At 37.6% G+C, this 144,179-nt stretch overlaps 1 protein-coding gene across 5 annotated transcripts; it reads left to right on the top strand.

Annotated features, from left to right (window-relative positions):
• Positions 1 to 35,554: 35,554 nt before the first annotated feature.
• Positions 35,555 to 143,435, top strand: rhbdl3 (rhomboid, veinlet-like 3 (Drosophila)). 5 transcript variants are annotated; one of them, XM_067374441.1, is made up of 10 exons: positions 35,555 to 35,722; positions 35,979 to 36,404; positions 36,547 to 36,570; positions 91,143 to 91,301; positions 100,711 to 100,935; positions 105,558 to 105,706; positions 129,715 to 129,827; positions 136,519 to 136,619; positions 137,740 to 137,800; positions 139,057 to 143,435. In XM_067374441.1, the coding sequence occupies exons 2-10, from the start codon at positions 36,309 to 36,311 to the stop codon at positions 139,326 to 139,328; spliced, it is 1,200 nt and encodes a 399-aa protein (XP_067230542.1). In that variant the 5' UTR covers positions 35,555 to 35,722; positions 35,979 to 36,308; the 3' UTR covers positions 139,329 to 143,435. The 5 variants fall into 5 exon arrangements, with proteins under 5 accessions (XP_067230542.1, XP_067230541.1, XP_067230543.1 ...); XM_067374440.1 differs by having other exon boundaries at positions 91,143 to 91,325; XM_067374442.1 differs by lacking the exon at positions 91,143 to 91,301.
• Positions 143,436 to 144,179: the final 744 nt, after the last annotated feature.

Here is a 144,179-nt window from a genome sequence, read left to right as displayed (position 1 = left end):
ATTTTTTCTTAAATTTTTGTTTGGGTCTGACACGTTTAAGGTATTTGATAACATCCTCACAAGGTTTAACATTCTTCATGAGGAAGAAAAAAAAAAAAGCTATGTTGAAAAACGTTGATTTTAGTATGAATGAGTGTGTTTGAATGGTTCTGTATGTGCACTCTTTAATCACTGCTTCTCGTCAAGTGGCAACTGCCTGCAATTATGATCCATTTAGTATGTTGAACTTTCTCTGTTGTTTGTGTGTGCGTGTTTTAAAAAATGTTCCAACATGGTTACTATCTAGCGTTGCACTGAGTGTCTTTTTTCCCTTGCTCAAAAAAAAAAAAAATGCAGGGGAGATGACAATTCATGTGTTAATGTTTACTCAAGGACTTTATGGGTTTATTTTCATCTTAAAATATTAAAAACCTGTAAAATTGTATCCTCATATTGGCTTTTATTGTGGAATAATTCCCACAAGAGTTATCATTTTAAAGAGTTTTGCATTGTTTCAATTGCATTATTTAAAAAAAAACAAAAAAAAAACAGGAAAAATAGCAACAGAAAAAAAATAGAAGATTAAAACTAAACGTTGGCCATAGTGAGAAAGTTAGTAGAGGAGCAGTAACATTCATGAACAGTAAAGATAAACAGATGCAAGTTAGTGACATTCTTACTCATTTCAAAAGGTGCCTATCTCTTCCATTCTGTGAAATTCTTCTTTCTTTTCGGAATTACCTGCCGTTTACAAATGATGGAATTTTCCGAATTTGCAAAAACAAAACAAAAAAGTAAAGGAATTTACTACAAGAATGCAAGAAAATAAACTACAATTACATCTTCCATCAAAAAAAAAAAAAAACTTTTTAAATGAAGACGTATGCTACTTGCTGAACTCTGGGATTGTTTCAGTGTTGTGCTGAATTTTGATTATGAATTACATTATTGTTCTTGTTGGTTGAACTTATGCCAAAATGTCTTTAAATTTTCATTTCTGTAAAAGCAACATAATTCTGTCACTGTCTTGCACACTGACAATGGACTTGGATATTTTCTCAGGAAGATTAGGGGTCCAGAGTTCCAGTTTCACTGTTTATTATGTTTGATTATCATGAGAATTTAACAAATCGTTTAATGAAAGCGGACAAGAGATGTCGATAGAAATCCAGCTCTAAGCACTGAAGGTTATAGATTTTTTTGTTTTTTTTTTGTTGTTTTTTTTTTGTCTTTTTGAAGACATTTTAATCCGTAGCAGACACACATTTACCAAATATTAGATTTGTAATGAACTTATGCGTTATGTTTGTGGAGTACTTTCCATTTGAAATATGTTTGTTTGTATCTATCGCTTTATGTACAAATACAGTTTTGTTTATTGGTTAGGTTGTGGAAGGACCTACCACTGTTTTATTTTACCTTGCTTGATGTTTCTCAACGAGGTCCAGTAAAAGATGCTTGGTATTCCATCCTCTTGTCTTTTCTTGTTTTGGAAATTCAATAGAGGCTTGTATGCAAAGGCCTGAGAATTGTAGATCAACAAATAGAACTTGAAATCCTACCAGATTTTCTTACTAGTTTTTGAGTGTGGGTTGAAAATACTCCATCTAGGTTTAAGACTATGATGAGGAATTAAAATATTGTGAAAGGATTAAGAATCTATGCACAAGTTTGAGGGGACAATATGTCCAGTCATGCTATTCTCACAAGGAACTTTTTGGTGGGGCGGGTTGGGGGGTGTTCATACACTTGTTACTTATTTCTTTTGTTGTACGAGTTCTGATTTGAATTAGCAGATGTTAAAGTGTCATCACCACGCTCTGTGTCTCTCAACCAAGGAGCATCATCAACCAAGCACTGTGGGTTTATGCCAATCCGTGACTGACATTCTAGTGTTCAAATGGAATGATGGGTTGTACGGGGTCTTGTGAAAGGGAATTTAATTGTTTCTCTTTATTGTTCAAATATTAATAACATGACTGTACTGAGATTTAACAATGTTGCTGGCTTTTAAATGTGTTTTCCTTACCCTTAATAGAATGTGATCGTTGAGGACTTGCACCGAAAAAGTCTTTCCATGTGGTATGGAGATTATTTCAACCTATATTAATAAACAGCATTTTTTTCTCTTGAACTGTGTTTGTGTTTTATTTATGCTGTAGGCTAATATTTCATGTACACTCCATTTAGTCAACATTTGAGTAGATTTTTCTTGGAACTCTGTGTCCTCTGTAAGAGGTTAATAAGCTGGCTGATATGGCAATCATGCTGACTCAGTCTTATACTGACATCTAGTGGCATGTCCAATTTTATTGCAGGTTTTATTTAAAGGTGCCCTAGAATTGAACGTTGAATTTACTTCGGCATAGTTAAATAATTAGAGTTCTGTACATGAAAATGACATACAATGGGTCTTAAACACCATTGTTTCCTCCTTATGTAAATTTGATTTGTGCAAAAGAATCTCAACATAACACCGACTGTGACGCAACAGTCTGGATCATTAATATGTACACCCCCAAATTTTGCATATGCCAGCCCATGTTCAAGGCATTAGACAAGCCAGTATTAACGTCTGGAGCAGAAAAACGTCTAGAGTCGAATCAACAGACTTTATGCTGGTAAGCAAGCAAGGACAATAGCGAAAAATGGCAGATGGAGCAATAATTACTGATATGATCCATGATATCATGATATTTTCAGTGATATTTGTAAATTGTCTTTCTAAATGTTTCGTTAGCATGTTGCTAATGTACTTAATGTAATTAATAAACACAACTTCATTCTTTATAAATCTCTCCAACAGTGTTTAATGTTAGCTTTAGCCACAGAGCACTATCAAACTCATTCAGAATAAAATGTCAACATCCAAATAAATACTATACTTACTACTGTATATTGGATATGCTGCATGACGAACACTTTGTAAAGATCCATTTTGAGGGTTATATTAGTTGTGTGAACTTTGTTTATGCAATGAATTATAGAGTTGCGAGCTGGGGGGCGGGAGCGCGAGCATTTAAAGGGGAAGCATGCTGAATAGGCGCATATTTAATTATGCCCCAAAATAGGCAGTTAAAAAAATTAATAATAAAAAATCTATGGGGTATTTTAAGCTGAAACTTCACATACACATTCAGGGGACACCTTAGACCAGCGTTTCCCAACCCTGTTCTTGGAGGCACACTAACAGTGCACATTTTCCAAATCTTCCTAATCAAACACACTTGATTCAACTCATTAGTTTGTTAGTAGAAACCAAAATAAAGACCAAAAATATATGGTTCAGATAAGGGAGACATTCAAAATGTGTACTGTTGGTGTGCCTCCAGGAACAGGGTTGGGAAACACCGCCTTAGACTTATATTATATCTTGTGAAAAAGCATTCTAGGGCACCTTTAAATAAGATGCTAGCTGTACATAAATTACCAAAAGATTTGCCTTGAATGGGGCTTTGTTAGCAGTCAGACATTATGGAGATTAATCCATTCTGTGTGAAAAGCATACTAAGCGCAAACAACACTCTAAAAAATGCTGGGTTAAAAACAACCCAAGTTGGGTTGAAAATGGACAAACCCAGCAATTGGGTTGTTTTAACCCAGTGGTTGGGTTAAATGTTTGCCCAACCTGCTGGGTAGTTTTATTTAACTCAACTATTGTTTAAAAATTACTGTACTGCTTAATTAAAATTAACCCAAAGTATGTTGGAAATGAACATTTATTAATAAGCTTGATGAATAATAATTAAACAATAAACGTTTATTAAATTGCTTATTAATAAATTTATATTAATAAACTATTAAATTTATATTAATAAAATATTAAAGCTTATTAATAAACATTCACCTTTTGTCTATTATTGTTGTCTCTAATTGCATCTGGTTTTTAATTTCCCAACTATTTTGGGTTCATTTTAAGCTAGCCATATAGCAATTTTTAAATAATAGTTGGTTTAAATAAAACTACCCAGCAGGTTGGGCAAACATTTAACCCAACCGCTGGGTTTGTCCATTTTCAACCCAACTTGGGTTGTTTTTAAGCTGAATGGCACATGCGAAAATGTAATGTGCTTCAGCATTTGATCATTGTGGTTCAGTTTTGCATTGCCTTAGGCTTAGAACATTTACAAAAGTTAACTCTACTTGAACCTACTGCCAAGGGACAGGAATACAGATTAAATATTATACTCTAGTATTGTCTTTATCAATCTCTCTTAATAACAATTTAAAATATATCTGTGTAAATTGCTTTAAATAAATTGTTTTCATTGAGTTGTTTTCTGGTTCATCTGTTGCACTTATACAAATCATACACAAGAAGGCAGTATTGAGCCATACTCATTTCTATACTCTCTCCTCACCACAGACCTTAATAAGGGCAGAATCAAGTATTTACAACCCCAATTCCAGAAAAGTTGTGGCATTTTGTAAAAATGCAATAAAATCAAGAATCTGTGATTTGTTAATTCTCTTGAACCTTTATTTACCTCTTGAACCTTCATTCAATACTGTAAGGGGTTAACCATTTCAGCTTAAAAATCCAAAAAGCCTCTCTTTGTAATAGTTTTTGTCACAGTTACCCCCTGTCCTATGAGGCAGAACCCTCTCAATGCCAGGAACTTGAAGTCAGAAAGAGAATGTTTTACAGACTCAAAATTGTGAAAAAAAAAAAAAGTGTAATCTTGTCTCCTAATGGCACTCATGTGTTCTATAATTCTAGTGTGCAATGCACGTTTTGTTTTTCCAACATACAGTAGGGGACAGGGACACATAATTATGTATATCACATGTGTAGTTTTGCATGTAATCAATTGTTTAATTTTGTATTTTTTTCCAAAAAAAAAATGGGTGCGTAAAAGATTTACATTTTTATATAATGAAGGCAAGCAGTACAATCTTTACATGAAAAATTTCCATGGGCATCTGAGAGGGTCCCAGGAGTGTGGATAGACTCCAAAAAAGTTGGGACAGAGGCAAAATAAAAGTGAAAAGATTACAGAATATCTAAGTAAAACTGTTTTGAAACACTCCACAGTGAGCAGGTGAATTGGTAATAGGTGAGGGTATTGTGTTTTGGTGTAAAAGGGGCATCTGTCTTTGCAAGCAAATATGGGTCATGGCTCATCACTTTGTGCCAAATTTCATGAGAGAATTGTCAAACAATTAAAAAATCCCATTTCTCAATACAAGATTGCAAATTATTTAGGTCTTTCACCATCTACCATACAAAAACATTGTGAAAAGATTCAGGGAATCCAGAGAAATCTCAGGCTAGGCAGGCAAGGCAGGAAACTTCTGTTGAATGTGCGTGACCTTCAAGCCCTCAGATGACACTGCATGAGAAACCATAATGCTGCTGTGTTAAATATAGCCACATGGGCTTGGGTGTCCTTTGGAAAACTGTTGTTACTTAACAGTCTGCCACTGCATCAAGAAATGCAACTTGAATCTGTTACGCAAAGAGAAAGCTATTTATTTGTTCAATGCAAAGATGCTGCCGAGTTCTTTGGGCCCAAGCTCATCTCAGATCTTCCAAAATTCAGTGGAAATTTGTGAAATTTGTGGAAATTTGTGAAATTTGTGGAAATTTGATTCAGTGTCAGGTATAAAAGCATATCATGGTATGGAGGTGCATCAGTGCATCGGTATGGGTGACTTGCATATGTATAAAAGTACCATTGACGTGGAGGTTTATATTGGGATTGTACAGAGACATATACTGCCATCAAGATGACATCTTTCCTGGGAAGCAAGACAATGCCAGGCATCATTCTGCACGTGCTACATCAGAGTGGTTTCCTAGACACTCTAGACCAGGGGTTCCCAAACACATTCCTGGAGCTTCCCCAGCACTGCACATTTTGCATGTCTCCTTTGTGTGACGCACTCATTTCAGGTCTTGGAGTCTTGACTAATGAGCTGATGATCTGAATCAGGTGTGTTTGATTAAGGAGACATGGAAAACATGCAGTGTTGGGGAGGCTCCAGGAATGTGTTTGATAACCCCTGCTCTACACCATAGAAAGGATGTGCTTGACTGACCTGCCTGCAATCCAGATATCTTATTGAAAATACAGTTGCATCTCAATAAATTAGAATATCATAGAAAAGTTCATTTATTTCAGTAATTCAACTCAAATTGTGGAACTTGTGAATTAAATAAATTCTATGCACACAGACTGAGGTACTTTAAGTCTTTGGTTCTTTAAATTATGATGATTTTGGCTAACATTTAACAAAAACCCACCAATTCACTATCTCAATAAATTAGAATACTTCATAAGATCAATTAAAAAAAAAAAAAAAAAGGATATTTTAAAAAGAAATGTCAGGCTTGTGAAAAGTATGTTTATTTCTATGTGCTCAATACTTGGTTGGGCCTCCTTTTGCATGAATTACTGCATCAATGCAGCATGGCATGGAGGCAATCAGCTCAGGTGTAATGGAAGCCCAGGTTGCTTTGATAGGACTTTGCTTTGATGCCAAGTCCTGCTGGAAAATGAAATCAGCATCTCCATAAAGCTTGTCAGCAGAAGGAAGCATGAAGTGCTCTAAAATTTCCTGGTAGATGGCTGCGTTGACTGTGGACTTCAGAAAACACAGTGGACCAACACCAGCAGATGACATGGCAGCCCAAATCATCACTGACTGTGGAAGCTTCACACTGGACTTCAAGCAACATGGTTTCTGTGCCTCTCCATCTTCCTCCAGACTCTGGGAATTTGATTTCCAAATGAAATGCAAAATTTACTTTCATCTGAAAAGAGGACTTTGGACCACTGAGCAACAGTCCAGTTCTTTTTCTCCTTAGCCCAGGTAAGACGCTTCTGATGTTGTCTTTGTTTCAGAAGTGGCTTGGTACATGGAATGTAACTGTTGTAGCACATTTCCTGAAGACGTCTGTGTGCAGTGGCTCTTCATGCACTGACACCAGCATCAGTCCACTCCTTTTGAAGCTCTCCTAAGTTCTTAAATCGGCTTCGCCTGACAATCTTCTCAAGCCTACGGTCATTCCTTTCACTTGTACACCTTTTCCTACCACACTTTTTCCTTCCAGTCAACTTTCCATGAATATGCCTTGGCACAGCACTCTGCTAACAGCCAGCTCTTTCAGCAATGACCCTCTGTGGCTTACCTTCATTGTAGAGGGTCTTGATGGTTGTCTTCTGGACAACTGTCAAGTCAGCAGACTTCCCCATGACTGCTGTTGAGATTACTGACCTAAACCCAGTATTTATACCCTGAGAATGGCAATTTAATAGAACTTGAAATTAAATATTCTAATAATTTGAGATACTGATTTTTTTTATTTTGATGAGCAGCAAGCTGTAATCATTAAAATTAAAACAAAAAAAGTCTGGAAATATTTTACTTTATGTCTAATAAATCTAGAATATATTTAAGGTTTACTTTTTGAATTAAATTACAGAAAAGAAATAACTTTTTCAAGATATTCTAATTTATTGAGATGCACCTGTATATGACCTGTCATGAAAAGTAGAATCAGACAGTGACAACCACAAACTGTTGACCAGGCAAAAATTCCACTTGCAAAACTGCAACAATTTGCATTCGCAAAAAATGATACTCATTCACCTAATCTTTATAGCATAAACATTCAGGTGTTTGTCAATAATCTTTGTACAAACCCGATTCCAAAAAAGTTGGGACACTGTACAAATTGTGAATAAAAACAGAATGATGTGGAAGTTTCAAATTTCAATATTTTATTCAGAATACAACATAGATGACATATCAAATGTTTAAACAGAAAATGTATCATTTTGAGGGAAAAATAAGTTGATTTTAAATTTCATGGAATCAACACATCTCAAAAAAGTTGGGACAAGGCCATGTTTACCACTGTGTGGCATCCCCTCTTCTTTTTATAACAGTCTGCAAACGTCTGGGGACTGAGGAGACAAGTTGCTCAGGTTTAGGAATAGGAATGTTGTCTAATACAGGCTTTTAGTTGCTCAACTATCTTAAGTCTTCTTTGTCGCATCTTCCTCTTTATGATGCACCAAATGTTTTCTATGGGTGAAAGATCTGGACTGCAGACTGGATCATTCTTCTACGCAGCCATGATGTTGTAATTGATGCAGTATGTGGTCTGGCATTGTCATGTTGGAAAATGCAAGGTCTTCCCTGAAAGAGACGACGTCTGGATGGGAGCATATGTTGTTCTAGAACTTGGATATACCTTTCAAGTCAAGTCAAGTCACCTTTATTTATATAGCGCTTTTTACAATGCAGATTGTGTCAAAGCAGCTTTACATTGATAACTGGTACATAATTTTTGCTGCACAGCAGCTCTTCAAGAATAGTGTCAATGCAGGCAGATCAAAGCACTGTTGAATAAATGTCAAGAAAACTGTTGAATATCAAATGTCAAGTCAAATGTCAAGTGTCCCCAACTAAGCAAGCCAAAGGCGACAGCGGCAAGGAACCCAAACTCCAACAGGTGACATCAGGTGGCAAACAAGTGGCAAATAGGTGTTAAAATGGAGGGGGAAAAAAACCTTGGGAGAAACCAGGCTTAGTCATTGGGCCAGTTCTCCTCTGGCGAACAGTGCTTTGTTACGAATCAGGTTGCTATCCTAAGTCTGATAGGATCGCAACAATCAAAGTATTGTTTCAGCATTGATGGTGCCTTTCTAGATGTGTAAACTGCCCATGCCACATGCACTCATGCAACCCCATACCATCAGAGATGCAGGCTTCTGAACTGAGCGCTGATAACAACTTGGGTTGTCCTTGTCCTCTTTAGTCCGGATGGCATCCCAGTTTTCCAAAAAGAACTTCAAATTTTGATTCATCAATTCATAAAAGTTTGTGAGATTTGTAAATTATTGCATTCCTTTTTTATTCACAATTTGTACAGTGTCCCAACTTTTTTGGAATCAGGTTTGTACTTCATTTTTAGACATAAATCATATTCACATACAGTACATGAGTGTGAATAATTATGTTATGTAGGTCTAATAATGTAAAGGTGCATTATTTCACAGAATAAATGTGAAAATAATCCCAAAACATCTCTTCTCTCAACTATAACTTTTTTCTTTTCTTTTTGGAATATGCCTGGCAATTGTATAGAGAAACTCCCAAGTCTAAAAACGCTTGTGTAGGTGTTTTATGCTATAAATAACTAAGGTCTATATGTTACCATGGAAATACATTCTCAGAACCTGTGCCAAGAGATACTGTGGGGAACAAGCATGCTAAATTTACTCACACTACACTGATTTTAAAAAATGTGTTGGACGAGGAAGCCTTTTCCATATGCATTTTAAAAGTGGTTAAATAGAGAAAATTGTATAATCCTCGATATGTTTTTAGCTGACGGGTAGAAGGCCACAGGTAATCACAGCCCTGTAGATAGTCAGAACAACACAATGATGGTGAGTGTGGTAAAACTTAAAAAAAAAAATCAAACACCTCTCCAAAGCCTGATCCTGCTCTGGCTTTGGATAGAACTATTTTCATTGTGGAAGAAAAATAGACTAAAGCTACATCAGAAATTGCATACTGTCTAGTAGATACTACATTTGGTTTCAAAAAATTACTATGCAACCGTTAAAAAAAGTACATTAAATATAGTATGTCTATATAAATGGGTAGTATGAATGAAATTAATATGTACTATATCCCCATGCTGTCACTGTCACATGACCACCAGTGAGAGCTGTGTGCTTCACTATCATTCATAACTTCTCCTCTCCTGTGTCCTCATGGGATAGTAAAGTGTTCCTCAGATGCACACTTCAGAATCTCACCGGAAGTAATAGGTCATTCGGCTACTTTTCGCCTACTGTTTATCGAGTAGCCCTACTGTGAATTTAGACATACATAGGTCTACTTATCTCACAAAGTGTTTTTCTGCCTACTACATTTGGGAAGCAGGCATATTCAGACAGGGGCTAAGCGACTTGAAATATTGTCTAAAATGTAAGTTATTTAACTTAAGGTGTGGTCACATTGTGGTCACAAAAAAGGTCAATTTTCAATAGTGTAGTAATGTATCAAGTCACTTTCAAACCAAAACCACTTTTCAAACCACTTTCAAACCTTTTGGTAAACCCAATATGAAATCTGTGATTTCAAAATTTCCATTTGCATTTCTATTAAAATGACTCAATTTTGACTGCGAATCCTTTCTTTCATTTACTGTTGTATAAAGGTGTGGTGACAGTTTTACGATCGAGAAGTCTCAACGGGTTCAAGCCATAGACTGTAAAAAAAGATGGACGACGCACCTTTACTCTCTTCCATTGTAGATAGTGAAGCCGCTGTCATGAGAATTGTCTTAACTAATTAAAATATTTCATTGTATGATGTTTATTGAATTAAGTGCACAAACAACATGCTTGAAATATAAAACAAATGCCTATGTATTGCGTAATAAAACAAACTGTAAACAGATATTGGAAGCAAAACATACCTAATATAATATAAGCTAAGCTAGTAGGCAAATCGGGTAAATGTATGTAAGGAGAAATGCTTGATTTCACAACCTATAGCTTCAGTTCAGTTATGTACTACTAGTATATGTAATTTAAAATATATTAAAGTTGATTATAACGCATTTTAAACTATATAAATCATAACGTTATTTTGCAGGAATTATAAAATACTACCCATTAAAGGTGCCCTCGAATGAAAAATTGAATTTATCTTGGCATAGTCAAATAACAAGAGTTCAGTTACGTAACAGTCGGGGTGTACGCCCCAATATTTGCATATGCCAGCCCATATTCCCAACATTATAAAAGGCATTAGACAAGGGCAGCCAGTAACGTCTGGATCTGCACAGGTGAATCAACAGACTAGGTAAGCAAGCAAGAACAATAGCGAAAAATGGCAGATGGAGCAATAATAACTGACATGATCCATGATATCATGATATTTTTAGTGATGTTTGTAAATTGTCTTTCTAAATGTTTCATTAGCATGTTGCTAATGTACTGTTAAAAGTGGTTAAAGTTACCATTGTTTCTTACTGTATTCATGGAGACAAGAGCCGTCGCTATGTTCATTATTAAACACTTGCAGTCTGTATAATTCATAAACACAACTTCATTCTTTATAAATCTCTCCAACAGTGTAGCATTAGCCGTTAGCCACGGAGCACAGCCTCAAATTCATTCAGAATCAAATGTAAACAATATAACGGTATACAATACTCACATAATCCGACGCATGCATGCCGCATGCATGACGAACACTTTGTAAAGATCCATTTGAGGGTTATATTAGCTGTGTAAACTTTGTTTATGCACTGTTCAAGGCAAGCGCAAGCTCCGTGGGCGTGGAGCACGAGAATTAAAGGGCCAGCAGCCCTGAATCGGCTCATTTATAATGATGCCCAAAAATAGGCAGTTAAAAAAATGAATGAAAAAAAAATCTATGGGGTATTTTGAGCTGAAACTTCACAGACACATTCAGGGGACACCTTAGACTTATATTACATCTTTTTTTTTTAAAAAGTTCTAGGGCACCTTTAAAAGTCTCTTGAACCAATGGGATCACTCGGGATCCTAAAGGAGACACTATCCGAGATCATATTATTATAGGGAGATAAAATCAGAGATTGTATATTATAGGGAGATGAGAGGGTCTGTATCTCTGAAGAATATATACTAACAAGAAGCGACCCTCAATAGAATGTTCCATTGCAACACCGGCACCCAGCAGCGGACCTGCGTTTCCACCATTTTGGGGTGAAAGTGACTCAGCAGTCCACGGCAGTTTCTATGGCAATATCAGCTTCTTTGTTAAAAAGAAAACGTACATTAAAACAAATCAAACTTGAAATCAAACTTGAATGATGACACAGAATACAATACTATCACTAGTGATCATCAAATCCTTTTAACAGTTTATTTTACAGACTTTGTGTTTAAGTCTTCCACTTTTTTTCACAAAACCTTTGCTCTCTAGAAACCAGTTTGGGTTAAAATTCTTTGAAGTTCAAGTATTAATTATAAACACTGAATTAATACCAACATATGAAATTAAATAAAGGACATGCATCAGAAAAATTGGGAATGTCGGACAATAAATATATGAATATAACAGCTTGATTTTGAAGTTTTGTCTAATGTCCATTAAAGCAAAAGTGTCCAAAAGTGTGAATTAGCCTATGGGATAAAGGACACAGCAATGCATCATGTATTATAAGATGCATTATGTTTGTAGCGTGATCCATTAAAACGTAAAATATATATATTTCAATTCAGACCTAGTGGAATGACTCCACCAGGTCTGATCTATATTGTTCGCTGCAGACATGATGATCTTAAATGTATTAATTATTAATTTACTATTAATATAATGTGTAAAGTTGCATAAAATGGAAATACTCAATGAAGTAGGCTATCTACAGTACGTTACTTCAGATGGTTGAATGGTTGTGTAACCCCTCCAGTTCGAACCGTACGCTGTAAGTGGGGCTCGAACCCGAGTCCGCTGGCATTGGAACCGGGCGCTCTAACAAGGAAGCTAAAGACCTCAGTCTCTAGTATCAGTCGCTAGAGCACCTCTTGAGATCCGGGGAGTGAGGTTTACATGCACAGCTCTTACCGGCCTATGTCTGTTACAGTTGGATTCCACAACTGGTAAAATAAAAAGGCTATATAAGACAATACAACATTTACTGTAGGTGCCATAAAATTTACTGATGATTTCATTTGAAAAATGTTCTATTGCGCTTCTGATTTGGCAGTGAAATTCTGCATTTTTGGGTGCGTAAGATGTGAAGAATTCTATGGTCCAATTAATATTTTCACCCCATAATAGAGTGCCCCAGGGATGACGCATTTTTGTAGGCAAAACCTGGAAGCGAGTTAACATTTTAGGACTTCCGGTTCCAACGCCGTGAAGTCTATGGGTTTTTTGAATGGGTTTTTGCTAAATCGCCTGAAATAAGGTCTGTGGTTAACAAAGCTTCTAAATACTTTCACGTTTTGATCTATGACATAAAACAAAACTTTTACTGTATTTTAAAATCGGCGGTTGCTAACAAATTGCAAAAAGGGACTACTTCCTTTGGCAGGGAAGACGTCATCATTAAAAACGGGACATTTGGACAGCATTTCTCATGAAAAAGTGGATAAGTATTAATACACAGCGCAGAACATAATCAGTGAGCATGTTTTTAAATAACGTAGTTTTTTAAATACAGTTTGAGGAAGCTTGGTGGTGATGACGTTGATCCGCGACCATGGTGTGCTGTAGTCCGTTTATAGCCTACTGTTAGCCTTTTATATCTGACAACTTTATTTAGGCTTTAAAATCTATAAATGTTGTGTTCACTTGTAAAGATTATCTTGATGGACAAAACGTGTAAGTGTCATAACCTTTTGTTAAACACAGAGCTTATTTTCTGCGATTTTCCAAAAGTCTATGTGAAAAATGCAAAGGCTTTCAACCGAGGGAACCCGTGCGCCTTCCGGGTTGGCCTACAAAAACGCGTCATCCCTCGGGCACTCTATGGCAGCCGCACTACCGGAGCGCCATCTAGTTTTTTAGGCTGTTGCCTAAAAAGTATCAGAGGCTGCATCCAAAACCTAGGTAGCTGTCTTGCTGCCTCGCTATCTTATAAGAGAATGACTTGTACGGCAGCATTTGTGCATGAAGGTAGCTACCCGCATCTGGCTGACAGACAGCGTTTTCTTTATGGGCCGGTCTCGGCTGAAATGGTTGTACTCGCGGCAGGTCCATATAACTCGGTATAGATCTATCGGCCCGAGTTCGTTTCGTAATAGGCGGGCCCCCAAATATCAAGCACTTTTGGGCCGATTCAGGTTTAAACGCGCCAACATCGACTCAATTTCAGAGTGTGTGAAAAGTTAACGGGCCAGAGCCGTGTCGACTGTACGGCTGACAGACGACTTTTTCTGAACGGGCCAATCACGACTGAAAGCGCGTTAGGGCCGTTTCATAGTCAACGCATCTGTACGCATACGCGTCCCCGAGGCTACGCATCGTTACGCTTCGGCTGCCATTATGCGTCGGTGCGTAGCCAAATGTGTCGTCCTAGTTTTTGATACGCGACGCGCCGATGCACGCAATACTATGCGTTGTCGGTGGGGGCGACATTGCAAGTATTGTACATTAGGCAAGGCAAGACAAGGCAATTTTATTTGTATAGCACATTTCATACACAATGGTAATTCAAAGTGCTTTACATAAAGAAGAAGAATAAAAATAGAACATAAGGAATAGAAATAACAGTATTTAAAATGCATTAAAAGTCAGAATCATGATGATACATAAAAGATATAAAAATACATTAAAAATGAAATAAAAACAGGAAAAGAATTTAAAGAATAAAAAGATAACACGTATAAAATAAAGTGCAAACAGTTCGGACATAGCACAGTGCTCAATCAGCAAATGCATAGGTAAAAAGATGTGTTTTGAGTCTGGATTTGAATGTGGCTACTGTTGGAGCACATCTGATCTCTTCTGGAAGCTGATTCCAGCTGCGGCTGGCGTAACAGCTAAAAGCAGACTCTCCCTGCTTTAAGTGAGCCCTTGGTATTTTTAAGTGAGTTGATCCTGATGATCTGAGTGATCTGTTAGGTTTATATTCTATGAGCATATCTGCAATGTATTGGGGTCCTAGGCCATTGAGTGATTTATAAACAAGCAACAGTACTTTCTGTTCAAAATCAATTCTAAATGCAACTGGAAGCCAGTGCAAGGACCTGAGGACTTTTGTGATGTGTTCATGTTTTCGGGTTCTGCTCAGAATCCTGGCAGCAGCGTTCTGTACAAGCTGCAGCTGTCTTATGGTCTTTTTGGGAAGACCAGTGAGGAGCCCATTACAATAATCCACCCTGCTGGTGATGAAAGCATGAACAAGTTTCTCTAAGTCTTGACTGGAGACAAAGCATCTAATTCTTGCAATATTTTTGAGATGATAATATGCTGATTAATTCAAGTATATTGTGTTTACAGAAGAAGAAGGTTTGAATACAATGGCGGGCGAAGAGGAAAAATTATGTGAAGTTGTATTCATCCTAAAATACTGGAAATGTCTCTCCTCGTCCAGGCTTCGCATGGGAAGCACCAGAGACAAACTCCCCATCCTGATCTCTTTTTTTATTTAAAGGGTGAACATACCACCGTCTATCTCTGCGTTGCCTTTGTTGCCGCCGATGTAAAATCAGCAACAGAACCCAGTCAACAATTTGATCTCACAATGATGTCACTATGAGCTCACAATATTCTCATGGTGCGGTCATAATGTGAGTGTCACAGTGAACTAAAAGTGTAACCACACAGAGCTCTCACTGTGTGCTCATACTTTGTTCACAACATGAGTTCACTGCACAATCACAGTGCACTCATACTGTGGTGGAAATATGAGGTCACATCACACTCACTGTGTGCTCATACTGTGGTCACTGTGTGTTCATACTGTGGTCACTGTGTGCTCATACTGTGATCACTGTGTTCTCATACTGTGATCACTGTGTGCTCATACTGTGATCACTCCCTAGTGAAAAAAAAGTATACTAAGTATACTTGCAGCAAGACTAATTATTAGTATATTTCAAGTGTGTTAATGATTAGTTCATTTAAAGTGTGCTATTTTGAAACAACTAATTTTGTACTTAGTATATTTAAGTTGAAATTAAGTAGTATTAAAATACAACTTTAAGTATATTTAGTATACTTATGTGTACTAAATTGGAACAACTTCAAGTATACTTAGTACACTTTAAGTATATGTCTGTGTAGGGACTAATTACATGCTCGATTAGTGATATAAAAGTGTACTTAATTTGTGTTATAAGTATACTTTATTTGTGCTTTAAGTATGTTATACTTGTTATAAATATACTTTGTGTTATAAGGTTACTTTATTTGCTATAAGTGTAGTTTAGTTGTGTTATAAGTATACTTTATTTCTGTTATGAGTACACTTTGTGTTATAAGTACACTTTATTTGTGATTTAAGTACATTACAAAATAATTATGAGTGTCTTCACCTTTGGCTTATTCCAAATACTAAAAATTACACACTTTGCAGTCAATAACAATATACTTTGTTATTACTTATACTTTGTATAATATAGTCAACATTTAAAGCGGATCAAAACCTTTAATCAAAGTTGTCCTAACTTTTTTGATCCACTTCAAATGTTGACTATACTGTACTTTGAATTACATAATCTCACACAATACAGTTGTGCTACTATTTAAATACAGTTTACATTTACATTTATCACTAATGAAGAGACATATTTCATTGACAAATCCAATAGTTTTTATTTAAACTTGATATAGATTCAGCATAATTTACCATGTTTTTCATTAAAGAAAAAAAACAAATATTGGACCATAGTGACCCTCTATACTCAAATACAAATTACACATTATATTCCATTTTCTGTGTCTGACGGCACAATGATGACCGAGAGACTCGTGAAGAACAGCATCTGTTGACAGAATATACAAAGATATAAGACAGCATGTTCAACACTTTATTCACGTTTACAATAGTCTGTCTGAATCCTACATTGAACCAATACTATTTTTGAACAGTAAATGAGGATTAGCAGCAGGAACTGTATCAGAATGGCATGTCGATATTTTAGGTACATAGACAAGCATAAAACACTTTATGAATTAATATCATACAGAATACGGGCCGATTTGACCAGTCATATTAAAGTCTCTGTAAAGTCAATTCTGAGAATTCTTTCTAAACACTTTATAAATGTTACAAATGGATTGCTAAAACACATTACAAAGTGTGTGAATTGAGTAATGCTTAATTGTGAAGTTAGAGCCTTAAACAGTTTTTCAACAAGTCTCTGCTCAGGATTTTATGGGCGGAGCTAAAACGGGGGTCTAATGACGCACATCGTCCCCCGAGCATAGCCCCTCCCCTAACACTATATAACTGTCGATGACGCACCGAGCGTGGCGCCGCCTCTACAGCGGTTCACTCGCTGTGTCTCTCGAGCCTATGGTCTCGAGTGTCATTACAGTCATACAGCCCTTTGTACATTTAGCTAGTAATGCCTTCGTCACGCAAATGCATATAACATGGTTGTTATAATATACAATACAGCTCGGTCTTCTTATTTCCTCCCGTCTCGCGGCACTGTCATTTGTCGACTCGAAAACAGTCCGGCAGTAGGCTACGTGCCCACCAATGAGTGTAAGTTACCGAGTTTGCGTATGTTATAATTAGTAGGTAGTCCACAGTAACTCTACTAAAATGTGCAACCCTCAAACGTGATTCTTTTGTTTATATGCATCAGCAAGGGCGTAGATTTGGTTTCAACATTGGGGGGGTTGAACGTATGCTGCCTGTTTGTTTTTTTGTTTTGTTTTTTATATAAAAAAATAATAACCTGTTTTATGTGTAGTGTTATTGGATAATCTATCTATCTATCTATCTATCTATCTATCTATCTATCTATCTATCTATCTATCTATCTATCTATCTATCTATCTATCTATCTATCTATCTATCAGAACTTTATGAAATGTATGTATAATCATTCATCAAATTCTAACAACGGTGATTCTAAAAAGAAAGAAATTATGTTAAATATTGAAACCGCCAGTAGGCGGCAGCGATTCGCTTTTTTATTGAGTGAGTGAGTCACTTAAATCGTTCATTCAGCCAATTCGTTCAAAAGTCAGATTAATTTAGGAAGAAAACAAACACCGATGTGTTTTGGTAACTGGTTACAGTTACACTGATAGTTATGGCTACATTGTAATGGATTAGCTAGCTAAAATATGAGTGTATTACAAAACATTCTCATACCTCCTTCTCAGTACATGCTTTATTCTTTTTAACGGACCAGCGGTTTAATATAGTTGGCTGGGCAGCGGTTCTCTTCATTTTTGGTGCTACCCGCGCTGTCTCATTCAAACAGTACAGCTCCACTCGCGTTGTTTTGGTGAAAGAGCGAGGCGCGTTGGTTGGGCGTTACCAATCGGTTCAATGGAGGGGGAGAATATTTTTGTCTAATTTATTATGACAAACTCATATTTGAATACAAACAAAATTATTGTTACAAAATAAATGAATTCTACATATTTTTCATTTGATCTGCTGTGATTTTCATGTTGAAATATTGGGGGGGTTGTAACTGAAGCATTTGAATATTGGGGGGGGTGACCCTGTGCATCAGTATGTTTGACTCATTAGACAAGTAAGTTGAGACGGCAGCTCTGGCGAGTGGGTGTGGTTTCAGCGCCGACAGCGGACACACCCCCAGCGTTTGAGAGCAGAGAGCGCTGCCTATTTTTTCGAGATTTTGATAACTTATTTCATTTACTTGCAGATTTTTTTAATCATTCAAATTTGGCTGGGTGGTTAATAACACATTTTTCTGTGGTGTGAAAAGCTCAAAACACATACTTTAAAATGACTTTACAGGGACTTTAATGTTTTGGTGCTGCATTCAAACATGTTCCATAAACTACCACACACAAACTCAAAAAGGAGATATCAAGCCGAAATATCGCTCTCCCCAGTCAACAATTTGATCTCACAATGATGTCACTATGAGCTCACAATATTCTCATGGTGCGGTCATAATGTGAGTGTCACAGTGAACTAAAAGTGTAACCACACAGAGCTCTCACTGTGTGCTCATACTTTGTTCACAACATGAGGTCACTGCACAATCACAGTGCACTCATACTGTGGTGGAAATATGAGGTCACATCACACTCACTGTGTGCTCATACTGTGATCACTGTGATGTCACTGCGCACTCAATGTGTGCTCATACTGTAAGATCACCATATATCCATTATCCAGAGAGCAATGATAGTTGAGTGATGGAGGAAAAAAACCTGACAAAAAAAAATTGCAAATGTTTTTTATCACTAAACTACTGTCATAAAAAGTTATAGTTTTGTATATACATAACTCCTGAATAAAAATTAAAATGTGTTTGGACTGATTAAAAAAAAAAAGTTTTGAACAAATTTGATTGGTTTGTTGATAGTGAGCGCAAATGCATGTGATAAGCGGTTTTATTAAGCGAGTGATTGAGTCGTTCATTCACGATTCGTTCAAACGGCCGATTCATCAAGAATGAGACAGATGTTTGTAGATGGGTCATTGAATCTTTGACTCAAACGATTTGTTCAAAACACTGAATCATTCAAAACACGATTGAGTGTTGCTGTGAGATGCGCTATGTTGTGATCTTTGTTTGGATTCATCGGGGGCCTGTACCATGATGGTAGATGAACAAACTCAGGGTTATAGGATTAGTTTCGAGTTGACAAAACCAAACCACTCCAATCCGGCTTTGTTGGTACCATGATGCTGATCATAAACTTTCTCTGTCAACTCAGGCTTTGATCCTGAGTTTGTGAAGTGTGTGCACATGAATCTGTGACATCAGTGGTGAACAGCCAATCACATGCCTTGCAACAGAAATAAACTGTGATTCACTTCTCACGAGAGAGCCAGTGAGATTCAATTCACTGAAAATTAAGAATTTAAACGCATTTACACTAATGGAAAATACTTATCTTTGAAAGAGGACAAAAAAACTAACTTCCAAGTGAAGTTAGTTTATATGGTTAATAATATATAGCGATAGACACTCAAACATACAAGCTCACATGTAGTCATATTTAAATAGTATATTTACACCTTATTTATATTAGCCTACATATGATCAGTATTCATTGAAACTAAGTGCTTAATAACAACTGTTAAACTAAACTTGCATGTGTGTAATGGATTAATAAAAATATAGATCATATACAAATCATATATAAATTATATTATCATTAAAACCAGACAATTTCATCATTAAATATTTGTTTTTACTATATAATGACCTTTAATTTGGAGGAAGAGAAACTGGGGGAGTGACTTTATTGCGTTGGGTGTGTCAGTGTCACTTAGCTTACACCTGATTGGTCCAATTTCAGTTTGAGATCTCTAACCCTGAACATAACCTGCCCCGGAGCAGGTTAGCCGTGGAGCGTAAGTTACCATGGCGATGAACACCGCTAAAAGCCAAGTCACTTTCATGGTACCTAAAACCCAGGATTGGTGCAAACTAATCTGAAACTTACCTGGCTAGCCAGCTAATCCAGCTTCATGGTACAGGCCCCGGATCTATCGCTGCTAAAATAGACCAAAAGAGTCATTATTTCGTCTAAAATGTAAGTGACTTAATATTATTAACTTGTTTGTTGAACTGTCATATCAGTGTCACATTTTCAATCGCAAGGTGATGGTCAATTAAGTGAATTGTCAGCTCTCTTGGTCGTCAGGTCGTGTGATGTATGTTGCTGAACTGTATTCAAATGTTATAAATATAAAAACACCACATTTTGAAATTTAACTGCAGTATGTCGATTTAGTTTATTTGTGTGTGCTGCGTTCATAGACTTAAGAAAACGGCGCTTGTTTGATTTCTCCTCGAGAAGCTGCGCAAGCCTCAAAAGTTTAAGGTCCTTGCACCTGAGTCCGAAACTGTCGTATTCGTTTTTTCATATTCGTCATTTGGTCGATCAATTGTCAAAAAAACCCTCAAAATATTTGCTACGGATGCGAAAAATGCAGAAAATCGAACGATCCGAATTAATTTTTATGACGGACGGAAGTTTCAGAGGCTGCAAACGTATAAAACGTGAGGTCGTATTTATATATATATATACATACACACAGGGTGTGATTTGTAGGAGGGGATGGGGGGAATTTCCCCCCTTCTGGTCTATGTATCCCTCCCTCTGCTGAAATATTTTTTATCCCCGGTGGGGATAAAAAAATATCCCCCCCGGGTGATGTTACTCCACAAACCACCAACAGAGCATATAAAATACCAAAAATAAACATCTGTTTTTAAAACATCGCCAAGTAAAAACGCTGTGTTTATATAGAACTGTCTCTTTACCACCACAACAAACTGGACACTTTTCAAACGCGCATTACTTCGTCTCAGTGCCAGGCGCCAGTCAAGCGAGCGCGGAAAAGGTGCAGGTGTACGGTGTTCATATTAGGACATTCTTAGACCTCAGTCGTACAACGAAAACGTTTCAGCCATTGGATGAAACGGCATCGCGCCTCAGACTGAACGGCTTCAGGTCTCAGGGAAAACAACGTCAGCTGTGAGGTCTTCTACTATTAGGCATTGGACGAAAAGGCATCGGGCGAAACGGACTCAGAATAAAAGGCATCAGCAGGGGCGTAAATCGCAGGGGGGACGGGGGGGACATGAGCCCCCCTATCCGAGTGCTGTCCCCCCCCCAAAAATATAATTAAATACCACTCTAAGTATTGTAAATAAATGATATATTTTTAAAATAATTGTGTAAGAAGTAAAGCAATACAAACGCAAACAGGCGTTTTAAGTTTAGAAACATTTTGAGTCACCCCTCCCTTGCCTCACAGTGGTTTGGTCCACCGCGCACGTCACACTCGTGCGTGTAGAAATCCGGCGGCGCCGGCGGGAGAGAAGACAGACGGTAGTTGAGAGGAGCTCTAGTAAGTAGGCTGTTAAGGCTATTTTATTCAAAAACATCGCATGAAGTGGTTATTTTTGCTTTAATGCTGACGATGCTGAGTAATTAGTCATAACAAAAAAAGCAAGACGATAACATGATTTTTTTTTTTCCGTGAGTCCGCTATTATAGCAATTATAATGTTACCTAGCGTGTTTGGTAGCTTGTTTACAAAAGCTTGTTGGATACTATGTCACCCACACCAACAACAATTAACAGTGTGATAAGAATATGTGAACTGTAATAAGGCTAGAAGATTTACTGTTGTGTGTTGGGTTTTGCTCAAAGTATATTCATCGTATTTTGGTGACTTGGTTGTAAAAAACTTCAAAAATATTCCAATAAATAAATGATTTTGAATATTTTGGTCAATTTAGTAAGTTTTTTTATTGAACCAAAGAGAAACATTGAGCATAATGGCAGTCTACATGCTACACTAATAATAGTAGTAAGGTTTTCTTCTTTGTAACATTACATATATCCAGGGGTTAAATTGGGATTTCTTATGTGGGGGGGCTCTGTGGTTTCAGGCTTTCGAGGAGTGCACATGAGTATGCAAAGCCTACAAAATCTTATCAATTGACAAACTAAAAATAAGTCGACAGAGCCCTCTGCTATGAACACTAAAATGCAGATCAAAATCATTCTAGATGTTGGCAGTGTGCCCCTTTCTGTAGGCTTAAAGGAGAGCATATCAATACAAAATACAGGGTATTGTCCTTTGGACAAGTAAATTGGTCACCTCTCCGACCAAAAAAGTTGTCTGGAAAAATTGGATTTTTTTTTGGTGTAAATATAATTTATTCTGAAGCTATATTCTCAACAGTGTTCCGTCAGCTTTTGCATATTTATATCTGCATATTTGTGATATTTACCCCAAGGGCATTTTTTCCCCTAATCTTACTTCATTTTTTTTTAATTTTTTTTTTTTTACATTTGATCATGTGACCACTGTGCAAGTGAATGTTTTCACACCTGCCGAAGTTTATTAGTTCATGTGAAAATGAACTCAAAATGAAGAATTCTTATAAAGCTGCACTTTAGATCATTCTGCAGCTCATCATGCTGTAGTGCAATACAGAGCAGGAAGAGGAAAAACTGCAGAAAATGAACAAACATGAAACAGCTGGTTCAGAATTACAGGCAAGAATGAACTCAGAATGTACATACGCTTAGATGAAAATGAACACAGCATGAAACAAAAAGCATTTATTTCTAATCCAAGAGGCAGTAAAGGAATCAAAACACACTATTTTATAAAACCGCTCCACCTGGGATTCGAACCCACTAACTTCGGATACAGGGCTCTTCAGATAACTGGCTTTACACATTGAGCTACTTGAGGATGCACATTCAACAGACTGTGGAAGAAACCTTTTAGTCTAACAAAGAATTCACAAAAAAAGCATTACTTAGCATGCTATCCATATTAGCATGCTAAGCTAACTTAATGCTAATGAAGCTCATGGTTAACTTGATAACTGAAGAGCCACATTAAAGAGAATGACAACTGGTTAGCATGCTAAGCAATTAGCATGCTAAGCTAACTAGCATAAGACAACAAACACAAGCAAGGTCACATTCAGAGATGAATATCTTGGGAATGGTAGCGAATATCAAAAATCCATTCAGTCATTTCTGTGCGGCTCGGTCCAAAGATCACCTGAGCTGATTTTGGACAAAATTGGACAAAAATTGTAGGAGGAGTAGCGAAAAAACTGTTTTCCATTTATTTCAATATGGCGGACAGGTACATTTAAGGAAAATGACAAATGACACATCGTCGGAATCAGCATAAGCCAGGGAATACAATGACATAAAGCATACACATTTTGGAAAGTGTTTTCAAAAGTTATAAGTGGTTTTGCAATAATCATTACATCTGTGGAACAGTAGGTGGCGCTGTGTTGAAACTTCTCAGGTACCTTCAGGACCTTCTAAAGGTCATACATACCAATTTGTGTGAAGATATGTCAAATTGTTTAAAAGTTATTGCAATTTATGACAAAATTCAAAATGGCGGACACGTGGTTCATCCGATGTTGACGAATTCGATATCCTCGGATTCGGCATGGCACAGGGAATCCATAGACACCAAGATCTTGATTTTCTAATAAAGTGTTCAAAAGTTATTGGCCAAAATAGCCATTTTTCAGATCTCATGACCTGTAGGTGGCGCTGTTCCCAAATTTGGCATGGAACCTCAGATCATGGTCTTGATCAAGTGTACCAATTTTAGTTTTGATTGCTCAAAGTTTGGCCGAGATACAGCCTCTATAGCAATTTTGGGTCAACCTCGTTAACTTCGTGACATCATAACTTTTGAAAAAAGATGAATAAAAAAAATCTGTTCAGTCATTTCTGTGCGGCTCAGACCAAAGATCACCTGATCAAAGTTTGGACAAAATTGGACAAATTTTGAAGGAGGAGTAGCGAAAAAACGGAATACTGTACTTTTCAAAATGGCCGCTACTGTAATGGGCGGAGACTTAATGTAAGAATTTTAATAGAATCAGCATGAAGAGACGAATCAGATGTACTAAATTGTATTTTTCTAGAGCAAATGGTTCAAAAGTTATAAACTTTAGAATGTTGAATTTTTGAACTGGTGGTGGCGCTATAGAGTTGGTCCTAGAGACTCCAAAATTGGTCAGATTTCTAGACATGACCATCACTACAAGTGTGCCAAATTTCATCATTTTCTCATGTTCCGTTGATAGGGCTGCCATAGACTCCCATTCGGGAGGAAGAATAATAATAATAAAAGGGAAAACGTACAATTACAATAGGGGCTACAGCCCCTTCGGGGCTTGGCCCCTAATAACTTTAGTTTAGATCATTCTGCAGCTCATCATGCTGTAGTGCAATACAGAGCAGGAAGAGGAAAAACAGCAGAAAATGAACACACATGAAACAGCTGGTTCAGAATTACGGGCAAGAATGAACTCAGAATGTACATAAGCTTAGATGAAAATGAACACAGCATGAAACAAAAAGCATTTATTTCTAATCCAAGAGGCAGTAAAGGAATCAAAACACACTATTTTATAAAACCGCTCCACCTGGGATTCGAACCCACTAACTTCGGATACAGGGCTCTTCAGATAACTGGCTTTACACATTGAGCTACTTGAGGATGCACATTCAGCAGACTGTGGAAGAAACCTTTTAGTCTAACAAAGAATTCACAAAAAAAGCATTACTTAGCATGCTATCCATATTAGCATGCTAAGCTAACTTAATGCTAATGAAGCTCATGGTTAACTTGATAACTGAAGAGCCACATTAAAGAGAATGACAACTGGTTAGCATGCTAAGCAATTAGCATGCTAAGCTAACTAGCATAAGACAACAAACACTTTTCTGTGCGGAAGGAGGAGTAGCGAAAAAACGGAATACTGTACTTTTCAAAATGGCCACTACTGTACTGGGTGGAGACTTAATGTAAGATATTGAATGTGATAAGTATGAAGAGAGGAATCAGTTGTATTAACATTCATTTTTCTGGAACAAAGGGCTCAAAAGTTATAACCTTTACAAAAGTGAATATTTGAACTGGTGGTGGCGCTATAGACTTAGTCCTAGATACTCCAAAGTTGGTCAAATTACTTTTAATTACTATCACTACAAGCATGCCAAATTTGATAATTTTCCTTCTTATGGTTCATTGATTACCATACAGGGGGAAGAAGAATAACTACGAATTTGGACATAAAGGAATTGCATGTGATAGCTTCAGATTAGACCAGGAGGAGACCCACGATGCAGAGCATTCGAGATCCGTGGCGTAACACATTGAGCTAATCAGCCATGCAAGTTCATCAGTATGCTAAGCAGAGGTTTCAGTGTGAGAAAGAGTTCACAAAAAAAAAGCTTCATAGCATGTTAACCATATTAGTATGCAAAGTTATTTAATGCCAACTAAGTTTTGGTTAACCTGTTGACTGAAGACCACATTAGAAAGAATAGCAATAGTTTAGCATGCTAAGCAATTACTGTGCTAAGCTAACTAGTATAAGACAACAAACACAAGCAAGGTCACATTCAGAGATGAATATCTTGGGAATGGTAGCGAATATCAAAAATCCGTTCAGTCATTTCTGTGCGGCTCGGTCCAAAGATCATCTGAGCTGATTTTGGACAAAATTGACCAAAATTTGTAGGAGGAGTAGCGAAAAAACTGTTTTTGATTTAATTCAATATGGCAGACAGGTACATTTAAGGAAAATGACAAATGACACATTGTCGGAATCGGCATAAGCCAGGGAATAAAATGACATAAAGCAGACAAATTTTGGATAATGTTTTCAAAAGTTATAAGCAATTTTGCAAAAAACATTATATCTGTGGAACACTAGGTGGCGCTGTGCTGAAACTTCTCATGTACCTTCAGGACACTCTGATGGTCATATGTACCAAATTTTGTGATGATATGTCAAATTGTTTAAAAGTTATTGCAATTTATGACAAAATTCAAAATGGCGGACATGCTTTTCATCCGATGTTGACGAATTCGATATCCCCGGATTCGGCATGGCACAGGGAATCCATAGACACCAAGATCTTGATTTTCTAATAAAGTGTTCAAAAGTTATTGGCCAAAATAGCCATTTTTCATATCTCATGACCTGTAGGTGGCGCTGTTCCCAAATTCGGCATGGAACCTTAGATCATGGTCTTGATCAAGGGTACCAATTTTTGTTTCGATTGCTCAAAGTTTGGCCGAGATACAGCCTCTATAGCAATTTCGGGTCAACCTCGTTAACTTTGTGATATCATAACTTTTGAACAAAGATGAATAAAAAAAATCTGTTCAGTCATTTCTGTGCGGCTCAGACCAAAGATCACCTGATCAAAGTCTGGACAAAATTGGACAAATTTTGAAGGAGGAGAAGCGAAAAAAACAAATACTGTACTTTTCAAAATGGCCGCTACTGTAATGGGTGGAGACTTAATGTAAGAAGTTGAATAGCATCAGCATGAAGAGACGAATCAGATGAACTAAATTTAATTTTTCTATGACAAAGAGTTCAAATGTTAAAACCGTTAGAATGTTGAAATTTTGAACTGGTGGTGGCGCTATAGAGTTGGTTCTAGAGACTCCAAATTTGGTCCAATCACTATTCATGAGCATCTCTACAACTGTGCCAAATTTCATCATTTTCTCATGTTCCGTTGATAGGGCTGCCATAGACTCCCATTCGGGAGGAAGAATAATAATAATAAAAGGGAAAACGTACAATTACAATAGGGGCTACAGCCCCTTCGGGGCTTGGCCCCTAAAAATAAAGCAGGACTGTTATGAATCAAATTAAATAATTTACACTGAAAAATTACAACTGCATTAAATAATGTTATGATATTCTTTAAATATTTTTGAATATACAAATAAGAAATGTTGGGAAAATTTAAACATGAAACTGAACTGGCAGTAGGTGGCGGCAAGTGACTGTCCTAGTCATTCATTCAAACGATTTGTTCAAATGGCTGATTCATTCAAGAATGAGGCAGGTGTTTTGGAATAGGCTATTACTGAATCTTTGACTCAACCGATTCGTTCAAAACGCTGAATCATTCATTAATAAAATATTTATTATTAAATATTTATATTATCCATTATCAATCGCCACTTACACTAAATTTAATAGAATCATGCTTGCGTTTTGGTGATTCCCTAACTATTTTTGTTATTGATGTTTTAATCAGGACAAATAAAGCTCTCTTTCTCTTGCCCCTTCAAAAAATTAAGCGTTAATGTCGAGCCCTGATAAGCATATGTGCCGGGGCTCAGCCCCCAGCTCAATTTAACCCCTGCATATATCCTTTATAAGTAAAATTGTGGCTGTATTATTTGTGTCCCCTTCAAAAATTGCTCTTGAGAAATTTTATGTTTATTGTCCTCCCCTACTGTCCGATGAAATTTACGCCCCTGGGCATCAGGCGAAACGGACTCAGAAAAAAAGGCATCAGGCGAAACGGACTCAGAAAAAAAGGCATCAGGCGAAACGGCATCAGGCGAAAGGCATGCACAATTAACCTTAAGTAAGCATAAAGATTACCTGATTTTGTATCCAGAAGCATCAAGAAAAGAGCACATCTCTCTTTGTTTGAAGCCATTATCAAAAAGCAATTTTATCAATTCATCTACAAATAAGTTAAGGCACATTACGTGAAGTTTTTTTTATTCTGAAGAAGGTTTCAACAACATATTCTGTAGATAAGCATATTTTTGGATTTGGCAATTAACACATAACAATATATTTAGTTAGACAAACAAGCCATCTTAAATGCAGGATACTTATCTGCATATCCATTCTTGATCGACTGAAACACAAATAGTTTTTAAGACAGAACCATTATTTTGGCAAAATCCCATTTAATTCAGCAACTGTTCGTGTTAAATTAATACAGTTGGATTAAAAATTACAATAAGATTTTATCCCAATAGCGCGAACACGCTTTAACATCACAATAGTCTGCCGAGTGCAAGCTAAAGCTAGCTAACTAACTTTTTAAAAGTGCAAATAAAATTCACGAAATGTATGTTCTGTTCTGTATAAAACGTAATTAGTGTAGCATTTAATGAAAACAAATAAAATATATCATGTGGGCTTACCTCCTCTGCACCCATCTGTCCTTCTTGTTCTTCTGTTTTGATCTGAACCGCGTGCATGTGACGTCACATGGGGCGGGGCAATGCGAAGCCCCACACTCCACCTGAGTCCGTTTCGCCCGATGCCTTTTTTTCTGAGTCCGTTTCGCCCGATGCCTTTTATTCTGAGTCCGTTTCGCCCGATGCCTTTTATTCTGAGTCCGTTTCGCCTGATGCCTTTTTTTCTGAGTCCATTTCGCCTGATGCCTTTTTTTCTGAGTCCGTTTCGCCTGATGCCTTTTATTCTGAGTCCGTTTCGCCTGATGCCTTTTTTTCTGAGTCCGTTTCGCCTGATGCCTTTTTTTCTGAGTCCGTTTCGCCTGATGCCTTTTATTCTGAGTCCGTTTCACCTGATGCCTTTTTTTCTGAGTCCATTTCGCCTGATGCCTTTTTTTCTGAGTCCGTTTCGCCTGATGCCTTTTTTTCTGAGTCCGTTTCGCCTGATGCCTTTTATTCTGAGTCCGTTTCGCCTGATGCCTTTTATTCTGAGTCCGTTTCGCCTGATGCCTTTTTTTCTGAGTCCGTTTCGCCTGATGCCTTTTTTTCTGAGTCCGTTTCGCCTGATGCCTTTTATTCTGAGTCCGTTTCGCCTGATGCCTTTTTTTCTGAGTCCATTTCGCCTGATGCCTTTTTTTCTGAGTCTGTTTCGCCTGATGCCTTTTTTTCTGAGTCCGTTTCGCCTGATGCCTTTTATTCTGAGTCCGTTTCGCCTGATGCCTTTTTTTCTGAGTCCATTTCGCCTGATGCCTTTTTTTCTGAGTCCGTTTCGCCTGATGCCTTTTTTTCTGAGTCCGTTTCGCCTGATGCCTTTTATTCTGAGTCCGTTTCGCCTGATGCCTTTTTTTCTGAGTCCGTTTCGCCTGATGCCTTTTATTCTGAGTCCGTTTCGCCTGATGCCTGATGCCTTTTTTTCTGAGTCCATTTCGCCTGATGCCTTTTTTTCTGAGTCCGTTTCGCCTGATGCCTTTTATTCTGAGTCCGTTTCGCCTGATGCCTTTTTTTCTGAGTCCGTTTCGCCTGATGCCTTTTTTTCTGAGTCCGTTTCGCCTGATGCCTTTTATTCTGAGTCCGTTTCGCCTGATGCCTTTTTTTCTGAGTCCGTTTCGCCTGATGCCTTTTTTTCTGAGTCCGTTTCGCCTGATGCCTGATGCCTTTATTTCTGAGTCCGTTTCGCCTGATGCCTTTTATTCTGAGTCCATTTCGCCTGATGCCTTTTTTTCTGAGTCCGTTTCGCCTGATGCCTTTTTTTCTGAGTCCGTTTCGCCTGATGCCTGATGCCTTTATTTCTGAGTCCGTTTCGCCTGATGCCTTTTATTCTGAGTCCGTTTCGCCTGATGCCTTTTTTTCTGAGTCCGTTTCGCCTGATGCCTTTTTTTCTGAGTCCGTTTCGCCTGATGCCTGATGCCTTTATTTCTGAGTCCGTTTCGCCTGATGCCTTTTATTCTGAGTCCGTTTCGCCCGATGCCTTTTCGTCCAATGCCTAATAGTAGAAGACCTCACAGCTGACGTTGTTTTCCCTGAGACCTGAAGCCGTTCAGTCTGAGGCGCGATGCCGTTTCATCCAATGGCTGAAACGTTTTCGTTGTACGACTGAGGTCTAAGAATGTCCTAATATGAACACCGTACTGGTGACAACGAGTGAGCTTCAGTTGAACAGCAGTGAACTGCAGTTAGATGAGATTTTGTCAGGCTATGTCTGTAAAACTCAGAAAAATGAACACGACTGTCCAATCAGCCGTTATACTGTGCTCGTGGCGCGCACTCAAGAATTGCATGCGCAAATGCGCCGGCGCGCGCTGCATAATAACTTTATAAATATAGTCTTAAATAAAGCGCAAAAGAAACTACGAGCAATGATGGTCGTTGTTCTGTTGTAAGTGTGAAGTCATGAAATTGCCAAACATGCGATTAAACCTGCCTCAAAACTGTGCATGCATGTATATATGTTGACATGGTTTCAAAGCTATTGTTATCCAATTTGTTGGCCTTGAAACGTCTTAAAATGCACATATGTACACCAGGGAAATCAAAATTTTCTCGGGGGAGCATGCCCCCGTACCCCCCAAACAAACAACATTTTCTGACCTCGGGAATTATGAAACCCTGCGTACGGCCCAGCTTTAATTCTATATAATAAAATATGAGGTAAACGTGTATGCACTGTGATCAAAAATAAATGGGGCCAAACGCGATTAAATGTAAAGGTTTGTGTCTCGTTATTCTATTAATAACTACCGAATGATTTTGCATTTCTATCAGAAATTAACAATTATTAATGTCATCTTAGTGGTGCAAATATCTAAGCTATGCAATACTTCAAATCTCAATGTTAAATCAGAAGATTTAAAAATAAATAAATAAATAAATGTTTCTGTAACAGCTGCCAAAAAATAGTATATAGCACTAGTGGTTTTTAACAAATTAAAAAAAAAAAAATTCAAAACATCCTCCCCTGTTTTTTTCACAAATCGCACCCTGTATATAAACGAATAAACTAGTCAGAATATAGGCTACAGTTAAAGCTTTCCTTTAGTTTTTGTGAAATGCTCACACGCACTGGGGCCCCAACTGCAATGAACCAGCTTTGGGGGGGCCCAGCTAGCAAAAGGTTGAGAACCCCTGGTTTAGACTATGAAAGGGAGCGCGTCGCTCGCGTTGCTTGCTCGCGTTTCTCGCGTTGACTATGTAACGGCCCTTACTGTTTTCGGCCCGAGTTTGTTTGTCACGGGCGGGCCACTGCTGGAGTTAAGGACTTCAGCCGCCTGATAAAGAGTTTTGGCGGTTAAATCCTGAGGAGAATCCTGCAGTCAACATTTCGTGATCGAGAGAAAGGATCAGCTGCAAAACGGTAAGCAATTTAATTTATTTAATGTTCAGTTTAGTGTTTTTAAATGGATTAATTAATGGTTTGCATGATAACGTATCCATTCGGTCCCAGAGAGTGATAGTTTTGAATAACATATGTTTATTAGAAGAACTGCTGAGCTCTGGAGCACTGTTGGCTAATGCAATGATATCGAGTTATATTTTGTCTACTAAAATCAGTCAGTCAGTTAATCTTTTCGCCATATAGGCCTGTATAGCACAACGTTTCGGGTGGAAGAACTTGCTTTTTCCCCATAAAAACTTTCTATTAATGATTTTTAACATAAGAGCAATAATAATTCTGTTATAAAATTGCAGCTTCGCCCTCAGAGTTCCTTTTTTATATATATAGGCGGCATTATGCTATTTTGTGTAGGCTAAATACCTGTACATGTGCTGCTTTAAACAGTCTGTGTCAATAAACATAAATGCCATGTCAGATATCACTTATGTTCAACCTTTGCACTGTAATGATGGCTTTCCTTGATGTTGAAAAAGAAAAATGCCTCTCAATAATGCCTTTTACTGGAAAAGTTTATTTCTGACCCTTTTTATATATATATATATATATATATATATATATATATATATATATATATATATATATATTCCATACAATATGTTTTAAATCATAGTACTTAATATATTTTAATGCAAAGGGAATTTCTATGATTTTGAGTGATCACAAACTAAAGTTTAACCTGAACACTGTTTGGAGTCTGACACCAAATCTCTTTTTTTAAACTTTTTTAAAATTTTAAACTCACGCATAAACTCTGGATGCAATTTATCAAAAAATTTTAAACTCACGCATAAACTCTGGATGCAATTTATCAAATATATAGGTGCTAAAGAAAAGTAATGCTTAAGACTTAATAATGACCTTACAATATGTATTCCTTTATTTCAAAGCTGCAGTTCAGAGAAACCCTGCTGAAATGGAAGATGAGGGGACCATGAAGAGGTGGCTGCAACTGGCAGCAAATTGAAAGGGCGGATGCATGGTAAGTCTTCTTAGTGTTGTTCAGGGGCGTCATGTATAAAACTTTACATAGATTTCATACTAAAAGTGTGCGTACGAATTTTCAAAATTTTAACACCATGCTTACGCCAGAACCTGCGCAAAATTATCTTTATAAAACCCAGTCAGTTGAAGTTTGTGCATACATGAATCTTTTCCTGTCTCCTCCATGAAGTTTTATTATGCATTACATTACGTCACCTGCATATCATTTCCATGCATATTCCCATCCACGTGAAACTGTGTTTAACTGTACAAGACATAAAGAAAATATGACGATAAATGCCATCAAATTACATTGCTAAAAATCATTCACTCTCCTTCTCTTGTTTTAGAAAAAAATAAATTGTATAAAACACTGTTCAGAATGGTTTCAGTTATTTTAAACCGTTGTCTAGTAGCCAAATAGTATTTTTTTATTATTATTTATGCATTTTTGCCTATAAAGTAAACATAGCCTATATTTTAGGATGTTTATCTATTTTTAATTGAAACAGATATTCAGGCTTATTTTTGCATTGTAAATTATTGTACGACTCCTACGCATCACTGACACACATTTTAAAAATAAAACGTGCATATCTTACCGTTTGCTTCTAAATCTAGCCTTCAAATACAATGGCGTTTTTCATAATATTGGTAAGACCATGACATGTGCAGGACACCAGTAGCACACCTGCGTTCAGCAGAGGTTGTACAGTACTGTGTACAGTAGCTACTCGTCGGATGATCACCGCGCGACTCCTTCAGTGTCATTATGCCATTATGTTGCTAAGCTATCTCTGCTTAGACAAAGTGCGCGTCATTGATCATTATTCGTGCAAAAATATTTTCGAGTTCTGCTATTTAGAGCTTGACTTTTAATTTAAAGCGTAATTATCATGCACCAAGCAATCGTCGTTGTAGTTAAAACATTAAAACACAGCATGCCATAGGAAAAGTGTTCTAAAGCAGCACATCCACTTCAAATATTTGTACTTTTTTGTGAGTATGTGATGTTTATACATCAGGCCCCAGGTGACAGGCACAATTTGTCTGTTTAAATCTATATTAAAGACCCATCTCTTGTTGAATGTTAGGATTGTCAGGTAAACTATAACCAGAAACACTACCTACAACATCCAATATACTTGTTTCATGATACGAAGAATGACATTTATGCTAAAATGAGTCTGTCTGTCTCATTCCATTTCCAGAACAGGTGGTTGAGATGACCACAACAGCCCTGAATGTCAGCAGAGAACATGACAACTAAACGAGCTCTGGAGACCGATCCGCTGTGAAGACCTCGTCGACACAACAGTCTACAGCACAGATCTTCAGCAAAGATCACGAGAATCAGACGAGTCCTCTGCAAGGCCACTTCAACTTCTCTTCCCTCTACATGTGCCATTGTGCTGTGTTCGATCCTCAAGCTGAATGATATCAGTCCACAATCTAACTTCTGACGTGCTGAATCATAATCACACTGTATTTGTTTGGCCAGAGGAAAACTGGCCCTCAACTGAGTCTGGTTTCTCCCAGGGTTTTTTCTACATTCTGTCTTCTGATGGAGTTTGGGTTCTTGTCGCCTCTGGCTTGCATAGTTGGACACCTACTTTTGAATAATATTGATCCGACTGCATTGACACTATTGGATGAGAGCTCAACAGAGCTGGATTATGACATTACTGTTTTCTGCAGAACTTCTTTAAAGCGGAATTGTACTCATTGAACTGAACTGAAACAACACTGAAATGACTTCAGCTGAACAATCACACTGTCTTTTGCTCTATTACAGAATTTAATTCTGTGTGCATAATTGAATTATTATTTTCCAGTTTATCACTGTAAAGCTTCTTTGAAACAAACTGTAATATAGGTTATAAAGCACTTTGTGAAGGTGACAACTTGAAATTTGGAAATTATTGTTAAAAGAATTTTTATGTGTAAGAAAGGATGTTGTTTCTCCAATATACAGTAAATAATTAACTTAGTATTTAGTGGTTTAAAATGTATGTTGTTATTAAATGTTTATAGTGTATTCATTGTTAATACTTATAGTGTATTTGTTAATTTTATAATAAAATGTCTTCATCTTTTTAAATGGTTGATTGTGTTTCACTTGAATTACATTTAGCAGTTTCTGGACCACATCTGGCCCGGGGACCAAGCTGAATCTCAGCCCGATGTGTTTTACAGTGTCTGGGCCAGACCTGGGCCACATAAAACAATTTAAGTCAGTTTCCAGTGTGCTGGCCAGATCTGGGCCACATCCATAAACAAGAGTCTTTTTACAGGGTGTGGGCCGCATCTGGGCCAGAGGAAGTTGTTTTTGTCCGTTTTCAGTGTGAGGACCAGTTTTGGGCCGGGGACCCAGCCAGAACTGGGCCGGAATTGAAGCAAGGATGTGGCCCAGTAGTGGGCCAGACAAATTTTGCTATCTGGGTTCGGACGCCATCTTTATTTTTCTAGCTCAACTGTCACAGAATGGAAAGCACAGGATTGTGGGATATCAAAGGCAGCTAAGGATACATCTATGCTTCCTTCAAAAATCGATCTGAGGAAGGTATCTCATGAGAGACGAAGTGAAGCTAACATTGGATTCGGACATGCCTTGATGCCTTCTTACCTTGAAATGTGTCCTCGGAAGGCAGCATTTTTCAGTTTTCGGACGCAGCCAGAGTGTCGCCTCTTGGGTTCTATACTCTTTGGTATCTCTTACCATTGGAGAAAGCATAACGGCTAACATAATCACACGTGGCACCTCTCAGCCTATCGTGTAATGGCAGTGACATCAGTCGCAACATTCCCTAGTCTGCCTTCTCTTAATAAAATATTTTTTTATTAAGCTAAAATCTACATATAGTTCCCAATGAAAGTATGTTTCAGTGTAAAACATGCTGAAGATTTAGTGAACAGGCTGTCGATTAATTAAATGATTAGTTATTTCCCCACAAAAGCTGTATAATTTCAGCTGTCAATCATGATGTCACACCGCCGTTTTTATAGCATGAAATAACTAACTAAAAAACAAACACTTGAACTTATATCAGCGTGATAAAAACTGCCTAAAATGACAGAAACCATCTTTGGGGGGGAAAAAATGAAGTATAATTTGATTGTTTAGTTTGTCTCGAGTCCCATTACATTATATGGAGAGGGTGGGGTTTATGACATATTCTGGGACCAACCACCTGAGGGCGATAGAGACGCTTTGGCGTCACTTTTCAGGACTGGTGTGGCATGCTTGGTTCAAGCATGGTCACGCGAATGAGCTATTTTGACCAACAGAAAGCTGCTTGGTTTGAAAGTAACTTCTGTGTAGTCTGCTTATATTCAGAACCACATGACTTTTAGTTCGTTTGTTTTAAATGACCCTAGTCGCTGTAAATAGATGTAATTTATCGATCCAGTAAACAAATCCAAGTGCAAAACCGCAACAACATAAAAGAAACTACACAAACGAACATGATGAAAGATATTACCGCGCATCTATTCATCTCCCATCACTTGAGACAAGCACTTGTAAAAATCGCCCACATGACGAGGATCATTAAAAGGAGGCGGGTGCCTCTCACTTACCTCCCCATGCTGTCTGCGCTCCTCTCGGTCACAGTGAACTTTGGCAAAGCGCTCTGTGGATGCTGGCAGGAGTCGCTTCTCTCGGGCACTGCTGGCACGCGCTGTGGATGCGAAACAACAGCAAGGTACAATGACGCATCACAAATTAACACTTACCCATTTCACACAGTGTTGTTTTTAGTCTTGCGTGGTTTTACGTTGGTACGATAAACACGACAAACCGTTGCTGACCTGATCATTTCGTTTATCGCTTTCTGTTTGGTGTCAATACCTTCTGTTTGAGAAAAAGCACGCCAGGCACGACACTGGATGGTGATAATTTAATACAATACACAAGCTACCATAAAGGGATTTGAGAAAGACATGCTGTTTCTCTTGCAGGTGACAGTTTAAGGATGAAGCCAGACGCTACCGGGAAAGACAGACGTGTTTAAAAAATCTAACGCGAACTTATGTGTTGCGTGCTGTGGATTTATAGTGTCTAAATGAAATATGGAAGCGAGGAGAAACTCCACATATCCACTTAGTTTGGGATAAACTCACTTGCCATAGGATATTAGTATGACAGAGCTGGAATAATGCTAATTTAGCTCTGCGTGAAGTTCTGAGTTGTCAAAACCATATATGTGGATATATGTGGAGGACATCATGGCAGAACTTTATAAGAGGAGATAATCGTTTTTTGAGTGGATTGAGAGGGGCAGAGGGGCTATGGTGAACTCATCCCCAGCCGTCGCTGCTCACGCAGAGGGAGAAGAGATTGAGGTGCTGGAAAGCACTGATGTCCTTCCTGTAGCTCCAGAGGACGTAAGTGACCATGTGCAGATGTATGATTTATGTTGTTGAGAACAGAGATTCATTTTAGGTTGGGTCATCTTTTCCTCAGTTATACCTCTGTTCATTCCTTTCTTCTTCCTCTTTCCCTGTCTTACACAAATGCTTCTCTCAGCAATGGAAGTCTCTTTTTGACAAGGTAGGATTTCTGCTCTTTTTGCTAACAGTTTCTGTATGTTTCTGTTTGGTGTGGTGTAACTCTGTACATGTGCAGGCGCAAAAAGACAATAATTGATAAAATCAATCTCGGGTAATCTCAGATATCAGATGCTATGACACAATGGCCAGTAGAATTTGGATCTGACGAAGTGCATAAATAAAATACTTCTATTAGTTGACCGGACATGAATATTACCTGATGCTGATAATTTCAAAATATCAGTTTACTATTAGTCCGGATCTGTTATTTAAATACATATACAGTATCCTGTTTAGTTATTAGTCTGGTCCACTCTGAATCCTGCATTGAGAGGGGGTAGTTAATGAAACAGAGCTGGGTGACAGACGGAGAGCGGTGCCCCGTCCACCCCTTCTTTCTCTTGCTTTCAGTCTCTCTTGCTGGCTCTGCACCTGCCTAACCCTGACCCCCCACACATACTCCCCAGGGATAAAGACTGCAACATGAAGGATGAAGGGGGCCCAAATGCAGAAGAAGAGAGAGACAGATATCAATAAGGGAAAGAGAGATTTTAGGGTTAAGAGGGTGGCAGACGTGAACAGAGAGTGAGAGTTGTAAGGGTACAGAAGGCTTGTGGCAGTCCCTCTCCATCTCTGCTGGATTTGATAGAGGAGGGAGGGGGCTCTCTAAGTGGGCCTCTCACTCTGTTCCCGTTATAGTCGACCACACTTTGAGTCCCTCAATTGGCCTGCCGTCTGGGGTTTCGACCAGTTTTGGGGTCACTGCCCTGCAAGGCTGTAAATTTGAGGCATTGTGGGATCTAAAGGCCAACACACTTCACTGATCGCAGATGTAACAAATGAAAAGGAGGAGGAGGAGCTGGGCTTGTTATATGACACAATGTTGGAGTACAAAGAATTGATAATTCACACATACATATTCATATGATCAAATCTGATCGATGACGAAAAGCTGTTAGCATCAGATGATTGTATTCTTAGCCTGTGGTGTCAGTGAGAGCAAATGGCTTGTTTGTTTCTGACAACTTATTAACTGACTGCATCCAAAAAAACTAATCCATAAACATGGAAAGCTGTTAAAAGACTCATTGTGGATAAAAACAACTCTCGTTTAATAATGACGTTATCTTATCTCCCCAGTTTTATTAAGTAAATAATTCAGTTCATTGACATTTAGTTTCTCAACTTAGATACAATACTAATTGTTTTAACTTTGTTTTCCATAAATCAGGCTCAGATTTGGTTGATTAGCTTTCACACACTTTTATTTTGAGTAAATGTAAGTGTTAGGTGCTTTTTGCACCAAGTGCAAACAGTTTTTAGATGCTATTTATACTTAGTGTGAATTGAGGCAGATACTGTTTACACCTCAGTGTATTGTAGTATATTATAAAACAAGCATATTATAAAACAGTATGCAGTAATAACATATTCAGTGCATTTTATTATTAAAATTAAATGGATGCTGTTCTACTTGTCCCTAACTTCTAAAGCCCTCCACTACTTCTATTCCTAACCCTACCCATTTTTACACTTTATTCCCACAATTTAAAAATCTTTAGGCACTTAGTTTACACTTTTCAAATATTTTCTTAATGTTTATTTGAAATTGTCTCTCCAAGCTGATGCAATGGGAAAACAGATAAGAATGAGTTTGGGAAAAAGGCGGATTCAAGTTTTGGTTAGTCGCATCAAAAGCCAGCACCATCCGCCTTATTCACCATGCTACTGTTCCAGTTATCAGCAGGAGTTCTTTTGTAAATTTGTCTGGCTCAATCGGCTTTTGTAAATAGCCACTACCAATGAGGCGGGCAACAGTAAATAGACACTCCGATAACGGGTAACAGTTCTATAAAGCTGGTCAATGGTAAATAACAGTAGAATCCTCAGTTGATAACTAGAGGTTGTTGTTTGTTGTGTAACATATTTAAATCGAGGTTCAGCTGTGGTTTAATAGTCTGTTGCAGTTCTGCTACTATACAACACAAACATGGTTTCAGACATGACCTTTGTGCTAGAATTTATTTCATTGTTTGGATTTGTTGCTGCTCACAAGAGTCTTAGAATTAATACTAGGGATAGAATACATAGTTTCAGTGGGTTCTTGCCTGTAATATCCCAAACATAATTATTTAAAAGCTACATTAGGATTCTACAGATACTTAGCTTTACTAATGTAAAAAAAAAGGTAGATTTTGACTTGTGTAAAAAAGAGATGCAAATAATGAAACCTTGCATCACAATAAGTGTTTTGTGATTGTCAGCTAAAATCTTTTATATCATAAAGATATTTGTATAAATATCATTTTATAGATAAATTGTAGAACCCTTAACCCTACCCCAAAACCCAAACATAACCATTTTATAGAGAATATAAAAAGTATATGTAAAGCGTAACTGACCAAAAATTGTAGAAAAATGACACTTTTAGTTACAATGTAGCATTTAAAAGATATTCTGAGCCACTCCTACCTCTAAACCTACCCGTAATCATTTCTTAAAAATATGTAGAGTAAAGTTATAAACATAACAGACAAGTGGAATCACAATAATTTATTTATTGCAAAAATGTCAAAAGGGATACCAAGAGTAGTTCAAATGACGATGTGTTGCAGTTGCAGTCCTCTCTGGCGGTATATAATAGTTTTGTATGAGGTACAGAGCAGAATTTAAAGGGTTAGTTCACCCCAAAAATGAAAATTCTGTCATTAATAACTCACCCTCATGTCATTCTTAACCTGTAAGACTTTCATTCATCTTCGGAACACAAATTAAGATGTTTTTGATGAAATCTGAGAGCTGTCTCGTCGTCCATTGACTGCCTTTGCAACGACAACTTTGACGCTTCAGAAAGTTCATAAAGGAATCAGAAAACTATTCCATATTAATCGAGCGGTTTAGTCCTAATTTTCTTTTGTTCGCACAAGAACAAACCTTTTCCGGAAGCTGAAACATGCTGCGTAACCAATGAGGTTCATGCTCATGTGTTACACCGCACATTTGAGCTATCGGAAGAGGTTTGTTCTTTTGCGTCATTCAGGTTAGGTTGAGCTTTTGTTTATGTTCGCTGATCAATATTTACATGCGAGTAAAGCCTAAATTAAATCTGTTCATCATAAAAAGCGACTGACTCTCTCCAAAAAATTTTGCCTAAACCGTTCAGTCTTGTTTATGTTTATGTGGTTGTGTATCTTTAAACAAGGAAGTAAAGTTCACAAGGAGTAAAGTTTTTGTGGATATTCCTATTCGTCTTCATCCTATTCAAATGCGACTGAAAACATAATTTTATTGTCATTGATATGATAAATGAATAAATTAGAATCAAAATATTGATGCCACAATTTTAAAATTAATATATATAAGGATTCATACACATTTGTACGTCTATAAGTTATTCATATGTAAATAATTTGTTTCAGTGCTGTTAATATTGTATTGTCTCAGTGTATGAAAACGTAAGTAGAACCACACGTAAATATACATACTAATACTCATGAAGTCACATTGTATTTTCATGTCTTCACTAAAATACTAAAGCACATATAAAGCACTTGATTATAATTTAAACTGCATTGTTTTTAGTATTACATTTTAAAGTTTATGTATTTTAAATGTACTAAATTGCAACTTCATTACAAATGTGTAAAATATTTTAAAACATGACATACAAGTTCACATTTCACAAGTTCAAATAAAAGTCTGTGTTTACGTAATATATGTGTGTTCTGTGTATAATAATTATGTATATATAAATAAAGACACATACATGTATATATTTAAGAAAAATGTTAGATTTATATATAAAATATTTATATTTATATGTAATATAAAATATATATATATTTGTCTAAACATGCATATTTTTCTTAAATTTATACATGTGTGTGTGTGTATATATATATATATATATATATATAATATTGCACATCCCTAAAAAGAGTCAAACTTCACATTCAGTTCGCACTGAAGTATATTCTTTTAACTTATATTATTTCTGTAATAAGTACTCTTTTTAAAAGTATGCTAAAGGGTACTTCTTTTTCACAAGGGGCATCTAAAATCTAACATCAAATGTGTAGCCTGTCTTCTTTCTCTGGTTTTGAAGAGGCAGCCCATTAGTGTGCTGTTGCTCACCACCTGCTCCTTATCTCTCATTCTACAAGCTGAGAGAGATAAAGCAATAGAAAAAGTTAAGGGGACCATGTGCATATACGGAACCCTATGTGTCCCAGTGGGAAATTAACACACGACAATCAAATACATTGTGTGCGTCCCTGAGCTCTTTGTGTTTCTGTGACATTCAGTGATGAAAGTTTGCTAAATATCTCTACATGTGGCCTTGTTTCTGTTTTCAGACACATGCAGCGAGTGATTTTCCAATATCTCTTTCCCTTTCTATTTTCAGTGTACTTTCCACGTCTCTCCCTTGCTCTATAGTTGTTCTTCACTGCCCACTCTATCTCTGACACATTGCTTCTATATATACTGCTTCTATGAGATAATAAGAGGAATCTCCCACTTGCGAAGCGTGAAAAAAAAAAAAAAAAAAATCCTGGAGTGTTGGAACAAAAAAATAGAGAGTTGCAAAAAATATCAGTTCAGTAGTACTCTCTGGAGCGTGAAAATGTAGAGTGTGGTAACATTCAGTTCAGATGCCTGTGTAAAGTGATCGTCAGGCAGCAAAGGCTTGCTTTGTCTCCTGAGGAGAAGGAAGTTGGTTCTTTTTTAACAACCAATTCTACTTTTCTGGGAGGGCTTTCTACTAGAACATGGATTCACAGAACTGCTCTCTTTCAGACACCTCAGTAATGTTAGGCATGTTGGTAGTGGGGCCTGGCTCAACGTCAGCATTCCAGCTCATCTCGTAGGTGTTCAGAGGGGTTCGGGTCTGGTCTTTGTGCAGGCCAATCAATTTGGATCAGATAAACCATTACTTTTCTGACCTCTTTTTACATGGACATATTCATGCTGGGAAAGACCGTGTATGCCTATTAAAATGTTTTTCTAGGGAGACTGCATGGCTGTATGTTTGATTTGATGCACCTGTTAGTGCTGGATACAGCTAGACTTGATAATTAAAACAATAGTTTTCAAGCTGGGGTCTGCAGGATGGTAATTGGGGGTCTGGAAAATTTTAAAATATACATTTTAAACCTATTTACTAAATTTTATATTTTTGGATGAAAGCAGAGCACTATTATCCTCAATTATCTAAAGAGACTCTGTTACCAGTTTCAGAATAATCACATACTAAATATTCATGTTAAATAAAGTAATACTGATTTTATGCACTAATTATTTTTGTGCACAATTTTAAAAGTTCCTGTAAGTTCCACCGTCACAAAGCAGTAATTCCCCCTCAAACATCTTAACCTATAAGTGGTTGAAATGACACTCTGAAATATATAGATAAAAATAATAATTTGACTAAACAATTAACAATAACATTTAAACTCAAAATGAGCCTAAAATGTTAAAGTATAAGCCTAATTAGGACTAGTATAGATCTACAGCACAAACATAAAATAATATTTGAAAAGTTAAATGTTGTAATTACGCTATAGTATATTCACTGTTGTGAAAATAAATGAAAATAACTACAATTTAAAAAAAATTGTTTAAAAAAATAATTAAATACAAAATATTAAATACAAAATGTTAATTAACTATTTGATGAATACATTTTTATTTAGATGTTTTTATATATATTTTTTTTAATGTGTTTTTTAGTCATATATTATTTACTATACTATAATACTATTTTAATACTATCTGTTTGCTATTTGCCTTGGTTGATATTTACCACTTTTCATAGTGCGATTTTTGGTGAATTGTTTTAAAAACACTTAGGGTCAGTAACCATAATAATAATTATTACTAGTGTTCCTTTATGGAAACTACAGCAATTAAAAAACAAAAATATACAAAACATAGGGTTTCCATTTCAGAAATCTGGTCACCTTAAGATAGATATGTAGCTTAATGAGTGTTGATGTATTAGTATTGAGCGTAGGATCGCTGGGCCAAGGATGTTACCTACATTTAAAAAATCATCTTTGATGTGAAAATTAAGGGGTAAGGAGGGGACTTAGCCATCTCTGGTACTTCGGACTTGAATCCAGAAAGAAGAAAGAGCGAATGATAAAGAGACAAAGATAAAGAGATACTGTGTGGGTGTACATTTGAGGGTATCATGGGCTACACATGTGACAGCTGTGTGCCCAAAATAAAGAACTTTGCTTGCTTTCATTCTCTACTTTTTTCATCACTTTGGCTGTAAATTGAGCTCACAGCCCACCTTCTGTCTGTCTATATCTGTTAGATACACAGCTATATCTCTTTTTCACACTCACATATACACAATGTGTGATCAACATCTGTTCATCAGTGGGGATAGAGACAGTTTAGTTGTCAGAGATAGTGGTTGCAGTTTAAATCTCAGGTAGGGGCAACCCATGAGTTACTGTGATTCCTCATAATTATTGAGTCCTTCAGTAAAACACTCCAGGTTGCTCCAAGAAAACTGTCCCCGCCATTAGTATAGTGTGTTTTGGATAAAAACATTAATGGCAGACAGTGGAAGTAAGCAGTCATACAAAATGTGTTTTTCTGTTCATTACATGTCAGAAAAACACATTCTCAAATTCAGATTTTTGATAGGCATAACTTGTATTTACATATTTCTTACATGACACACCACAAGTGTGTCACAGACCGCAGCTGTTTTTCTGCCTTACATGCTTCACGCTTAAAAACATACAGCATGACTTGTGTAGTCCGATTCATGAACATATGACTTGTACATTGGTTCTTATAATGAATCATTCAGAAAGACTCACAACCTCAGCAGTTACAAATCCGTCACGAAACCTTTTGACATATCTTTCACTGGCTTCTGAATCAACATAATGTATGACTCACTCACTGAACTGCAAGCTCCATGTCAATGCATCATTACTTCAATATAGCTATTAGGTTGCTCTTACTTTGCCACCAAGAACACAACAATATATTCTCAATATATTCTCTATTTATACTCATTTTTATTGTTTACCATACTCCTTGTGGCAATGCATTGAAATTGGTAAGCAATTTAGTAGTATGAGAATATTTTTTTTAAAAAAGTGAACTAAATGCATACCATTTTATTACCAAAAATAAATGCTGTTCTTTTATACTTTCTATTTATCAAAGAATCCTGAAAAAATAAAAAAAAAAAAAAAAAAAAAAAAAAATCATGGTTTTCACAAAAATATTAAGCAGCCCTTAAAGGCAAAATATGTAAGAATGTTGTATTAAAATATCTAAAAACCACTAACCACATAAATGTTACATATTTTTTTTAACCAGGACACAGACCGTGCATTGCCTATAAATGACATCATACCCGTGTTACCCTGGATTTTCAGTTTTATTTAGTAGAAACCATGGAAACACCAAATACGCTTTAATACATTGTGTTTTATTAGACAGGTGAGCACCTGTTTGGATGGATACATTCATTGACAGAAAACAAATCATGTTAAATAGCTCAACACAGTAAGTCTTGTTGTTTAAATCGCATTTTCTTGATTTACCGGGAGTACCATGTTTTACCATTCCTAATATCGATCTATAGCTTAATGCAGTGTGCAACAAGTGTCTCAAAGTAGCTGCAGAGTAAACGCACAGAGTATCATTATAACAACTTTCAACACACAAATGTATCTAAATATGATAAAACAGCACTGCTTTACCCCACATACGATTGACCAAAAGAGCGGAAGCGGCGACTGCGGCATAATAAAAACTCTCACTGTTCTTGATTGTTTTTCACTTGCTGTAGACATGAAGACATCTCCCATGATTCTGCGAAATCAAGGCGTCATCAAGCTATGCCTTTGTTTAGAATAAGTGACCTCTAGTGTGCCTTTAACTTTTTTTCTTTCTTTTTTTTTAATAATAAGAAATGCTACTTGAGCACCAAATCATCACATTAAGCCCTATTCAGACGGTAGCTTGTTTCTCAGAGGGACGTAAGGCATTTTCAACATTTACAGGGAGTAGTCTGATTTTATTGCCATCCGAATCCAGAATGTCTGTGTTTTTCTCCGACAACCTGTGTAAAAATCCTGTTCTTTGGCAAACAGTTTACAAGAAGAGATCCATACAAAATGCACTGTTTAAATCCTTTCTGGCCACTGCACATACTGTAATTTGCACGTGTTTAAAAGATACATTTATTTTGGAAATGTTGGAAAGTATTTACAAGAACACTCCACCACAGAAGCAGGAAGATGTTAAGTACAAAAAGGAGAAACAGAATAAAGCACAAATGGGCAGTTATTCTGGCAGCGACAGGTGTGCAATACCATTTTAAAATATGCAGGCTATTATATACAATTAAATAAAAAATATAAACCAAGCAGTTTCATGCTTACCTCATGTACTACATGAACTGTGCATTAACTTATTTCCGCTAAATTCCCCATTTTTAAAATGACATCATTTGAGCTTTGCCATAACAGGAATAAATTACATTTTATATTTAAAGAGAAAACAAGTATTTTAAGTTGTAATAATATTTAATGATATTACAGTTTTTATTATATTTTTGATTTTTTTAAAAATTGGTGAAAATGACACTTTTGTCTGTAAACTAATACTGGGTTAATACTCATGGCCTAATACTAGCTTAATCTAAGCCCTGTCTGTGAACCCAGGCCTAAGTGTCTTACTGAGCCCAACTTTTGAACTGCAGTGCAACTTATTTTTTTAGGTTTTGCTTAAGATTGATTATACCTCTCTGGTCCTATCAAACATTTGAATTCGGTTGGGGAACCTTACTGTAACAAACAGGATGTAAATCTCAAAAAGAAAAAAACCTCCATCATGGAGAGTTTTGTTCTGTCTTAATCTGCTGAAGCGGTCTTTGGTGTTGTATGACATGCAAGTCATGACTGTAGGTACTGTAGATCACTGGAGTTTGTTTGGCAGGTGATACTCATATTTCAGTGTCTCTGGTTTATGAGATCAGACACAGAAGCCTTTCACATCTTTAAGATTTAAACCTTCCCAGAGATAACAGTTAGACCGATTCAGCCATGGAAATGTTGCCACCACTGGTGCAAGATTTTCTGTTTGTTTCATTATGGGTTTGAATTTATTATCTGTGAGTGTGTCTGCATACTTGTGGAAATGGAACCTGTGCACTGTAGAGACATTCCAGCATGTCAGAGCATACAACTTTTTCAAGAGACGTCTTGTCTAACAGGTTGATAAAAGCTTACTACTACTCTACCCTGTCAGTCAGTCCATATCAGATTTTCACTTGAGAAAATCCTACCAAGCCTGCTTATTATCATTTAATCTAACTCCATTGGCCTTTTGCAGACTGGTTCATTCCTGAGACAGATGGGTTTTCTTTGACTTGTCTTTGTTCCACACCTTTTCTTAAGGTGTTTTGTGTACTTTAAGTTGCTATCAAAAGCTGGGTCCAACATTTTTTCTAGGTCTAGCTAGCCTCTGTTTTGTTTGATAACACTTCGAACGTCAACAGGAAGTTACTCCACCCAGGATCGCTTAGAGCCTGATTGTGATATAGATGATAATTAAAACCAAGCAGATGTCTTGTTAGTATTTAGCAGATTATCCGATGCATGCAGCAGCTGTGAATGAAGGAACTATTCTAGATAAGGAGTGGGGAACAGCAGCTCCTTTGCATTAAAAGACATTGGGTATTTACAACATAATAAATGATCTGTGAGGTATTTTGAGCTGAAACTTCTAGGGACGCCTGAGACTTAAATTGCATCTTGTAAAAAGGGGCATAATAGGTCTCCTTTAAGAAGACACATTTGTTTTGGTGGTTGAATGTGAGGAATATTCCACACCATGGGGAACTCTGGAGGCCTATAAAAATTAGGAATTATAGATGAATATTTAGTGGCAAAAATTCTGAATATGTTTTCTTTAGAAGATAGTTTAGACCAGGGATGTCAAACTTCAAAGTTTGATGTCAAAGTTTCTGGAGGGCCACTGTCCTGCAATGTTTAGCTCTAACTCTAATTAAACACACCTGAACCAGTTAATCAAGGTTTTCAGGATTACACAGGCTGCATTTAAGTCCATTTTTACACCCTTCCCTTGTTAACTTCCCTCTGTCTTGTTCACTCGGATGTACATCATTGGTTACATTGAGTGCCCACTACTGGCGGAACCCTTGTAATGTGTTTAAATTTAACACCCTAAGCCCTTGATCACTTGGACTTTGAAATGGACCGGTTTCATTATTTGCAGTTATTTTTCCTAATGAATTTGTTTTACACACCATGTTATCCCTTGTATCTATGATTGGGCTGTTAGAAAAAAAAAAGAAAAATACAACAATACAATTAACTCTAACTGTGTAATAACAGTCAGCTTAAGGTAGTATCATTCTGGTTAAATGTCAAAATAACTCCAATATCATACACTACAGTTGTGTGGGGTGGGGGTAAATTAAGCATGACCTACTGTAACATCACAATACAGTTGCATTGTGCTCTATGGAACTGCATGAAGTATACATATTAAAGGTGCCCTAGAATCAAAAATTGAATTTACCTCGGCATAGTTGAATAACAAGAGTTCAGTACATGGAAAAGACATATGTTGAGTTTCAAACTCCATTGCTTCCTCCTCCTAATATAAATCTCATTTGTTTAAAAGACCTCTGGAAAACAGGCGAATCTCAACATAACACCGACTGTTACGCAACAGTCAGGATCATTAATATGTATGACACCAATATTTGCATATGCCAGCCCATGTTCAAGTCATTACACAAGGGCAGCCAGTATTAACGTCTGGATCTGTGCACAGCTGAATCATCAGACTAGGTATGCAAGCAAGGACAATAGCGAAAAATGGCAGATGGAGCAATAATAACTGACATGATCCATGATTACATGATATTTTTAGTGATATTTGTAAATTGTCTTTGTAAATGTTTCGTTAGCATGTTGCTAATGTACTGTTAAATGTGGTTAAAGTTACCATCGTTTATTACTGTATTCGCCAAGACAAGTCAAGACAAGACAAGAGCCATTGCTATTTTCATTTTTAAACACTTGCAGTCTGTATAATGCTAAACACAACTTCATTCTTTGTAAATCTCTCCAACAGTGTAGCATTAGCCCGTTAGCCACGGAGCATATAGCCTCAAACTCATTCAGAATCAAATGTAAACATCCAAATAAATACTATACTCACAGGAATCAATGCATGCATGCAGCATGAATGACGAACATCTTGTAAAGATCCATTTGAGGGTTATATTAGCTGTGTGAACTTTATTTATGCACTGTATAACTGCACTTATAGTCGAGAGCTCAGGAGGGCAGGGAGCGAGAGATTTAAAGGGGCCGGGCAGCCTGAATTGGTGCATAGTTAATGATGCCCCAAAATAGGCAGTAAAAAAAATTAATTAAAAAAAAAAAAAATTATGGGGTATTTTGAGTTGTCAGGGGTCTGTCCAAATAAATTTCCGTCACCCACTTGACGAAGTTGAACACACTTCAAAATGATGGTGGGGGAAGTTTGCGAGTGTATGTCTAAAAGTGGAGTTAAACACTGCCCGGACACTTCTAGGTAGGTGTTTTGGAGCTAAACTCTGCAGGACAGTGCACTCCATGAACTGAGTTTGACACCCCTGTATTAAAACAGTGTAAATATTTCATGCGAATCTGTCATTGAGGGTCAGACTATATTCTTACAGTTCTAATTAAACCATGTATTATAAAGTTAGTAACTTTTAAAGCAAAATTTAATGATCTTGTTAGGATTTCATGATTTATAAGGATTTTATTCTTTGGGATGGATTGAGTGTTTTGTGAAGATGGAAGATAAAGGTGGTAGCATCAACATAACTTTAAATGATGGTTTCACTAGACTTTACAAAAATTCCTTCAAAATTCCTCCTTTATTTATTTATTTATTTTTTTATAGCAGAACTAATGAAATTATACTCTGCATCACCTATTTACTCTGAAGGTAGTAACATATCCAAGAGTGCTTCATAGAAATTTTCACTCTCCCTGAAAAGTGCAGTTAATTGGCTTTGGATGATCATGTCTTCCAAAGTAAAATCTACTATTCATATCAGTTTTTATTTTGGTGCTAGGTCAGTCAAGTAATTTATTAATTTTGTATGTCTCTCTTATTTAACATACCTGACTCAGATCATCAGTTCATTGTGAGAGAAATACATAGCATGTGCAGAGCGATGGGTCCCCAGGACCAGAATTGAAAACCACTGCTCTAAGTAAAACAGGACTTTATTGAAGTCAATATTCCGACTGTGCATCTGTTTGTGATCATATTTTGGTTTCAGGCCTTTAAATGCATTAGCTTAAATATAAGCTTCTCATTTGACTTAAGGTAACAGCTGCTGTGTGTGCGTGTGCGTGTGTGTGTGTGTGTGTGTGTGTGTGCGTGTGTGTGTGTGTGTGTGTGTGTGTGTGTGTGTGTGTGTGTGTGTGTGCGTGTGCATGTGTGTACGTGTGCCTGAGTTGCAGTACATGCATATGTAATTTGGATGTGTATTGATTTTATATTTGAATATATATATTATTTATGGGTGTCTTTCCTCTGTAAATGCTTTTGTGTGAGAGTCTATCTCTTAGCATGGATGTCTGGTCTGTGTTTATTTTCAATTACAGGCCGATAATGCTGATTCATGATTTAATTAGAAGACTTCAGCCTTTAGTGTGTTTTTAGTGTGGAGTCTTTCTGTCATCATACAAATTATAGGTAGAAATCCTGGGAACGTTCTGCAATGTGGTATCAGATTTGAAACACTGTAGTGAGCTGCAGTATATTGTAGGATACAAGATTCTTTTTGGGTATTTTGGCATACTTATGTTGATAAACAAGCATTTCCTGTCAGAACAAATTGTGTGTAACTAAAAAGTTGGGAAGGCTTACCTTCCTGATTGGTTTTAAAAATCACTTCCTCGTCTGTTCTTAATTACAAAAACAGGCCTGTTTGTCCCTGTATTAGATTCTGTATGATTGTAGTAAAACTATATATACAATTTAAAAAGAAAATTATGTTTTAAATTCTAGTATTCTATATTTTTGTCAAATTTGCCAGTTCAGGTGTTCTGAGATTGTAAGATGTATATGTAAGATTAAGAAAACAATAAAGTAATATTCATCTAATTTCATCCAAAATTACATTAAATGTAATGCATAATTAAAGATGTATACATATACATACAGTATCTAAATATTTTATCATATCTTTTCATGTGACAACACTGAAGAAATGACACTTTGCTACAATGTAAAGTAGTGAGTGTACAGCTTGTATAACAGTGTAAATTGGCTGTCCCCTCAAAATAACTCAACACACAGCCATTAAAAAGCTCACAAAAGTGAGTACACCCCTGAGTGAAAATGTCCAAATTGGGCCCTAAGTGTCAATATTTTGTGTGGCCACCATTACTTTCCAGCACTGCCTTAACCCTCTTGGGCATGGAGTTCATCAGAGCTTCACAGGTTGCCACTGGAGTCCTCTTCCACTCCTCCATGATGACATCACGGAGCTGGTGGATGTTAGAGACTTTGCGCTTCTACACCTTCCATTTGAGGATGCCCCACAGATGCTCAATAGGGTTTAGGTCTGGAGGCATGCTTGGCCAGTCCATCACCTTTTACCCTCAGCTTTTTTAGCAAGGCAGTGGTCATCATGGAGGTGTGTTTGGGGTTGTTATCATTTTGGAAAATACTGCCCTGCGGCCCAGTCTCCGAAGGGAGAGGATCATGCTCTGCTCATTTATGGTTCCCTCAATGAACTGTAGCTCCCCAGTGCCGGCAACACTCGTGGGGCCCCAGACCATGACACTCCCACCACCATGCTTGACTGTAGGCAAGACACACCTGTCTTTGTACTCCTCACCTGGTTTCCACCACACACACTTGACACCATCTGAACCAAATACGTTTATCTTGGTCTCATCAGACCACAGGACATGGTTCCAGTAATCCATGTCCTTGGTCTGCTTGTGTTCAGCAAACTGTTTGCGGTCTTTCTTGTTTAGAAGAGGCTTTCTTATGGGAAGACAGCCTTGCACACCGATTTGATGCAGTGTGCGGCGTATGCTCTGAGCACTGACAGGCTGACTCCCCACCCCTTCAACCTCTGCAGCAATGCTGGTAGCACTCGTACATCTATTTCCCAAACACAACCTCTAGATATGACGCTGAGCACGTGCACCAACTTCTTTGGTCGACAGGGCGAGGCCTGTTCTGAGTGAAACCTGTGAAACGTATGGTCTTGGACACCGTGCTGCAGCTCAGTTTCAGGGTCTTGGCAATCTTCTTATAGCCTACGCCATCTTTATGTAGAGCAACAATTATTTTTTTCAGATCCTCAGAGAGTTCTTTGCCATGAGGTGCCATATTGAACTTCCAGTGACCAGTATGAGAGAGTGAGAGCAATAACACCAAATTTAACACACCTGCTCCCCATTCACACCTGAGACCTTGTAACATGAGTCACATGACACCAGGGAGAGAAAATGGCTAATTGGGCCCAATTTGGACATTTTCACTTAGGGGTGTACTCATTTTTGTGGCCAGCAGTTTAGACCTTAATGGCTGTGTGTTGAGTTATTTTGAGGGGACAGTAAATTTACACTGTTATACAAGCTGTACACTCACTACTTAACATTGTAGCAAAGTGTCATTTCTTCTGTGAGATACTGTACGTACATACGTACATACATACAACAATGCATATATGCATATATATGAATTATGCATTACGTTTAATTTAATTTTGGATGACATTGGATGTATATTACTGTACATATATATGTATATTAGTTGTATATTACTTTATTATTTTCTTAATCTTACTTATTTAAATGTTCTTTCTATTCTCTTGTGTTATATTGTACCAAGAGATCCTGAAAACCACAACAACTTCCTTTGTCTCCTGACAAAAACATTGCATGCGGCGCCTGTAGAGTGGTGAAAGTTACTGGAGCACGCAGCCACCACATCTCGCACAAGGAACGTAATGGCAGTGATTGACAAGCCAGAGGGCCAATCCGCGCACGTCTTTCACAAGGAACGTAATGGCAGTGATTGACAAGCCAGAGGACCAATCGTTTACGCGATGAAAGGCCCTACCTCGTGCACAGATGATGTATGTTAATATTATTCCTTTCAGTGCACCTAATAAATAGTCTTTTATCAGTTAGTAAAGACAGTTTCAAGTAATATTGCAAAAATGTATAAAAAAAAAACATCCTCTTTATCACTTTTAAGCTAATTCTGATTTTGTTTTTGTGATGGAATGACAATGATGGAAATGACATTTTAAGCATTTTTGTTGACTCCTTTGTCTTGCCAAGGCTTATTTCATAGCTAGCTTATTATATTAAATATGCATAATTAAATATTTCATTACATTAACAAAATTACAGGTTAATTGTAAATGACAAATGGTTTGTCTATTTCACTGTATTTAGATTATCATAGTATAAAAAAATACACTTATTTTTTTTGATGGTTTGCAAAGAAATTGAAAGTCTAGGTCTCAGGCAGGGGAATAAAAGGGATAAAATTTATACATAAATGTATTTCAAACAGTTTTAAGACTGTTTTAATGTGACCTTCATATAACAAACCGTTTAATATGTTTTAGTTTTTATGTTTTAGTTTTAGTCAAATAAAGAAAGAGTTCCCGTAGTTAAAGTAACACCCATATATGGCAGGGAGAGAATGATAAACAAAGAGACAGAAAAAAGAGATGGACAAAATAAAAGCGAAGGAGAGAGAGAGAGAAAGAAAGAGAGAAACCAAAAGTAAGAGCGACAAAGTCAGAAGAAAATGCAGAAAGAGAATGTCTGACCTCTGGGGATTACAGCAATAGGATTATGGCACAGAGAGAGAATGGAGAGTGATCTCCTCACCTACGACCTCCACATGGCAGCTAAAGCAGAAAGCAGAAACACAAGTGAGCCAACACCAAACAAAAGCCCTTTGACCTTAACAGAATTGAACTATTTATTCAAAGGAGAGGTTTTTTTTCCCCTCTCTCTTTAGTGCAAAGCTTTTTTATTTAAACTCTCTCTCTCTGTGGAGCCTTATAGGAATGACAATAACACAGAGGGCCAATGATGGGCTTTTTTCGGCCCAGATGGCAACCTTGAAAATGTCTCAGACAGTGACCTCCTGGTCCCCTGGCCATTAACAACACACCTCCCTTTGCTGAATATACAGATGAATCCAAGCCCCCTGTGAATCACTACTGGCCTGGTCCCCCTCTATTAGAGATCATAAATCTCTATAGAGAAAGACACTGACTCTCTATAGCCTGAAGGTCAATTAAGGGCAGGCTAAAGAAGAAAAAAAGAGTGAATGAAGATCAAGTCAGTGAGAAACTCACTTTTTTCTTTTTCCTTTTTGCTTTTTCACATTCTTTCTGTCTGTGATGAGTGCCTTTGTCAGGTTTTATGGTGAGTGATTGCTGTATTGAGGATGGATGGTGCAATCAATTACATTTTTACTTCAGTTTGCAGAAGAGGTTTAAAAACAGGGGCAGTCTGGTCTGCTATAACATGACTCTTTCTCACCCATTTCAGTTTGTGTGTCAGTTTGTGAGTTTTTACAGATTGGAAAATAATTTAACTGGAAATAAGACCACACTACTCTTGTTGGTTACTTGTCTGAGCAAGTGTGTGTCCCGTGATGATAGTTTGAGTTACTCTCTCTGATGTGGTGATAGATGCAGGCAGCTGCTGCATTCAAATGAGAATAAACATATTTTGCACATTTCTCATTGTATGCTGCTCTTTTTATCTTAATGGCTTCAGGAGGTCAACTATGTGACCAAAATTTAGTGTAAATACACACTCTAAAAAAAGTCTAAGCCCAGTGTAAAAATCAAACCCAATGTACCATGTTAATATGAATGAACTTTCCATACTGACTTTTCACTGGTGTTTTACCTGTATCATGAATTAGTCATTGCATTGTGTTTTGTCTATGGATTTAGGAAATGTATGTAAACTTAATGGAAACTATACTGGTAATTTTCTGATAGGACATTATCTGTATCACTACAGTTGTTTTTTTTTCTTACAGTGCAGTTTATAAAAACAGGGTTTAGTTTTATGGATTTAGTCAACACATCAATATTTGTAAAAATTGAGAAAATGTAATGAAATTATTTATTTATCTTCCAACCATGGTGCAGAAAGAGTACAAATGATGTTACTTTTTGGATGTCACAATTTTAAGGAATGCTACGTTTTGTAATGAGGGGCAAAACGGGATGGGACAAAGAGTTAGTACAATTAATTAAATATTAATTAATTGAACAGTTTGACATTGTATGATTAATCATTGCATATAGTGAAATATTGAGAAAGGGCAAATCACCATTTAAAGGGCTGGAGTTGTACTAGTTAACTTTTTCATTTATTTCATTCATTTATTGTATGTTAGATTGAGATCGAGTTAATGCTAGAATTTTTTGCTATAAATTACAGACATGGCATCTGGGGACTAATTCTCATTTTTCTCAGTTATTTTGCTTTATTTCTAGATTAAATATTATGCTTGTTCTTGCGTGCTACGCACATCCGCACTCTTCCAAAATGTTGCTTAAAATCTCGACAAACTAAAATATGTAAATGATAAAAGATATACATCGTACTTAATATCAGCATGCTTATTTTGTTTAAGATAACGATTTATTAAGTCCACGTCATAAAGTCAAGAAACTGTGCTTCTAACCACAGCCCGAGAGCTGTCATTCCAACCACACAAATTTGTGATGCAGTTTACCTAGACATACGGACATACTGTAAATACAGCAGGCACAGACTTCTCATTCATTCTTTGCTTCGGAGCCGTGCAGTTGTGACAGCAATTCCTCATTCCAGTCATCCTTCTGTAAGAGTGAATTTCTGTGGCAGAGAACAGCAATTTTAATTGCTTTAAATGAGCTTTCTTTAGATATTTCTCCAAAAAAAAAAAAAAAAAAAAAAAAAAAAAAAAAAGCCATTTTAATTGCTTTAAAGTGTTCATTCTGTGGAGATCTCTCTTGCTGGTGTGAGGGCACATCCAGCTGTGATTCACATCCAGAGAGAGCTGTGCACTGAGAAGTGCAGTGTTTCACCCCTCAGTGCTTTGGTGTTCGGAGCAGATTTCCTAAAAGAGCAAGCACGGGCGACGAGTTTCTTTTTAAAGATGTCTTTCTGTCTGTGTGTTTCTGGATGTGGTCATTTCCTGGCTTCATCTGATGGCCACAATCAGAGAGCATGCCGAGAGAGTGTTCGTGGATGGTGCATGCTCACACTACGAGAGCATGTCCATGTTAGCATTGTGTAGTGACTTTCCTTTTTCACAGAGACATGGGTCCCCTCTGCTGTTACCCTGCTGCCACTTCTCATAGCAGAGCCACGTTTCTGTTTAACATTTTGGGAGATCTGAGGGTTTCAGTGGGAGCTCTTCCGCCATTTTGTAGGCTGCATCCGAAAACTTAGGCAGCTAGCTTGTTGCCTCACTGCCCTATCAGGCAGTGACTTTGTAGGCAGCATTTGTGCATGAACGTACCTCACGAAACTGATTTTGGATAGAGGGAGACTGCATAACAGTTTAATGATCTACAGCAGAATAGAGATGGCTTTGGTGAAAATAAGTAAATATTTTATTACTAAAATAGTAATTCCTCGCTAGAAATGACATCAAAAGTGATCAACTTTTGTCAAAAACATACATTTACACAGAAACTAACCACCAACTGCAACTTTCAGACACCATCTTTATTTTTAGCTCAACTGTCATGGAATGGAAGGCACAGTATTGTGGGATAACAACAAAGGCAGCGAAGGATACATCTATGTTCAAAAATTGATCAGATGAAGGTATCTCAGGAGACAGGAAGTGAAGCTAACATTGGATTTGGACATGCCTTGATGCCTTCCTACCTTGGAATGCATCCTCCGAAGGCAGCATTTTTTCAGACACAGCCGTAGTACCTCTGATTTCAATATTTACTTTAGGTAGTTATGTGACAAATCCTCTTTAAGACATCCTGGATATTCATATCAGTTTTACATGGGTTTAACAATGATGTCATTGTTATATTCTTCAATTCCTGTTGTCTCTGACACCAGAGGAAGTGTTCTTCATTTTCAGGGAGTATTGTTTTGTAGTGTGAAGGCATTGTGATTTGTCTGCAACACCATTGAATTGTGGGATAGCTGGTCTCTAAGGCAGCATTGATTACCCTGTCAAGCTGCCAGTGCCTTCTCTCTCTCTCTATTTCTGTCTGCGTCATTGCAAGCTTGCTGATAACACCTCAAAACTGCTGCTGACGACAAGGGCTTGGCTGTCAACACTCATAATCTGCTGTACAAACTGCCCTTTTCCAGACTCTAAAGGAAAAATCTGACACATCAATAATATTGCTCATACATTTTGGTCATTTGTAACAGCAACTACAATATCTGCAAATCAATTTAATCAAACTTCCCAATGTATTTCCCTGTGATTCTGATGAATGCTGCTTATTTTAATTTGATTATTTATATATATAATTAGTTTTATTCTATCCCATAAGGCCAAGTCTAATGCAGTTTTGACTTTTGTTACAGTGGGATAGAAGCTTCTGTTTAAACCAGTAGTTCACTGAAAAACAAAATCATCATGTTTCTCAAAATCTGTATGACTTCCTTTCTTCTGTAGAAAACAAAATGAGTTATTTTATATAATGTCCATGCTGCTCTTTTCCATCCCTTGTGAAGTAGTATATAGTACTTATTATGTAAATAATATATTTTAAAAATAATATATTTTAGGGCAAACTGAATAAAATGTTTAGTATTACAGGGCTCCAGACAAAAAAAATAAATAAATAAATAAATAAATAAGGAGCCATTGGCTCCTATAAGGGGAATAAAGGCGCCAGATTATTTTTTGTGCCACAAAAGAATAAACGTGTTTATTTTGTCATGTGTTGTCACGACTGCCCTCCTTTTACAGCAACAGCATTTTCATCCATTCCTGTGGATGTCCTGGGAACTAAGATTCACTTAAAGTAGGAAGAGAATTGCGTTTCCAACTTGCATGCAGAGAATTGTTCTTAACACAGAATTTGAACCAGTCACAGACAATAATAATGTCAGCATCACTTGGCAAATGAGTTTAGTTTGGCCTCCTCCTAATGCATCCTATAAACGTTGTTGTATGTCTTGCACACACCCTATCAATTTTTCTTCTTTAGTAATATCTGAGAGGTAAATTTGGTGATAAAGCTGTGTGTATTTTGGCGCTCAAACTCAGTGGGGTTTTTTTCCACTGCAACTTTGCTGCTCATCATCTCATTTTATTAAGTCAACACAACAAAAGATGGAATGGGTTACTAATCACAGAACATGCAGGTAAAAAAGGATTGCTATTTTTAATCATAACACGCAAATTGCCAGTGGCGATCTCAGCTAAAATATAATTTGCAAATTAATGTTTCTGGTTGCATATGCAACCGTTTTAGTCGCAGTCTGGAGCCCTGTATTGTATTTAGTGTATGCTTAGTATAAATGTATTATAGTTTAAATTTATTTTAAACAAAATTTGATGAACTTTAGAGTGTTTTCTGAACCACTCAAGTAAAACTTAGGTATATCTTTATATGTAATTTCAAAATTGCTTTTATCTTTGAAATATTGTTAAAGTTTACTGCCGAATGTACTGAGAAGCATTTATAGTAAACTAAAATATACTTTAATAAAATTTCTATTGAAAGTTGGTTGTTATGCAATTTGAAATTGCACATTTGTAATAATAATGTTGCTATTTAAAGGTCCCGTTCTTTGTGATCCCATGTTTCAAACTTTAGTTAGTGTGTAATGTTGTTGTTAGAGTATAAATAAAATCTGTAAAATTTTAAAGCTCAAAGTTCAATGCCAAGCGAGATATTTTATTTAACAGAAGTCACCTACATCGAACGGCCAGTTTGGACTACATCACTCTAGCCTGGGTGCCAGCCCGAACCCCGCCCACAACATTTTTTGGACGGGAAGTTCGGTCTGGACTCGATCCATTGTGGAGTAATTATGCTCGGCTCCCAGAAGGCCGAGCCAATCAAATTGCCAGGGCGGGCTTTAATCGATGATGGACAGGCTAGCTGCGGTTACGTAACCACCCACGTCATCAAAGAGCGCTTGGGTTCACCAACGATGACTGCAGCTGGAGAAGTAAGATGTTTAGATTCCGCTATAACGTCTGTAATAAAAGAAATCGACAGCGCATTAATTTTAAAAGACGAACAAAGAACCGCAATCAAGGTATTTGTCGATGGGAAAGATGTGTTTCCCCTCCTTCCAACTGGATTCGGCAAAAGTTTAAGTACAAGTTCAACAGTCTCTCAGGAATTATTGTCTTTTGTGTTCATTCGGCACAACACCACAATAATCCACATGTAAAACTATGTGCAGCACACGTTATGGTAAGAGGCGTGACCTTTCCGGGCAAGAAGCGCTAAGCTGCTGTCGAATCACAACACAGGAACCGCAGGCACAATCCGAACTCGTTACGTATTTCTGAAGGAGGGACTTCATAGAACAAGGAAGTCATCAGCCCGTTTTTATGACAGTGGAAACAGCGGTATACAGATAAGTAAATTATGTGAAAAATACTGTGTTTTTTTTACACGCGAAACATGAACACATGTTATATTGCACACTATAAACACAATCAAAGCTTCAAAAAAACACGAAAAACAGGACCTTTAATACATTTAAAATAAAGTTAACATTTATTTCAGTTTTGACATTATTACAGTGCTATATTTAGTGATAAGAAACATAGTGAAGAAAGTTTATAGTATGTTTAAGTACACATAAGTGTCCTCTTATTTCATAGATATTATATTATTTTAAAAAGCAATGTATCTGTGCCTCACACAGAGCTATCACATGCTTCAGAAGACTTGGAATATAGTAGATATTTATCCCTTATAGAACTTGATAGCCTTGTGACCCTCATCCAGTTTCATAAGGAAGAGAGCAGTTTGGACATCTACTGTAGCTAAATATCTCCTTTTGTGTTCCACGGAAAAAAAAGAAAGTCATAGCTTTTTTTGGAATGAGAAGGTAATGATTACAACAACAGCGAAATGAGAAAATGATCACAAAATATTCATTGTTGGCTGAGCTATGAAGGGTTTCACAACAACGCCAGGATTAGACTTCTTCTAGGAAAAGACATCCTTATGTGTCTATCACCTGAAGCATAGATTGGAAGTTCCCTTTCTTTTAAGCATATCAAATGTCTATTGTAAAAGGGGTAAAATTCCAACACTGCTTAACTTTGATGTGTGAGGAAGGAAAATGGTTTGTTGCTGAGAAATACAGTAAGATTATTTAGAGCCAAATGCTAAATGGCTTTATCTAAAGGTAAGTGAATATAGTAGAAACAGGTGTGTTGACATCTGACATAAACCTGGAAGCGCTGAACGTAAAACAGCGTATGAAAATGACACAGAAGTGAAGATATTATTGAATAAAGTCATTATTGTTTTGTTTTTGTGCACAAAAAGTATACTCATTGCTTCATAACTTAGTTGAACCACTGCAGTCACATTAGTACTTTTCTGGACCTGTGGAATTAACCCTTTCAAGCGAGAGTTTAAAATATTCTAACTTTAGAAATTTGCCCTTGTTTCCATGGCGACGTGTCATGTGTGTCATGTACGCAATAACACTGCATGACAGATGGATCGCTATTATATTGTTTTTCCTTCTTTATTTAAAATATTCACAAACTTGCTTACCATGTCATCAACTATCTATTACAACTATCTGATTATTCTCAAATGTGGGTGTCTTTTGTCATTTAAAAACCTTTATAAAGTATCTTTATCTTGATCTATAATACGAGATGGGTGCTGCCATCTTAGTTTGCCCCACAGAGTCCTGTCAGTCAGATTTACAGCAGGTGAATTCTCATCAGTTTCTCCCGAAATATATGCAAGTAAGTGACTGGTGAACTGGAAGAATAATAGAGCAAATGTTATAGTTACTTAGGCCCATCATGTGTGTCTGATAAAATTATAAACATGTGTGATAAACATGTGTGTCTGGCAAATTATTTTTGAATGGATTGTTATTGCTGCTTCCACTGATGTCTGACATCAGTGTGTATTTTTATAAACTCTAAATGCATCGTTTTACTGGTGCTTATGTGTATTTGAATGTCTAAAATCTTAAGAAAAAACATTATGTGGCTGAAAACACTGCATAGCTGTGATATATAACAAGTGCTGATTGAGTCCGTTTCACAGCCAAAGCACGAAAGTATAGTTTGAATCTGGCAGTTATGTGACATCGCTGAGTGTTCTAAATACCATATACCTCTCGGATTTCATCAAATATCTCTTAAAGGTGCCCTAGAATCAAAAATTTAATTTACCTTGGCATAGTTGAGTAACAAGAGTTCAGTACATGGAAAAGACATACATTGAGTTTCAAACTCCATTGCTTCTTCCTTATGTAAATCTCTGGAAAACAGGCGAATCTCAACATAACACAGACTGTTACGTAACGTACATATTTTCATTTTTAAACACTTGCAGTCTGTATAATGCACAAACACATCTTCATTCTTTATAAATCTCTCCAACAGTGTGTAATGTTAGCTTTAGCCATCAAACTCATTCAGAATCAAATGTAAACATCCAAATAAATACTCACATGATCCGAAGCATACATGCAGCATGCATGACGAACATGTTGTAAAGATCCATTTGAGGGTTATATTAGCTGTGTGAACTTTATGCACTGTATTATAGTTGAGAGCTCGGGGGGCAGGAAGCACGAGATTTAAAGGGGCCACAGCCTGAATCGGTGCATAGTTGATGCCCCAAAATAGGCAGTTAAAAAAAAAAAAAAAAAAATTTTGGGGGGGTATTTTGAGCTGAAACTTCAGACACATTCAGGGGACACCTCAGACTTATATTACATCTTGTGAAAGAACGTTCTAGGGCATCTTTAATTTATTTTCCGAACATGAACAAAGGTCTTACATATGGAACCTTGTTCACCCACTAAATAAAAAAATTAAAAAGGTAATTGCGACTTTTTATCTCACAATTCTGACTTTTTTTCTCAGAATTAAGAGATTTTTGATCAGAATTGTGTGACGTAAAGTCAGAATTGCATGTTATAAAGTCAGAATTGTGGAAAGTCGCAATTCTGATTTTTTTTTTCCTTGCAATTGCGTTTTTTTTTATTATTAAGCAATTCTGACTTTATATCTCACAATTCTGACTTTTTTCCTCAGAATTGCAAGATGTAAACTCACAATTCTGACTTGATATCACACAATTCTGACTTTATAACTCGCAATTGTGACTATATCTCGCAATTCTGAGAAAAAAGTCAGAATTGTGAGATATAAACTTGCAATTGTGAGGGGAAAAAAGTCAGAATTGTGAGAAAGTCACAATTACCTTTTTATTTTTTATTTCATGGTGGAAACAAGCTTCTATACTTACGGGTATGGAATGACATGAGGGTAATTAATGACAGAAATTTCATATTTGGGTGAACTAACCCTTTATCCCTCTGGGGTCTGAGGATTTTTGGGGCCCTGAGAAGTTTTGACATGCCCTGACATTTGTGCTTTTTTCAGTTGTTCATAAACGTATTAATGACAAAAGTGTCATTACACTGTATTCAGCATAAACTAGGCTACAATAATATGTGAAGAACATGTATCTACATGTGTGTTTGTTTGTTTGTTTGTTTGAAGGAATAACATTTATGTGTGGTTATTGAAAAAACAAAAAACTTAAGTCACTGAAATAAGGCCAAAAAAAAAAACATTTAAATCCGTGTTTACAAGATTTCTGGGTATTGGAGGTTGTAGACTAGAGTTTTTGCTTCAAAATTATGTAAATATTATCCCGCCTACTCGTTCATATAAAACAATATACTGATTTACATTTTGTAAGGGTGCTTTCACACTTGGTTCGATTGCCTGGACCGAACCAGAGTTCGATTACTCCCCCCTTCCCCCTGCGCCCACTGGACTGTGTTCACATTATATTATTTGGGTCCGACCCGCGGTTCGTTTGCGTCATCAAACCAGCAGCTGTTTACTACGTTGCTTAGTAACGAAGGCACAGGAGAAGGCGGCAAAATGCATAACGTTGCTCTCCTCACTTTTATATTTTTTGTTTTTGAACCGTTGGTTTTGTTCATAACGGCTCTTGCGTCTATCTGCCGCGAATGTACAATGCTGAAGGCGAGCAGAAATGAGAAAAGCTACGCTACAGCTCTCTGTTTGTAGCACGTGACTCACGCTCATCGGAAAAGTGAGTGAAACACACACAAACTCACATTTTTATCAAATAATACAGCATTAATAGCGGTTCACTTCCGCAATTTGGTACGTTTGCATTCATATCACAAGCGAACCGTACCGGAGTTCACTTGAACCGCACCCCAGACCACCCTTTTTAAGCGGACTCGGGTACGGTTCGCGGGTGCGCACCCAAGTTCAGAAGACCGTGTTCACATCATCCAAACGTACCGAACTCTGACGTCAATCGAACCCGGGTGCGCACCAAAAGTGCTAATGTGAAAGCACCCTAAGACACTTTTTGCCAAGAAACACAGTATGCGTGGAGGCGTGAATCATCATGAATAATGCTGTGATTCACAACTGAGAAGATAAAAGATTTGCATGATGACCTCTAATGACCTGCATATTAATGAGGCCTTTCAGTCAGGTAGGCTGTGAAAAAACCCTCTGTGATCATGCTGATAACAGGATTAATATCCACTCTTGACAAAAAAAAAAAACATGATTTTTTTGGTGATCTCATGCATGCACGTATTATTGCACATCAGGTGAAGAAATGTTTGTTTAAGCCTATGTTAAATTACAGTACCAGTCAAAAGATTGGATGCATTACTGTTTTTAAAAGAAGTCTCAAGTCTTTAACCAAATAATGGATTTCTATTTTAATATACTTTAAAATATAATGTATTTCTGTGATGCAAAGCATCTGAACATTCCTACCTCTATGGCATTTCATATAGGCTACTATATTTGTTATAATATATAGCCTAAATGTTAATGTGCAGTTGACAAACTATAAATCATTAAGAATATCTAAGACTCAAGCTTCACATTTTGACCTCTGTTTTACTCTTAAAATCTTATATTGACCGTAATTTCTTAATATACTAAAAAGCATGCACATTTGGAGAAATATTAATGGATTCACATGTGTTTATGTCAATTTTCTATACAGAGGAGTAATATTTATTCTATATTTATCACTATGAGCACTGGATACTTTTTTCAATTCATACTTGCAGCCAGAGGGCGCTCTGTGCACCTTTAGTCCACAAATATCACAGTAAAAGAAGAGGCATATCATGTGACATTCCAGGAACTAACAGAGGCTTCCAGAGATTGCTATAACATACAGATAAACACTTTTCAAGAAAATAAATACACAATGTGAAATACACATGTATTGGCTCAGAATTTGCATCTGAATAGTGCTTGCTCCATGGGCATGGCCTCATTAGCGGACAATGAGCTGAATCACAGACGTCTGACGTGTCTTTTTTCATATAGATTACATAAACAGAATTTTTTTAGTTTTTGATTTGACTTAAACGATTTAAAACCTGACATTTCAATGTTTCTTTAGACATAAGTCTAATTTTTTTGTGATTAGTATTCACTAAGTTACGCTTCATTTTCTGAGAACTATCAGATTGGACTTCGTTCAGAGTGAGACGAGAGACAAAGACTATAGAATAACACAAGACATGTCACTCGTATTGTTTTGAATGGGAGAAAGTGTAACGCGCAATATGGCGGAATAAGTCCTGCCTTCTAAATAAGAGCCAATCGCCGACTGGTAAAGTCATTGCGTCACTTCAGCGGCCGTTAGAATCACCGGTTTCTATAGAAACAGTCAAACGCGCGCTTCCAAAGAGACGAGCATTTAGGTCTGCACATGCGCATTAGCTTGATCCAGCCTGAAAAATACAGGGGTTTTTTTTGTCATGATTTGAGCGTTTAGAAACTGAATTTATCAGCCGGTTGTTGTTAGATTTCATTGGTGATTTCAAATATGAAATTTAATCGTAAGGTTGGCGAACAGTTTTGTAGAATTTGATGTTTCCCCATTCAAAGAGATTACATGATGCCCAGGATGCCCGAGAGGCGTTTCAAAGATGGCCGCCGAGTGAAATGACTTATCTTAAAGGGACTTTGACGAGAGATCACGCATCATGTTACTTTTCTTTATTTGTACACAAATAAAAGAAGATATTCCACAGATTAATTGTATGTGCAACATTGACGTACAAGTATTTTGAGTCTCTTTCACACTGGTAGGAAAGGAAAAACTGAGGTGGTAACTTCAGCGATACCTCCAACTTGAGGGAGTTAATAGTAATACCAAGACAAAACGAGTGCACTAGAGGAGCTCATGGGCACTCCAGCTGGAGGATGTGACTGCCCCACCCCCTTAACGAGCGGCTCCCAGACACTCCAACAACAGACAATAGGCTTGTTCGAGATGAACTACATTAGCTTGCCACCAGCTGGCAAGATCTGCCGGTTGCAGGCGGGGGAGGAGTAAAGAGACAACCATCAGATTGGACACTTCGTGCTTTCCATAGTATGCTGAACCAACATCATTCATGCAGACCACGCATTTTTGCGTTGATTGTAGCCGAAGAAGTGGATGTGATTGAAATTCCTATATTTTGAATATCAGATATTCAATATCAAGATTGTTTAAATAGATGAACTTGTCTAAGAAAAAACATGTAACACATGACCACCTAGGCGGCTGGTCTCGTTTTGCTCTCACGGTACTTTGATGGCACATGTGATCGTAAGGCGGCTGCAGCGCCAATTAAAGTCAATCTTTGCAGTGCCGCATGAAGTTGAACAAGCCTAAAAGGTGTTGGCTGCGGCTGGAGGTAACTGAAAACAGAGCTGAAAACAGAGACGTGAAGTCGGACTCTTTCTGCTTCCCGTAGTGATGCTCATGCTTGTTTGCATACTTTATAACAGCTGAAGTGAAATAAATTCAATATTTGTCAAATACACAGATGTTTCAGAGACATTTTCATTCAATACTTTATGTACTTCTTAATACACCATCTGTTTGTACAAGAATAAAGTTCAACATAAGCCTATACTATTTAAAAACAACATAAGCTTATATCAGGTCCATTGAGTGTAGGCAAGACTGGAGACTGATGCGGATCGGGGATCTGGCAGAGTAGGTGGCCAGGGCAGAGCTGGCAGGGTAGGTGGCCGGGGTGAAACTGTTGGGACTGAAGACCATCTCAGCGGAGCTGAAAAAAACCACGGTGGAGCAGATGACCATCACAGCAGAGTAGATGGGACTAATGATCCCCATGTTAGAACAGAAAACCACCACAGCAGGGCAGACGGAGCTGTTGACCACCACGGTGGAGCAGAAGACCACCATGGCAAATCAGATGCCCCCCAAGGTGCGGCTGAGAGGCATGAAGTCCACCAAGGCTGGGTAAACAGAACTGGAGGAGAACAATGAAGCTGTAACAAAACCCAGGGAGGTTAGAATCAGTCGAGACAGTACAGGCAGGGAACTCAAGGGCGACCTCTGGTCGAGACAGTATAAGCAGGGCACTCACAGGTTGAAGCCAACACAGGACTGATCTCTGAGGCTTGAGCATGTTCTGGTGTGGATTCATGGACTGGAGTGGGCTCATCCACCTCTGGAAGAGCTGAGAGCAAGTGTGTGACCAAAACACACAAAATGGTAACTGCTATCACAGGAAGTGCCGCCGCTGGCAGTGGGACCTCTAGGGCCAGCAGACTCCAGAGCATTGAGACCACCAAGATGCCAGCTGCTCTTCCAGACATTAGTGATGTGTCCTTTGCTTCAGGTGTGGCGGCCATGACAGCTGGAGACACTGGCACAGCAGTCTAAACATACAGAGATCAAGATAATCCAAAGCAGAATAAAATACAACCAAGCAGAAGACGAAAACAGGAGCTCAGACACACAGTGTTAACATTCTAGCAAGACTACACAAAGAATGCTACTTCAATAAGCACAAGGTCTTCAATAAAAACAAGGTAACAATACACAGGTGTACTGAATGAAACCATAATGTGTCCAGGAAAAGGATTGTTGGGAATGTAGTCCTTAATAGTAACAAAAAGACAAAAGAAGTGCCCTCTGGAGGAGCTTATGGGCACTCAGGTTGGAGGATGTGACAGTTAGTTATTTCTGACTTATTAGATTTGCCATTAGCAGGGCAACACACAATAAGCTGGTTATTTTAACTAAATAAACCTTCAGGGGTTTGCGTTCAGACCCTTCTGCTTTGCGTTCAGATGTTGTGTTCAGTAACCTGCAAAAAATTGTTGTATTTATTCTGCTGTAATAGACCCAGATTTAATATCTCAAACATATACCCTAGTTCCTGTCCGTGCTGTTGTTTGTGGAAACATCCAGTACATGACAGGCTATACAGTTTGTCGTTAATTTAAAGCAGAGCTGAAGCAGAACTGCCTTGATAGGCTGTCTGATTTTTTTTTGTTTTGGTGAGAAGAAATTCCAGCTGAAGTGGACTCATTTCTGCCTTGACTGGGCATGCCTTTGAACCTTTGGATATATTAAGTGGTTCATGGCAATTTCTGAAGATTCTGTGGGATTTTCTGTTGTTGTTGTTGTTGTGTTTTTCTGTCTGCATAAAACATGTAAGTGGGTAAAAAGTAAGAAATATACAAGTACAGTAAAAAGACAGATGACTTCAGGGATAGTTTAAAGAAAAATCTGTCATGATTAATCACCCTCATGTGTCACGAATAGATACAAAAATATTTAAAAATCCAAAACAACACTCAGAAGATCACAGGAGAATAACAAATCACAACCACATTAATATTGACAAAACCGGACAAATGAACTTAGGGAGTGAACTTAATACATAGGGAAATTAACTTAATACATAGGGAGAGTAAAAGCCTAGGTATACTTCATTTTCCACGTTCCTCTCAGTCTTGGACAAATTCGAAAGTGCGAGCCTTTCAAAGTATGCTCCTTTGGCCATGTGCATGGAAAGACGCATTCGGCACATGCACACGATCTAGTGCACTTTGTTTTTAAGTGCTCAAGTAACTCCTAATACGCTGTTGTACGCTCAACATTCACACGGTTACAAAAATTGGGCTGCATGTGGACGTTGTGCAAAGACATCCAAAAACAGAAACTGATGAGGGATAATTAACAACCAAGGAAACTAACAATGAACATGGTCAAATGGGAACATAGTGAAAATGAAACCAAAACAGAACCTAACAAAATATACACAGAATGTTTTTTCTAAAACCCTTTTTTGTTGTTGTTGAATGTAAAAGAAGATATTTTGAGAAATCTGATTTTTTTTTTTTTTTTGTCCATGCAATAGAACCCAATGGTCACCAGAACAGTTTGGTTACCAACATTCTTCAAAATATCTTATTTTACAATCTGCATAAAGAAAGAAATATACACAGATTTGGAACCACATGATGGCATAACTACACCACAACTGGTTCCTTAAACAAACTTTCTGAGTGCTGTTCAAAATTGTGTATTCCAACAAAAGTTTTTGTAAGTGACATATATATATATAATTTCTAATGCTATTATTATAGTATAGATCTTATGTTGTAGTAGTGTTCCTGATGTCATTTCCCTACTCCCTACATAATGACTGATTCGATCGGTATAACCTGAGATGGAAACATCTTTTCTGGTTCATTGCTTTACTTAGTCCATTACATATTTAAATTTTCCTCTAAAACACTGTATCTAGCCGGTGTCTGAATGTTCATAAACAGTATACCATTGCACAACTTTTTTACTCTTGAGCAAAAAAGGAAAAGCTTTGATGTAAAACAGAGCAAAAATTGTAATAAGTCAAATTGTACCTTTTTGTAGATCTCAGGAACATGCTGGCCTTTATGTTGTTAGCATCACTCATTGGGTATTGAACAGAGATAGCATTAAAATTAGACGCACACATGTAGGAGACAGAAAACTGAGAGCATGGAGTCTGTTTGAGGGTTTGAACCTACATAGCCCCATTAAAACAAACATACTGTTAAGATTTATTAAGTATTATGCTCTCATTTGTATTATTTGTATTCATTTATATTTGTATCTTATTTTCCCAGCTTTTTTTTTTTTGTTTGTTTGTTTCTCTGTAACAGGCATTCCAATCACAGTGCCGAGTGTATGTCATGTGACCTAATAATTGACCGAATGATTACACGTGTGTCACAGACACGTCAGGTTCCACCTCACTCCCTTACCCACGCACCCAATCTCCAGAGTACTGATCACCGCCACCTGCAACTCATTATCACCATGATCACCTCACTACTTAAACCCCACACTCACACACACACATTGTCCGGTCTCGTTCATGATACACTAGTTGTATGCTTACCTCAAGGACTCCCAAAACGACACTTACCTGTCTCCATACTCTCCATCGTCTCCTGGTCTCCTCGTGTCTCTACCTACCTGTGTGTGTGAGTGTTCCCGTCTGCCAACTCCAACGTCTTCATCAAACTGCATCTGCAATACAAACAAGGACAGTATTACCTCTCTTTCATCCTCAAGATCTTCATTACCATCATTGCACTTACCTGTTGCTCTGCTGATTTTTCTAAATAAACATCCAAACTGCATTTACATCTGTCTCCGGTGTCTCTACTGTAACAGAAGACCGGACCATAACAGCTTACAATCAGCATGAGCCGTCAAGACCCTTTCCAGGAGCTCGTGGATGCAGTTCGGCGAGCACTCACTCCTCAACCACCGTCACCATCACCAGCACCAGCCACCGCTGCTGCCACCGCCGCCACAGTCACCTCTACTTCGCCGGTATTCACCGCCAGTCCCATGGCCAAACCGGCGCCCTACTCAGGATCGGCGGAGGATTGCAGCGGATTCCTCCTTCAGTGTGAGATGGTCCTGGAGATGCAGCCGCACCTCTACCCCACCGATACGGCGAAAATAGCGTTCATTATCTCCCAACTGCAAGGTAAGGCCCTACAATGGGCAGATTCGCTCTGGACTCAAAATGGATCAGTTGTCAAATCCTACACGGCATTCGTTACCCACTTCAGAGAAGTCTTCGGAAAACCTTTGGCAGATTCCTCAACTGGTGAGAAATTGTATAATTTAAAACAAGGAAATAAGACTGTTAACGATTATGCCTTGCAGTTCAGAACGCTCGCCGCAACCAGCGGATGGAACGAACAAGCCCTCATCACTACCTTTCGACAAGGTCTGGAGCCAAACGTGCGGCTGCATCTCGCTGCATACGAGGACTCCATAGGACTTGAAAGATTCATCCAACTCGCCATCCGCGTGGGTTCTCGTATGCAGTCGTGTCTCCTCGAGCACCAGGGCCAGTCACAGGCTACACCTCTCCTCCGTCGGTCCGAACCCGTCAGCTCCCCAGAACCAGCCCCCGAGCCCATGCAAGTGGATAACTCCCGTTTGTCACCCACAGAAAGACAGAGAAGGCTGACCCTGAATCTATGCTTATACTGTGGATCTCCTGGGCATGTCATCTCCACATGCCCAACCCGTCCTCCTCGACCTGTGGTGAGTGCTATCATTCCCTCTATCCAAAAGATGAAACCACTCACTACTGTAGTAAACCTTACTGCTGCTACTGCTTCCATTCCAGTGGTGGCGCTCCTCGATTCAGGGTCAGCAGGAAATTTCATCTCCGGCGCCCTCTGTCGACACCTCGGGATTAAGACCTCGCCTTCTCCGATTAGCTACCAGGTCCACTCTATCACGGGCAAACCCCTGAGCCGCAAGACGATTCGACGCGTCACTGGACCCCTTCAACTGCACGTGGGTATCTTCCACACCGAATCCATCCATCTGCTGGTTCTGGAGGAATCCACCGCTGACGTGGTTCTAGGGCGCCCGTGGCTGGAACTCCACAATCCCAACATCTCATGGCGCACGGGCGAAGTCCTGAAGTGGGGCGACCACTGTTTCCCTGGCTGTTTTCCAGAACTTCCCATTCCAAGATCTCCTCTCTCAACAAGTCTCTCTATCAACGCTACCTCCATCGAAAGCCCCATGGAAAAACGCTCCGTCGAAGTTCCACCCGACTACGCCCCCTTCAGTGACGTCTTCTGCCCGCAACGCGCCTCCAAGCTTCCTCCACACCGGCCATGGGACTGTGCCATCGATCTGTTGCCGGGTGAACCAGTGCCCAGGGGACGCATATACCCCCTGTCAGTACCGGAGGAGAAGGCCATGGAGGAATACATCAAAGAGGCCCTTAATCAAGGATACATCCGCCCGTCTACTTCCCCTGCTGCTTCAAGCTTCTTCTTCGTGGCCAAGAAGGACGGAGGCTTGAGGCCTTGCATTGATTACCGCTCATTAAACAAGATCACAGTCAAATTCCGGTATCCACTTCCCCTCGTCCCAGCGGCTCTGGAACATCTCCGCGGTGCCACTGTGTTCACCAAGCTGGACCTCCGCAGCGCGTACAACCTCATCCGGATACGCGAGGGGGACGAGTGGAAGACCGCCTTCGTCACGCCCACCGGCCACTATGAATACCTAGTTATGCCGTATGGCCTGGTCAACGCCCCCTCCGTATTCCAGGACTTTATCCATGAGGTGCTCCGGGAGTTCCTCCACAAGTTCGTCCTCGTGTATATTGATGACATCCTCATCTACTCCCGGAGCTTGGCCGAACATCGCCACCACGTTGCGGAGGTCCTCAAGCGCTTACGGCAGTTCCATCTCTTCCTAAAAGCAGAGAAGTGCTCGTTCCATCAGCCCTCAGTCCACTTCCTAGGATATGTGATTGACCACAGTGGCATCCGGATGGACGAGGGGAAGGTCTCTGCCATCCAGAACTGGCCCACTCCAAGTACCATAAAAGAACTCCAACGTTTCCTCGGATTTTCCAATTTCTACCGCCGATTCATCAAGAATTACAGCACCATAGTCAGTCCACTCACCAACCTCCTCCGGAAGCAGCCCAAGTCTCTGTCCTGGTCCCAGCCTGCCACAGAAGCTTTCGAGTCACTCAAGAAGGCCTTCACCACCGCTCCCCTCCTCGTCCACCCCAATCCAGACCTCCCATTCGTCGTGGAGGTGGACGCCTCCACCACCGGAGTGGGAGCGGTACTATCACAGCAGCAGGGGAACCCAAGTAGGCTCCATCCATGCGCCTTCTTCTCCCGTAAGCTCAACCCGGCGGAGGTGAACTATGATATCGGGGATCGCGAACTCCTGGCTGTAAAGCTCGCCCTTGAAGAGTGGAGGCATTGGTTGGAGGGGGCAAACCACCCATTCCAAGTTCTAACCGACCATAAGAACCTCGAGTATCTGAAAGCTGCCAAACGACTCAACCCTCGTCAAGCCCGGTGGGCGATGTTCTTCTCACGATTCAACTTCACAATTTCATACCGCCCTGGTGTCAAGAACATTAAAGCCGATGCTCTCTCACGTCTCCACGCCCCCGAGGAAAAGAACGACGAACCTGAACCTATCCTGCCTGATACCCTCTTCGGGAGCCCCATCGAATGGTCAGAAGAGACCTTACCCTCCTCCAATGCCTCCTCACGCACTCCGCCGGGTTGCCCCCAAGGCTTACGCTACATAACCCGGACACGACGCACTCCACTCCTGCACTCCGTTCACTCCTCACTTGGCACTGGTCACCCGGGGGTCAATGAGACCCTCTCGCTGCTTAAACAGCGCTTCTGGTGGCCCAACATGGCCAGCGACGTCAGAAGGTACGTGCAGGGCTGCAGGGAGTGCGCCATCTCCAAGAGCCCACGCCATCTACCAACCGGCAAGCTCAATCCTCTGCCCGTTCCTGAGAGACCCTGGTCACACCTGGGAGTGGATTTCGTCACGGATCTCCCAGAGTCTGATGGTCACACCTGCATTCTGGTCGTCGTGGACCGTTTCTCCAAAGCCTGCCGTCTAATACCCCTGGAAGGTCTACCGACTGCCATGGCCACAGCGGAATTAATGTTCAACCATGTCTTTCGTCACTATGGAATCCCCGAAGATATAGTCTCTGACAGAGGACCTCAATTTGTCTCTCGAGTCTGGAAGGCGTTCTTCTCCCTCCTGGGTGTGACCGTCAGCCTATCGTCTGGATACCATCCTCAGTCGAACGGGCAGACGGAACGGAAGATCCAGGAGATCGGCCGCTTCCTGCGTACCTTCTGTCACGGCCACCAGAACTCCTGGAACCAGTACCTGGGTTGGGCCGAGTACGCCCAGAACTCCCTCCGTCAAGCCACTACTGGATTAACACCTTTCCAATGCGTACTCGGTTTCCAACCCCCACTGTTCCCCTGGGACGGGGAACCCTCCAACGTTCCTGCAGTTGACTACTGGTTCCGGGAGAGCGAGAGGGTATGGGACTCAGCTCACCACCAGCTTCAGAGAGCCCTGCGCAGGCGCAAGATGACAGCCGACCTTCGGCGCTCCCAAGCTCCAACCTACCAACCGGGGCAGAAGGTCTGGCTGTCCACCAGAGACATCAGGATGCGCCTGCCCTGCAAGAAGCTGAGTCCCCGCTTCATTGGCCCGTTCACCATCCTTCGACAGATCAACCCCGTCACCTACAGACTACAACTCCCTGCACAGTACAAAAGAATTCATCCCACTTTCCACGTGTCACTATTAAAACCTCACCACCCTTCTGTTCTTCCTTCCACAGAACCTGACGTGGCAGCCGCCGAGCCCCCCCTTCCACTCATCCTGGACGATGGAACTGCTTACGTGGTGCGAGAGATCCTGGACTCCCGGCGCCGTGGTGGTCTCTTAGAATACCTGGTGGATTGGGAAGGCTATGGCCCCGAGGAACGCTCATGGGTCCCCAAGAATGATATCCTTGATCCTACTCTGTTACAGACTTTCCACACCAACCACCCAGACAGACCTGCCCCACGACCTCGAGGACGACCACCACGACGTCGGGGTCCTCGGCCCTCAGGAGCGGGCCGTGGGAGGGGGGGTACTGTCACAGACACGTCAGGTTCCACCTCACTCCCTTACCCACGCACCCAATCTCCAGAGTACTGATCACCGCCACCTGCAACTCATTATCACAATGATCACCTCACTACTTAAACCCCACACTCACACACACACACATTGTCCGGTCTCGTTCATGATACACTAGTTGTATGCTTACCTCAAGGACTCCCAAAACGACACTTACCTGTCTCCATACTCTCCATCGTCTCCATCGTCTCCTGGTCTCCTCGTGTCTCTACCTACCTGTGTGTGTGAGTGTTCCCGTCTGCCAACTCCAACGTCTTCATCAAACTGCATCTGCAATACAAACAAGGACAGTATTACCTCTCTTTCATCCTCAAGATCTTCATTACCATCATTGCACTTACCTGTTGCTCTGCTGATTTTTCTAAATAAACATCCAAACTGCATTTACATCTGTCTCCGGTGTCTCTACTGTAACAACGTGCTTATTCTGTTTAATAAAAATGTTCCAGTCAGAGCGACTGGAGGTATGGGAAAGAGTACACAGTTGTTTGCGTCTTATTTGCGCATACTCTGTTAACACATACCTCTACCTTCATTTTGACAAAACTCCTAAAACGTATACACATGCAATACACTGCAGTTCCCAGCTGAAAATGAACACTCGTGACAGTAATAAAACATCTTTTTGTCCCATGTCACAAAAATTACGATTACAGGGGCAGATTATAGATGAATAAAGATGCAGTTCCTTGCATAATACTATGTTATGACATCAATACACTTAAATACCGTAGTGCATGATTTGTAAACTTATACCTTTTGACATTTGCATCACATAAACAGCTCCATATGTATGGTTTTTCTAAAGTAGTAAACTAGCTCACCTGTGTACAGCACTGCACTTGCATGATTTCCATGAAACATGAGTCACAATAAAAGAGTTCAAAGACTAATCAAGCTAAAATGGCATGGCTGCTTCAAAATGTGCTTTTATTCCACGTTTGATTTTCTTAATGCTATCTTCTAGGTTTAGGGTAAGCTTTTAGTGTAGTTGGTATGATATTTTCAAGTGAGCACTAACCTTTTAGTGTCACTCACTGGATATTTTATTTCTGCACTGCTGCAATATGTACAACAACCAATATGTAAAACAACCAAACATCATTATATTCACATTCATCTGTTTTGGAAAGCGTCGTGAAACATGCAAGAAGCAGCGTAATATCATTTTGCAGAAATGGCGCCACAGGCAAATTTTTCCAATGAGCCTGGGTTGTTTTGTACAGCCCCAGGCAGTGCAGCCCTTGTTGCTTCGATTTACAGTAAAGCCTTCTAAAGAACTGAGCAATAGCTAACATACTGTAACTGAAACCCTAATGGCCATGAAGAAACTCAATGGAACTGAGCACCCAGAGAAAAGTGGTTCATTTTGCATTATGCATTAGGTTTGATGACACCTTTTGTTTTGAAGTGCTAATTACAGTTGTCTCTACATTCTTGATTTGTTTCCACACACTGTTGCTTTGTAATTTTGAATAGCGTCTTCAGTACTAAAAGCACCAGCCATGAAATTACTGTGCTCCCAAGCAGAGAAAATGATCTTGTGTTCACACTCCCTGTATGGTGTTCTGTTTTCACATTTCTTTTAATAGTTGCTGTGAATGACATCATACAGTGATCTGGGCACAGTGTTTCTGCTCTTTTTGTGAATGCTGTCTTTGAGACCCTTCTGAGCAGTATTAGCAGCTTTTACTTCATGTCGATCAGGTGCATTCTTTATCTGAATGCTGAGGCTGTAACTCACACCTGCTGGCATTTGTGACCCTGGAGCTATTCCAGTGGCTTTATTTCATGTCATTAATTGTGGAGTCACCAGCCCCTTGTCTAGCCATTAATGAGAGAACAGAAGGTCTTGTAACAGAGGTCTGTAATGCCATTGAGCAGAAGAGGAATAGCCAGTCTTTCAGTGTGTAAAGTGTGCTTCTGAATCTAAGCTTCAGAACCTTCAAAGAAATTTGCATTTTGTATTCAGCATTTATTTACCTAAAATGTGTTATTTCTGTATAAATGTTTAACATTTACAAATATGTTGATGTATCATCATGCATTTAGATGATGTTGGCAAGTTTCCTCACCCTAATGACAGAGAGTGTTTGTGTTACTGTAATATTGTAATTGTTCCATTTGGAGGCAAGTCTTGACGAACCCAAGTGCATTTTTTTCCATCCAACATAAACAAAACATAACATAGACCTTACTTTGCTTGGCATGTCAAAACAATCACAAGAATGTTTCTTGTGATTGTTTTGACATGCCAAGCAAAGTAAGGTCTATGTTATGTTTTGTTTATGTTGGATGGAAAAAAAATGCACTTGGGTTCGTCAAGACTTACCAACAATGGTACAGGGACAATACTTCACAAGGGAGATGGAAAATACGAGGGCTTAAATACACAGAGACTAATCACTAAACAAGACACACCTGTGGACATAATCAAGACAACCAATAACAACACAACACATGAGACTAGGGAAGCACATGACATGATCACATGGGGACATGGGAAACACATGACATGGGAGCACATGGCAAACATGGAAATAAAGCAATTATAACATAACAATAAGACATGACTAAATTTCAATATAAAACATGAACATGAAAAAAAAAAAAAAAACTAGATGAAGTCCAGGAGGGTGGTGAAGCAGTGGTGGTATTAGGGGAGGGATGGTGGTAGCAAGGAACCTATACCATCACCTCCCCCCACCCCCAAAATGTTCTTGTGCGGAGCTATGAGGTCGTGGCCTGGAGTGGATTCATGGGCTGAGGCAGTCACTGGACTCTGGTCCGGGGCTGGAGCCCCCTCTGGATGCTGGTCGGGGCTGGAGCCATCACTGGACTCTCGTCAGGGGCTGGAGAGGATGCATGAGTGGTGCAAACAAACATAAAAGCAGTGGCCACAATTGTTAGCCCTGCACACTCTGAAGACTCTAATGTGACTGCCATTTTGGCTGAGGGCTCAGGCGTGGCGGCCATCTTGGCCGAGGGCTCAGATGTGGCAGCCATCTTGTGAAGAGACTCGGGCGTGGCAGGCATGACTTGAAGAGACTCAGACTTGGCTGGCATGCCGTGAAGAGTCTCTGGCTTGGCAGGCATGATGTGAAGAGTCTCTGGCTGAGCAGGCATGACATGAACAGTCTCTGGCTGGGAAGGCATGACAAACAGACACTGACCTGGCTGCCGTGACGTGACGTGAACAGTCTCTGGTTTTGCTGGCATGACATGAACAGGCTCTGGCTTGGTAGGCATGATGTGAACAGGCTCTGGCATGGATAATTCCTGATATGACAATCGGGGTGTAGAGACTCTCTGTGGCGGCCATGATGTGACAAGGCTCTGGTGTGGTGGATACTGTGGGATTGTGAATCCCCTCATCTGCAATTCCCACAGTAAAGTGTGAGCCAGTCATAAGTAAGGCATAGTATGTATATATATGTATATATCACAAAAGAGTGCAACTGCTGGGTTCATGGTTGGAGGTCACATATTCTGTAATTATATCACTGGAGGCAAGTCTTGACGAACCCAAGTGCAATTTATTTCCATCAAACATAAGACACATCAAGACACATCTGTGAACATAATCAAGACAATTAACCAATAATAACACAACACATGAGACTAGGGAAGCACATGACATGATTACATGGGGACATGGGAAACACATGACATGGGAGCACATGGCACAACATGGAAATAAAGCAATGAAAGCGTAACAAGACATACAAAATAAAGTTGAAGTTTAGATGTGAAAATACTCATGTCATACTATTTTAAAATGGTTTCTTTGCTCTGACTCGCATGTATGGGTCATATGGATGCCAGCAGTCTTTGCAGTCCCATCTGCTGAAAAGCAACCCCATCGTCAAGTTACAGAAGGGTTGGTGCTCCGACAAATGCCCAGGACACCAGCCTCTTTGGAGCCAAACCTACTCACACTTGCCAACTAATGCATATTGTACACTGCAGAAAACTAGGAAATGTGGAAAGAATTAGATTATTTGACATCTATAAAATCTTTCAACTTGTTCATTGTTTGTGCATGGACTGTACTGTTGCTTTTTCTTCAGTAAAAGGATTCAAAAGTAATAAATTCATAGTTGGAATGAAATATATCCAATCTATTTTCTAAATGCAGCTTTTTGATCTTATTGGTCTTATTGATCTCATCTCCTGGTAAACAGACAGACTTCTCTCTGGTGATATACAGTATGTAAGACTTCTCCAATATTTAGTTCACTCAAACCCCTCCCTTTTCTTACAATCAACTACAAACTCGCATTCAGATCAGAAGTCCCTGCCCTATATTTTTTTTTCTTTTTTGATAATCCATTTTACTCGGGTGTACATCACAATATGAAAAAAAAAGGATCTGTTGCTACTTCCATTACATTGCAACTTTAATAAACTAAGGAACGTTTGTGCAAACAGTGGCTGGTTGTTTCGGTGTTAGCCCCCTTCTTATTAAAGTGAGCATTTTTTGGAGCATAATTTGGAGATTCAATGTGAAATTAAAGCTGCAAGCAGCGATGAAAGGGCCCTCGCACCCGAGCTCACCGTCACCCATTGGCCTCAGGAAAACAGTGAACAGTGGGCAACATGCATGTAAGCAAGTAAATACAAGAGAATTACTGCAAAGTCATTACGAAGTGCCACACTTCCTGCTGCCAACAGGTGGTGTTTTGACTGTAACTGAATATTGCCATGCAGATGTCTTCAGGCCAGAACTATCAAACATGTGAAGTTTGAAGCAGATCGGACATTGTATGCCTGAGTTACAACATCTTCCTGTTTCGTGGCGTCAGTTGCCAAGTGTTTTATGATTTATGTGTTTCTAGCATGTTTGGTACTTCGTGGCAAATACAAATGTGTTTCTGGGAGTGAATTACAGTGAAAAGCATGCCATTTCCTGTTTCCAGCAGGTGGCGCTATGACTAACTGAATATTGGCATATAGATGTCTTCAGGCCAGTACTCTCATCACACATGTGAAGTTTGGGGCAGATCGGACATTGTTTAACGGTTACAATAGCTTCCTCTTTCATGGTGAGATTTTGATGTATATATTTTGCAAAGTTAATTCAAAATATCTGACTTCCTGTTGGTTTTCAGATTTTGCTCCAGACTTTTTTGTGGGTATTTCACACTTGTACATGAAACGTAGGGTCAGGGGCACTTCGTTGAAATTTTGCAGGTGGCTCTATCGAGCCATTTTGCCACACCTAATTCTGAAACCCATATCAGACATAAATTTTCACCACTTCTGATGCATCTGGAAAGTTTCATGAGTTTTCGAGCATGTTTAAGCCTTCAAAATGTGATTCCCCTTTCATGGCGAAACATCAGACTTTGTCAGTCCGCCACGGACATGCCCTTTAATAAAAACTCAAGATCTTTGCAATTTAACATCGCAAAGGCCTTTAGATTAGACTGACCAAATATGATGTTGATCTGATTAAAGCTCTAGGAGGAGTTTGTTAAAGTAGAACGTGTGGAAATGGCAAAAACTGCCAACATTTTGCAGAGAAAATTCAAAATATCTCACTTCCTGTTGGGTCTACAGATTTTGTAGCCAGGTGCTACTGAATTTCATACATGTATGTAAAACATAGCACGAAGGGCACTTAATTGATATTTTGTAGGTGGCTCTATCGAGCCATTTTGCCACAACTAATTCTAAAACCCATATCAGACGTAAATTTTCACCACTTCTAATGCGTGTGCAAAGTTTCATGAGTTTTTGAGCACGTTTATGCCCTCAAAAGTGCGATTTCATTCTGGAGAAGAAGAATTGGCCAAGCAATTACAATAGGGTACTCACACCATTGGTGCTCAGGACCTAATAATAATAAACAGAGCAATTCCAATAGGGTCCTCACTAGGGCTGGGTATTGAATTCGATACTTTTTAGGTACCGACCAAACTACCTCGATACTATCAAGTATTGAAAAGTGTCTTGTCTTGTCATTGGGTACCAAATTGCGACGCCTCCAAACGGAGCAGGGGAGAGTGGGCGGAGAAATGCTGTCGCCGTCTCGTTGAGCAATTTAATAACATTGCGCTATTGTTAAATATATAAAACTATGCGTGCGAGATAGACCCTGAGTGTGAGAGAGCGAGTGAATCAACATTTTTCATTTTCAGTTTATCTCCGAAAAGAACGGTTGAGAGTACCGGCTGTTTATGCGAGCAGTCGGTTCACTGTCACTTCAATTTCTGTGAACTACAAAACAGAAGTGCCGCACTGCCTTCACACACAGCGGGACGCACAATGGGTCTCATTCATGAAACACGAGCAGAGCGAATTTTTGTGTAAATCGTGTGTAAAGTGGTTCTGGCGTAAATTTTCGGATTCATTAAAATGTTCGTATATTATTTTAGTACGAAAGAAATCTACACCTGCTCCCAGCCACGCGTAAATAGTGCGTTTAACATCCGAACGTTTTGCTCATTAATAAGGCTGCATTTTAATTCACCTTAATAAGGTACATATTTACACAGCATTTTGAAAAAAATATTATATATATATATATATATATATATATATATATATATATATATATATATATATATATATATATATAATATAGTAATTACGTAAGTTTTTTTCTTTTTACTTTTATTGTGAGAGCCAGTAATGGCATCTGCAAACGGAGCACTTTAATTAAATAATTAATTGATTTCAACAGGGCTGGGCAAACTAATGGCCCCAAATGGCCAAAATCCTTCGTTTGGTGTCATAATATGACTCACATATTTACTCGTATATTTACGAATGTTTCTTGAATGAGACCCATTGTTTTTAGACTGGTTACAGACAGGTACAACACACAGCAGCTTTACATCAGCATTCGTTCCTCAAGTCTATGGAAACACGTGACCAGTTCGTGACATTGTAGTTCGCTTGCACGAGCACAGGAATTAGCTCCAGAACGCAAACAATTCTGGTGGAAAAGGGGTATCGGCATCCTCCTGATACTGCCACTGTGTGCAAGCTATATATATATATATATATATATATATATATATATATATATATATATATATATATATATATATATATATATATATATATATATATATATATATATATATATATATATAATTTATTATAATTTATTACTTGGGCCAAGTAATAAAAAGGTAACATTCCAGTTAATTGTGGGTGGATGAGTGATAAATCAAGTGCTTTCTTAATTAATGCAATTAATGTGTTGATTTTAATAAAGACACAGAACTTTCATTTCACGGCAAGATGCAATAAATGTGCATCACTTTTACTTTTGTTTTCAACTGAACCTATTTCTCTTTAGAGAAAACCAATCAGGATAAGCATGTGCCTAGAGCACCTCCTAGTGGTCATTATGTAAAACACAAAGGAAAACCCTACATGAGATATTGCTTCATAGCTTAACAGCTTTAACTAAAAATATACACAAGCTTAAAGGGTTAGTTCACCTAAAAATGAAAATTGTCATTAATGACTCACCCTCATGTCGTTCCAAACCCGCAAGACCTCCGTTCATCTTCAGAACACAGTTTAAGATATTTTAGATTTAGTCCGAGAGCTTTTATTTCAATTGAGTGCCCTTCGTGCTATGTTTTACCAACAGGTATGAAATTCAGTAGCACCTGGCTACAAAATCTGTAGACCCAACAGGAAGTGAGATATTTAGAATTTTCTCTGCAAAATGTTCACACGTTCTACTTTAACAAACTCCTCCTAGAGCTTTAATCAGATCAACATCATATTTGGTCAGTCTAAAGGCTTTCGCGATGTTAAATTGCAAAGATCTTGAATTTTCGCTAAAGGGCATATCCATGGCGGACTGACAAAGTCTGATGTTTCGCCATGAAAGGGGAATCACATTTTGCAGAGTCGTGAACGTGGATTGACAACAGACACGGAAGAGAAGACAATGCTGAATAAAGTCGTAGTTTTTGTTATTTTTGGACCAAAATGTATTTTCGATGCTTCAACAAATTCTAACTAATCCACTGATGTCACATGGACTACTTTGATGATGTTTTTATTACCTTTCTGGACATGGACAGTGTACCGTACAAACATTTTCAATGGAGGGACAGAAAGCTCTTGGGCTAAATCTAAAATATCTTAAACTGTGTTCTGAAGATGAACGGAGGTCTTACGTGTTTGGAACGACATGAGGGTGAGTCATTAATGACATAATTTTCATTTTTGGGTGAACTAACCCTTTAACTAACAGAAATTATATAATTATATATTATAGATAAATATATATTCAACAATGATGTAAGGAAACAGTGGCAAAATATAAGTTTGAAAGGAGTTCAAATGCTGTTAAGGAAATGTAATCTAGCCAAATAAGAACTTTCATTTTAAATAAATATTAATTTATAAGCAGACTTTTTTATTCTTTTGTGCAGTGGCTCAGGAGATGAGTCTTTTGAGTCTGTAAAAAGTCTAACTTAAAACATAAAACCAAACATTTTTTGAGGTAATGTAATCTTGTTAAAACAGATTTTATAAAATTGGTATCGAAAAACAGTATCGTTAGGAGTCGGTATCCAAGTCAAGGTATCGGTACAATATCGATATCGGAAATTTTTGAACGATACCCAGCCCTAGTCCTCACAACCATCGGTGCTCGGGCCCTAAAAACAGAGCAATTCCAATAGGGTCCTCGCACCTTGGTGCTCGGGCACATTAGACAGCCATAGTAATTATTGACTTTGCAATACAGCAGAATGCTATTGCAATTCATGATGATGATTGATTGCTTGTTGTGTGATTGTGTGTGTATAGTTTGTATGTTTTAATCCTGTTATTTGTGATTCCTATTCATGTGGAGATAATCATGCTAATCCTCTGTGAATGACATTTTGTCCCACATGAACATGAGTTTGGTCACAGCATATGGTATATGCTGAATGTTATTTTGAGACTCGGCTGCATTTAAAGAGCATGTGAGACTTAAAGGTACTTGTTATTTGTTTGTGCGTTAGTTATGGACCAGGTCTTTTGATTTGATTATCCACTTTATAATACTACCTTCTGATTATTTATAATAATCCTGACATGTTTTGTTTATAAACACCTATTTTACTAAGAGGTTTTACAAGATTTGTTGTATACATGTGTAAAGAAAAAACAATAGCCCACAGTGTTAAGTTAAAATGGAGAAGTCCAGTGAAGCAGAGTGCTATAGATTAAACTTAGTGGTGCTTGAAATTACATGTGTACTTAATGTGTTAATGGTAGAAGAACCTTTTGCAGTTTTGCAGCAGTCTGTGATGATTTGTATACAGAACATCTGTTTATGTGTAAGGAAGGAACAATGGAATTTACATTTGAGGATATTAGAAATAATTTCAAACATTTATTTTATCACACCCAGTCAGCATGACAAACAGAAAATTAAATTGAGTTTATTTTAGTGCTTCTTTGAACAATATTACCAGTTTTAAGTAAAATTTTATTGTTCATGAATCTGAGTGAATGGGGTTTTAAATCTTGCTATCGGATCTCATCACTTACTCTCCCTGTTTCATTTTTGTATCTTTAATTTATGACTTTGTTTCTCATAACAAAAATATCTTAATTTGTGTTCCGAAGATGAACGAAGGTCTTACGGGTGTGGAACGACATAAGGGTGAATAATAAATTACATTATTTTCATTTTTGGGTGAACTAACCCTTTAACATCTCACAATGTGTCTTAAAATTTGCAATGTGGCTTTATATGTTGCAGTGGTTACTTTATACCTCTTGATTGTAACATTATTTTTTTGTAAATACGACTGTATTTCTTGTAAAGGCAACTTTATACTTTAATATGTTATTGATTTCTGGCAACTGCAGGATTTTTTTTGTTTGTTTCTTATTTTAAACTTTATCTTTATTTAATGTCTCTATCCCTCCTTTTCCACCCACACACACACACACACACATAGATTGTGGCAGTTGGTGAACTCCATTCTCTCCTCTGTAAAGAAGACTGTTTAATATGCGGTTCTTATGAAAATGAGGCCTGGAATACCAGGGGTCACACACACACACACACACACACACACACAAACACACCCCACCCATTTTCTCAGCTCTATAATGAAAAAGCAGCCCCAGGACTGTCTTTAAAGAAGGATTAATGTGGTATTTAATTATCAGGAGTGCAGTTTGTTTACATGGTAATACAAAACATTTTCTGCAACAGGGGTGCATAAGAGTACTATCAACTTCACAAAACTTCAATACAAAAGAATGAAATCATATTTTTAGAAAGCACTTAGCATACTTAAATTTAGCTGAGTCATTTTGTGAGATTCATCGGTTATATTTGTGCATGCAACACTCAGCAGTATGTGTGTGAAGTGTAATTACATAAGTTGGCTGAATAATCTCCGTCTGTTAGCCTGTTTACTAAAAATTGTTCATTGAGGTATCACACCAAGATTCTATGCATGTTCTTGTACACAGCAGAGAGTGTGTTTTTGTGATTGGGTACTATGAATGTAGGCTAAGAGGTTGGGGTAGGGTGGAGATTGTGGTGGGTGGGTGGATGGGTGGGTTTGTGTTTGTTTGTGTGTGTTCCGGTTGTGGGGGTCTGCACTGAACTGTAAATCCCCTATGGGTAGAGATTAGTCTCTGTCTCCAGCTTTTCACTCTCTCCCTCTGTGGGGACAGTGTGGGACAGGGATAGAACACAGCATGAAAAGTAACGGCACACAGAAGTTATCAGAATTCTTTCAAGAAAAGGTGGGTAAATCTTCAGAGAGGCTGTTGTGTGTTTGTATGTCTGAATAACAGATTTTGTTGAATGTTTTTAGCTTTAATCATATTTAGCGAACTGTATATTAATATTGAACCATATTTATATGCAAAATGCAAATCCTCCAGTTTATAAGAAAGAGGTTCATGATGTTTGAAGTTTGTGTGGGTGTGTCTGTGTGCACATATGCATACTTGTATGAATTTTAGCATGATGTTCACAAAGGGGCTTTCAGAAAAAGACCTCTTGCTGCTCAAACTCGGAATGTTCTGCCTGTTGCTCTATGACCTCATGACCTTAGCTGCCCAAACAAACAGTGAATGTTTGAAAGCTTGTAGGGATGACACAGTGGCACCAATTACTAAAACGGGATGAGCTCTTTGAACTCATTGAACTGACTCAATGACACCAAACCTGACTGGCACAGATGATGTCAATGACATCCCTTGTGAAAAAAAAGTGCACTTTAGTATACTTTTATAAAGTGTACTTATTGCAAAAATAATATACTTTAAAAGAACACACTTAAGTGTGAATTAAATGTAATGTTTTCATCGCTTAAGTGCATTATATCTGTACTTAATTTCAAATATATCACATATTAAGTTCATATTAAATGCAATAAGTTGAACTTAAGAGTGATTTTTTTTGAACAACTTAAGTGGTACTTTAATACAACTTTATGACAACCTTCGTAATTGCTTCTAGTACCTTTAAAATATAGTTGAAGTGCACTGCCCAATGTACTAACAAGCAATTAATGTGAACTAAAATATATTTTAATATCAGTTATCAATACACTTAAGTGTGAATTATAATGTTTTCAGCCGCTTAAGTGCATTCTATTTGTAATTAATTTCAAATATATCACAGATTAAGTTCATATTAAATGCAATAAGTTGAACTTCTGAGTGATTTTTTTAAAGCACTTAAGTAGGACTTTAATACAATTTTTGATGTACTTCAAAATATGGTAAAAGTATACTTCTGAATGTACTGACAAGCAATTAATGCGAACTTAAATATACTTTAATGTAATTTACATGTACACTATTATATAATTTAATACATTTGTAATTACATTTTTTGTACATATAATAATGAAGTTACAATTTAGTATATTTCAAAATATTACAATCAACACAAATGCAAATTTAAACCCTCTACATTTACTGACAAAATAATCTCTAAAACAAATGCACAAAAACCTTTTTGTTGATGCACAAGAAAAACCCAAGAAACACTATACACAATCACAAACAATTACAACACTTTAACTCTCATTTAGAAAGAGTCTGGAGGACAGTGAGGCTTATATGCACTATCATTTTCTCCATCACATACAAAGGTACCTAAACCTACCATCACAATCTTTCTGCATTTTTACATTTTCAGATAAAATCATTCTGTATAAGATGATAAATAAGATAACACCCATGAATTAATACAAACAAAATGTAAAGAAAAGAAAAGATTCAAAACTTTGGGTAACACTAAATTTTCTATTAGTTAACTACTTTAGTTAACATGAACTATGAATGAAAAATACTTTAAGCATTTATAAATCCTAGTTAATATTACGTATGCATTATTAAAATCAAAAGTTGCATATGTTAATAGATAATGCACTGTAAACTAACATGAACAATAACTATACATTTTATTAACTTGAGAAAAAATTATTTTTATTGCCTAATGTTAACAAATATTGATAATGTAAAAAGAAATCAATGCACATAGTTAGATAATGTTATCTAATATATTAATTGATGTTAACAAGCGAGACCTTTTGTAAAGTGTTACCTTTTGTAAACCTTGTTACTTATAAGCTCTGCAACCCTTACTAGCACAAACATTAAACAGGACAAAAAAGTTTCTTCTAAAATCTTACTCCAGCATTACATTGAATGTAATTTTGAAAAGAAAAAACAAAACAAACAAAAAAACAATGAATTCCAAAGGCACAAAAACAAGAAAACCAAAATTGTCTGTCACCACCTTTTTTTAAGTTGTATGAAAAAGTGCTGTTTATGTCAATGTCCCAGAAGCTCTTCATCGGCAGAAAACCTTAAATGTCCATGAAGCTGCGAACCACCTCTACACAGCATGCATAAATGAACATGTTCCAAAGAGGCAAGAAAGTAAAAAAAATAAATACCTGGAGGAAAAAAACAAACAAAAAAGAAGAGTCAGTCCGTTATTATAATTGGTTCAATCGAATGAAATCAATAGATATAGATATATATACAGAACTCCAAAGTTTATATCCACCTTTGTAGGTTTGAAAATAATAAAAACCCATTTGGTATTCCCTAAAGGCAAAGAGTTGCTGATAGTGATTGAAGCCTGTGGCCAAGATGTTTACTGTGTACTGATAATTTCCTCCACTTTAATACCAGTTACAGTGTGAAATAAATATGAATGAACATCTGAAGGTATAGGTATACAGTACAACTGATCTATAACATGTCACATTTAATCGCTCAATCAGTGTTTCAACGAGTGGAAAGACGTCAATGAAACAGCTTGTAAACAATGTCACGTAACATCACATTTACTTCAGAAAAATCATATTCAGCATAAACTCATTAGTCAGCTATAGAGAGGAGCATTCTGCTAATTATATGCACCACGTTACATATTCATTATAATTTTATTTTAAATATTTTTTTATAATTAATTTATGTATTTAATGTTTGAATACATAATTTATGACAGCTACAATTTAAATTTTTATATTTCAAAAAACAATTTAGAGTAGAAATATGATTATGTAATTCTAAAGTTTACATAATCATAACTTTATTACAAAACAAACAAATCATACAAATTAGCATTGTATTTGTTTCTTTATTTAGTACTTCCCTGATGAAGCAGTTTATTCTGCAAGGTGTAAGTAAACTTTTGACCGCAACTGCATCACCTAAGATGAATTATCTCAGTCATCAGGACAACACTGTTGTAGAATCCTGGGAGAAGCTCCTTCACATTTCCCACAAACACCAGGATTCCAGTGACCACACCATCTTCACTGACACTGGCCTTTAAACATAGAGAATATTATTATAAACATTTTTATACTTTACAAGGAATTAAACATAACTTTATCAATTACACAAATATAGATAAATAACCCAAGGCCCAAGCAAATTGAGGGGTTTTGCTTTGAAAAAATTATATAATAATATCATTATATATAAATATATAATGATTAGATGGGGATTTGTAAGTGCACAGGTGAGAATTTATTACTTGCAAACAGAAAAGATTCAAAGCATTTAAAAGCTATAAGGACAGTTGATGGCAGTGTTTTAGCTTAATTAATGGAAAAACATGGAACATCACCTCATCAGTTCTTTGATTCCACACAGCTTGCACTGTATCTCCAATAACAAATCTGTACTGATCCTACAAAATGAATATATAAAACAACAGATAAGCACAAAAATATTACATATTAAAAACACAAACAGTAATTGAACAACTAACTTTTCAAATGCAAAAAGAAAAATAGATTATAAGCATTACTGGTGGTTATAATAGCGATTAAATGTATTGTCTTTAAATATTACAAGATCAGATCTTTGAATTTAGTTCTGCAAATTTAACTTAAAGTCATTTAAAATGATTTAAAAAGTCAGAGTTCAGTGTTCTTTGAACACGCCCACACACGCAACCACGTTCATATTGTATAAGAAATTATTATAATGCAATCATAAATAAATTACAGGAAACATGATTAATTCACCTCCATATTGCGATTAAACTAAATAAGTTACACTCATAAGAACTGCTATGTTCCGGTGAAAAAATAAAAATGAAGAGAGCATATATCAAGATACTTACTTGCTTCTTTATTTGTAATACATAACGTCTCATTTGTAGTCATCCAAACGTGCGCACCTTTGTTTTCTTCTTTGATCAGCAAAGTTGCCTCGCGCATCGCGATCACAGAAAGATGGCTGAAAGTGCATTTTTCAAACTCTGGTGAAGTAATGCGCCGTCATGACGTAGTATTGTGGCGCATGCGCATGATTAAATTTGTTCAAGTTGAAGTTTTTCTAATTCATTGTTGTAGTTAGACTGTACGTTTACAGAACTTGACTCATTCACCTAACTGAAATTCAATTATTTTATAGTTTAGTCTGATTAAAATTAAATGTATTTTAACTGAATATGAATTCAAATTATTTTTTAGATCTGTTAAACTTTTGCTTGCAATTAAATAGGTTTAATCAACTTAGAACAACGATGATATTATAAGTATTATACAGATATGTAAAGTACAGCACTGTTGCATTAAGTATCACAAATACAGCACTCCGTTAAAAAAAAAAAAAAAAAACATTTTATGTCAAATATTATGTAGAACACTGACACTAGTCGAGTTTAGAGCAGGAGCTGGTGATAAAAATTTCAACAATAAGTTGTACAGGATTATACACTGTATAAGCAAGTGTTTTGAAATTCAGAAAAATAAATTTCAAGTGTATTAATGCACACAGTATTTATTAAAGACTAAGCACATTTAAAATACATTAACAAATGTCATCTTGGACAACACACTTAAGTTGAAATTAAAATTAATTATTTTTCATGTGCTTTAATATATAAGTCAATACATCAGAATAAGTTTACTTATTTAAAACACTATAAAGTCATAATTAGGTAAAAATTAAGTGCATTTTTAAAAAGTGCACTCAAGTGTGTTAATAAACATTGTCATTAAAGGTACAATTTGTGATATTCTTTTCCGCTAGAGGTCGCTAGAAGCCTATTCAAAACAAAGGCGTAGTTTGATGACGCCAAGTTTTAGAGCGGAAACTTGGGACATGTGGTCTCCATCTCAACGGACGATGCAAAAGAATAGTGATTGGAGTCTGGAAGAAGTCATGTTCGTGGATGCGATTATTAACGTTACTGTAGTAAGAAGCTGAGCAGGAGCGAGTGTTGCGGGCGCTGAACGAGGAGCTGGAGCGATTGATCAACACACGTCTCACGAGCAGCGGGACTTTTATTATGACACAGTCGCCGGCGCCGCTTCCGCTTTTCCGGTCATGAGTTTACGGGAGCTGTCCTTGTCGACAGAACCAGCGGCAGATGGTAAACAGTAATTATGTTCCATAAATAAGTAACACAATCCACCATAAAACGTGCAAGAAGTAAATAAGGAACTGCTTGAAGCAACTAGTGGTTTGCTGGACGCTAGACACTACTTCCGCATTTGTCCACGGCACTGTTTTCATGTGGTTTCTACGTCAGTAAAGGCGGTAACAAAGGTAACTGACGTAATTGACAGGCGACTGCACTGCCCCGTGTCACTGTTTAGAATGGGAATTTTCTCATGATTTACAAGTAGTTGAAAACATTAGAGATATTGTTTGTAATCAGCTGGACAAAATATATAATACTAGCCTAGTGGTTTTTGGATATTTTACTGCAAAAATTTTACATATTGTACCTTTAAAGTTTACTTTCTGTAAGTACAATTAATAAGTCATTTTTACAAAGTGTATTTTTAAAAAGTGCACTCAAGCGTGTTAGAATATTGTCATTTAAGTGTACTTTCTTTAAGTACAGCTTAATATGACATTATTACAAAGGGCATTTTTAAAAAGTGCACTCGAGTATATTAATAAATATTGTCATTAAAGTGTACTTTCTTTAAGTAAAACTTAATTTGACATTATTACAAAGTGCATTTTTAAAAAGTGCACTTAAGCATGATAATAAATATTGTCATTAAAGTGTACTTTCTTTAAGTACAACTTAATTTGACATTATTATAAAGGGCATTTTTAAAAAGTGCACTTAAGCGTGTTAATAAATATTTTCATTAAAGTGTACTTTCTTTAAGTACAACTTAATTTGACATTATTACAAAGTGCATTTTTAAAAAGTGCACTTAAGCATGATAATAAATATTGTCATTAAAGTATATTCTATTTAAGTACACTTAAGTGGCCTTTAATTTTAATTATATTGTATTATCTGCAAGTGCACTTTTTAAAAAGTATACTAAGTACACACAAAGTACACTTTCAATACAATTAAGTGCACTTCTTTTTCACAAGGGTACATTGTGCATAATTGACATAAAAATCTTTTAAAGTTTGTAATTGTAGCCTGTCCATTGAATTTAAAAGGGTGCATTGAAGATGACACTGCCATGTTTTGTGCAAGAGCAGTTTGCTGCTAATTCTCACTGTACCATATGACTGTTTCTGGACTATAGTTGACCCTTTCGAGGTTAGATAATAAGTTGGCAGTCTCTAGCATGGCAAGATTTCTGTTTACAGTATCCTGTGGCATACTGTAAAAAAAAAAAAAAAAAAGAGACAGATGGCATCAAATACAGGAATTTAAAAGATTTAAATTCCTGTATTTGATGCCATCTGTCTCCTTACTTCTGCATCTCTTATCAATCTGAAGGACACAGTCACTGATTGTTTAATCTCTTTTGTACTCTGTCCTGCTCTGTTCACGAATTGCAAATGTTTTCCCTCTCTCACACGCACAGACAGACAGACACACACAGACACACACACACACACACACACACACACACACACACACACACACACACACACACACACACAGACACGTTAACTTTCCAAATTTTGTGGGTTCTTTTTATGGACATAATGATTTTTATACTGTACAAACTGTATGCTATATCCCCTAACCCTAACCTACCCATCACCGAAAACTGTCTGCATTTTTACATTTTCAAAAAGCACCCACCCCATAACATAGGATTTACCTACAACCACACACACACACCCAATTTGAACAGTGTGGTTATTATCTGAGATAAATCGTTTATACTGAAACAAGAATGCATTATAGTTAGTTATCTAAGAAACTTCAAACCAGTTTGATTAAAACTGTATCTGTCTTCTGTAGAAATCTCTAAGATGTTTTGCAAGTGGCCTGGTTTTACATTTCTGCGAATTGATTGTGGGTGATATTTCACTTGTTTTGTGTTTCAGTGATACAGTAATTAAATTTTACCACAAAAAGAATGCAAATGACTCTGCTTTTGTTAATTGTCCCATAACGGGTGATCCACCAGTAACTTTTTATGTGTGACTTTTGTGCTGTTGCTTAGTTCAAGAGAACCAATGAAACGCCAAAATGATTAAAAGGGTTAAAGAAACAATGCTATAAAGCTGTACTATAATATGCGGCTCTGATCCAGCTCAGCCCCTATCAGAGGCAGCTTAGATGTTGCTTTGGTTCTTTGTAAATGAGCATCAGAACCACCTTAAGCCTTGGGATTTATAATTTATTTATCATTTATTTCATTGATTGTTTATGTATTAATCATTTTACATTTACAACACTAATTTCATAAAATTATTTCTTTATAAAGTCATACTTTTCATTGTATGTTGCTTCAGATGCAACTTCTATACATCTGCAGTGTAAAGACAGCTATATTTAATGTTACCACATTAATTTTGACTTTATTTTCTGACGTAGTTAAGAGATAAAAATCCAGTAATGTTCCTCTGCTGGTAGATTTCAGATGGAATGATGTTTAAATTCCTCAGTAATAAATATGCACATAAAATTAGTTTTAACTGTTATAATAATGTTGAGCACTGAATGTTGTTAAAATGTTTTAGATCAGAATGTGACAATGCGTTCTAATTTACTGTTTACCCTCTCATATGTTCAGTATGACCCAGAAAATTCAGGCTTCATCAGTACTGAGCGTTTCCGAGATCTTCTTGCGGCTCATGGATCAGAACTGGACCCTCACAAGCTGGAGGTTCTTCTTGCCCTGGCTGACGGAAATGCTGACGGAAAGATCTGCTACCAGGATTTTGTTAACCTGGTGAGTTCTGCAGATGAACTTGAGGTGAGGTTTGTATAACTTCTGACCCTGAACTAAAAGCCAAAACATGGAATGTTCTATTACACTTGCATGGGAATGCCATCAAATCTGTGGGAAAATCGTAATGCCACCCACCCTCAGTCTCACACCCTCCTTCGCCCTTTTCCCTGTCTCTTTCTCATTCTCACTCGGTCTTTCTTTCACACATACAGCAACTCTTCAAAGAGTCTATTGTCCACCACAGTGGCTGGAGAATAGAGCTATAGTGCTATAAAGCTATGCAGTGAAACATTGGATCAGATTCTGTGTTTTGATTGGCTGTGGCAGGTCATGTGAAAGTGGGACAGCGAGGAATGAGGAGTATGCAGTTGGTGTCTCTACACTGCTATTGTTCCTCTACAGCTCTCATTTACTGTCCACTATAACAAAGTGAGGACAGTACTTCCAATACTTGCTATACAATCTGTCTTTTCACTGTATCCAGTGAAAAGACAGATTGTATAGCAAGTATTGGAATGAAAATGTCATTTAGGGATGAGAAAAAACAGATAGACAGAAATGCAAGAGGGAGACTGGAAGGAATGAAGAATTCTATATACATACATTAAGAGCCATGTTTCACTATTATATGTTAATTGTGATGGAGAGTGATTACAGTGTAGCGGCACCATTGTATCTTTTCTAAGAATTCTTTCTTTCCTTCAGCCTTACATTCTCTGCGCTTGGTACCATGGTGCCCCAACAGTAGAGCATGGCACAGAAATCACAGTTTGTGTGTGTACTGTGTAAATCCCATATTGTTTGACTTTTCCCTGTGTGGTGTCCATGGAAACAGCCAACACAATGATCTTCCACATGTCATTATGCCACAGAAAAGCGAAGCATAGGGAGCACTTAATGTCTGTTTGTTTTTGTGGGGAATGTGTGAAGTCTGTATCAGGTGTAAGTATAAAGAGTTGCACGGAGACTGCAACTGTTAATATGAGTTGTTTTATTAAAGCTGATGGGTAACAGGAAGAAGAAATTAACAAAATGTTCACGTGGTTCAAGTAAGAAATTCCACACTGAAACATTTCTACATATACTTTGAAGATTTGCAATTTGAAGACTGCATTTTTACCATTTCCAGGTTTAAACATTAATATTAATGTATTATGAGTAAACTTATTAATAGTGAACAATAGTTTATTAACAAATTAATATTAACCTGTTAACCACTGATGTATATTGATGTTCATTATTAAATTATTAGTTCCTGTCTTTGATTCTGATTGGTCAATAGCTGTGTTTTATTCACGAAAAAAATGGCTATGACCGCTTCACGCTTCACCGTTCTGTGTATCACTACACAACACCTTTAGCAACCAATCTTAGCAACGTAAACTGTATGTTCTCAATTTATATTGTTCATTGAAGCTTACTGTATTATGTAGAAGAGTATTGTGAGAAAAAGATTGAGTGAGCAAGTTTATTACCTGCATTCAGATTTAGCATTTTCCTTCAGGTCAGTCCTATATTCAAAATAAAAATCTGTTTAAATGTCTGATGTATTATCTGTCCTTTTAACAGTTAAGGAGTTTTCCCATAACTGAAAGTGCTAGTGAGAGCATTTGTCAGTTGAGTCTTGTTCCGTGTTCACAACAATTCAGTCTTTTCAACGTAAAAGTCTTCACTACTGACTGACATACTCATGAACCCTTTGCTGCCATCAAATGGCGTAATAATGTAACTTCTGTTGCTGTTTGCAGTCAGGGACTATTTTTTCAGCGGAAGGAAGGCTTTAGTGAAAGTTTACTTCATGAACGTTCGCATTGATACATATTTTTGACTTTAATATTTGTATTGTGTGGTGACACTGCTGTTCAAAGGTTTGGGTATGGTAAGATGTTTTTGAATGTCTGTTTTGCCCCCCAAGGGCAGGCTGCATTTATTTAATCAAAAATACAGTAAAAACAGTAATATTGTGAAATATAATTACACAATTTACATTTTTTATTCTGTTTTTTTTTTTTTTTTTTAAATGTCATTAGGGACCGAGCACCGATGGTGTGAGGACCCTATTGGAATTGCTCAGCCAATTATTCTTCTTCTCCAAAATGAATCGCATTTTTGAGGGCCTAAACGTTCTCAAAAACACATGAAACTTTGCACACGCGTCAGAAGTGGTGAAAATTTACATCTGATATGGGTTTCAGAATTAGGTGTGGCAAAATGGCTCGATAGCGCCACCTACAAAATTTCAATTAAGCGCCCTTCGTGCTACGTTTCACGTACAGTTATGAAATTCGGTAGACAGATGTAACAGCCCAATCCCTAAAAAAAAAGCCCCTGGGTGCAAAGTTTGTAAACCCAACAGGAAGTGAGAGATTTTGAATTTTCTCTACAAAATGTTGGCAGTTTTTGCCATTTCCACATGTTGTACTTTAACGAACTCCTCCGTGGTGACCGACAAAGTCTGATGTTTCGCCATGTAAGGTGAATCACTTTTTTGAGGGCCGAAACATACTCGAAAACTCATGAAACTTTGCAGATGCATCAGAAGTGGTGAAAATTTACGTCTGATATGGGTTTCAGAATTAAGTGTGGCAAAATGGCTCTATAGCGCCACCTAAAAAAATTCAACGAAGTGCCCCTGACACTACGTTTCACGTACAGGTATGAAATTTGGTACACACATCTAACAGCCCAATACCTACAAAAAAGTCTCTTGGAGTGAAATCTGAAAACCAACAGGAAGTCAGATATTTTGAATTTTCTTTGCAAAATTTGTGCAGTTTTTGCCATTTCCAGACGTTGTACTTTAATGAACTCCTCCTAGAGCTTTAATTAGATCAACATCATATTTGGTCAGTCTAATCTAAAGGCCTTTGAGATTTTAAATTGCGAAGATCTAGAGTTTTCACTGAAGGTCGTGTCCATGGTGGCCTGACAAAGTCTGATGTTTCACCATGAAAAAGGAAGTTGTTGTAACTCAGACAAACAATGTCCGATCTACCCCAAACTTCACATGTTTTATTAGAGTCCTGGCCTGAAGACCTCTTCATAACAATATTCAGTTACAGTCATAGCGCCACCTGGGGGCAACAGGAAATGACATGTTTTACACTGTGATTAACTCCTCATGGAGATTTAACCAGATCAACATCAAATGTTATCAGTCTTATCTTAAGACCTTAGCAATGATAAATATCAAAGATCTTGAGTTTTCGCTGAAGGGCATGTCTGTGGTGGCCTGACAAAGTGATGTTTCGCCATGAACGATGAAGCTGTTGTAGCTGAGGCATACTACACTGCGTTCCAAATTATTATGCAAGAGACAAATCAGTAAGATTTCTGTACAATAAACATTCAGATTTTAGTTTTTCTAAGAAAATGTTTGTTTGTTTATTTATCCATGTCTTTTTAGATAACTGGTATCAATCTCAGACAAAATAATTTGCCAGATCTCAGGAAACCCCACTTAGAGGTTGTTTCACATTATTAAGCAAGTCACACTTCTCATGCAATATGGAGAGGAAGAAAGATCTTTTTGAAGATGAAAAGCATGAAATAGTGCAATGTTGTGCAAAAGGCATGAAAACAATTAATATTGTGTGAAACTTAATGGAGATTATCAAATTATCATAAGATTTGTGAGTGATTCAGAGCACAGCAGAACTCGGTCAGATAAAGGCAAATTGAGGAAAGTTCCTGCCAAAAAAATGAATTGTATTAAAAGGGCAGCTATAAAAAAAAGCCAGTGTTGAGCAGCAAACAGGTATTTGAAGCTCCTGGTGTCTCACAATGGATGGTCTAAATGGATGGATTTCTGGATGGTTGATGAATGGCCACCAGGTTCCAACAAGACTGTGATGTCAGCAAGGAGCTGGCGGGTGATGATTGGACCATTTCATGCTTTTTATCTTCAAAAAGATCTTTCTTCCTCCTCATATTGCATGAGAACTATGACTTGCTTAATAATGTGGAACAACCTCTAAGTAGGGTTTCCATAGATCTGGAAAATTATCTAAATTATCAGTTATCTAAAAAGTCATGGATAAATAAACAAACAAACATTTTCTTAGAAAAACTAAAATCTGATTGTTTATTGTACTGAAATCTTACTGATATGTCAATTGCATAATAATTTGGAACGCAGTGTATGTCTGATCTGCTCCAAACTTCACATGTGTGATAAGAGTCCTGGCCTAAAGACATCTATATGACAATATTCAGTTAGCCATAGCGCCACCTGCTGGCAACAGGAAATGGCATGCTTTACACTGTAATTCACTACCATATTCACATTTCATTATGCCACGAAGTACCAAACATGCTAGAAACACGTTAAATCATGCAACACTTGGCTGAGTGCTAATTTATGCGATTAATGCCACTAAAGAAACAGGAAGTTGTTGTAAGGCATACAATGTCCAATCTGCTCCAAACTTCACATATTCGATAAAAGTCCTGGCCTGAAGACATCAACATAGCAATATTCAGTTACAGTCAAAGCGCCATCTGTTGACAGCAGGAAGTGTGGCATTTCGAAATGACTTTGGCATAATTCTCCTGTATTCACTCGCTTAAGCCGCGTTCAGACTGCACGATTTTAGGCCCGATTTTGGCTCGACGACAGGTTTTGAGAAATCGCTGATAAATGCCCGAAATCACAGGCAAATCAGTGCTCGTTCACGCGAGTGACAATCACGCAGTGTGAATGAGCAAAGACGTGATCTGAGAGAATCGCCGACGCCCGTGAGATATTTGGCATGCTAAATATCTGGACCTGTCGGCGATTCAAAATCCTGCTGTGTGAAAAGTGTTCTGGCTGAAAACTACATTGGCGATGACCGACAGCCAATGAAAGAGCAAGATACAGAGCAGCAGGGAGTTCGGGGAGGAGTTATAGACCACAATATCAGCAAGCATGGCTTCATTCACATAAACATTACAATTCTATCAAACAGAAACAAAACACAAATATTTGCTTGACCATCCGCAACAGCAGCACATTGAAAAGTTATGTATTTACCTCCAACTCTCGTTGCAGAACACACAATCCACAGTCTCCCCAACCATTTCCTCCTCCATATTCTTCTTTTCTTTTTCTTGTTTTCTTTTTCTAAAGTCATGCAGTGTGAAACCTTCTGTCGCCGATCCATCGTGCAGTTTGAACACAGCAGCGAATGAATGCTGGCCAAGATAGTCATGCAGTGTGAAAAGAACAGTGACCCTACTAATTTGAAAATCGTGCAGTCTGAACTCGGCTTTACATGCATGATGCCCACTGTTCACTGTTTTCCTAAGGCCAACAGGTGGCGGTGAGCCTGGGTGCGAGGGCCCTTTCATCGCTGCTTGCAGCTTTAATTTATTCTTGTGATGGCAAAGCTAAATTTTCAGCAGCCATTACACCAGTCTTCAATGTCGTATGAATCTTCAGAATCATTCTAATATGCTAATTTGGTGCTCAAGTAACATTTCTTATTATCACAGATGAAAATGGTTGTGCTGCTTAATTTTTTGTGGAAACTGTGATTGCTTTTTGTTCATGATTTTTTGATGAATAGAAATGTTTAAAAGAACAGCATTTATTTACTGATTATCTTTACTGATTATCTTTACTGTCACCTTTGATCAATTTGATGAATCCTTGCTGAATATAAGTATTAATTTCTTTAAATAAGAAATGACTTTTGAACTGTAGTCTATATTAAAGCTGGCCAGTGTGTATGTACTTTGTTTTGTTTTTGCCTGTGTGCATGTGTACAGTGCTGCTTGAAAGTTTGTGAACCCCTCGCAGAATCTGTTAAAATGTGAATAATTTTAACAAAATAAGAGGGATCATACAATATGCATGGTATTTTTTTATTTAGTACTGTCCTGAGTAAGATATTTCACATAAAAAATGTTTACATATGGTCCACTTAATACTGTGTGGTTGCCTGGATGATCTATGGCTGTTTTTTTGTTTTGTGATGGTTGTTCATAAGTCCCTTGTTTGTTCTGAGCAGTTGCCCAAAACAGCAAACTGCCCAATATTCTTCAGAAAAATCCTCCAGGTCCCGAAAATTCTTCAGATTTCCAGTATCTTTTGCATATTTGAACTCTTTCCAGCATTGACTGTATGATTTTGAGATCCATCTTTTTACACTGAGGACAATTGAGGGACTCAAACACAACCATTAAAAAAGTTCAAACTGATGCTCCAGAAGGAAACACGATGCATTAAGAGTCAGGGGTAAAAACTTTTGAAAAGGATAAAGATGTCCAAATTTTTCTTATTTTGTTTAAATATTTTATTTTTTTTTTCCATTTAGTGCTGCCCTTCGGAAGCAACAGAGGACACTTAAATGTTTGCCAGAAGACAAATTAAGTACAATATTCCTTGATCTTCAAATTCAAAAGGTTTTCACCCCCGGCTCTTAATGTATCGTGTTTCCTTCTGGAGAATCAGTGAATGTTTGAACCTTTTTTAATAGTTGTGTTTGAGTCCCTTAATTTTCCTCAGTGTAAAAAGATGGATCTCAAAATCATACAGTCACTGATGGAAATGGATCCAAAACACAAAAGATGTTGGAAAACTGAAAAATGTTATCCCAAAGATTATTTTTTTGCAGAATTTTTGGCAGTTTACCTGCTCATGACAAACAAGCGACTCATGAACAACCATCACAAACATAAAAACAGTCGTGGATCATCCAGGTAATGACACATAGTATTAAGAATCAATGGTTCTTTCGAATGGGGTCATATTTATAAATTCAGCCATTTTTTTGTCTTGTGGACTTTATGTAAACATCATTTATGTAAAATGTCTTATTCAGGACAGTACTAAATTAAAAAAATTGCATGCATTTTGTATGATCCCTCTTATTTTGTTAAAATTAATCACATTTTGACATTCTGCAAGTGGTTCACAAACTTTAAAGCAGCACTGTATATCTATATTGACTAAACAGGTACTAATGTAATATCAGTAGAAACAGCTTGCAGATGGTTGTGTGCACATTCCATCTACAGAAACTCATTTGAGATGAGCTGTTATCTTGGTAGGGACCTGTAGGAACTGTGGACGAACCAGACAAATGAATCATTCAGATGATTCTTTCAAAACATAATTCTATTTCAGAATTGAGGTTCCGGCTCCGGCCCGTCTGCAGATAAAGCCAGGCTGATTAATTTTACGACACATGCTTTCTGATAGCAGAAGCGACATACCAAAGGGTCACCCAAGAAGACAGAGAGACAATCCAGACCCTTTTGTTTCCTTACTTCACAGGAAAGCCAAAGAGACTGTTGAACAAATAAATCTGCTTCAAAATACATTTTGCATTATGTGTACAAGTACTACCTGTAAACAGTTAGGCTTTAGAAACACTCACAATTCATGTAAATGTGTTAACTCTTGACTGAATGACTGAAAGTATGCCTTATTTGGACTTAATTTGATTCTTTCCCCCTTTTCTATATCCTGACTTGAATGAAATCTGTTTAAAATGTATTGTATCCCATTTAATAGAAATTATGTTAAAATGGCACTCTCTGCTGAAGCAGAAACAGGATGTAACACTTATGTTTTATTGGGGGCAGAGGAAGGCCCTGAAACAGGACAACGTCTGATTGGCCAGGACTCCTCAGAGGGGTGACAAACAACTAAGTTTAAATGATCATATTGCAAGATAGTGAACGAGAGAAGTTGGTTAGTAAACGAGAAAGGAGTTGGTTCTGTTCTGGGAAAAGAAGCCAAGACAAGTACCAAGAACAATGGAGTGACAAGAAGAACAGACCAGCCGCTCATTCAAGCCATCCAACCTTCACTCACTTTTCTTTTCTTTTCTTTACTTAATTTTCCTTTACCGCTGAAAGTCTTGTGTCCTAAGTTTTGCCGCAAAGTTCAACCAACGACTTTTGCCGCTTCAACTCCAGCGACAAAGAGACTTCCTTCATTGTTCCACACGGACCTGATCTGGACCAATCATCGACTTGGGGAAACCCCTCTCTGCACGACGAGGGAAATTCACCTTAGTCAACGCAAGCAAGTACCTCCAGATGAAAACTGAACTGGTGTATTTAAATGAATGATTCATGGTGCGTTCTGGTCTTTGAAATGCATTGATAGGTATTCGGTTAATCAGATCGATCTCTCTCTCTCTCTCTCTCTCTCTCTCTCTCTCCCTCTTTCAAAACTCTTTCTCTCTTCCTTCTTACTGCAACGCTTATGAACGTGTGTGTGTGTGTGTGTATGTATGTGCGTGCCTTTGTGTTAGATTAGTTTGTGTTAGAATAAATAAAATCTCTTTTAGATTTTAAAAGGAAAGTGTCTTGTATTATGTGCTTTATGATTTAATGTCTTAAACTGTGATCAAGTTACCGTGCTCTAATCAGTGTTTTCACGATTGTTGGATATTTATATACGTTACAAGAGCTTATTACGGCTCGAGCAAATGAACGCTGGACGAATCAGTTGCTCGGTCGTAATCTAAACAACTCTTTATAATTCCCTATAAATATTTCATTTGAGCTAATTTTACTTCCTAGGGTGTTTTCCCTACAGACCTGTGGTCAGTATTTCCCAGTTTAGTTTTTTCACAAAGTTGAATTTATTCTTATATTTAAAAGAGTAAACTGTTTTTGTAGCTTTACTGTGTGAAGCATGTAACACTGTAAGCTTTGTTGGTCAGCTTAGTCATGTTTTAAACTATTTCATTTGATCCCATTGTGACTGCGAAGGCAACATCTTCAGGGGCTTTCCAGCTAAATTTCATCATCCTACTCAGGGCCTCTTCCACAACTTACATAATGCCTGACCTGTATTCCTGATCAGGAGCCTGGCATGGGATAAAAGAACATTCCAGGTTTTTGAGGAAGGCTTTTTGCCTTGGCGGTGAAAAGCTTGTATGAACTGCATGGTTTCATGCACACAAACGCACACGAAATCACTTACACACTGTTTGTTACACAGCTGCTCTGAGACTTGAAGATGAGTGTGGAATCTTTAATCGGTTGCTAAGTGACAACAGTGGCATTCCATCTGTGGCAGAGTAGGGTGGCGTGGGATGTGGGACGGGGTGCACTTTCAAAGACAAAAAGAGATCATAGACGATTTACATCATGGACATTTCTAAATAAACAAGTGAATTAGTGTAGTCACATAAAAAAAAAAAAAAAAAAAAAACATATATAAAGATTAAGGATTACAGAAAATGTCCTGACAAATAAAGAAAGTTTGTGACAACCTGTATCAATGAAAAAAGTGTAAGGTTTGCCAATAAAAGTCTTGCTTAGTGTACATGCAAACTTACAGGACTGAGGGACTATATCAATACGGATTTACTATCTTTGGTTACTGATACATGATCACATGCATATTCATAGTAAAATGCTGATGAACATGATTGTTCAATTTGTATGTGTGATGTTTTTTCAGATGAGCAACAAACGTTCAAACAGTTTTCGTCGGGCGATCCTGCAGGGGAGTCGGCAGCTCAGGAATTCTGCACTGAGAGAGGAAGTAGGCTTGGGTCTGTCTCGGAGACTCGTGCGTCATGTTGCCTATGAAACTTTGCCCAGAGAGGTGGACCGCAAATGGTACTTTGACAGTTACACTTACTGTCCACCACCATGGCTTATGCTGGTCATCACTATAGCAGAGGTTAGAATGAACTTTACTATTGAAGATTATTAAAAGAAAGAAGTATTCTCTACTGTATCTATGAGACTTCTGAGTTGTTGTTTTTTACTGTATTGAAATGCAAAACGTATCTGCAGACACTTTGATCCCACGTTATTTTAGCTGTCTTTTACTATGTAGTAAAAATGATGGTACAATGTACTTAAAGCTGCAACTTTTTTTGGTTAAAAATTATCCAAAATCAACTTTTGAACAAGTACATAACCAGCCAGTGTTCAAAACTATCTAATTATCTTGTCTCAATTCACAACAGTTAGCTTGTAATAATGTTTTATAATAAGGGCGACATGGCGGATTTCCGCAGGAAATTCAAGCATGCAGCAGTTCGTCTGTGCGTCATTACGTCACGTCCATAAGGAGTCCCGTCCATGCTAGTTGGTTTGAGGAAGCTGCCGGTAGAGGCACATTTATTGCCTTTTCTCAGCAGCTGAAATTATTAAACTTATCATTTTGATGGCGGATTGTAATTTAGACAGGTCCAAATGACAATCATCAGTGACAGCTGGAGATTCAGCCGTAGACAATAAGCAAAAGACTTCGGACTGTGGAGTGGCTACAGAAATTGAAATCCACAGGTAACGCTAATACACACTAAATACACAGTCACGCAGTGATGATGTTGTTAACAATAACAATTTGAGAACAATATAACATTAATGATAATTTGCACGGTTTGACATGATCCGAACTAAGCGATCGTTAGATTTAATCATCATTGGTAGCATGATTTATTGTAGGCCTAAATGCTTTTTTCCTCAGTTGGTCAAAACAAAAGTGGCAGACATGTTACATACTTGTTCAGATGATATTTTCCAGAGAAAATTCTTATATTGGTCATACTTTCAAGACGTAGAATCTGTGATTCTGAAGTTCAGTATCCACACTGGTGCGGTGACTGACAGCAAAAATTTGATTCATCCGTGCTGACGAGCTGTGCCGAGGCACAACGCACGTACAGATAACTGTTCCGCATATGACTGCAATCGCATGTTTCAAACGGAGATGGCGACAAAGAGGAAAAACTGCGGACAGCAGCTTTAATGTGTTCATGTTGTATTGTAAAACTCTTTTGCTGCTATTGAGGTGGGATAAAGGATTAGAGACGGGTTTGGTTAGGTTAGGTGGATTAAGAGGTAGAGGTTCTTTTCTATCAACACTTGAATGCGGGTAAGTTTCATTATAAAAAAAGCAACATTTTGAAAAAAAAAACCCTGAGAAAATCACATTTTTGTCGAAGACTACATCAGGATCGGATTCAGAATGATGATCAAAACATAGATGGAGTAGATCACTTCAGTCAACAACCCCAAAGCTTGCACAGTTTTGATTTATATGCTGATTAAAATTTAATGATCGCATTATTTTACATGTGCATAAGCAATGCTTCTATCGCTTGTTTCTGCTGCTTCTTCGCCTGTGTTTTGATCCGGAGATTCTGTAATAGCGCCCACCCCCCACCGTATAAGTTGGGTTCTTCCTTTCAGCCTAGCATCGTCATCTCGCACCTTCACAAAGTGTATAGATGCAGCTCTGTCCAGGGCATCCGTATACACAACTACACTGAGAACTAGTATATTCTAGCATAGTCTGAAAAAATGGCGGCATTGAGATGTCATCCTCACACACATGAGGTGCTTGGGGTTAAGACTGAACACCAAGAAGAGTGTGATTTTGCCCATTACAGAGGACCACTTTTCTAAGAGTAGTTTGGGACTCCACTACAATGCAGGCATGACTTTCTCCTGCCCATATCGAGTTGATCCTTTTAGCCATAGGCAAGATCAAACTGGGCCAAGTCATCAGTTTCAAAGACTGTTGGGACTCATGGCAGATGCATCCAACATAATTTCTTTTGGCCTTCCGTACATGATACCATTGCAGTGGTGGCTCAAGCCCAAGGAGTTTTCTCAGAGGGGCAACTGATTTTGCATCATCAAGGCTATGTGCAGATGTCTTCTTACCCAATGATGTGGAAGAAGCCTTGGTTCTTGTCTCAGGGACCTGTGTTGAGAGTCTCTTGTCATTGCAAGACGCTAATGACAGTTGCGTCCCTCACAGACGCAGGGTCATCATTTTTCATGGCACATAAATTGCCTGGAGATTGATGGCTGAATTTCTGGCACTGAGGTACTTCCTACCATACCTCAGAGCCTATCATGTTCTTGTGCGATCAGACAACACATCGGTAGTCTCGTATATAAATCCTCAGTGGGGTCTGCGGTCGTGCACTCTTTGCAGACTGGCACACCAGATACTTCTCTGGACTCAGGGCAAGCTGCTCTCCCTGGGTACCTGAATCATGGAGCAGACATCCTAGAGAGATTTTGCCAGGACGGGGTTTGTCTACTGCTATTAGCCCCATGCTGGCCGGCCCAAATATACAAACATGATTCCAAAAAAGTTGGGACACTGTACAAATTGTGAATAAAAAAAGAATGCAATAATTTACAAATTTCATAAACTTATATTTTATTTACAATAGAATATAGATAACATATCAAATGTTGAAAGTGAGACATTTTGAAATGTCATGCCAAATATTTGCTCATTTTGGATTTCATGAGAACTATGGAAAAGTTAAATGTACATATAAGGAACAGCTGGAGGACCAATCTGCAACTTATTAGGTCAATTGGCAACATGATTGGGTATAAAAAGAGCCTCTCAGAGTGGCAGTGTCTCTCAGAAGTCAAGATGGGCAGAGGATCACCAATTCCTCCAATGCTGCGGCGAAAAATAGTGAAAAAATATCAGTAAGGAGTTTATCAGAGAAACATTGCAAAGAGTTTGAAGTTATCATCATCTACAGTGCATAATGTCATCCAAAGATTCAGAGAACCTGGAACAATCTCTGTGCATAAGGGTCAAGGCCGGAAAACCATACTGGATGCCCGTGATCTTCAGGCACTGCATCACATACAGGAATGCTACTGTAATGGAAATCACAACATGGGCTCAGGAATACTTCCAGAAAACATTGTCTGTGAACACAATCTACCATGCCATTCGCCATTGCTGGCTAAAACTCTGTGGGTCAAAAAAGAAGCCATATCTAAACATTATCCAGAAGCGCAGGCGTTTTCTCTGGGCCAAGGCTCATTTAAAATGGACTGTGGCAAAGAAAAAAACAGTTCTGTGGTCAGACGAATCAAAATTTGAAGTTCTTTTTAGAAAACTGGGACGCCATGACATCCGGACTAAAGAGGACAAGGACAACCCAAGTTGTTATCAGCGCTCAGTTCAGAAGCCTGCATCTCTGATGGTATGGGGTTGTATGAGTGTGTGTGGCATGGGCAGCTTACACATCTGGAAAGGCACCATCAATGCTGAAAGGTATATCCAAGTTCTAGAACAACATATGCTCCCATCCAGACGTCGTCTCTTTCAGGGAAGACCTTGCATTTTCCAACATGATAATGCCAGACCACATACTGCATCAATTACAACATAATGGCTGTGTAGAAGGAGGATCCAGGTACTGAAATGTCCAGCCTGCAGTCCAGATCTTTCACCCATAGAAAACATTTGGCGCATTATAAAGAGGAAGATGCCACAAAGAAGACCTAAGACAGTTGAGCAACTAGAAGCCTGTATTAGACAAGAATGGGACAACATTCCTATTCCTAAACTTGAGCAACTTGTCTCCTCAGTTTGCAGTTGCAGTTTGCAGTTATAAAAAGAAGAGGGGATGCCACACAGTGGTAAACATGGCCTTGTCCCAACTTTTTTGAGATGTGTTGATGCCATGAAATTTAAAGTCAACTTATTTTTCCCTTAAAATTATACATTTTCTCAGTTTAAACATTTGATATGTCATCTATGTTGTATTCTGAATAAAATATTGAAATTTGAAACTTCCACATCATTGCATTCTGTTTTTATTCACAATTTGTACAGTGTCCCAACTTTTTTGGAATCGGGTTTGTAGTTCTTAGACCCGTTGTCTCTCCTGGACGGCTCTCTTTGGGAGATTATCAATGTTAATGATAATGATATGTTTCTTGAGCACCAAATCAGCACATTAGAAAAGTTTTTGAAGGATCATGAGACACTTCAACAATTAAACAAAAATTAAATTGTAATATTTCAGAATATTACTGTATTTACGATCAAATTACAGTAGGTTACAAATGAGACCGGACAAACACTCAAACAGCTATGATTTTTTTTTTTTTCAACTGAAGTCATGCCACCTGCACTTCATGTTTGGACAGCTCCATTGCTGTAGATCATCTAGAAATGTTAAATCCCAAAATAAAATATTTAGGTTACAACTGCATCTGTCAGTGACTGCATGTGAACAATGTGACTAACTTTATTGTTGTTATTTTCAGAGCATTTAATGTACCCTTATTATAAAAAGAACTTTATTAACATTTATTTGTCTTTAACAAAAAAATCTTTTGGTAAGGAGACCTCAGAACTCTGAAACCAAAATGAAACAAAAGTTTTTGCTCAATACTAACTGAAATGAAAAATAATTTTTTAATTTGTTAAAATGCTTCCTCTGTATCCCAATGTTTTGAGGACAGCACAAGTGTCACACGTCAGTAACAGCCTCTTACTTACCACATCTTCCTCAGGTTGTTGTCTTTATATATTACGGACTGCAGCTGAACCGCTGGGTTCTGCAGGTGTCATCGCCATACTTCCTGAAGGGCCCATTGCCATACCATCCGCAGCTCAGAGCTCAGGCCTGGCGCTATCTTAGCTACATCTTCATGCACGCTGGGTGAGTTAAACATTAGCTATGCATATCATTACAGTATACAGTGATTGTTTATGTTAATGAACATGAAATATTGATATATCTTAAAATTATTTTATTATCTTAAATGAAGATTATAGCTTAAAATTTTGTTAAAATAAACTCTGAGTTTCAGAGTAGGATTAGAGTTGACAAAACCAAATAAATCCAAACCAGTTAAGATCAGGTTCAGTGTTCTCACAGCGCTCACTATAAATGTTCTGTCAACTCAGGGCTTGCTTCAGAATTCATTATCCTGTATAAATTGATTTATATGTTTCAGAATTTATAATGAACTCTGGAGTGTGTGATTGGCAGCGAACAGCCAATCAAATGAAATATGGAGAGAGTCAGTTTGATTCACTTCTCGCAAGCTCATTTAACTTCTCTTCTGAAGATTAAGAGATTTTTATAAGAAATATCAAGAATCTAAATATACATTTATAAGGCAAGATGAAATACTGCTGCTGCAAAGTTTGAGAAGACAGCTGAAAGAAAATATTTGACAGTCAATCAAAGCTTATGAATCAATTAAATTAGTTATTAGTTTATACAGTATAGGTTCACAGTGAGCTTAAAAGAAAACATGTAAGCTTTTTAAGGGCTATTCTAAAAATCGTTTATTTGTATGTATATGTATATATTTATATTTATATAAATTGTCCAAATATAACTGCAAAGTATAATGCAATTGTCAAAATATAACTGCTTAAAGGAACACTCCACTTTTTTTGAAAATAGGCTCATTTTCCAACTCCCCTAGAGTTAAACAGTTGAGTTTTACCGTTTTCGAATCCATTCAGCCGATCTCCGGTTCTGGCGGTACCACTTTTAGCATAGCTTAGCATAGTTCATTGAATGTGATTAGACCGTTAGCATCGCGCTTAAAAATGACCAAAGAGTTTTGATATTTTTCCTATTTAAAACTTGACTCTTCTGTAGTTAAATCGTGTACTAAGACCGACAGAAAATGAAAAGTTGTGATTTTCTAGGCTGAGATGGCTAGGAACTATACTCTCATTCAGGCGTAATAATCAAGGAACTTTGCTGCCGTTCCATGGCTGCAGCAGTGCAATGATATTACGCAGCGCCTGTGAGCCCCTGCTTGCACAGGGAACGTGCCTTGCAACCATGGAGACGTATGTGAGAAACGCTGCGTAATATCATTGCACTGCTGCAACCATGATAGGGCAGCAAAGTTCCTTGATTATTACGCCTGAATGAGAGTATAGTTCCTAGCCATATCAGCCTAGAAAATCGCAACTTTTCATTTTCTGTCGTGCTTAGTACACGATTTAACTAGAGAAGAGTCAAGTTTTAAATAGGAAAAATATCAAAACTCTTTGGTCATTTTTAAGCGCGATGCTAACGGTCTAATCACATTCAATGAACTATGCTAAGCTATGCTAAAAGTGGTACCGCCAGAACCAGAGATCGGCTGAATGGATTTGAAAACGGTAAAACTCAACTGTTTAACTCTAGGGGAGTTGGAAAATGAGCCTATTTTCAAAAAAAGTGGAGTGTTCCTTTAAAATGCATTAGGAGGCTACCATAAATATAAAATATAAACCATATTTTATATAATATAAATTCGTATAAATTAAATATAAATAATTAGCAAAGTGTAAATCCTTATGTAAATTAGGAAGCAGTAATTTTGTGTTGAAAAAATTCTTTGAAGATTTTGAATCAGATCAATACATTTTATAAATTACCAAACCTCTCAATCAGTACACCATTATCATGCAATCCTTCGTTTGAGCATTCTCAGATTGATGGAGCTTTTTCAGGATGGAGGAAAAAGGGTCTATGCTGTATTTGAGGTCTCTAAATAGAGGATCAATTTGCGTCTTTTTTGCAGCTTAAAAATACATTGGCACTCCAGTAGTATCACTTCTTCCATTATTTGCAAATTAGAAATTATGTAAAGAAAAATATTCCACAGTTTATAAATAAACTTGAAAACCATATTATTTATGATATTTTATCTTCTAATCCTGAAACTAGACATTTGGTATCTTGTTTTGTTCATGCTTTTACAACACCTATATGCACCAACCACCTTAAAATAGCCTGGTCTGCTGAACTGAATGATGACATGTCTGATGTGATCTGGGAAGAAGGCCTGTCGAGAATAAATAGCTGTTCTGTAAATTCGGCATATAAATTAATCCAGTTCAAAGTTATACACCGCATCCATTACTCCAAAACTAGACTGAACAAAATTTTTCCCTCCATATCTTCTCAATGTGATAGGTGCAAGACGGCAGAGAAGACATTGGCACATTTATTTTGGTTTTGCCCTATTTTGTATGATTTTGGTCTAACATTTTTTAATTTTTTTTTAATTGTTTAAGTGCCTACAGAATTAACCTTCATCCTGACCACAATGTCGCTATTTTTGGCTATTCTGATGTAATGGATACTATCCCTAATACTCATCATCATGCTCTAATGGTTTGCTTAATTGCAGCCAAAAAATACTCCTCAATTGGAAAACTTCACAAGCCCCTTTTTTCCAGAGATGGTTAAATAAGATGCTTTATATTATCCAAATGGAATAGTTACATTTTGGTGAGCTCGGCTCACAAAAATAGATTTGATACCACAAGGGGACCTCTCTTGAGACTGTTGGAAGCTAACAAGGATATATTCTGTAATCCTCCCCTTCTATTTATTTATTTATTTATTTATTTGTGTATGGCTATTTTCTTTGCCTGTGGTGATCTGATTTACAAAACAATTGTGCACATTGTCAGTTATGTTTATATTCTCAATAATTATTTTGTATATATTTGATGACTGAGGCAGTCTAGATTTTTTTTTTGTTGTTGTTGTTTTTTACCCCTTTATTCTGTGTAAATGTGTGTACTTTGTTGTTCTATGTTGGTTAAATATTATGCTTTTGTGTTCGTTGATACAACTATAAAACTTTAAATAAAATATTAAAATAATAATAATAGTACTACTAATAATAATTAGAAGCACAGGCAATTATGTCAAAAATCGTCAACACAAAAATTCTTTCACTGTGAACTGCTTTCATTTGGAGCCAAAGATATGTGACTTTATTAGAATATGTCAGTTTGCTCACAGGTGATTGGTCAAGATTTGGTTTGTGATCTCTTACCCAATGAAACCTTCTCTGGAGCATGTTAGCTGTTGCATGTTGCATGTAAGTTATAATGAACACTGCCCAAAACCTTCTTGAAACCAAAAAACTTACTTGGGTAGCCACTAAAGCCTTCTTGTGCAAAAATCATCTCTGTGCTTCTAGCCATCAAGCAAATGTTTTATGCTTACCATTTATATAATAAAATAAATACTGTGTAAGTTGTCCAAGCCATTTTAACTTAATTTATCTGATAACATTGTTTGTATGATAAGAGAGAGACCTTTGAGTGAAATGAGAGACATCAAACTGTCACTGTTATGTTGTCTTGAACAATGGTCAACATATACAGTTTAGTTGCCATTATAAAAAATAAAAACTGACAGTTCAATGCCACGACTGACAAATCTGAATATAGACAGCTGTTAAATAAGCAGGAATAAAAACCTTTCACAATTCTTAATAGTATGTAACAAATACATTTCTGTCATGACAACTCTCGGAGTGTTTGGCATGGTAATGGGTATGACAGTGTTGATGTTTGGTCTTGGGGGAATAGATCTGCTACGCTGCTGCAGAGCAAGTATGGGATTTGCTACTGCCAATATATACACTACCGCTCAAAAGTTTGGGATTGGTGAGATTTTCAATGTTCTTAAAATAAGTTTTGTCTGCTCACCAAGGCTTAATTTATTTAATTTAAAATACCGTAAAAACAGTAATATTGTGAAAAAAATATTACAATTTAAAATAACTGTTTTCTATTTGAATATATTTTACAAAGTAATTTATTGTTGGCAAAGCTGAATTTTCAGCATCATTACTCCAGTCTTCAGTGTTACATGATCCTTCAGAAATCATTCTAATATGATGATTAATTCCTCAAGAAATATGTTATTATTATCAATGTTGAAAACAGTTGTGTACTTTTTTTTCAGGGTTCCTTGATGAATAGAAAGTTCAAAAGAACAGCATTTATCTAAAATACAAAGCTTTTGTAACATTTTACACTACCGTTCAAAAGTTTGGGGTCAGTAAGAATTTTTATTTTTATTTTTTTGAAAAGAAATTAAAGAAATTAATACTTTTATTCAGCAAAGATGAATAGGCATTAAATCAATTAAAAGTGACAGTAAAGACATTTATAATGTTACAAAAGATTAGATTTCAAATAAACACTGTTCTTTTGAACTTTCTATTCATCAAAGAATCATGAAAAAAAATATTGTACACAAATATTTTGTACAATTGTAAACAATAAATGTTTCTTGAGCAGTAAATCAGCATGGACACTGAAGACTGGAGTAATGATGCTGAAAATTCAGCTTTGATATCACAGGCATAAATTACTTTGTAAAATATATTCAAATAGAAAACAATTATTTTAAATTGTAATATTTCACAATGTTATGTTTTTTATTTTATTTTTTAATTAAATAAATGCACCCTTGGTGAGCAGACAAAACTCATTTTAAAACATTAAAAATCTATACATGGCACCCTGTTGTGAGCAAGTCAAGCATGCTGCTGCTGTACAATATAGCGTACATGAATTACCCGTAGCAGATCCATACAGGTGGAGCTGGGGAAGGTGAACGGTTTCTGAAAGCGTGCTGCACTGCTAAGGCAATTGCTACCCAAGAATTTGAAGGATGAGCATGTCAGCAGGAACCAATCCGCTGTGCCATATGAAGAGTTTGGTTCCAAAACGCTATAAATCCATTTTGATTAATTTGAGTAAAAAGGTGTTTTCTTTACCAAGAAATTGGCAAAATGAAAACCACTCTTTTCTGTTTCAAACTTTCACATAGCATCTTTTGGTTATAAAAACATTAAAAATTCAAATCTAGATTTTGATTTTCAAAGGTTTATTATAAAAATTTATTATTTTTTCCCCAAAATGCAATAAATGCATGACACGTTTTTTTGTTTTGATTTTTTTTTTTTCAAAATGCACTTAATCCATCAATATAAAAGTTATTTTTCATATTGAAAGTAAGTTAATTCACATATATGACAGCCTCTGAACTTTGTCAATACTAATCGTATGTACATGCATTTGACTAAAAATACATTCATTCGTCGCTCCCAAAATGAATTCAACGAGTCATCTTGTTAATCTTATAAATGAATTATGTCTCTGTTTGTCATTACCGATCAAGGCGTATCTGGCGTCACCGCATGGTTAAAATAAACAGTTCAGTTTAGGGAGCGTGATAGAAGTTTGATGCTGTCGTGAAACAAGCAACAGCCGGCATTTTTCCTCCTCCCGACTCGAGTGCCTCGCCTTCTTAATCTCCTCACGTAAATGATTTCGATGGCTTGCGTTTCTTCCCCACCGCAGAAAGCACCACAGGTTCAGCAATGTTCATCGAAATTATTCATTTTTCTGTTTTTGTTGATCACAAAGTACAAAGTAGATAAAGGATGCGGGGTGTATTCAGAGCGCCGCCATTACTGTTTACAGTGCATGGAATGGTGCGCTGTGATTGGTTGAGCGGATATATCGCGTTCTGCAGAGAAGGGAGACTGGCGTTTGTCGCGTTTTGGAAAGAAAGGGAGAAAACATGACAGAATAACACAACGGATATCGCATTTTGCGCAAAATTAATGAATGACTTTTCAATACCGACCAGATACAATACTGATTTTGGCGGAAACTCAAATTTTTTGAAAATGGCGTTTATCGCGTTTTGGAACCAAACTCTTCATATAGATAACAATGTGATTACCAGCAGGTTGAGTTAAAGGATTATTAGCCTGCGTCATCTAGAGAACTTTGTATTTCTGTCATGACAACTCTCGGAATGTTTGGCATGGTAATGGGTATGACAATGTTGATATGTTTGGTCTTGTCGGAATAGTTCTGCTACGCTGCTGCTGCTCCTGTAGGTTATTGATACTGCTGCTGCTGCTGAGCAAGTACGGTACTTGCTACTGCCAATACATACACAACATGCTGCTGCTGTACAATATTATGTACATGAATTACCCCCCAACAGAGCAAGTGATATATTTGAACAATACAAGCCAAGTGTACTGCAAGATGATAATTCAGGTGATTTGAGTATGAAAAATGGGGCATATGCTTGGTCTTGGTGGACTAGATCTGCCTATGCATTATTCCACCAAGCAAATCTACAAATTTGATTTGTATAGCACATTTCATACACAATGGTAATTCAAAGTGCTTTACATAAAGAAGAAGAATAAAAATAGAACATAAGGAATAGAAATAACAGTAAAAACAGAATTTTGCTATCTGGATGGATGAGCTAGGAAGTCTTAGGGAGTTTTGTTGTTGTTGTTGTTGTTGTTGTTGTCCGTCAGAGTGGATCTAAATGGATCTGTCCATCAGAGCAGATCTAAATGGATCTTCCTCACATGACAGGACTGCTACCTATTGAGGCACTTCAAACTGATAAACAAAGTTTCAATCTCAAACAATGCCACACAGCCCTAATCCCCCTTCAGGAGATATCTTATCTATGCAACGCAGTTCAAATTTCCCCTTTGGAAAGTGTCCTGACTGTAATCCAGAGATATCTTAACCATGCACCACAGCTCAAATTTCCCCATGGTTTGTCCCCCAAATTTTAACCTAATCACAAATGCTTTCTTCCTAATTCTCCCAGCTCTTTCAACCAGACAACAATATTTAAAATGCATTAAAAGTCAGAAATAAGATGATACATAAGATATAAAATACATTAAAAATTAAATAAAAACATGTGGGCAGCCATAAGCGGCATATATGGCACATAAAACATCTCGCAGTGTAGCCCTGTGTGTGTGTGCACAGTAAATTTTGCAGTGTTAAATTAACTCTATAAGAGTCAAATTTAACACTCGGCCCGAGTGTATTTGGTCCCACTCAGAATTGGTGATAAATTGACTCTCGTCATAGTGTTAAATTTTCAGAGTTAAATTAACTCTATTTTGAGTAAAACTTTAACACTGCTTAACACTGAATAGTGTTACTAGAGTTTAACACTAGGAGAAATTAACTCTTTTTAGTGTTACTTGAGTTTAACACTAGGAGAAATTAACTCTGGTGTTACTAGAGTTTAACACTAGGGGAAAATTAACTCAGATTAGTGTTAATATTTCACTTATTTAGAGTTTATTTACATTTGTAATAGTGAAAAATTCTCACATTTTAAAACCCTATTGGTGTTTTTAAAACAGAAAAGAAAACAAGTTCAACGACATCACATTTAAAATATTTATTTAAACGTTATCAGGCTCAAGAAACATACACGTATATGCACAAAAATACATCACATCTGCATGAAATGACAATACATCACTATATGCAGTACAGAATCTGTTGAACCACCTAGCTAATCAGTCTTGCTTTAACCTCAGCAATACAAGGACTTCCACTTTGTCAACATCTTTGTTGTACACTGTGGTCTGAATGTGTACATCTTGTGTAGAATAGTTTTATAAATGGTGCCAAAAACAGAGTGTGCCTTAAAATGTTAGTTCACCAAAAAATAAATTCTCTCCTTAACTCACCCTCATGTCATTCTAAACCTGTAAGGCTTTTGTTCATTTTCAGAACACAAATGAAGATATTTTTGATGAAATCTGGGAGACTTCTGTCACTTCATTAACAGCCTACACAACTACCACTTTCAAGGCCCAGAAAGGCAGTAAAGACATTAAAGTAACCCATGTGACTCTGTTGATTTAACTTACTTTAACTTAACAGTTTTATGAAGCAACACAATAACGGACTTGAGTACATGAGAGCACAACGACACATGAGTGATTTGTTAAAAATGAAAGCAGTCGTTGTGTGAATGCGTGTATAAAGTTGAGGTTAAACCAATAGAGTAACATGGATTACTTTAATGTCTCATTACTACCTGTCGGGGCCTTGAATGTGCTAGTTGTGTAAACTGTCAACAGAGGGACAGAAAACTTTCAGATTTCAGATACCTTCATTGTTGTTTTGAAGATGAACGAAGGTCTTACGGGTTTGGAACGGCATGAGGGAGAGTTAATGACAGAATTTTCATTTTTGGGTGAATTAATTCCATTAAAAATATCATCAAAAGGCATCAAAAAAAGACTGACTTGAATGGAATGACATGTTGATCAAGAATGAAGAACTGGTGAACTGAATTCTTGGTTTCAACAGCCAGGTGATAGGGCTGAGCACTTCCAGCGATGTCTTGAAGATGCTCCTCAATGCTCGTTTCACTCTGAGAAAGCCAAGCAAATTGCAGAGGACTAATGTTAAATAATGAAAACTACAAGAAAATAATTATAAAAATAATAATAAATAAAAACAAACCTTCTAGAAGACAAGATCTCTCTACATGAGATGTAGACGCCTTTTCTGGCCTTGACAAGACAATCCTTTTCCTGATGAACAATGAACAATAAAAAAGCATTTTAAGATCAACACTGCTTAAAGAATGCTATATTAAGTTAAATCTTTAGTCACATTTAAAGGGACATTTAAATGCTCACCCTCATGTCGTTCCAAACCCATAAGACTTTTGTTCTTGTTTGGAACACAAATTATGATATTTTTGATGACAAAATGCTGTCAGATTTCCTTCCATAGACTGCCTTTCCAACTAACACTTGACACTTCAAAAAGTTCATAAAGACATTGGAAAACGAATCCATATGAATTGGGGTTTAGATCTGAAGAGACTTCTGAAGAGGTTTTTACTCACATGTAAACATTGATCAGAACATTGATAAAAACATTGATCAGCAAACATAAGCAGAAGCTCAACCAAACCTTAATAACACACAAAACCAAACCTCATCCGGAAGCTAAAACGCTGGTTATGCAGCACGTAACCAGCACGGTTCTTGTGCATTATTCAGTTTCGGTTGAGCTTCTGCGTATGTTCACTGATCAATGTTTACATGCAAGAAAAAGCAAAAATTAAATCAGTTCATCATAACAAGTGAACGATTCTCATCAGACAATTTGATCTAAACCACTCAATTCATATGGATTAGTTTTACAATCTCTTTATGAACTTTTTAAAGCATCAAAGTGTCAGTTGCAAAGACTGTCTATGGAAAGAAATCTGACGGCATTCTGTCATCAAAAAGATCTTCATTTGTGATCTGAAGATCAACAAAAGTCTTAGAACGACATGAGGGTGAGTAATTAATGACAGACCTTTTTCGTTTTAGGTGAACTAACCCTTTAATGCAACTCCATGGCAATAAAACTGCCGTGAAAGATGACACAATAAAATTCTCATTTCATTTTGTACCTTCAAATGATACTGCTTGTGCTTTAGCAGTGCCTCTCTGTATAGTTTTGATTCTCCATGGCAAGTAACTGGTGGCATTTTCACCAACATAGCAATGCTCCTTAGAAAGACAAAAGCACAGAAGAAGAAAAAAAAAAGTTTTACAATCCAAGAGCAAAATACACCATTTAAAAAAAAAAAAAAAAAAAATGTTAAAAAAAGAAAAAGAAAATGTGTGATACTTACGTAGCCATTTTTGAAGGAGGGGTCACTGAGATACAGGAACACCACAATTACTCTGGCATATTTCTTTCACCTTCCTTGGTTGTGATGTACTGCAAAATAAAAAATAAAAAAATGTATATATCTATCTATATATCTAATATCATGTAAAAATACTTAAAACAAGGTTTATACATATTTTTCTAAATGTTTAATCGTATAAAAATCAAACTAATGTTGGATTTTTTTAAATTGATTTATTAGTTTCAACAGTTTTTTTTTCTTTCCCCCTCAAATGCATAAGTAATAACTTGTTGCCCACCTTTTTTAGCTTCATCATCGAGCCTCATTCGTGTACTTGAAAACCTTTCTTCAATAATGAGTGTGTCCTGTGAGTCAGTGGAGTCAAAGGATGAAGACAGGGACTTGTCTGAGTGCACAGGAGAAGCTTGTTAATTAAAACAAAAAAAGAACAAAATACGTTAGTTCAGCAATATGTGCTATACCATGCCAATAACAGTCACTTACAAAGAATGGATTTCAAAATGCGTTACTTGTATCAACCGATGCTCTGCTGAAGTCAACTGATTGTTTATGTCTAATAACAATAATATAAAATAGTTGTTCGTGCTGCCGTGATCATTGCAGAAGGTTAAAGTGACGAGAAACAAAAAAGCGGGTATTTTTAAATGAGACTTTCCGCCTTCCCCATCGCCTTCTTCGTTGCGCAGTGTTGGGCCATGTTAATGCTATCCCACAGCGCCATCTAACTTACGTGGCTTCAATAAAAATACAATGGTGGCATTTTGACAAATCGAATTTATAATTACCTTCATTGGACATATTTAATCTGTCGGGAGCTGAACAGTATCAAATATATAGTTTATATAACATTCGAACGATTTACATAAAATAATGTTATGTTCTGTATGTAGCGTCGTAAGACATGCTAAAATATTTCAATCCACAATAACATTTGGCTAAGTACATGCTACACGTTACGTTTACATTATAAAATGTTGAAAACACCAGCCACAGCCCTGCAAGATTTCGACCATCCAAACACATAAAAATGTGTCAGCTTACCACCTATTGTGACGTTCAATAATTAAACGTTTTAAAAAAAAAAAAATATATATATATATATATATATATATATGTATATATAATATAATATATATATAATATATATATATATATATATATATATATATATATATAACACATTAAATCGATACACCCAACTACAGCTGAAAATCAAATTAAGTAAGATTACTGACATAATTTAAACTTTATCATTACCACATTGTGACGAAAAAGCACATTTCTCCAGCATAGGCCTAGTGACTTTATTCGATATTTCCGAGTTTAAACCAAATTACCAGATCAAAAAACTACAACTGCATTATTATCAGCACAATCGTTAACATCAAATATTAAACTTACGTTTTAATAAGTTAATTACAAAAACTTACCTTTTAGTGCGAGGCAAAAGAAGATGGCGATGAGAGAACTTCCGCTCAGGTCTTCGGAGTTGGCTTAAGGGGCGGAGCTTAACAGAGTAAATTTAACGAGGCAGAATGGACTATATGCACGGAGCGTTCTTTAGAACTTCCGCATTAATATAAGCCAGCTCGAAAACTTCCGGTGAGATGTCATTTGCTGGTGTTTTGAGCATCGGTAGTGTAATACTTAGTTTATAATCACAATATAGTCACTTAAATAGTGTGGCATAGCATTAATTTAGTTATTCAAACGCAAGACAGCATAAAAAATAAATAAATAAATAAAGACGTACCTCAATGTTCCTCCTCGGCTAAATTCAATTCGACCATTAGTTTTCACACTTTTATGTGGAAAAAAAGCATCAAAAATTAAATATTTATTGTGCACTTTAGTTAGATTAATTGAATAAATGTGTGTTTTCACAAGTGTGCTGAAATCATTGATCTTGCACTGCACTGACTGACAGCTGCTGTGATTACAAAGGGAGAGCACGGTGCTCGCTTTCTGTGTAATTCACAATAAATGTTAATTTTTTTCATAAGATTTTGTGAGTATTTCATACTTCACATTGACAAAATGTATTTTAAACCTAGTTATTTTATAATGTTTAATATTTAGTCAAAAACGAAGTGAAAAACGTTTAGATGAAATGGCTGATATGTGCGCAAATAAATGCAACTTTGCCGCCATCTGGTGGTTAAAATGCTAATTACTGTCTTTTTTATTTTTAGATAAGTGTTTTCTATCAAATGTTAAATTTCCTATATTTTTAAACATTCGGTTTTACAATGGGGACAATCTCAGAAGGATGAACAAATAATGTTTGTGGTCATCACATTAAAAATAACATTTGAAGTGCTGGGAAAAAATGTGTGTGCGTGTCTAATTACAGACACGGCATTTTTAAACAGTCCATATAGCTTCGTCTTTATTGCAATCAATAAAACTGGTTTATTGGCAAATTAGGTAAATGTGATAACTACATTAAAATATAAATACAACATTAAAAAGTCAACCATAGATGGATGTGTCGATGTACAACGACTACAGAATGAACAGCAAACAGTTCACCGGAAGTGCTCGAGCTGGCTTAATGACAACCAGGAAGTAACCCGTGCAGATTAACACTGTTTGATTAACACTGTTGATATATATATATATATCAACATTTTTTTTTTTTTATCAAACATAAATTTACAAAATTGAATTAGAACAGAAATATTATCGAGTCAAACTGCAAAATGCCTGAAGTGCAGGGGAACATATATTCAAAACACAAGCCACAAATAATTAAATTAGATGACCCAAGTGATCAATAAATAAATTAAAATTAAAGAAATTTTAAAGAAATCCAGTCTTTCACGCGATCTGCCTGTGTCCGTTTGAGTCTTTTTAAATAACGCGCTATAGTCAGCTAACATCAGCTCGTTGGCCGGCAGAAACGCGCCGCAGTGTTTGTCGTTGTTGAGTTCTAGTACATGAGTTGTTGGCACAACTTGCATCATACATCTTTTACCATTTCACAGTGCATCCAATTGTACACTTTATCCCAGACATTGTTAAAGATTTAATCCTTGCCGCAAAGATGCTCCTCTGCCAGTCACGGATCATGGAAGTGAAACTTAAATCGGTCACAGGGGTGGTTGGATTTATTCACGCACATTAAAAATATGTATTAAAAGCTTCTTTCTTTTCACATTTTTATTTATGGTATTAACATAATAGGCTGTATATTAACCTACTGGGAAAGAATCAGTATGTCTATGTAAAATCAGATATTGAGCACCCCCATTTCTCTTCTCATAACACTTCTGCGACGATTCGACTGTGAGATTGGTAGTCGAATCAGGCTCCTCCTATCGAAGATTCAAATCGTCGACTATTCGGGGTCACCCCTAGTTGTTAGCTACATATGTACCTGCATACCAGTGTATGCATGCCACTAAGTACCCAGGTGAAAAAAAGTACACTTCTATAATGTACTTTAAGTGCTCTATTTTCATCTTAAGAACATCTAAGTTTACTCAACTGTGCTATTTTGAGACAGCATGAAATATGAACTAAAATGTGCTTTTATTATTCTATCTCTGTATTCAAAAAATATATTTAGTTACCACTTGTAGTACATGATGGGTTCAAACTATAAGTAGTATCTAAATATATTTTTTAAATACAGAAATAGTATATTAAAAGCACATTTTAGTTCATATTTCATGCTGTCTCAAAATAGCCCAGTTGAGTACACTTAAGAGATGATGTTCTTAAGATTATCTTAAGAAGTACTAAAGAAGAATTTTTAGTATATTAAATACAAAATTAGTGCACGAAAATAGAGCACTTTAAGTATATTATAGAAATGTACATTTTTTTTCACCGGGGTAGTTTGGGCCATAAGGCTTGTCTCTGGCATATTAGACAATGTATGCTTGGGCCTGCTTTGCTGAATGGCTTAACTCTATTGGCCTGTGACTATGACTGTATGTGCCTGGGCTACCATGCTGAATGGCTTAGCTCTAGTGAACAATACGACAATGTGTGCCTGGGCTAGCATGCCAAATGACAGTAAGCTTTTGCAGCTGCTGTATAACCTAATATGCATCACTGCTGCTGTATGCATGGATTTTACTCCTACATTTATGCAAAGCTGTAAACACCCTTCTACAAAACAAATAAGGCATAATTTGAGGTATTGTAGATTAAATAAAAGGTTTAGGCCTATGTTTAGATGTGAATGCTCATCCTGGTTCTGGAATCCAGAAATTCCCCTGATTTTAATAAGAGTACTTTAACGCAGAAGTTGTGTAAGCTACATCTCCACCATAAGAATAGCAAAGTACCATGAAACATTAAGATTTATAGGTCATTATTTAACGATACAACTATGATATTTTAATCAATATTTTATATATCTATTGTCTGAGTTACATTGCTAATGCGTTACTATTTGGCATATCATATCTCTGTCCCATGCAGTGGTAATGTCAATCAATGCAATTTGAGAGTGAAACCCACATTATGTCTCTTCCTAAACTTCACAGCGTGCAACCGACTGTCGGACCTCACGGCAACATAAACACTTATTCAATGAATGACATTTAGCCACAAGAGTGTGCAAAACTGCTCACTCATCTCGGCCTGCAGTGATCTCAGACGTGGTGCTACATCAATGAGCTGTCCGCACTGCAATGAGTCTCCTAATACACTCTTGTTGTTAAAGCAAATACCTAATTTTTTTGAGCAGTGAGTGATTCTGTCTGATAACAAACACCTCTGATGGCTACCGCTCATGATCAACAAACATGTCCGCAATCAACCACACAGTCCACCACCGCAAACGGAAATGACAGATGCTTTCCAGAGTGCACAAACACAGATACGCAGTGGAGCGTTTGCCAAAATTATATATTAAATGCTCTTGCTTTTGTTTGAGAAATGAATGGAACTGCCTTGGCACACTCTAGGTAAGTTACAATGATAATTACCATTCTACGTGACAGCAGTGATGTCTACTAATAAGCTGACGATAAAGTATCCAACCTTAGCATAAATCTCTGTTTGTCCTGTAGTTATGAAATAGTATATGCCCAATATAATTCTGCCGAATGCAGCTGTTCACATTCTTCTTATGTGAATAAAGTGAATACATCGTTTGCATTTTAAATCATGACACATGACTCATCTTACACAATTTGGCAGACACAGTGTCTACTTAACCGTCTAACTAACATCTGCAAGTGTTCTATTGCTGTTGATATTTGCTAACATTGCAATCTGAATTTGTTATACATGCTGCTGCTGTACAAAATATACTAGGAATTGCTGTAACTCCTTTAGATACGCTAATACAAAAATGCAGCAAAGCTAATATCTGTATCCTTATGGCAACTGCATTGCCTGCTTTCTGCTGCACTTATCTTAGATGTTGGATTTCTGAAAGCTCGCTGCACTGCCAAGTCAAGTCAAGTCACCTTTATTTATATAGCGCTTTTTACAATGCAGATTGTGAGATTGTGTCAAAGCAGCTTTACAGTGATAACTGGTATATAATTTTGGCTGCGCAGCAGCTCTTAAAGAAAATGGTGTCATTATCCATCTTAAGTAAATTCAGTATTGATTCATTTGGTTGCCAGAATCAATAGTTATTAATTTAGTTAATTTATCTATATCAGCACTGTAGTGAACATCATCCAGCTCAGTTCAGTTTGCATACAATGGTGTCAATGCAGGCTGATCAAAACACTGTTGAATATCAAATGTCAAGTGACCCCAGCTAAGCAAGCCAAAGGCGACAGCGGCAAGGAACCCAAACTCCAACAGGTGACATCAGGTGGCAAACAGGTGTTAAAATGGAGAAAGGAAAAAAAAACCTTGGGAGAAACCAGGCTCAGTCAGGGGGATAGTTCTCCTCTGGCCAACAGCGAACAGTGCTTTATTATGATTCAGGCAGCTATCATAAGTCCGATTGGGAACGCAACAGTCAAAGTATTTATTCCAGTTTCATCCAGTTGTGGATCGTATTCATCATGCCTCTATGGACGGTTCGTGTCGATGAGGCCTTCACAGTGGATGATCTAGTTGACACTTCAGGGCTGAGTTGTGGTCGTGTCAAGGCGCAGGTCCTTGATCTCACCTGGATACGGCCTGGAACTGGCTGACTACGGTAAACCTCGGGATAAACAGAGAGACTAATATTAACGTAGATGCCATTTTTCTTCTGATGTAACGAGTACATCTGGTGTTATAGGAAGTGTTCCCAGTTCCGGCTGACCTAATTTGTGCAGCCTTACAATCCTTTAATGGATTTGAAAACATAAATTGATTGTGTTGTGTATGCCAGGTTATAGAGATGCGTTTTAGTCTAGAGTGTGACAGACAGAGTGTGTCTGCTTCCCGAACAATGCTAGGAAGTTTGTTCCAGAGTTTAAGTGCCAAATAGGAGAAGAATCTACCGCCTTAGGTTGATTTTGATATTCTAGGTATTATCAACTAGCAATAGACGTGAAGGACTATGATGCGTTAAGAGCTTGTTTAGGTACTGGGGAGCTAAACCATTTAGTGCTTTGTAAGTAATTAGCAAGATTTTAAAATCTATACGATGTTTAACAGGAAGCCAATGCAGTGTTGACAGAACCAGGCTAATATGGTCATACTTCCTAGTTCTAGTAAGAACTCTAGCTGCTGCATTTTGTACAAGCTGTAGTTTATTTATGAAGCGAGCAGGGCAACCACCCAGGAGAGCGTTACAGTAATCTAGTCTTGAGGTCATGAACGCATGAACTAACTGTTCTGCATTTGTCATTGAGAGCATATGTCATGGTTTAGATGGAAGAATGCGGTTTTACAGATGCTAGAAACATGGCTTTCAAATGAAAGATTGGTATCAAAGAGCACACCCAGGTTCCTAACTGACGACAAAGACTTAACAGAGCAGCCATCAAATGTTAGACAGTATTCTAGTTTATTATGTGAAGAAGTTTTTGGTCCAAAAATTAGAATCTCTGTTTTTTCTGAATTTAGTAGTAGGAAATTACTGGTCATCCAATTGTTTATATCAGCTATGCATTCTGTTAATTTTGTGAATTGATAAGTTTCGTCAGGGTGCGAAGAAATATAGAGCTGAGTATCATCAGCATAACAGTAAAAAATTAATGCCATGCTTCCTAATGATATCTCCCAAAGGTAGCATGAGTGAGCTATTACTGAGCCTTGTGTTACTCCATATTGAACTTGTGATCGATATGGCATTTCTTAGTTTACTACTACAAACTGATAACGGTCAGATTAGTATGATTTGAACCATGACAATGCAATTCCACTAATGACGAAATAATTTGAGTCTATTTAAAAGAATATTGTGATCGATAGTGTCAAATGCAGCACTAAGATCCAGTAACGCAGAGATACAACCACGATCTGATGATAAGGGCAGATCATTTGTAACTCTAATGAGAGCAGACTCAGTACTATGGTACGGTCTAAATCCTGACTGGAAATCCTCACAGATACCATTTCTTTCTAAAAAGGAACATAGTTATGATGATACTGCCTTTTCTAGTATTTTTGACAGAAAAGGAAGATTTGAGATCGGCCTGTAATTGACTAATTCTGTAGGATCAAGTTGTGTTTTTTAATGAAAGGTTTAATAATAGCCAGCTTAAAAGTTTTTGGTAAGAAGAGGATCTATGACCTCTGGAAGCATCTCTTTCAATAGCTTAGTTGGTGTAGGGTCTAACATACATGTAGTTGATTTTGATGATTTAACAACTTTAGACAATTCTTCTTCTCCTAAAGCAGTGAATTAATTGAATTTTTCCTCAGGGATACTACAATGCACTGTTTTAGCCAGGTTTCTGTCAAACACAGCACATCTAGATTATTGTCTGTGATAATATCACTTACAATAAGTGCTTTTGAAGAAAAGGATCTAATATTCAGCAACCCAAGCTTTATCATTTGTTTATCAGTATTATCTCCATTTTTTTTTTTTTTTTTTTTTTATTGAACATAAATTACATTTTTACCCTTAAATGGGTTTGGAAGTTTTTTGTATTTACTAATTCGAGTGATAATATCTAGGTGAAATAGTTTGTGTGTTGGGATTTATCTGACTTCTATGACGTGATTTGCTAAGGCAAATGTTATGTCAAGCTCATTGGCCACTGATACAGCAGGAACCTGTGCCCTATAGATAACTATGTGATTACAAGCCGGTTGAGTTAAAGGACCTATTAGCCTGCGCCATCTAGAGTTTCATGACAGAACTTTGTATTTGCTTTGTTGTAATGTAAAGAGTCATTTAATTGTTTATCTAAAAACGTCCAAGAGTAGCAGCTTTACAATGTGGCCCACTGCTGCTAATTTGTGCTTTTTCTTTTCTGGCATTTTAAAATGCCTCAAGGCAACATTTTCAGGCACACAAAACATACTAAAGCACATTTCAAAAAGCATTTTTCTGGCATGGTGAACTGAAGGCCTCTGTCCCCAGTTGATGTGTCTGATGTGCTGTGATCTGTGGGGTTTAATGCTTTATATTACACTCATCTACAGAGTAATCTCCCTATTAACCCAAGTTAGTAATCTGCTCTCTGCTGCACCAATAGAATCCCAATAAGAGAACACACAGACACTCTCACACAGACACAGGCATTTTCAATAGTCATTCTCTCGCCTGGTGTGACCACCAGCACACATGACTTATTCTGTGATGCACTGCAGCATTAAACACCACATGTTATCATTCAGGACATTTTGTTTGAAGCAGAAATGGAAACGTTCTATTTGCATTGTCTACTAACCTTTTTATTTTACCTCTCTAAATCCCTTTCATATGATTCTATTTGTTATCTGATGGGTAAAGGACATTTTAAAGGTCAACAGTTTTTTTTAAACACATGAAAATTAATGTTAATATCATGGGGCTCACGTGTCGATCTGGGCGAAGGGCAAAAGATGGGTCTTTTCCCTTGTTTTTTCACCAGATCAAGAGGTCCTCCAGCCCACTTCTGGAGCACGCTTTGGCACTTCTTTAGACCGGGCTGAAGACGTTAGTTCTCTTGAGGAGATGGAATTCGAGCATGCTGCCTCTGAGCGCTCTGCTTGTGACGATAGATCCTAATGAGCTGTTCGATGTAGTGACTCGTGCTGTGAACAGTCTTCAGTTAGACTGGCCACAAGGAAAAAGAGACCACCAGATGATCAAAATTACACAACAGATTTCTGTCATGTGGCCAAGGGGAGGCACCAGAATGACAAATTTACAAAGTCATGGAGTAAGCCTTGTTCTTCCTGTGTCTTTGCACCAATGATAGTCGAATAAATCGATGTCACAGGTACAAAGGCACAGGGTTATACGACGATGCCCCAGGTCAAAGAGATCTTGTGATCTTGTCGAAGGAGTGTGTTTCTCCTTGATGCTCCCATGTTGCCTTCCAGCCTATGTGGCGACTCTGTCAACTTTGTTGTCAGTAGGTTCCGGGAAGCTAAAAGACACAAGGAGATACAACATGACATTTGATAAGTTCCTCCACTTTCAGGGGTGAATCTTACCAATATCGGGTTCTTCCATTTGGCCTAGCCTTGTCACCCTGCACATACACAAAATGCATGGATGCAGTGCTGGCTCCATTGCGACTCCATGTCAATGCTAAGTCAGGAGATTACACTTCTTAATTTTCAAAGAATAGTCTTATGGCAGCTGCGCCCTTGGTATTTCCTTTGAGCCTTCTGCATATGAGACTACTTCAGTTGTGGCTCAGAGCCAGGGGATTTCATCCAAGGGCCAATCCCCAAAGGCGAATAAAGGTTACACGCCATCGGCTCATACCCCGGTTACTACCCTTGGGTCCCAATCTAGGTGCGTGTTGTTGTCACAAGATGCTAACGACAGACACTTCCTTGATGGGCTGGGGAGCTGTCTTAGATGGCCGTCCAGGCCAAGGGATCAGGAGAGGCTATCATCTCGAATGGCACATCAGTTGCCTCAAATTGATGGCTGCATTTCTGGTTAAGGGGCTACCATGTCCTAGTGAGGGTGGATAACACTGCTGTAGTCACTTACATAAATTGCCAGGGTGGACAGCATTCACTCCGTTTGAACAAACTAGCACAGCAGGTTCTGCTTTGGGCTCAGCACAAGTTCCTGTCTCTGGACACATGAATGTGGGAGCAGATTTACTGTCCAGAAGGAAGGTGACAAAAGGTGATTGGAAGGTCCACCCCAACATAGTTAGACAAAGCTGGGAAAGATTTTACGAAGCAGAGGTGGACCTCTTCACAGGAAACAGCGCAATGTCCCCTTTACTCTCTGACGACTCTGATACCATAGCCCAAGCATGGCCCAGAATGTGTCTTTATGTGTTTCCACCAATCGCTCTGCTCCTGGGAATCCTGGCCATAGCGCCTCGTTGGCCCACTAGAGTTTGGTTCTCGGAAATAATATCTCTCCCCAACGGCTCAACCTGGGTGATACCTTATAGGAGAGACCAGGCGCAGGGGACGATATTCCATGCCCAGCCCGAGCTTTGGAACCTGCATGGCTAACAGATTCTGGGCTTGGGCTCACAACTGTAGTTGTGACTATTTTGATTGCCAGAATTTGTAGAAGAATGTATGCCCTTAAGTAGTGGTAAGGTAGTGTACTATTCATCATGCAGACCTGGTACACTGCAAGATTGTTTCAGTGCTAGAGTTTCTGCAGGAAAAGTTGTCAGAAGGCATATGTCCTACTTCTCTCAGAGTATTTGTGGCTGCCATTGCAGATTGCCACGCTCTGATTGACTGGGTTTCAGTGGTGATCCCCCACTTAATTTGTGGAGCTAGGCTACTGAGACCACCTGTCAGAGAGAAAGTTCTCTTGTGGGACATAGCCGTGGTCCTTGAGGGGCTAGTCAACATTCCCTTTGAACCACTAAGGTCAGCGCCAGTCAAGTCAAGTCACCCTCATTTATATAGCGCTTTTTACAATGCAGATTGCGTCAAAGCAGCTTTACATTGATAATTGGTATATATTTTTTCCTTTTAAAGAATAGTGTCAGTGCAGGCAGATCAAAAGCACTGTTAAATAAATGTCAAGGATACTGTTGAATATCAAATGTCAAGTCAAATTAAATTAAATTAGGGCTGCACGATTAATCATATTTTATCACGATAGCGATATCTGCTTCTCTCGATTGATTTTAAATAATCGTCACGATATTGGCCCGCTCTATGAAAATGAACATAATTTGGAAATATTGGAAGTAATATTAGGAATTTCGCTGTTTTATCTTTTGAAGTTCCTAAAGGTTTTACCAGTTTTCGTAATGTCGATCAGCTAGAAATGATTTTTCTTTGCTTTGCAATAAGACAAACCAGATTCAAATTGCCCGGCAAATTCGTAAACAAATTGTTGCTTTAAAATCTAATGTGAATACATATTACAAAGCGCTCACCAAATCCATGTTTTGTATTGATTTACCATCTAACGAAGTTATCATAGTTGGTTAAATTTAAGTCTTTGTGCCACCTACAGGCCTTTTGGGTGAAGTGTAGGTTGGTAAAGAACTTGTAAAATGGCCATAGTTACATTACTCTTTTGATAGAATAAACATGATTAATAATCGTGATTATAATTTTGAGGAAACTGTGGCACTGGCTGTCGTGTTGATGATGTCTTCACAATGGATGATCTAGTCGACTCGATCTCTGCTGATACAGGGCTGCGTTGTGGTCGTGTCAAGGCACCGGTCCTCGTCCTCATCTGGAAACGGCCCCGAATCCGGTTGACTATGGTAAACCTCGGGATAAACAGAAAGACTAATATTAGCGTAGATGCCATTCTTTTTCTGATGTAACAAGTACATCTGGTGTTATAGGAAGTGTTCCCGGTTCCGGCTGAACTAATTTAGCCAGTCAAGCTTCTGACTCTAAAGATAGTTTTCCTAATGCTATCTCATCACTAAAGAGAAATGGGGATTTGCAGGCTTTGTCATCTCACCATCCTGCTTAGACTTTGCCCCTATAAGGCGCGCAGTCAAGCTTCCCTCTAGGCGTTAGGGCTCATTCTACCAGGGGGGTTGCATCCTCCAGGGCTTTAACAAGAGGCGCCCCCTTGCAGCAAGAATGTGATGCGACAGACTGGTCCTCTCTACACACATTTATTAGATTTTATAGTTTGGATGCTCACATGTCCTTGAGTCGACATCCCAAGCTCATGTCTGAGGCCTTTCTTGTGTTTTGTGGGCACAATTCAAGACTTCTAGGATACTATATACTTATACAATATCACACAAGCAAGGGTGTTGTTGCTCTGATCTAATGTGGTGATATTCAGACCAACAGTTCGATTATGATCACTTCAATAAACAAGTTAATACTGAGACACAATGTTGTCACTCTTTTTTTGCTCAGTGAAAAAAGTAGTTCCCAACAAAGCCACAACAGAATTAACCATTGCACTTCTTCATTACATGTATACATACTGTATCATATATATTTTTTAGTGTGTGTAAAAACTTTGTTCTTGCTTTTTAAAATTTACCCTCTTATTTCAGTCTTTTCATATCAGTGATTTAATAATCTCTTATTCTGGAAATAGTGGATTTTTTCTGGAGCACAGATCAGTTTCAGATCAGAGCCCTAGCAACTTATAATTCAAGATCATTAATGCAAATTCTTCTTTTAAGTAATTATGTTTCTGGGGACATAAACTGTCTCTTGTATACCTATACTGAAGATTGGCTAATGCATTCAGAGATGTTCACTTTCAGTTACAAGGCTACCCATGCAAGTCTATCCAGGTTTATTTCGTTGTTGCCTTTGTCTGTCAGGCTGATGTCTTCATCAGCATCCTGAATAAATTGTGTGTCACTGATTCTTTCTTCATATCTGCATGATCATTCATCATGAGTTAAGTTACATGCCCCAGTTATCTGAAGCTTAGTGAATTTCAGGTCCTTGTTCTATGAGAATAATTATTCTGACCTTGTCCTGCTTCTTATTATTTTAGATCTGGGTCCAGATTTTGACCCACTGGGATCCTATAGGATCTATTTGGTAATGTTGAGGAGAGCCAAGTATGTGACATGAGGAATATTACTTGTAGTTAAAAGTGTTTCTTTGTCACCCAGATATGTCATTATTAAGGGCCAGATTCACATACAGTGCTGTAGGTGACTTCATATGTAACAGTTTTCCATGTGCACTGCTGAAATTCAGAGAATTAGAACAGTTGGAGAAATGGTCAGGGCTTCAAAAAAAAAAAAAAAAAAAACAGGACTAAACAAAGTTGGAGCAGTAGTGGGAATGGAAAATGACTCATGCTAGAAACAGGTAACTTCTGTGTCAGAGTACATAGACAACCCACCAGACCTCATCTCAAAACATTACTCTATTCGGACAAGTATTGGAAACTTTTACATGAGATCACAGCAACAGCATTTTCAAATCTTACTTAAATTGGGATTTATTTGTTGATTTTTTAAAAAAAAAAATAAGCATTTCTTTAAATGTATTAGAAAATGTCTTCTGCTAATCTAATTGCATAATTTGAAGTCAAGTTAATTTGAAGTCAATTTAAATCCAAAATGCTCTTGGATTTATCATCTGGAGGTTAAGGCCATGTGTGTGGCATAATAATCAGATTTTTTTCTTTCACAATTATGATATACGATCAAGTGAAGCATTGTAAAGGAATAGTTTACGCAAAAATAAAAATTCCATGCAACCAACATCAAGATTCAAGATTCAAAAAGTACATAAAGACATTATAAAAGTAATCCAAATGTATAGAGCAATTTAATCCAAGTATATGATGAACAGGCTTTTTGATTAGCACACATAGTGTACATCAAATATGGTAAACAGAAGTTCAACCGTGCATGCTTGAAGCTTGAGAATTGCATTGCTGAGTTTTGTCCTTTTATTTATGAATTTTTTTTCTCTCTAATGTCATTCAGTTTGTGGTTGTGGTTTGTGGTCAGATCAGTTAAGTCCTCTGGTTTTATAATTTACAGGTAGTTAACAAGTAGTCAGTGCATGAAGTGGAAAAATAAAGTGCTGGTACTCCTGATGCTCTGTTCAAAATTCATTCCAGAAGAAGGGAGGGATGCGGCAGGAACAGTACGCAAGGAAAACTAGCGGTGCGTTAAAGGTAAAAATAGAAAAGTGCAAGTACTGTGTATTGGCACTTACCGGCCCACTTCAAGCACTGGAAGTAGTCCAATATAAGATTTGGCAACTTTACGTAACCAAACCTGTTTGTATACCCTGCACTAAATCCAAATATACCAATTGTAAAAAATAAAATAAATAAAGAAATAAAGAAAGAAAGAAAAGAAAGAAAAAAAAAAAAAAGGGGGAGTGGGTGGTTGGGTGGGTATTCATCCCTTCCTCAAACTCATCTGTAATAATGCTAATGCTAATGGCTGATTTATATGTTTCAGAATAGAACACCTGGGCCTAAACATGTCCATGCAACTTTTGGTGGGTGTGCCGTTAGAGATGGTCCATGGAGCTTTGAGAATTGGCCTGGTATATGTGTGTGGCGTACTGGCAGGTGAGTCAAACTCAGCATAGATTTTTTTAGGGGGGTTTTGGTACTATTTGTGATGAGAAAGTGTGCTATTTTAGTGCAATCTTTTTTAAAACCTTTTTTTTTTTTTTAAAAATCAATTAACATGAACTAGAGAAGTCATGGAAATTCATAGGTCAAATGTGTGGGAGTTCCATTTTTTTTGCTGTTTTAACTTAGAACTGAGATTTTTCAAATGCAATCTTTGAATGACAATCCATATCTGTCAGTCACTTCGATGTTGTGTTGATGTACTGACACTAAGGGTCGCACTTTTGAGCCCCAAACAGCTTTGATACTTTGAGAAAAGGCCAATGAAAACTGGCGAGTGGAATTTGCATGTGCCACTTCCTCGGACATAAGGGTATAAAGGAAATGGCGTGCATCCACTCATTCAGATTTCTTCTTCTGAACCGAGTGTTTATTGATGCAAATATTCAATCCATTCACCTCTACAAGGGAACCTGGTTTCTTGGCTTGTGTTTACGGCGCATTGCAGTGGGCTCTATCCCCCTCTAAAGCACAGATAAGTGCAGAGAGTTCACCTGTGCACTTTAGCTATAAAAGAGCAGATTTCCCTAAAAGAGCAAACACAGACAGACAGTGTCTTTTTAAAGATGCCTTTCCACCTGTGTGTTTCTGGGTGCAGTCGATATCTCTCATCCTCGGATGGCCACAATTTCTGCCTTTCGTGTTTGGATTGTACCCATGCAGAGACAGCGTTTGGGGACGATTCATGTTCTCATTGTGAGAACATGACCATGGCAATGTTATGGTCACGACTCTCTTTTCTGGTTAGAGGAAAAAGTCACTTCAGTTGCACTCTGTCCCAGTCCTTCTGCTATGCACAAGGCCAGAGGATAATCAGATGCACAATGGGAGCATTTCCACTGGGTCAATTCCCACAGGCCTCCCATTTCTCATCTCACTTTGTGTCTGGTGGACTTCAAGGATGAGTTAGGTGGCTGCAGCATAGAGCCACCCACAGAAAAGTGAGTGCCTATTCGTCAGGTGAGTGGCAAGAATCCATGGAAGGCTTTGAAGTGACCCTGAGATGGCCGTCGCCTCATGCTCAGCTGCGGCACACACAAATCCCTACTTGGCTCAGTGTGACGCGTCACAAGGACAAACAGCTTCTTCATCCATAATAGTCCGGTTTCAGACGGGATACACGGAGCAAGGTAGATGTTTCAGTGCACCCACAGGTGCAACCATATGGTCGGGACATGATGTTTTCCAATTTGGCAGCAGGGCTCTGCTTCAAAAGCATAAAAAATTATTGTCCCCCTAGTGCCACTTATAAGGAACTTGGAAGCATGGTTACCGCCCCCCAACCCACGCATATCCGTACAAGGTCCTCCCTTTCGGCTGTCTCTGTCACCTCGCATCTTTATGAAAGTCACAGATACTGCCCTTGCCCTGCTAAGGGAAGTGGGCTTTCAGCATTCACAATTATCTTGATGAGTGGCTGATTTTGGCTCATTCTTGGGATTTTATTTTCTGGGCACAGGGACCTGGTGCTCAGACACCTCAGTCTTTTGGGGCTTCAGGACAACTGGAAAAAGAGCAAGCTCTCCCCAGAGCAGAACATCTCTTTTCTTGGGATGGAGCTGGACTCAGTCACTATGACAGCGCATCCCACTAACAAGCATGCTCAGTCAGTGCAGAATTGCCTGAATTCATTCAGGGGAAAATCAGCGGTCCCATAATCAGGTTCCTCAGGGGTGCCAGGAGATTAAATCCTCCTAGGTTGCACCTTATTCTTTCTTGGGACCTCTCTGTAGCCTTGCTGGGCCTACAGAGAGCTCCTTTTGAGCCCTTGGTTTTCAGTTGAGTTGATCACCATCTCTTTAAAGACAGTCCTCCTAACCGCACTTACTTCCATTAAGAGGGTTGTGGACCTGCAGGTATACTCTGTCAGCAAAACATGCCTAGAGTTCAGTCTGGCATACTCTCAGATGATCCTAAGACCCTGGCCAGGCTATGTACCCAGAGTTCCTATGACCTTGTCTAGGGATCAAGTGGTGAACTTCTAAGCAATGCCTCAGGACCTCCAGCAACCTGTTCATTGGTGTGTTCACAGTACATCAGCACAATATCAAAGTTACTGACAGATAGGGAACATCTTGGTTACTATTGTAAGAAAACAAGACATTGTGTCCCTTTTGCCACAACACTAAACCACCCAATGAATGGCTGGGACATGTTCTCAGCACTTAAGCACCAACCAGAATGAGTGGAAGCACGACACATCATTTTATACCCATATCGCCAATCCTCATTTGCTTTTTCTCAAAGTATAATAGTTGTTTGGGGCTTACAAGTGTGACCCTGTCTGACTTGTCTGTCTAAAGTACATTATTCCAGAAGTACTGTTCTTCATTTGTTGGATGGCAAAAATCCATCTTGCCTTTTCCATCCATCAAAAAACTCTTTAAAAAAAAAAAAAAAAAAAAAAAACAGTAGCTGCTGCTTTGCTGCCCTAGCATGTAGACCAGATTTGTGTAGTCTCTTTCACATGGCTGGCAGCTCTATCAACATTCACATTGTATACAGCTGACTGTAGATCCCTTATAACATCCTAGGGTCTCTTTGGTGGCCTTAACACAATTTTTTTTGAAAATGCACAAGTTTTTGAAAATGTTCTCTGTGTAAACAACAAAAACACAAATCTATGAAAACGATGACGTCATGCACAGAATGCAGCGTTTTTAGTCATTTTCACGGATTTGTATAAATGGGGATCGTTTTGACAACAGTGTCGCCTGTACGCAGAAAATTCAAAGTTAAAACTTCTCTGTTTTAAGCATATCATTGTCATGTAAACATACCCTGAGACTCCTTGAAGCATCTTGTGCTCTGCTCTTGAGGTGAGTTTGGTGGAACGGTTCAGTCTGGACAGATTGCCAGTGGTCTGAATCCTTCTCCATTGTGCATTATTATAGATACAGATAAATAGATATTTAGAAAGGTTAGAAATGTCTTTGAATAATTTTCCAGGCTCCTATGATTCAACAACCTTTTTTCAGGGGGTCAGGCATCGCTTTTGTTCATGACACCAAAACAGAATAGTTTATTCAGGTTTACATAAGGTGTCACCCTCTTCTTTAATGATGTTCTATTCATGATGTTCTATTCTATTTCTTTCCCTTCTACTCAAGTTTCTGTGCTCAAGTAGGCCTACAGCAGCTATTACAACTGTGTGGCCAGTCATCTGTTATTACATCAATTAGAGCCTTCTGTACTAAATGCATATAGGGAGGGACCTAAAAATCTCTATAGTACATCATGAGTCCAATATTTATTTTCATGGAACAGAAAGTCAACTTGTGAATAATGCACTTAATCCAACCACTCTGTTTACTTGCAATTAAACTAATGAAATAAACAAAATTGAAGTTCTGAGAACTCATAAAATCAAGTAGAAATCAAAAAAATTAATCTTGAGTCAGATAGATGGAAGCAAATATGTTGGTATAACATAATGATTATATAATTATGTCCATGGACCAGCCATGTGCTTTCAGACTTGTGAAGATTAACAAATGGAAAGCTGATTAAAATGCTACAAACACTCTGAGCTTTTCCAACATTAGAAAACCTCTCACAACCTCTGAAACCCCTGCTGAGAGGAACAGTGTGGTAAAAAAAAAAACAAAAAAAAACAGTAAAACAGAGAGATGAAGAGGCACGAGGAGTGAAAGAAAGAAAGATGCAGAGCAAAGGACAGAAGAAAAGAGGGGAAGCCCACCTGCATTTTCCATCAGCTGTAGGATTTGATTTGAAGTGGAAATGTCATTTCACTCTCCCTGATGAAATTAGCAGGTGTGTGTGTGTGTGTGTGTGTGTGTGTGTGTGTGTGTGTGTGTGTGTGTGTGTGTGTGTGTGTGTGTGTGTGTGTGTGTGTGTGTGTGTGTGTGTGTGTGTGTGTGTGTGTGTGTGTGTGTGTGTGTGTGTGTGTGTGTGTTCTGACATATATTACATTGTGGGGCCCCACAATGTAATAAAAACCTGAGATCACTTACGTTGTGGGGTCCAGCCAGCGGTCCCCACGAGGGAAATGGATTAATAAACATACTAAAAGATGTTTTTTTGAAAATGTAAAAATGCAGAATGTTTCCTGTGATGGTTAGGTTTAGGGATAGGGGTAGGGTAGGGGGATAGGAAGAATCAGCAGCAGATGTCATAGACAGAGGGCAGAAGTTTAACCCCAGCCCTCACTTTACTGCAGCCCAGACCCAGAGCTGGGAAATTAGGCATACATTTCTGGAATATTTTGGAGAAGACTCCAGTAAGTTGAAATGCTAAAGGCTGTTTGTAGAGCTTGCAGGTATATAAACAGATTTGGTTATGTAAAGTTGGTAAATCTTATATTGTACTATTTGTCAACTACCTGTGAATTATAAAACCAGATGACTTAACTGGTCTGATCATAAGCCCTAAACTGAGTGACATTAAAAAGAAAATGCTAAATAAAAGGACAGATAACATAACACAAACATCTAATCTAGTTCTAGTAAAACGGGCATTGTATATAATGAATGTTGTTGGCTCTTTGACTAAGGTGTTTACATTGACTAATTTAAAATGTAAACACCTCCCGCTTTAACAAAGTGAAATGACTGAACCAGGCTAATTGAATGTGAAGAATGTAAACTCATATTGACTGACATTTCATCAATTTTTAACAAAATATACACAACATTGAAGCCTAAAATAAAATGTAATTCCGCAAAAGAAGTGCTTTATGTAAAAAATTAAATGCAATGTATTTGTAACCATCATAGGCCATAAGGAAAATATTTCAAGAATATTCAGATTAAAGGCCTGTTAATGCCAAAAACATTAAGTATAACAACTATAAAGATAACTGTAACTATATTAGCATCCACATAAGTTAACAATATCATTCTGGTTATGTAAATTGCACGCTGCAGTTTTGTCCTCTGCCACTTTAATTGCTCTAACTCTTTAAAGTAGAATGGATTCTGATTGGTTGTCAGCTGAAAAAAAAAAAAAAACGATCTGAAAGTGATTCCAACCATATCATTTCTCTTTGCCATTATCGTTATATTTGTGGTGTTGACTTTGCTATTCTTTTATATTCAGAATGATTTTTAGACCTATATCTTTATCATTATAGTTATCATTCCTGGTGTGAGTGGATCTTAATAGTCAATTGTTTTTTTCCAAGGTTCATTCTTACATTATTACAATTGCTTCTCTCCAATCATAAATATGTGTTTACATTCTTGGGTAAAATGAGTTAATGACAAATGTAAGTAAATACAGTTGTTTAAAAGTAAACAATTGTGGGAGAGTAAATTACTTTTTTTCAGTGAATTATGCTTTTAATGTTTGGTAATAAGGAAAGGGAATAAAGTTCTTTATTGCAATTTTGGTATTGTAAATCAATCACCAGTAACACTTTAATATGAGGAACAATTATCACTTTTTAACTATTTGCTTATTAACTTGCATAATGGCTGTTTATTAGTACTTATAAAGCACATATTAATGCCTTATTTGGCATGACAATATTCTACATCCCTGTTAGAAACTGCTCGGAGACCTAGGTTGGAGATCCAAATGCAGCTTTTATTGGGACAATCCAGAGTCTTAATCCAAATAACAGGCAATAGGTCAAAACACAGGCAATCAGTCCAAAGATGCAACCGGGCAGAAAACACAGGCAAAAGGGAAATCCAGAAGACAAGCAGAGAATAAAAAAAAAAAACCCAAGATGGAACCAGGAAATGTTCAGAAATGCAGTGTAGACATGTACAAAACCTCGCCATGAATGACAGAGTTAACAGGGTTTATATAGGCTGGGTTAAACAAGGTAATGAGGAACAGCTGTAGACAATTATGGATGACAAAACCGGGCAATGAGTCACGGGTAATGTTGTTTTTGATGGAGTTACAACAGTCTGGGGTGGAGTGCCCTCTGGTGGTAATCACAGGCACTGTAGCTGGTGACTGTTACAATCCCTAAAAAATCGAATTTCTTATATATAATGTGTGTGTGTGTCTGTGTGTATCAATGTACTGCTTCAATCATTTAACTGGATTTTAGATTTTGACTTTGTTTCTGCAGGTTAAATGTCAAGAGGCTTGAGTTTCATTTAAAGCAGCCACATTAAAGGAATAGTTTAAAAATCGTGGTCTCACTTTATATTAAGTGTCTTTAACTACTATGTACTAACATTTAAATGAATAATTTTATAAAATGCACTTGTGTACACCCTGTATGTGTTTTTTTACAATGAAAGAATACCTGCATGTAATTACAGCGATAATTACAGTACACTGCTGACCCTTCCATTACACCTTAACCTACCTTTAAACCTAACCATACCATGAAACCCGTCTTTAACCTTATCTCCCACCTCATTAGCAGAAGCAAAAGTGTTTTGCAATACAACATGAACACAATAAGTACAATGTATCTAGATTTTTTTTAATTTTATTTTTTTTATGTGAGTACATTTAATTAAAGACAACTAATATAAGGTGTGACCAATATTACAATTTTCATTTGTTCAGCAATGTTATTTGTTAATGATGGTTCAATTTCAAGTGATTTTTGCAGTTTCTAAGAAAGAGAAAATATTGGTGATAATGTCCTCAACATGTTTGTGTTATTGTGACTTTTGTCTGCGTTGTCTTGCTGCAGGTTCATTGGCTGTGTCAGTAACGGACATGACAGCACCTGTGGTCGGATCATCAGGGGGAGTCTACGCTCTGGTCTCCGCCCACCTCGCCAATGTCGTCATGGTAATTGGGAAATCATTATATTCCTATAATGGCAGTTTGAGGAATTGTGACTTTGCTTAGTCAGAAATTTGAATATGAATATACAATGTCCAAAATTCCAAGCAATTGGAACACTAATCACCATTACGTCGACTTCAAAACAATTACACTACTAAACAATATAATTTCTTACAGTGTATGGTTAAAGACAACTTTATCATGTAAATGCAATCTTTTACAGTGTAGACTTAATTCAGCTCGTGCATAAATCCTCTTTAAAAAATACCAGGATGCCTATTACTCAGACTTGTGTCAGGATGAATAATGAGTGTGAAGTTCAGCCGGATTTCTCTTGTCATAAAAATTACTCAATAACTCCAGCTATTAACCCTTTCTGATGTGTTTGTGTGTGATTCATTCTTTTTCTGACTTTATTTCAGACACAGCTGTTCCCATTGATATTCTCAGATTATCAAATAGCTGAAAGATTGTTAGGATCTTGTTACAAGAGTTTTAGCCATTCATATGATTCGTTAAACTCAAGTCTAGTATGTTGCTCCTCCTTCTCTGTGGCTGACCAATCAAAGACCTCTATGCTGCTCCCCGAAACTTTGACATTATCTCTAAGTGAATGGAGGTATTTTGTACTGCATAATGACCTGGAAACAGTCATTAAATATTAACACTGTACGCTGTACACAGTTCTCTCTGGTCAGATCATGAACCCTCCTATACTTGCTCAGCATTTCAGGTAGAACTTTTTGTGTCAGCACTGTTACATGGTCAGGACTCAGATTACACAGTCTGGCCACACAAAAACTGATCTCTCATCAGGCCAAATCAAAACTGACTCAGTTATTATTTGGAATATTACATGCAAAACGGCAAGACTGACCTTGAATTAGCTGATGAGTCACAGGTGCTAATGCTGCTCCCTATGCCAGCTCTGATCCTCACATCATCACTGAAAATGCCAGAACAAATATCCATCTCAGTTTGAAGCAACCTCAATAAAATAGGAACCAATTGCCTGGAACAACACCAGAACAGTCTAAGCAAGAATACTGAAGTGCTTTCTCTCTTACCTACCAGTTTCCTACTCTTATCTCATAATTTGATGTTTCTCTCCTTCACTTTACAGAACTGGTCAGGGATGAAGTGTCAGTTCAAGCTCTTTCGCATGGCAATGGCTCTGGTGTGCAGTATGTAAACTGTTTTCATGTTACTCATGCTGAAAATGTAATTCTGTACTTGAAATATCAAATATTGAATATTTAAAGTCAATATAGGGATGCATGTATATATACCATAACGGTTATCAGCCAATATCTTTTTTTCATTTATTGAATATTTAAAGGTGCAGTATGAAATATTGACAACTAGTGGTTGAAATGGGTACTGCAGTCCAAATTCAAAATATTGGAGAGGGTTGTTTCTCTCTCCTCCTCCTCCTCAGTCTTGACGCTTACGCGGGTTGCAAGTTTAAGGACACGCAACATGAATGAGCTCACCTGACAATGGAAGGCGGCGAGCCTTACACTGTAATTTGAGTTAATTTATCCGCATTTTAGTATGCCTCTGGATATAGAGCTTTTTACATGGATGTTGAGGCTTTTTAGGAAAGGTAGAATGTACTATCTCTGACCTGGTTTGTTTGTTTGCTTGCTTGCATGGCAACAATACGCTGTGTTTTCTGCCAGCTGGCAACCCGGGTGTCGAAATACTATTAGATAAATTGGCAGCGGGTGGGATCACACAGACCAAAACAAAAAAGACATTCCGACATGGAATGCACATTTCAAAGTAGATGTGGCTGTAGCATTGTCTTTCAGAGAAACAAGTATATGAACTTACTGTAGTAAGTTTCCTAAATTTCTGCAAACAGTCAAAACAATATCAATTCAACGTTATCAAATGTAAATCTCAAAAAATCAATTTTATAATGTTGTAATGCCTAAATTCTTTCATTCAACATTAAAATTCTACAGAATTTTAATATGGTCAGTTTATCAGTGATGGGCTTATCAGTATCAGACAGAATTTTAATATTGGTGTATCCGTATAGTTTTTTCTAGAACTAAAATGTGAAAGTCTGCAGAACTTTTCCTTTCTCTGAAGGTGCCTTAAGTCATTTTTTCCCCACATATTTATTCAGTACACAGTGGTTAAGAACATTTTCGACCTATGAATTAATTATAGTTACCAAATACCTGCAAATACAACATTTCTGTAGATGACATCGAAAACTGAAACCTTTTGCAAGGAATTTATTTTATTTTCTACACCCACTGTTAGTGCAAGTCCAATAAACATAAATATATGAACAAAAAATGACTTCATGCACTTTTAAGTTTACTGTATCAAAGATTTGCTGTATTTACTGAAATTTGTAATATAACCACCACTCATATAGATTCTACATGTAACCCCTCAAAGTAAACATTTTCTGTATCTGCAGTGAGTGTGGAGTTTGGTCGTGCCGTCTGGCTCCGATTCTATCCCCCAGCTTTCCCACCATGCCCTAATCCCAGCTTTGTGGCCCATCTGGGGGGTGTGGCAGTGGGCCTCACCCTTGGTGTTGTGGTTCTTCAGAACTATGAACAGCGTTTGCAGGAACAGTCCTTATTCTGGATCTTCTTCAGTGTCTACACACTCTTTATCCTCTGTGGAATCTTCTGGAACATTTTTGCTTACAATCTCTTGGATGTCAAGTTACCCCCACCTCCATGAAGCACAGTGTGTGTGTGTGTGTGTGTGTGTGTGTGTGTGTGTGTGTGTGTGTAATGACAGGCAATATAATTTAACAGTTGTAAAGGTCATGAATGAGAAACAAATGCTAGTACCTTACTGCAGTGCTCCTGCAATGTTTGTGTTAATAGTGCCTAAACCATGCCAAGTTTTAGTGCCATCAAAGCAGCTAAAACCGCAGATTTAGATTTTTAAGCAATGATGAATGTAAATTTGCAGGAAAACCCCAAAGGTTGATGCTTTTTACAGCTATACTTTGTGCCAGCGATCGAGGGCTATCAGCGATAGCACAAGTATTCATTTTTAAAAAACAACAACTTAGATTTAGAAGCTGCTACTGGCTTGTTAACTGACAAATTCATTCATATATTCTATGCTAGTTTAAATATTTCTCAATTATTGAAGGAATAATTACATTCTTTAAACTGGCACAGAACCTGAGGTTGCATTAGCAAAGAGAAATATCAGTATGAGGACCTTTTTAGTAAGTGTTCTATATTTTTATAAATGACTACTGTATAGACAAGTGCATGAGGTAGTATGAGAGCAATGTTAAAGCCCATTGTGTGTGAAGAACCCTTAAAAGATATTCAAGAGTACTGGAAACAAATGAACAGCTAGATATACTTCTCTCTATCTTGAAAACAATTAAGCATTTTTCAGAAAATAAAACGGCTTTATAAGGTTGACTTAAAAAAAAACTGTAGTCCCTTCTAGAGATGTGTCATTCTTGAACGATTCGTTCATTTTGAACAAATCTTTAATGTGACTCGGGAAGAACGAGTCGTCTCGGGGGGTGATTCGTTCAGTCGCGCATGTGCAATATTCTACAGGTTCTGTACTGCTAGTAGTAGTTCACCTGATGATTCAATTGATTAGTTTATTTCATGAGTCTTTCGGGTTTTGAGTCGTTCCTTAATCATGTGACAGACCCACGCTATGCTGTGTGACCCAAGCACATTATATTTATTAGTAAATAACGTTAACTCTCCAGTTTTGTTTGAGTTTGTGTTACAACTGTTAAAGCTGAAGTTATCATAACCTTGATGTTTCAAATTCAAAATGTTATTTGCTTTTAATTTATGTCATTATGTCCTTTTTGAGCAATCTTCTTATACATATATTAGACCAATATGTCAAGTCTGCCTAGGAAAAGCAATTATTATAACAGCAAACTCAAAATTGGAGTAAAACTGAACAAACTAGGCTATAAATACTTTGTATTGTAGGCTTGGATTATTATATTATATAGCCTAGTGTTTATTTACAGATACAGTCAAAAAGATAAATTAATCAATATTTTATTTATAACAGGGCTTTATTTATAACACACCACAGATCCTCAAGAAACAGTAACAAAAACAGTGACAGAAATGTCAGAAATAGCGTATGGGTCTGTCACGTGATTAAGGAACGACTCAAAACCCGAATGACTCATGAAATGAACTAATCAATTCTCTATCCGGCTCAGAATGCATTGGCTTAGTGTATGGGTCTGTCACGTGATTAAGGAACGACTCAAAAACCTGAAAGACTCATGAAATGAACTAATCAGTTCTCTTTCCGGCTCAGGCTGCATTGGTTTAGCATGGGACTGCCTGTCACGTCATTAAGGAATGACTTAAACCCGAAGACTTGTCAGACAAGAGGTGAGGTGAGCTTAATCAGCTTGTCATAAACTGAAGACCCAGGTAATGAATTAATAATTTCTGAATCGTATAGCATTGTAGTTTTGTATTGTTTGTAGTGTGATCAACGTTTGCATAAGTAGTAGATGTGTTGGGGAAGTAACACGTAACATTTTAATTACATTTTGCTAAAATGAACGAAATGACTCAAAAAAGATTTGTTCATTTTGTAGAACGAGACTCAAAAGTCCGAGTCAGTAAAATGATCCGAACTTCCCATCACTAGTCCCTTCCTGTTTTCAGTGGTTGTCTACAAGGGAATTTCCTAGACTTTAATATGTAAACCTTTATTAATCAAATCTCTCCATAATATCTGAAAATATGAATAATAATTTAATAATCAATGACATGCTATCTTTTCTGATCACCAAGTCAAAACTTGACCAGTCTATAGTACTGTTGTAAAAGACAAGAGCAAATCATGCAGTGCCATCTACAGACTATGAACAATATAAATTAATGTAAATTAATGGAGAGTCTGATTCCTTCTAACATCTACTCACTTGTGTAGGAAATTTCACATTTCCACTCCATTATAGCACATTTTTTTATACTTCAGACCAGAGGTTCTGAACTCTGGCCCTTGAGATACACTTTCTTGCAGAGTTAACCTCCACCCTTGATTAAACTCACCTACCTGCAACTTTTTAGTAATCCTGAAGATTTTAATTAGCTTGTTCAGGTGTGTTTGATTAGGGTTGAACCTAAACTCTGCAGAAAAGTGGACTTTGAGGGTCCTCGTTTCAGGTACGTTTACATGACAGAAATGTACTGAAGACAGTTTTTTCTTTGCATTTTTCATGTAAAGACAACAGTATTGTCAAAACAATCCCAGTTCACACAGATCCACAAAAAATATTTAAAAAACACTGGTATTATGCATGCCAGGACAGTAGATGATGTCACTTTGTAAAGAAACACTTTGCATCTATAGACTGAACACGTAATACGTATGTGCATGACGTCACCGTTTTCACAAATTTGTGCTTTTGTAGTTTACTCGGAGACAGTAACCGTATCATTGTCAAAAACTTGCACTTTCAGTCCCGTTTTCAAAAGTTTTCATTTTCAGGCCCCCATTCATATATGTTACCCAAAAACACCATTGTTGTGTAAATGAAAGCACATAAAATTTTGGTTGAAAATGGTGTTGTGTAACAGCCCCTTAGGCATAACATTTGGGCTATGTGTTTGAAAGTCTTTATAAGCACAGGCTTCATGACACTGCAACTTTGACCTCTCATATTTATGCGAAAAGAAGTAAAAAATATTTACTCCCTTTTGACTTTTTTGTGCCACATTGCATCATTTGAGTTAATATTATTTGAATATCCTTTCTGATTGTGATTTAGTGATTGAAATTCACTTGAGCTTTCTCACATGTAGAAAAATAAGTTATGCACATTAGTAAAATGATTAAAACAAGTTAGTTTTATCACTTTAGCTGTTATGTTTATTTTTAATAATTTTTCAAGGAGACTCAGTCTACCTTCCCTGATGGACCGCCACTGCTCATTCTTGTTGTTGCCATCAAGGAAGAGAATTTACAGTACTAGCACTATCAGAATCATAATTTTTGTCCTGAAATTGCACATTTGATTAGATTTATTGAATCATATTTGAATCACGTTAGTGGAACAACAGCAAGAACTTGGGAATCACCAGAGCTCAATTTCAAATCAATGATCAACAGAATAAGAACATGTAATTTATCAGCTATACATGCTACAAATAACTTAATTGATCTGTTATATGCTATTTAATATATAAGTATTGCAGTAGTTTTCAATAAATTGTGATTTTGTGACATCTACTGTATACCTTAAATACTGTGGTCTATGTTATGTTTATTTCTATTGGTGCTGTAGTATTTGAACAGGTTGCTGAGTGTCTGTGCCTCTAGTAACTGGTTAGCTCCTCTCAGTTCTGTGCACAGTCATTCTTTACAGCAACATTGATCCTGGTACAGCTTTGTGTGTTCTCTGAGTATCTTCTGCGTGTGTTGCCACTGATTCTCAAACTAACAAGAAAATAGGAAACTCTAAATAAAATCTTCAACTGCTGAAAGTTAAAGAACCCAGTACTTCTATCCCAGTTAATATTACTTTGTGTCCTGAACAACAGGAAATGTTTTAACAATGTATTTAAGCTACTTTTGAAGTGCCAGTATTTTGTTTTGTGTTGTGCTGACCTTACTGTCTCAAAATGTAATGTTGGGATGCAAGTAATCTGGGATTGTGTGTAAAGGGCTATGGCACTGGAAATATGAGTTCAGGCATATTTCAACATGCGTCTGTTTTGTAGATTTGATATGTAAATATAAAGTGTATTAAAAAAATCTGTAATTGAAAATGGCGTTTTCAGGACTTTCATTATGAATCAGGACAGTGGTTCTATAATAGTATGTGTGAACCCTGAAACTCTGTATAAAACTTTTATTTTTAAAGGTGCCCTAGAATGTTTTTTTCACAAGATGTAATAAAAGTCTAAGGTGTCCCCTGAATGTGTCTGTGAAGTTTCAGCTCAAAATCCCCCATAGATTTTTTTAAATTGATTTTTTTTAACTGCCTATTTTGGGGCATCATTAAATATGCGCCGATTCAGGCTGTGGCACTCTTTAAATCCTTGCGCTCCCCATCCCCGAGCTCTCGACTATAAAACGGTGCATAAAGTTCATACAGCTAATATAAACCCTCAAATGGATCTTTACAAAATGTTCATCATGCATGCTGCATGCATGCATCGGATCATGTGAGTATGGTACAATGGGGCTAATGGGGCAAAAGGCGCCTTTGATTTTATTTCTGTCACGGCACGAAGAAAGACAGAAGGTAGATCCAATAGCAGCAATAATTTAATAAGGGCAATTCCAAAAACGTAGTCCAAGATACAGGCAGGGGTCAGAATCCATAAACAACATTCCAAACATAAAACAAGAAACAGGAAACATGAAAACCGGAGAACCAAACAGGAGGGTGACATTCAACAATGAACCACAAGAACAGACAGAAACAACTCAGACTAAATACACAGACACTAATGACCAAATACACAACAGCTGGGTGTAATGATGAGTGGTAATTAGTCCGGGAAGTGTGTATGGGGAATGTAGTCCATGAGACAGGTGGAAATGACAGTCCGGGAC

This window comes from Chanodichthys erythropterus, chromosome 21 (genome assembly GCF_024489055.1).
Source record: "Chanodichthys erythropterus isolate Z2021 chromosome 21, ASM2448905v1, whole genome shotgun sequence".
Classification (NCBI taxonomy): Eukaryota; Metazoa; Chordata; class Actinopteri; order Cypriniformes; family Xenocyprididae; genus Chanodichthys; species Chanodichthys erythropterus.
This window is presented reverse-complemented; position numbering and strand designations above follow the sequence as displayed.

Coding starts and splice junctions, on each gene's coding strand:
- rhbdl3 (XM_067374439.1), top strand. CDS start 68,389: ATGAGCCGTCAAGACCCTTTCCAGGAGCTCGTGGATGCAGTTCGGCGA.